The sequence below is a fragment of the Phlebotomus papatasi genome, chromosome 3 (assembly GCF_024763615.1).
Source record: "Phlebotomus papatasi isolate M1 chromosome 3, Ppap_2.1, whole genome shotgun sequence".
NCBI classification, from domain to species: domain Eukaryota; kingdom Metazoa; phylum Arthropoda; class Insecta; order Diptera; family Psychodidae; genus Phlebotomus; species Phlebotomus papatasi.
In genome coordinates this window covers 32,170,900-32,315,078 of record NC_077224.1, presented here as the reverse complement: position 1 = coordinate 32,315,078, position 144,179 = coordinate 32,170,900, and the positions used below count along the sequence as shown (strand labels likewise).

The window sequence follows — 144,179 nt, the reverse complement described above, 5'->3', positions numbered from 1 at the left end:
TCGAACTTGTTAGAAATAACGAGATTTTTCATATTAATCTAAACTTGTTATTGTAATCGGTTGACAAATTCTCACCTTTATGACGAACAGAAGCTTTTATTCTAAATACCGTCGTTGCGGGTGACTTTGCACGTTTTTTCGCTGTTTTTCAACTTTGCCCTCTAAAAGTGGATAGTTAAAGTGAAGGGAGGGGGGTTTTTGAGTAAAATTATTTGTATTCAGTTGTTAATGAATGGATTTTGTGCCAATAGCATTAATTTTATAAAATTTTACTATGTTTAAAAAAATCAAGAAAAAAGGCTTGCACGTGGGATAAGGTGCGGGTGACTTTGCACTTTTTAATAAATACTAAAAAATCAACAATTTCTGATAATAAACGACAATGAAGATCTTCACATCTAAGGGTAAGATGCACGAGATCTACAAGATGGTGTGGTCGCCATCTTGATTTGACGTTTCTGTCCGCCATTTTGAATAACTGTCAAAATCTAAAACTGGTCCGATTGGGTTGAAATTTTAGTATGTTGTAGCTGATATCAAGACCTTTTCAGAACGTATCTATGTTCCGGTCTACGTCAAGTATTTACCTTGATACAGGGGCTCAAAGTTTAAAAATTTGAAATATTCATATTTTGGCGATCTTTATTTTCTAATCTTGAATTTTAAAACATAAACGAAATGCCTCAGTAACCATTAGAAATGGTTGAGGTTTTTATTTTATATATTTATTTACTCTTACATCATTAAAAAAAAATGAAAAGTGCATTTATTTATTTTTTTTTTATTTTTTCATATTTGCAAAAGTTTTTCAGATCTTCAAATAATATGATGTTATAAAGAAAAACATTACTTTTCTTTTTGTTTGTTATTTAGATCTCATCACCTAACGATAATACTGCCTTTTTTGTGATGGTTTCGATAAAAGAAGCTCTCCGTAGTTCTGTATTAATGAAAATGTCAAAATTTTGAACTTGGAGCCCCAGTATCCAGACAATCGCTTGACCTAGGTCGGATTTTATATATGTTCTGAAAAGGTCTTGACATCAGCCAGAACATACTAAAATTTCAGCTCAATCGGATTAGATTTTTGTTTTGACAGTTATTCAAAATGGCGGACAGAATCGTCAAATCAAGATGGCGACCACACCATCTTGTAGATCTCGGTCATTTTATCTTAAGTTATAAAAGAATTTGATAATTTTTGGCCAAATACTTCTATAATAAAGCTTAAGAAAATCCATTATATGCAATTTTTTAATATAAATCATGCGTTCTTAGGAAGACTATAGTGAAAAAAAGGAATTTACTAAAAATAATGATCAAAATCGAAGTGAATTATTCTAGCCAGATAAATTTAGAATAGATTTGGGCAATTTACTTCTCTGAAATCGATTTTGGAATTGCATCTTCAGATAACTTTTTCGCGGAGTCGTTTTTTGACGAAATACCTATACTAGGATTTCATTGACTATTACTGAAACTACAAGAATCCTTTTGAGGATCATTGTACCTTACTTGGTACTTAACATATCCCTATATACTTTGACATGGTAGACCGGATCGGCGAAGACTATCAATAAGTGCTAGAATTGTCCAAAGTCTCACAAACAGCAGAGTGCAAAGTCACCCCCCGAGTGCAAAGTCACCCGCAACGACGGTATATTATTATGGTCCAATAAATTATTCGAATTATTGGACAGTGATTCAAGTAAAAGGCCTCATATGTAGTGATACATTGAGAGTTTTCTCAATTCAAAGAGACAATCAACTAATACGGGCTTCAGATCTAATGCTTAACCATATGGCGTAACTGCTCTAAATTCTTATCAATCAAGATTTTTTGGAAAAAAAATAACTTAGAATTCGATTATTAAGGACAAATGACCCATTAGATTAGAAGAAAAAGTAATAAAATTGCTTTATATTGTGGAATCACTCTCTGGCACCGTTAAATAGAGGGAGGTGTGGCACCTTTGAAAGTGGGGCACCTTTGAAATTGGAATTATGTCTCCTATGTTTAAGTTGAACTGGCCATATCATAATGTAATTTTGCTTCTCAATCTGTTTGTGCACCTGAACTAAATCTCGATACGGCTCAATTTTATTTAAAAATAGGTGAAAAATCCCAATTTCAAATGTACCCCACTTTCAAAGATGCCGTACTTCACCTTAACCCCTTATAGGAGCTCCCATTTCAATTGGTAGCAGTGGTGCCCTCCTCTGGCGGATCCGGCTATTCGAGCACTTTGTTAGGGGAAAGTGCCCATGCTTTGCACAGTCCCAAGCTTTACAACGACTAAATTTTTCCTATGTTTCTGGATAAATACGACTCCGCAATATATTTTATAAACAAGACACTTTCCCCTAGTTTTTAAAATATAGAAAAGATGAGTCACATTTATTGAAAAACATACGAAAAATTTAGTCATTGTAAAGCTTGGGACCGTGTAAAGCATGGGCACATTCCCCTACTTAGGGGTAGTGTTTGTGAGAGAGCCCAATTATTCTCTCGGTGACCGTGTTAGGGTGTAGAAGTACAAAGTGATGAGGTAGAGAGCGTGAGATTGCGTGTTCGGGTAGTAGGATGCAAAGTCGCCTCCCTTATTCTTAGATTCGCAAGTACTTATAAAAGTTTTTGATAATTAAATATATTGTAATTTGAGTTAAACCACACTATTTAGGATTTTGAGACCTTCATGAACTGGGATTAACCTCTAGTTTGAAGACCGTTTAAGAATATACTTCAGGAAAGAATGCCATAAAGAATAAACTAAACAAACCGCACTGCCTAGTGTGAGAACAGTTACATTGCAGATGCTAAAATAGAAAAATGGTAGGGTGGTGTCACCACTTCTCGCCAGTGACCACTTCTCGCCACCTATCGTTAAATCGAAGAAAAATCATATAATATGAGCAATAAAAAGGGATATCAGGAAGAAAAAGCAACGTTGAATATATTTTTTTAATAATATTGTCCAAAATAATTGAGTTTGGGCCTTTTCAAGTAGGTGGCGAGAAGTGGTTATTTTTGAATTTTTATTAAAAATATATTTTTTTAAGTAATCCATCGTTAAATTGAGGGACTATTAGTTTGATGTATCTATACACAACATATCTAAGTAACTTTGATTCAAATTTAAGTTACTTTATAATAATGGGTTTAAAAATTATAATTAAAATAATTTCACTTTTTCCTAAAAGTGGCGATAAGTGGTTACTCCACCCTAAGTATATGTATTTTGGATCTATACGTTTTGACACTCATGATCATGAATATCATAGGCGCTGAAAATCGATTTTCGTGAATGTCCCGTGAACCCCTATGTTGTGTCGCTAGAGGTTGGTGATGTCAGACCCAATCTCAACCCCCTTTCCACCATTTTGAAACACCCCCAAATTTTTTTTTCAATAATTCAGCCTCTATGGCACCGATCGGGATCGAATTTTGGTATGAATTAGCTGGACCTAAAAGCCTTCAATTAAAAAAAAACTTAAGCTCCACCGATCCCCCTGACACGAGCTATAAGGGGTCAAAAATTTAATTTTGAAATTGTTAGAATTTGAAAAACTTCAGTGATTTGAAAACTCTCTTAAATGCTGCAACTCTTCTGAATACCCCAACTTCATCCGATTTAGCCGAACGTTTTATTAATCGAAAAATGTATTTTCGAAAATTCGATGCCAAAGAAAATTAAACGATATTTTTTTTTTAATTAAATTGCAAGATGTTGTGTAGCTGAGATTAAGACCTTTCCAAAAGTGGCTTGCAATTCTACCTCGATGTTCCCTGATCAGAGTTATAATCAAAAACTTCTTGACCGGATTGTATTTTCGGTGTTTATGAAGTGATTTCGAGGATATTTTAATATATTGTATGTTAGATTGAGTCGAGACCTTTCTAGTGATATATCGCATCCGTTCCCACTCTACCTCAGCTACCTCATGTACCCCGACCCTTTCTTTGTCTTTCTTGTGTCTTCTGTACTCAAACTCTTTAAAAAACAAAATTACCAGTGATAAACTCAGATAAACCTAGTAGCATAGTAGACGAGATTCTTTATGAGCGACTTCGAAGTTCTTGTAATTCGGAATCCATAAAAATTCGACTGTGAGTTGAATTTTAAGGGTAAAGAATCGCATCAAGACAATTTCATTCCTTCCGCCGCGAACACGGCTTGAACGACATGATTTTTGACCCCCAAAATTCAACTCACAATCGAATTTTCACTCATTCCGAGTTGCAAGCTGTATTCCGAGTCACCTGTAATGAATCTGAGCTACCAAAAGCTTATCTGGTAAGTGGTATGAAGATAATAATACTTTTAGTATAAATTGTGGAATTACCGATTAAATCTTGTGTAGAATCATCATCATTTTCAACCGCTTATCCCTATTGGGGTAGCGAGTTTAGGACATCTAGGTTAGCAGCCCATGCCAGCCGGTCCTCCTCAACTTCAGGAAGTTATTCGGATTCGATTCCAAGGCGCTCCAAGGCAAGATCCTGAATTTGATTCAGCCACCTCGTCCTAGTCACAATAGCTTGCATAGCTTTTCTGGGTAATATTTCTCTAATTCATGTGCTGAACATGCCCATACCATTGAAGTTGTGATCTCTCAACCTCAACCCGAAGAAGCAACTCCTCGACTCTTAGCTCCTTACGAACGGCTACGTTCCTCATTCGATTTCGGCAAGTGATTCCTTTAACCACATACACATATACGTTTGTCCTGTAATAAAATCTTCTCCATTAGTTAAGGCCATGGAAAATAACCCTCTTATGGGCGCCATTTTACTACTTTGTCCGGTGTCATTCCGAAATGTTATATTTTTCTTTCTGGAAGAGGAGTTTCAGCTTTTACACCTGGAATTATTTCCGAATTTCCGAAAAGTCTTTGTAGATAAAGCATTTTTGTTCAGACCCCCAGAATATTCCAGAACTCTCGGAGCTTTGGTCTACAAAAAAAAATCAATTTGTGGGTAGAAAAGTTTTTTTAATCTTTGAAAGTTGAGTGGGTTACCGGGTTTAAAGTTTTTTTTTCCAATTTAACAGTAGAATGCAGTGACGAATTTTAAAAATTCCAAAAATTGATTCTTTTGAAAGTAATAAAATGTGATATTCTTTCACGGACTATCACAATATATTTAAAACGAAACAGTGGAGATATGAACTTTGAGAAAATATGGATCGTATTTAACTTTTACTGGTGTAGTGGAGAGTAGGGCAGTTTCAGCAATGCACTGATGAAAAAAAAAATAAAATTTTCGGATAGTAAGTTAATATGAGAAGTGTGTTGTACAGTTTTGAATGGCCAATATCCAAGGTAACTAGCTGGAATTAATTAACTTGAATAAGGTTCATAAATATTTGGCAAATACGTATTAAAAGAAAAATTCAGCTACTTGAAACCTCCCCCTTCGTCTCCTATAACCATTTCTGTGTACCGGTGTAATTGTTCCTAAAGAGAAAATACAACCGGAGATTGGTTCTAGTTTGATAAAAAAAGGCTTACTACATGATTACTGATCGAATTTTGAAGTGTCACGAGTATCAACATTGACAGTCTTTGATGTCACACAGACGTTAATGTGCGAAAAATCAAACCACTAAATAATGTGTAAACCATTTGAAAAATTCATAATCATCGAGCGACTATTTATCAATTTCACTTTGCATTTTCTCAAAATTTTGCTAGAAAATTTAGTTTGAATTTTCGAACACCAACAACATTTTATCCAAATAGAGTGTCATCTATCGTAGACACTTTCAATGTGGAAAGGAAATCAATACTTATAGTACGCGGATTACTCCATTTTAGTTATATTACTCATTTTTTTCGTAAAATATTTGCACATTGTGTTTACATTCCACATTTTTGCACGTAATACTGCTGCATGCCAAAAACTTTTGACGTCAATCGAAATAAATAATTAGACAAGGGAGACAGGGAATATATATAAATTAATTTATACATGTAAGACTATTCGATTCCGCATTTAATTTCGCAAATTAACAGAATTTTAATGTGATATGGTAAACTTTTTTCAAAATCTGGAAATTTTTAGGTGTTCTTTTTTTTGTATTTCACTTTCTTATGGGTGAAAATCCATGAGAAATGTCAATTTTGTTATCGTAAGTGTTGATGTATAGATTATGTACAATTGTGGGATGACAAATGCACGAAGGAAATTATGCTGGATATCCACCCGAGAGAGTTATCCGCTTACACTACAGAGAATTCTTGAGTGAAATGTGTTATTTTATGTGCCACAATGGCGGGTTTAGAGAAACTTATTGGTGATCTATTTTTGTTGGCGGTCCATTTTTAGCGCGGTGCCCAGAGCTATGAGGATCATGCGTGACGGTGCGATCTTTGACGATCTCCTCAACGGTGGAATACAGTCAGCCGTAAACCGTCGGATAGATCAGTCCGTCAAGCTCGTCTGATCGCGGTTTTCCCTTTTAGAAATTATTTCTTGAGGTGAGTTTGTGCATCATGAGGCCCTTAATTCATCATAATTATTTAATATACGGAGTACGGAAATGATCGAGCTGTGAGATAAGGATTGATCGTCAACGATCAGTGAAAATTTCAGAGAGTGAATGCAAGTGATTCAGTCTTTTTGGATTATATAAAGGCTATTTATAAATCTAGTGCCGCACCCATATCGTCAGTTCGGGGGAAAACGGAAATAATATCTCTCGAATTTCTGCACCATCAAGATTTTGCAACTAATTAATTGCATATAAGAAACATCTTCATCCAAGGATAAATGTTGATAATTTGTTGAAATAGTGATTCTTGAAGAATTTCAGATTTTTGGATTATGGTGTTAAGTGTCAAAAAAAAGAGATTGCTAAATAAGAAAAAAAAATTGTTAAAATTTAAAATAAACTGGAATATATTCAGACCGATCTTCTAAGCTACAATTCGGAAGTTTTGTAACAAGATATCATTTTTCGCACAACGCTCGGCGTCCAAATTAGGTGTCGGTCGTCGCGTGAAGATATTCTATTTCTGTCTTGTTCAAAATATTTCCCACTCTTTCAGCGTAGTGAAAAAAATGCTCAGAGCATTGTGAACTATTTTTTAAACGTTCATGATCTTTCTACCTCATATATATATAATATATGTAATTTTCTCTCCTTGAGTGCTATTTTCTCTTTTCTTTCAGTACTTCTTGCTTTTATATTCATCACCCCTTAAACCATGGCTGATGATGAGGTGAGGTTGGTATCGTTCGTCAAAATATTTTTTTAAGCTAAGACCCTGAGCCTGAGCGAAAATTAAGTTCAGAGTACTTATATATTTCTTTCTAATCCTTCACATATCCTGCATTTACATCTGAATCGGCGGAAACATCGCTTATCAGTAATGACATGGGAAACGTCGATCGCGATATATGGAACCTCGATGCTCTCTCAAATAGGTAAATATCGTTTCTACTGTGCTTCCTTACGTTGTGCTTAAATATTTTAGAAGAAAATTCATTTAGAAAGCCAATTTAATCTAGATTTTTATTTTCAATAGAACAATTTGAAAAATAACTTTTAAAATTATTTTTTTTTTGATTTTAGAAAAAGTAGTTTGGTTTTGACAGAGTATTTTTTAGCCTTTTTTTTAGATTAGTGACTTAGATAGCGATCTAATAATTATTAATTTGAAGTGAAAAAACATCACAAGAAGCACAAAAAGCGAGACGATAAAAAAAACTGCTTGAAAATTTTTATTATATTTTTTCAATGAATATTTTTGAAATGATTATTTTAGTGAGTATCAAATGTTCCATTTACAGAAAAATGGTATCGTCTTACATTGTTTTGTGTGGAGCTTTTTTTGCATGTTGCTCTATTGTCAGCTTCTGTGTGTGATTTAGCTAAAAATTGTACAGAAATCCATTTTATTTCTAACAATTCTGTTAAATGTATAAATTGTTTAAAGTCTTGATTAAGGTTATGTAGATCGTCTTTGAAGTTTAAAAAATTCATAGAAACTCATTTTCAGGAATATGAATTTCTTAATGAATATTTTTTGCAAGAATCTTCCACTGGATAGGATAATTTTAGATAATCATCACAATTTGAAGCATTTATTCCTGTCCATGTGGGTTTAGTAGAAAGCGGTTGTCGTGGGTGTTACGGTTCTTGGCACTTGGCCAGTAACTGTTTTTTTTTCTCTGAAAGATGTGAAAAATTAGGATTTTTGCGAGTTGATTTAATCATCATTTTTTATTTACATAAATTTTATGAATCTGAAATACTCTACTAGTATATTCATTGAATAACATTGAACCAGATCCATCGTTTAATTTGAATTTAAAAAACAATCTGGTTCACATAAAATATCAGAATTTACAATCATTATCATATCAGATATATTCATATTTTTATAATTATTTTTTCCTTTATTTAGTTTGATGCTAGTGATCTTTTTTAAAAAACAAATTCTTTCAAAAACGAGTTTTTAAATAAGTATTTGTCGATAGACATTTTCAAAGAATGAGCATTACGCGTTATGAATACCAAATAGTGAACATTGTACCCTTATTTTTTTAATTTTGATTAACTGAGACGAGAAATTGGAAAACATTTTTAAATTAGAAGAACAACAATTTTTTGTACTGTCTACTTTTATTCATTTTGTACCTGGGGCAAAATGTAACAAAATGTAGTTTTAACTTTTTATGAGCTTTCAGATATCCTGAGAAAGATCATTTACGAAAAAATATTAGGAAAAGTATTATCCATTCAGGATAGTTTGTTGATGGGAAATTTAATCCTCTATGTAGCAAACCATTATATCCTATATTCAAATGAAATCTTTGAAGTCATTTTTAAAATACCGTTTTTGGCTTGAAAACTTCATTGGTTTAACAAAGACACTAAAGGCAAACTGGAGACAAATGTGCAGATTATATTCAGAAACACGGGGGCTTTAGACTGGGATATTAGTACAGTTCTCGAATAATTTGAATAATTTTATTGGTTTTTCGAAATTCAATAGACCATTGTTTGCCCTTAATACTTAAAGTAAAGTCAAATTTTCCCAAAAATCTTATCTGGTAATAAGAAAATAGAGAAGTCAAGCCATATGGCTCAAACATATGTGTGAAGCCTACATCGTATAAATTTTACATAATTAGTTTATAAAAATTTATATTAAAATTAATATCAAAATTGATGCAAGAGAAATACTATAATAAAAAAGGATGAAATTTTTAATATTTTCTATTTTCCATTCCTAATTCGTATTTCCTAAAAATTTAAACATTTAAGAAGTTTTATAAAGTATATCTATTGGAAAATTTAAAGCCTCTGTTTCTTTTATCCTGAAATTTTTGGCTTTTTATATTTTGCCCTAGGTACCCAGGCTTTCCCATCTTTTGCGATATTCTATTTTTTATGGCTTCATTTTGTCTGTCTCAGATGATATTGTCCTTTTAAATCATTGTAATTTTATATGTTTCATTATTACGTTCCTTTTTATATATACGTATTCTAACTGTTCTTCTGTATTCTTCTCTTTTCAGACTCAGAGCGTTGAGGAGGTATTACTTAGTAGAGAAGCATTGTGGATGTATAGTGGATACGGGAAGATAGAGTCTATTTTAGATTATCTAGGAGTGCTTTAAGAGAATGTTCTCATCATATGTGAATGTTGCAAAATCGTAAGGTATTTTAATTATAATGTTTATTATATTTAATAGGCAAAGAAGGCCAAACAGGCCGAAATTGAGCGCAAGCGCGCGGAAGTGCGCAAGCGCATGGAGGAGGCCTCCAAAGCCAAGAAGGCCAAGAAGGGTTTCATGACTCCAGAGAGGAAGAAGAAACTTCGCGTGAGTCCTATAACATACTTGGAAATGACTTAATAGGCAGAATGGTAATATGGGGATTGGTTTTTGTGACACAATTGTAGTTGTTGCTGCGCAAAAAGGCCGCTGAGGAATTGAAGAAGGAGCAGGAACGCAAAGCCGCTGAACGCCGACGCATCATTGAGGAGCGATGTGGCAAACCAAAGGACTTGGATAACGCCAGTGAAGGTAATGAGGACTTTGCTCTCCTATCCACTCCAATTTCATTTTGATATTATAATTTTTCTTCTTTCATCCATTTAAATATTTCAAAATTTTATCTATCACAGACACTTTCAAAATTATATTTTCATTCTTTTTATTACATTGATTAATGATGAAAATTGATATACAAAATAGACAACGTTAGAACGATTTGCAACCAATACCATGAAAGAATTAGTGGTTTGGAGGATAAGAAATACGACTTGGAATTGCTCGTGAAATATAAGGACTTTGAGGTATCTTCACATAAAAAAAATTTCACTCTTCTCTCAACTCTATCTCTCTCTATCACTGCTATTGGCTACAGCGGAAGAATTTTTTGTTTTACAAAATATGTTTTCTTTTTTTTTAAACTTTACATTGTGATTTGTTCGTATAGTGTCGTCGCTGTTGAGCAATTCTCTCTATCTTCTATGCTAAAAAAAAATCTTCTTTATTTTTAAAGTATCTTTAATTTACAACAAAATAAAATTTTTCAGTAAATTTTGGTGTTGCCAAAAATGTCTCTCGTCTTCGCCAACTCTCGCCTTAATTAGACGTTTTATATATTTTTTTTACAACTTTTTGATTACTTACCACTAAACACTAATTATAAAATTATTGGAATGGTTTTTTTCGATAATTTTTCTACATTTCGGACACATTTAGACATTTTTTTTTTGAGAAAATTTTCACAAAAAATGCTAATTATCTCACTGAACTTTCTCTAATGCTTATATTACGATGTAGAGGTTGTTACCAACATGTGCCGTCAATATCATGAACGTATTAATCGATTGGAAGAGCAGAAATACGATTATGAATATGAAGTGTCTCGAAAGGACATGGAGGCAAGGATTTTCAAAAATTTTTTTTAATTTTTTTGTATACTCATCGGCAGCAGCAACGTTTTTTTTTTTTTTAATAATCTCTGAAAATCATTCCATAATATTATATAAGTAATTTTTCACATTTTTTTCATTATTTTTTCCAACATTTTTGTACAGCCTCACAGATGTAACTCAATTATCATATATGCTATTTTTGTTTATATGCTTCTTGGCTGTACTTATTTTTTTGAAAATAATGTTTTGTATTTTTTGGGTGAAAGATAGGTATAAGTGTAATGTAGGCTGAGGTTGGGATCATCGATGACATGGTGATTGACTGTGTTATTGCAACTAGAATTAAAGTAATTGCTCCACTGCTGTTAGTTTTTTTTTGACATTACACCGATCAATTTTTAATTTTAGAACTTGGTAAAAACAGAAAAGGGGAGACAACTTAATATCGAGATATTTTCATTGATACTAAAAGTATCATATAAACGCCTAATATATTAACAATAGAATTTAATAAACAATATTGTATCTTTTATATAAAATCAATATAGCCGAACTGCAAACACTCTGTCAGGAATATTGGAATCGGATAAAGAATTTGGAGAGTGACAAATATGATTTAGAAGTAATCGAAGCCAAGAAACGGGTTGAGGTAACCTCAAATTTGCTATCCACTATTCAAAATTAAAGTGGCTGTGCATCCGATTTTCTTTCTTTTGTATTTTCGCATTTAATTTGACATTTTTTATCACCAGAGCAAAAACAAAAGAATTTTATTTATGGAATTTGAATTTGATAATTGACTTTTTTTAGTATTTGGAAACAAACAAAAGATATGATATGAAATCCTTCGCACATTTTTGGTTGAATTTTAACTTTTTTACGTTTTATCTTTTTTAATAAAACACTGCAAGCGGGATGACTTTAATTTAGCCAAAATATTTAATAATAAATTCTAAAAAGTTAGTATTACTTTTTGGGATCTACCCCAAAATTCTGAAAAAAAAATTAAATTAAAACGATTTGCATCACATGAAATCACAAGAATACAAAAAACTCAAAATTTTGCATTAATATTGAAATGTGATAGTAACTGTTTGTTATTGTACTCCGTAGAGGACCTCAAGGAAATCTGTACAGATTATTTCAACCGAATGTATTTATGTGAAGATCAGAAATGGGATCTGGAATTCGAAGTGCGCAAAAGAGATTGGGAGGTACTGCAAAAGACACACCAAAGAACTTTCTTGAAATTTACTACCCACCCATTTTGTTTTCTTTTTAAAGAAAATCTTTTTTTTTTGTTTATTATATATAAATCCATCCAGTTTTTTCTTTATTTTATTTTTTTTACCTCTATGATTAAAAACTTTTAAAAACCATACTTTTTTGTTCAGTGAATAAAATAAAAAAAAATCCTTATTGAATAGAGCGCTCCATTGTTGAATAAAGATTCAATAGAGATGATTAACGAAAAATATATCTAACCCTAATTTTTGTAAACTCGCACACTTAATCAAATTTTATGTTGCGCCTTTCGTTTTCAACATCTCCATCATTTTTATTAATCATTGAATTTACCATAAATATGGGTTTAGTTTTTTCCTAATTGTAAATAATTTTGTCAACAATGTTTAGATTTTCATTGCGTATTCTCGATTTTTTTTCTCATTAATTTATCGAAATAATGAACGTGATATTTTCTGTGTTTTGGTATCGAAGAAATAGAAAAAACTACAAAACGTTTTTTTTCTGATACCTCGTTTTAAGTTTCTTTTTTTTTTTGGTAAAGAGTAGTTTAATATTTGACCAATTGTTTTAATTTATTCCTCACTTAACCAAATACATAAAATTTATCACTGTGTCTTTTTATGTCATTTTTAAGTTTCGAAAAAAAAAGAATTCTACTTTCGAATTTCTCGAGAGTCAAAATACAATTAAAATCAATCGCATGATGTTGAATTTCGAAAATATTTTGCCAAAATTTATACTTTCTAATTATTTTGCGAAAAACAAAAGAATGTAAGCAGATTTTTGAAAACTGGTTTTCTCACAACTCTCAACAGCCACAAGTCAGTTATTAATTGCACTTTTTTTGGTTTTAAGAGAGATATCAAAACGCGTTCAGCAGTATGGCACATCATTATGCTCAGAAAGAATTTGTAAAAAGAAATTATTTTTGCTTCTATTGAGTGAATAATAATTTATATTTTTTTTTATAATTTTAAACCTAATGTCGAAATATCACTTCACGCTTCAATAACGATTCTTAAAAAAAAACTGTTTAATTCTGTTTTTGTTTCTAAATAATAAGTGATCTGAACAAAAAAGAGGTTTACAACAAAAATTTTGTAAAAACCAATATACACACATATTTATACACACACGATATCTCAATTGGAATTATTATAATTTTGTTTTACTTATTTTTTTTTCTTTAATTTTTTATGTTAAGTGCATACAATGAATTACATGAGAACTGTTTTTGAAGAAAAAGTTTTTTCTTTAATTTATGATGATAAACCATCTGTGGACACATTAAAACTACACGTGCCATACTGTGCAGTACCTTCGTTGTTTTTTTTTAATGAAAACTCTGATATTTTGAATGAAATAAAATTTTTTATTTATTATGAAATTAATGTATCTAAAGTAAAAAAAAGCGAAGAGATCCCAAGCAGTAAATAGTAAAGATGTGTTTTACCTTTTTTATACATTGGAACGAAATCCATTTCCTGAGAAAGAATGTTTCATAAGTCCAAGAAATAACAATATTCTATCCCCCTGTGTAAAGGGGTCGAAACTCTGTCTGAATCTTATCTATCCTATCTTAATAATTGATATGAAATGAAAACTATTTCTTTGGAAAAGTCAGGCTGTCTCTCCTTCAATTTAACCCAATTTCTCGTCTAACCCGATAAATATTACTAAATGCAATAAGCTTCAAATGTATTGTGTGACTCAATATTTGTAATGGGAACTGTAGAGTATATGACGTCAATTTAAACAATCCGTGTCATTTTGCATGAGTGCTAAAGTTTTCTGTGCTGCACACTTTGTACACAAAGGCTTCGATGATTTTTCCTATTTCCGTGCCCTAGAAAAAAAGAGCTTATAGTTTGTAATATCTGTAGATCTGAATAATTTTTTTTTCAAAAATCGTTAATATTTGTGTATAATTTTCTGTTGAAAAATGTACAACACAAAATATCTCTAACATTTAATAAAATTTCCACAGATCTCTGAACTCAATGCTCAAGTCAATGACCTCCGCGGTAAATTGTTAGTATCTCTTCGAATAACTTTCCTTTTTCGATGAATATCAAACTTTAAAAAATAATCTAATACATTTTTGCAGCGTTAAGCCAACGCTGAAGAAGGTGTCCAAGTATGAGAACAAGTTCGCCAAATTGCAAAAGAAGGCCGCTGAATTCAACTTCCGCAACCAGCTCAAAGTTGTTAAAAAGAAGGAGTTCACCCTCGAGGAGGAAGAGAAGGAGGTGAATCTCTATAATTATCCAAAAAAAAAAATCTTTCACATATTTATACATTTAACCCATTTTTTTATTTTCCAAAATTTACAGAAAAAACCCGATTGGTCGAAGGGCAAGCCAGGCGACGCTAAGGTAAAGGAGGAAGCCGAAGGTGTTGAAGCATGAATGAATATCACTATAAATACTTAATTTTCCACCCACACTGAAAAAAGATAACTATCACGCAAAATTCTTTTTTTGTCTCTTGTAACAAAGATAAATTAAAAAGTAATAAGATTATATTTTATTCTCATCTTAAATGTCAAGAAAGATAATAAAATACAAGTATGATAAAAATTGATATGGAAGGAAAAGAGATATTCGACGTTTCAAAACATCAGAAATATATGAAAATCGGCGACTAAATCAATATTCTTTTCTTCCTCGTAATTGGTTTCAATATTATTTAATTCTTTTTCTACAAAAAAAAAATAATATAATTATAGTTTTGAGAATTATAGCGAAAGAATCAGAAATTTAGATCGAAAAAATTGCAGGAAGGTATAATCGCTTAGAATTGCTACTTAGAAGTGATCAGAAAATGCTTTTGGATTTTTTAGCACGTAGATATAATCAGGAGGATCTTTAATAAATATAAAAAAGAGTCTTTTCGGCATTCAAGTTTTCTTGCAACTGTATGCAAAATTGACAGTAATTGATCTAATGACATGTATTCTCCCAACACCGCTTCAACTTTTCTTTGGTATATTGAACACTCACAATTTCTACAGTTACAATGGTTACAATCAACAACAGAACTCTAGCTGAATTTAATAGGTGACGCACAACTGATTTTGTTTTGGGAACATATTTTTGAAACAGACTACAGAAGCTGAGATTGTAAAGGATCTCATCTAAATGCTTGTGTATGAAAGTGAGACGACTAAAACTAGATTTCTGTCATTTTCATTAAAAATGTCAAATTCACATCCATAATTATTGTGAATTATGCTCAACGCACAATAACTTTTGTTTTGTAAACATATTTTTGAGATTTCAGTGAAAGTGAATGAAATGTAGATCTAGTCATCTCGCTCACTTTCACAGGAAATTTTGAAAACATATTTACAAACAAAAGTTATCGTGCGCTAGGCATTAAGCCCAACGCACAATAACTTTTATTTGTAAACATGTTTTCAAAATTTCCTGTGAATGAAATGTAGAGGAATGAAATGTAGATCTAGTCATCTCGCTCTCTCTCATATGAAATTTTAAAAATTGGTTTACATACAAAAGTTATTGTGCGCTGAGCATATCCTCAACGTACAATAACTTTTGTTTTGTAAACATGTTATTGCCATTTCAATGAAATTTGTGAAACCTAGATCTAATCATCTCGCACACCCTCATAGGCAATTTTGAAAACATATTTACAAACCCACAATAATTTTTCTTTAGTAAACATGTTGTTGTTGAGTGAGTGAGACAACTAGAGTTAGATGTCTTTCCCTCTCATTAAAATTTCATAAACATGTTTAATTTTCTGGTGTTCGCCAGAGGCAGCTTCTTAGTCTCAATTGAAAAAAACCTCAAATTTTCTCCAAAGCTTTTGGCCCTTGGTATGGGTTTTCCTCAGCAATGGGTCAATTAGAAAGTTTTAGGGGCAATCCACGGAGATTCATGCAGGGGAAAATTCTTAGTATCAGATGTTTGTGAACTTTATATATGTTAAAATACATACAAATTTATATAAACGTATTTTTTCTCACTTGTGATTTTTAACAAAAATTTTAAAGTACCCTATCTCGGGAACACGTTAAGATTTTTCTTACTCTTTTTTTAACTTAGAAGGTATTTTTTTACTCTTTAAGACGATATGTTCAATTTTGAATAATAATATTTAATTTTTTTACAACAGCCTTTTCAACTATTTCGAAATAGTCAATCTAAAAAATTTAGATTTTTTTTTACTGGTGATCGATAACATTGAGTACTATATTCTTTAAAAAAAAGAGCTTCCACTTTTGACTACTACTTTTTTAACTATTAAATTTTTTTTTTTCAAAAAAAATTAGTAGTTAAACTCAAAAGTGGAAAGTCTTCTTTTCAGTGAATAAAATACCACAATAGTGCTAACCAAAAATAAAAATATCAAAATTTTTGGATTAAATTAAATTAAATTTTGGTTTAAATTTTAACTTGGTTACACTGACAGAAAATATGAGTTATATTATTTAAAGAAAATATCTACATATTAACCAAAATATTTCAATAGTCCAAATTTTTTTCATATTCTTCTAATATATGAAGTATACATTCTCAGATATTATGGACTAATTATATTTTACATATTGTTTCCTTTAGTAATAATTGTGCTCACGTTAAGTATTTTAGGATATTCTTGAGATATACAATATTTAGATATAAAATGCCCCTTGGGATGTCTGATTACGAAATTATCAACTATGGAGATAAATAATAAAAAATTGAAAACGGAATTTGGGCGGTTATTGTGGTGATTTCTGGATCTTAAGTGACATACTAAAAGTTGCACACAATATCAAATGATGATACATCTTACTTGAGATTTTTCAAACAACTTTACTTTCACAACTTTACTCTTACAACGCTACCTTAGCAACTCTAACCTACATTAGACAGACTACAACAAAGATCTACTAAAAAGCTTAACCAACACTTCGTGAGCATTTAATTTTAGATTACCACAGTAAGTCTAGACATTAAAAACTATTTAATTTACAAAGACAAGACTTTTTTTTCAAATTGTACGACAAAAGTTTTCTTTATTAGTATATTTTTTTAAAAATTATTTTAGAGTGAGGTTCGTTCCTAACATAAAATTGCCAGAAACTCCCTCCTATTAATTTGTGGATCTTTTAGAAATTCGATATTTTGAGGATATTAAAAAAACCTTTGAGCAGAAACCTTCATTTAGGATTTGTTGTCCGTTTCTAATTTAGGTCTTTAGGTTTTAATTTTTTTATTTAGGTTTTTAACCACAGAAAGATACAACATAATTGTTATTTAACATATAGATCATTTGAGTCAACAATACTTTATTGGAAATATTACATGATCCATTTGGGGGGCGTGTTCTTTGGTGTAATATTATTGAAACTTAAAACATAGGTTTTGGTATTTATGTCAAAATCATAGAGTTTTTGAACAAAAAAATTGTTTAAAAAAAATTGCTTAACCCTTTAAGTACGAGTGGGACACCTATGTCCCAAAAAAAAACATTTTTTTTTGATTATAGAAAGTTATTTTGTTCTCTAAATAATCAGAAAAAATAGTTTTTATTTTTGGGACACCGGTCACCGGTCCCATTCGTCCTTAAAGGGTTAAATTTGTCATTTGTTTTTCAAAACTTTTCTAGAGGGCGTGATTTATTTTTTTAAGAGAGGACCACGAGGCTTGTCACGAGTCAAGTTGCAATATTAAAGTCAGCTTGAAGATTTTTTTTTGTGTTTTTTAAACAAATTTTATAAACATAATTATCTATAAATTGTTTTAAGCACTAGTATGAGGCGTTAGTATTATTAAGAAAAATTCAAAATAAAGTTTTGCAAGGATTATAAAAACTTAAAATAATATAATTTCATTTTAATATTTAATAAAAAGGCTTTGTTATAGAAACGTATCACGAAACCTACACAGTGGTTATTAAAATTCGTATAATACACCTTCGAAAATATATGGTTATAGGCTAATTTTTTATAAACTTAGAACTTATACTTAGCTTAGTACCATAGCTGTATTCAATATTTTGCAAAGAAACATTTAAACCAAGCGCCTGACAAGTTGGCCTTTTTATATGGAGCTATTTGAAGCCAATTCCAAAATTGATCTCGGACTCAGCTCACAGTGCTCCAAGGAAAAAATTTATTTAAACAAAAATTTAGTATATTAATCCCTCCATACGGAAAGGTATCTTATAATACGGAAAAACTTCTCAGTTTTTAAATATTTAGCATAACGATCACGAGTGCAGAAAAATTCCCATACGTATTTGTATGTGAAAGTAAGAAATTGGCTTCAACTTTGAAGGCCACTCACCGGGGACTAGATTTAGACCGTTGAGATACTATTAATTTAAATATTTTAAAAAGACCGAATTTATTTCTTAAGAATCATAAAATTTTCCTCCTGATTTTCTACGTGCTGAATTTGCTATATTTTATAAAAGATCAGGAGCTTTATGTTTGTAATCTAACTGCATGCTAGACAATCTTTCTAAATCAGAAAGAAAATTATTCTTGAATATTACGTTTCAATCTCTAGGAGGGAGAGGAAGGTGGTGAAGCCCCGGCTGCTGCCCCGGCTGCTGCCGCAGCTGCTGCTCCAGCTAAGGCCTAAAGTGCCCAATAAGGTCCTGGGTCTGCTGTTTTCATCAAACATCCAAATAACAATTTATCTATCTTACAACATAATTTTACCATTGTAAAATAAATCAATTTGAAAAAATTTATGAATAAATTATCAATTTATACTGAGTTTTGTCAACTTGACTTCCATCTCTTGGAAACTCTCTGGTATCATTCGGACTTTTGGGCCATATTGAAATAAATGGGTGTTGTCATTGATATAAGCTTTCCTAGCGAAAGCTCAGGAGCTTGAATGGAAAACCGCATGCGTGGGATATCAAACATGTTCTTGGCTGGTGGTTTGTTTGTATTGGAAAAATTCTTTTCCAGTAGAGCCAAGGGAAAAGCTTCAGACGGTCGCGAAAATTTTTCATTCCTGGCAGTTTCATTTGAGAGGGCGTGAATGAAACACGTGTGAATATTCAATTAGATTTTTTTTCGCCACTTCTTGTATTGTTCCATTTGATTTTCCTGAGTTGTTGCCCACCAAATCAACATATCAACCAATTAATAAATATTGAATTGTGCATTGGTCGTGTGAATGACCCTGATTTCAGGTGATTTATTGCTGTGAATCTAGGATAAACGAGTTCAACAGGAAATGACATTGAGTGGAAATTGTGCAGAATTCCAGCTTTTCCCGAAGGAGCTTTTAACACAAAATACCGTAGGAAGGGGAGAAATAGACAAAATTAGACAAGAAACTACTATAGATGGACTAATTTGCATATTTTTCTCAACTTACTCTTACCCTTATGAGATTTTTTTGGGGTTCAACGTCGGGTTCAACACACTGTTACAGCCTTTTACGCACTTTTATTCTCATGGTTCATCAAAGTTCATATATATATAGGATAAAAGCACATAATGTCAAGATAGGTGGAAAATGGCAGAAGTAGAAAGAAAAACACATAAATGAGAATTTTTCCAGACGAGATCTGAATCAATAATGATAACTTTTACGCTCAATGTATTGACAATATAGACTACAACGGATTTAAAAATCTTTTACCTGCGGAAAACAGAAACTATAGTAAATTTATTTTATAAAAATTTAAGCCAAATTAATGATTCAAGTTCGAAAAAGAAATATAATTAAAATTCCGTTGGAAAAAAAATCTAGATTAGGTTATATTGTATATATATTCCACTCTATTGAAGTGTTACAAATTCATCAGTCAAATCTATAAAAACATAAGTAGAATTATTGATATCATCTATTCACTACGGTTTTATGAGAACTTTCAGTTATTGAAATGGCTGCAATCTCAGTTTTAATTTATACTTCCTGCTGTTTACTTAATTATATATGGCACGATGCACCAAAGCTAAATTATGATCATCAAAATTTTACATATTCAACTTCGATTTATTCTTTTCTTTTTAAATGAAAGTTTCAGAAAATATAGTTTAAATGTTGTATTTTTATACGTTTGAGATCTTGAATTAAAATTAAAATTTATTATGTTGAAAAACAATTAGGGAAAGTTATGCTGTTTTTCAGTCTTTTTAACCCACGTAACCCCTCAATACAGAACGATCCCAGTAGTATCAATAAGTTTGGCTCTTATATTCCCGCAGTTTTTTAAGTTATTAGTAATTTAAAGGGTTGACAATCAAGTTGGAATTTTACATATTTTAATACATTTTTATTTGTTAATACAATAGAAGTCGTACTATAATTTATACGTAACTGTTTATTAAGCTGAAATTGGTCTAAGGTTATCAAATTCTAAGCTTATCCATTATGGAGCCGACACAATTATAAAAATATTTCATCAAAATCTATCACTTTGGCGCACTTTATGTGCACATGTGTAAACGATTTACTTCAAAATGATCCATTTTGATGAATATTTCTTACAATCTTCAGAAGCCATAACGATTAAGAAACGTGTTACATACCTTTAAACTTTACGAACAAAATTTAAATTTTGTGACAATTACCAATTTTGACTAAAATTTATCATAATGTAATAGAGACTGTAATGCCCTAGACACACTTACGACTTAAGCCGAGAGGCGACTTAGTGGAAAATGTTGGAAATGCACTTTTACCATTATTTCTAATATAATTACGCTAAGCCGTCTCTCGGCTAATCCTTATGTCTGTCAAGGCCCTAACAATATAGACGATATGATCAATATTAAGATCTCTATTCCTGTAGGGGAATTCTGTAACAGTATGACAATTTCATACGACAAATTAAAAATTTTTATGGTAAATTCAGAAGAACTCGTCGTAAATCCGACTTCAGTTACTAAAAGCTTCATAGAGTTATTTGCAAATGACCATTTGATGCTCACTGGACTTTAATATTGTTCTGCTCCCGAATTTAACAACAAAAATTTGTTATATGACATTGTCATACTATTACAGAATTCCCTTACCGATCTCTCATCATTCGACGTCACTGTTTAGTAAAGAACGCATGAATAAGCGAATACAATTCTACTATCTCAACCCATCCTGCATCTATATCTGTATCGAGTATTATAACTTACCCAGAGCACGAGGGCTGAATTAATCAAAAAATGTATATACGATAGACTCTTTCTGTTCTGAGCGTCTTATATGTAGAAATTGATAAATATATTTTAAAGCTTTTTAATATTGGTTTCTGAATAAAGCAAAAAAAAAAACCGAGACAAAAATTGCCTAAGAGTGTTAGTCAAACGCCTGGCAAGTTGGCCTTTTTATATGGAGCTACATATTTGAAGCCAATTCCTAAATTGATCTCGGACTCAGCTCACAGTGCTCCAAGGAAAAAATTTATTTAAACAAAAATTTAGTACATTTTTCCCTCCATACGGAAAGGTATCTTATAATACGGAAAACTTCTCACTTTTTAAATATTTAGCATAGCGATCACGAGTGCAGAAAAATTCCCATACGCATTTGTATGTGAAAGTAAGAAATTGGCTTCAACTTTGAAGGTCACTCGCCGGGGATTAGGTGTTAGTACGTTTATTGAGATAATTTGTTATGTTACTGAAAATATTGCGTACGTACCGTCGTTGCGGGTGACTTTGCACTCGGGGGGTGACTTTGCACTCTGCTGTTTGTGAGACTTTGAACAATTCTAGCACTTATTGATAATCTTCGCTGATCTGGTCTACCATGTCAAAGTATATAGGGATATGTTAAGTACCAAGTAAGGTACAATGATCCTCAAAAGCATTCTTGTAGTTTCAGTAATAGTCAATGAAATTCTAGTATAGGTATTTTGTCAAAAAACGACTCCGCGAAAAAGTTATCTGAAGATGCAATTTCAAAATCGATTTCAGAGAAGTAAATTGCCCAAATCTATTCTAAATTTATCTGGCTAGAATAATTCACTTCGATTTTGATCATTATTTTTAGTAAATTCCTTTTTTTCACTATAGTCTTCCTAAGAACGCATGATTTACATTAAAAAATTGCATATAATGGACTTTCTTAAGCTTTATTATAGAAGTATTTGGCCAAAAATTATCCAATTTTTTTTATAACTTAAGATAAAATGACCGAGATCTACAAAATGGTGTGGTCGCCATCTTGATTTGACGATTCTGTCCGCCATTTTGAATAACTGTCAAAACAAAAAACTTATCCGATTGAGCTGAAATTTTAGTATGTTCTGGCTGATGTCAAGACCTTTTCAGAACATATATAAAATCCGACCTAGGTCAAGCAATTGTCTGGATACTGGGGCTCCAAGTTCAAAATTTTGACATTTTCATTAATACAGAACTACGGAGAGCTTCTTTTATCGAAACCATCACAAAAAAGGCAGTATTATCGTTAGGTGATGAGATCTAAATAACAAACAAAAAGAAAAGTAATGTTTTTCTTTATAACAGCATATTATTTGAAGATCTGAAAAACTTTTGCAAATATGAAAAAATAAAAAAATAAATAAATGCACTTTTCATTTTTTTAATTAAGTAAGAGTAAATAAATATATAAAATAAAAGCCTCAACCATTTCTAATGGTTACTGAGGCATTTCGTTTATGTTTTAAAATTCAGGATTAGAAAATAAAGATCGCCAAAATATGAATATTTCAAATTTTTAAACTTTGAGCCTCTGTATCAAGGTAAATACTTGACGTAGACCGGAACATAGATACGTTCTGAAAAGGTCTTGATATCAGCTACAACATACTAAAATTTCAACCCTATCGAACCTGTTTTAGATTTTGACAGTTATTCAAAATGGCGGACAGAAACGTCAAATCAAGATGGCGATCATGTCATTTTGTAGATCTCGTGCATCTTACCATTAGAACTGAAGATCTTTATTGTCGTTTATTATCAGAAATTGTTGATTTTTTAGTATTTATTAAAAAGTGCAAAGTCACCCGCACCTTATCCCCAGTGCAAGCCTTTTTTCTTGATTTTTTTAAACATAGTAAAATTTTATAAAATTAATGCTAGTGGCAAAAAATCCATTCATTAACAACTGAATACAAATAATTTTACTCAAAAACCCCCCTCCCTTCACTTTAACTATCCACTTTTAGAGAGCAAAGTTGAAAAACAGCGAAAAAACGTGCAAAGTCGCCCGCAACGACGGTACTACGATTAATAAGGCTCCACTTTGGCAGCTGATTGTCGAATAAGAAATGTTCAAACAAGTATGTAGCTTGTGAATATGAGATCGTTTAGAAGTGGTTGACTGGACCGCGATATCCCAACAGCTGTTTTTGGAAAAAATTACATATTCAAAGAAAACAAGACCTTTATTCTTATTCCAACTTTTCTGCTAATACATTAGGTTCTAAATAAGTACCTTATAAATTCGTAACTAAATTACTTAATTTTAAGGATTTTTAGAACAATGAACTACTAAAAATATATAAAAATGTATAAATGTCAGCACTTTGTAGTGAATCGTGAAAATAAAATTGCTTGAATCACCTGTACAGTGCACACTAAGTACTTAATTAATAATAATAATAATAATAATAATAATAATAATAATGGTGGCGCAAACATTTTATAGAGAAACTTAGGTCTTCCCACAAGGGAAGTTCAGGACATTCATTATTATTTTTCCTTATACAGGGATGGGGTTGTCCCATGCCCCGTGGAATCAAGTGCAATGAATTTCACTGGATGTAATTTGAACACCTTTAATGCCAGAAAAATTCCTGATGTCCTGAAAGGGATTCGAAACCGGGATACTTGCATCATAGAGCGAGTGCTCTACCTTTTGACTCATTAAGTGGCCAAGTACTTAATAAAGGGCTTTCTCTCATATCCTTAATTTTTTTTTATAATTAAATAGCACTTTTCACAAAGTACGGCTATAAATTTTTTTTAATTCAAACTCGTACCTCAGTTAGTTCGGACACACTAACTAAATTTTACTAATTTTCACTTCTTATAGATTTGTCACTTGATTAGAAAATTTTCCTAATTAAAACCATATTTAATAAAATTTACATAAAATTTGATAACTTATTTGAATAGGATATTCGAAGACTTGAGAACATGACATTTGGGTTGGAATAGCTTTTTGAAAAACATAAATGTAATATAAAACCTTATTTTTGATTGCTATTTCGTTCAACCAGAATCATTTACATTCTAGGAAAATCTAGGGAAAATAAGTATGACATATAGCTGTTGTCCATCATAATTCAACATTATACTCACAGTTTAGTGTGCTTCGCAATAAGCTCTTTTTTTAATGCTGTCGTATCCGCAGGCCAAACCCCGGGCTTTTTCATTATAACCCCTCATTTTTGTGATATGATCTAAATTTCATACATATAGAATGTTCTTTTTCCTGGTAATTTTGCTGTTGGTTCACTGAACAAGAAATCCACCCATGCAATTTACAATCAATTTCTGCTTTGTCACCGGAAAATGACGACACAGCCCTCCGTATTGCAAGCAACAGAGAGCAATTATTAGATTTATTAGATGTTATTTCTAACTAAATCTCCTTCCACATTAATTCCCAAGATACCTATGAGTGTAATTGGAAATATGCTGTGAAAAAAATAATTGAGATTCCATAACAAAGTTTTGCAAAATATAATTACTGAGAAATATTAAATCTTTTATCGGAAAATATTTTAAGTATGAATTGACATTATTTTCTTTTTTAGGGCAGAAAATATAGTAGAAAGTAAAAGAATCTCAGAGACGTCGGCATGTCTCGTAATCACATAACAAACTGTCCTAATTTCTCACCACGTTGTCGTCAAGAAGTTGCCCACCCTCGCGACGCCACTTGGGTTGTGTATTAGGCCGGCTTCATACATAAAATAAGAATGGACATATTTACAGACTGTACTATTTCTGTGTTGTTCTGTGTTATATTGTGCATATTTTTGTAGTATTTTTAAAGCCTTGGATATTTTACAGTTAGCTTTTTATAGAATTTTATAGAATAAGGCATTCTGGTCCACTTTATTTTGCACATTTTGCAAGACAACAATTTTCGGAATTTTCAATTTATCAGATACTGAACCATGTTCCTGTATTGGGTTATGGATATTATATAATAAATAAAACATTTAAAGAACAACTATAGAAAATATTCTAAAGCATTGTACTTTCAGCATAATTTCCACTTTCTTTACGGCCATCGCCGTTTAGTATTTTTGAACAACCTCCAGACCAAAACGATAAAAAATTTTTGCACAGGTTGTATAAGCTATAGAAATCAACATTGTGCAAAGATTTGTACAAACATATTTAGAATTTGTTTAAGTTATTGGAAATGTCTACTGAATCAATAAACAAAGGCTAATCTGTGACACCGCAGCGTTAAAAAAAGATATTTAATGAAATAACTAATATTGGTTAATTGCGCTAAGTAATTTTAAAACCCAACAAGGAAAAAATTCCTATGAAGAACGTAGATCTAATTGTTGAAAATAACGTCTCTTGAGAAGTAATAAAAATGTAAAGGTGGTAATTTTGAAATAATCAGCAAAACTTAGATAGGGTAAGTGTCCCAAATTTCGGCATAGTTGCACGCAAGCACCAAGGTCTCAAGTTTGAATAGTAATATATTTAATACAAATTGAATTTTTTTTTATTACTTCTTCTTAAGGAGTGTTTCTTGGAATCTTGTAGACGGTTCATCTTCTTTATTTTCTCTGAAATCATTCTGAATACACTTTAAAATGAATAAAAATATAGACATAACTTTGATGGCCTATTTCGGCCACCTTCATTCTCATAGTTCCTTGCTCTTCCGGAATTCTTCCAATGTTCTTTTCACATCATCTCGTTTGTCGAGGCGACATTTTTTTTGTTATTTTTGTATTGTATAATCTCTATAGTATGCAAAAACTAAAAATTCATGGAAATTCGAGGAACAAAAAAAGTGGCCGGAATTGCAAGCTGGCCGAAATTTGGCACACTTACCCTAATTTAATTTGGCTTTTGCGATAACTTATGATGACTCCTCTGTGCCAGATGGATTATTTCATTTAAGACGAAATATTCTTTTTTTATTTAATCACACGCGAATTTCGAATATTCTGATGGCTCTTTGAAAAGATTTCTGAGATAGAATAGTATTAAATGGAACAGTTGTTATAATTTGCGTTTAGAGTTTTCAATATAGGGGAATGTTGGCATGGTTCGCACAAAGTGAGCCTTCAAACAATGCAAATTTTCTCTTATTTGCAAAGAGATAGTACGTCATTTCTTAGCCATAAGTTAGATAATTATCAAGCTCATGAAACGAGATGAGAAATGGTTAGTCAGCTCTTTGCAAACAAAGAGAAAATTTGCATCGTTTTAAGGTTCACTCTGTGCGAATCATGCCTACATTCCCCTAGAGATGTTAGAATCGATACAGTCCAAACGGTCCAAACATTTTCAATTTGGTTCAATTCAAATGTATGGAGGCGGCTTTAATGCCCGCAAAGTTTTATTGAATTATATGTGTGTGTGATACATATTAAATATAATTTCCCTTAACCCTAATAATGCAATAATTCTCATAGGAATTTTTCTGGGTAATCTGAACCCGAAGTGACATAGTTCTCAGTAGACATCTCATCGAGAATTCAGGATGGATGTTCTTCAAGCTATTGTCACGAGTTTGGCCGTTATGGTCATTGTCCTGTTAATGGCGCTATTCGTTTGCCACTATTTTGGCCCACGAGCTACTGCTTGGATACGTTCCAATCGGGAAGAGAAAATTGGTCTGTCCAAAAATCGACTCTACAACGCCAACGGATATTTGGTAAGCCACATCGTTATTTCGTTTTTTTTTAATCTATTTTGCATAATGAAAGTTTACCAAACACTCAGCACCTTGTAATTTGTCCTAACCAGATACAATCCAGCACGGAATTTCTCGTTGGATCAAGTGGAAGCTTTAAGCGATTCGATTCAGTGGATCGAGAATGCAAGGAAATACAGGGTCAACAAACTGTGCCACTGTGGAATATTCCCATTAATGATATTCCACCTCAGCCTCTACGGCCAGCACCAACATCACCATCAGCTATCACTTCACCCAAAATTCAAACATCCCATCAGCAACGACCCCCTAAAAATGAGACACGTCCTGTGAAGCAGCAAAGGTGAGAATAGTTATTTTATTGAAGAGAGAGGTGTGCTAAATGCTAATTACGCTAATTACACTTTTTACTACTACTGCAGTTTAGAACCAAAGACGACGGTATCACCTTCCATGGCAATTCCTAGGCCAGTGACTCGACGTCAACTCTCAACTCCTGTGTCTGGCTCTTCATTTTCACCTGTTCTCAATGTACCTGGTAATATGCACAAAACAAATTGTGCCAAGAGATCTATGAGTACCAATCCATTTTTGAACGGTACTCTGGATGACACAGCAGACAATCAGACGGTGAAGGAGGAGTCCGAATTAATCAATCCGTTTGAGGAGAGGAAAATCAGTGAAGGAGGAAATAAATCTGATAAGGAGTCATATATGTCCGAAATCTTTACATTTGACACCACAAAAATCAATGAGTTACTTCTGATGGAGGAAGAGAATACGACAGTGAAGAATGCCCTATTGGAGGCTGAGGGAAGCATTAAGAAATTGGAATCTGTCACGCTGGATGATAGAAAACATCGTCTGGATTATGAGGAATTTCTTCGGCGTCAAAATGAATTGAATTGGAATAAAGTGCGGGAATCGTCCAAGAAGAAAAATCCACCCATAAGAAATCGATCTCTGTCCGAGACTGAAGCTTCGGGAAAGAAACACACTCCATCTGATACGGACTGTATGGTCCAATCGACAAATCCTTTTATGACTGATACTTCAACAGTTTTGCACAAGACTGCTTCGGAGAATTATCTACAGCAGTATTCGGGCCAGGTAATTGGGATGCGATCAACAAGGGCCATGCAGAATGCTTGGGGTCTCACTAAAATGGATAAGACCAAGAGAAGTCTTTCGGGCTCACAAAGTTCCCTGGCTGAAAGTGAAGTCAGCACAATGCTATCAAATGAGACTCTGTATCGTGCTGTATCCTGTGAATCTGTGTCTTCAGAATCATCTGTGGTACTTGCGGATCTCGAGGAACCCTCTGCACCTCCCGCTACTGGTTATCTCTGCATAGGACTTCACTACGACAAGTAAGTGTTTAAAGATTGTATATAAATTTTCGAAAAATCTATGAAACTTTCATGGAATAAGTTCAAAAGTTCATGTTTTTGAAAACTTTTCCAACAGCAATGTTCTTGCCTTTTGTGAAAATTTCATGGATATACTTTAACTTCTCACACATTGTTTCTAAACTATGAACAAACTGTAGGGGAGGGTAGGGCTTCAAACGTGCAATATTTTCAAGAATAAGAGTATAAAATTTTGGGATAATAAATTAATAAATGGAATATTTTCTGTAATTTTTCAATAGTCAATATTCAAGACAGAGTTTAGCTGGATTTGGCTTAAATAATTCAAAAATGTTTGGCAGGCTTGAAAAATTTTCAGCTGCCTGAGACTGCCCTGTCTACCCCTATAATACAGTATGCTACATTGAATGAGAATTATGCAAATCTATTGCACAAATTGCGTTTTTGTCCTGCAGTGTTTCTCTTCAAAATAAAAAAAAAAACAAAACAGAAAACAAGAGTTCCCGAGAACAATCTGAGATGCGAGCCATTGGGCTTGTGAATAAATTGAATTTCCATAGCTCATGGTATTTTCCATTTTTACTCTAGCTGCTCTTTTTTCTCCTCCTTGGACATTGTCTGTCTGAAGAGGGTGGCTTGAGGAGGAGATGTAATGTATTCCAGTGAACTCCAGCCAAAAGTAAAATCAATTACGCCTCATTGAAATCCTTCTACCACATTTTTACCTTTCACCATCATTCACCCACCCACGAAGCTCCTCTCAGTCACTTTTACGTCGTTGGTTGTCGTTTATTTGATGAACCCTTCTCACTCCCCTAGTTCACCCTGGATACATCAGGTTTCCCTCTGTGAAAATAATAAATCAATAATATCATAATATTACAAACATTATTTCAGATTATTATTTTCAATCCATTTCTACATAACATAGAGAGAGAAGTTGTAAACAAAAATTTGAAAAGGACTTTTGAATTTTACGCATGACCTGTTGGCACATAAACCTTTTCTTCTCTGAATATAGTTAAATAGGATTTTCTTTTGGTATGATTTTTAGAGCTTAGAGTAAATATTTGGTTACTTTCAACATTTAAAATGTTGGAATTTTTGCTGTGAAATGAGTAAAAATGTAGAGGAATGTGGGCAAGGTTTGCACAGAGTGAGCCTTCAAACGATGCAAATTTTCTCTTTGCTTGCAAAGAACTAGTTTACCATTTGTCATCTCGTCTTGTGAAGTTTATAATCAACTATCGTATGGGTAAGATGTGATGACCTAGCTCTTTGCAAACAACGAAAAAATTCGCATCGTTTGAAGCTTCACTCTGTGCGAACCATGCCTACATTCCCCTATATAATTTATTTGAAATATTTGCAGAACATATTTCTTGCTCCAAATTGTAGACAAAGCACTTAAAATATTTAAATTGTGATGGAACTAAATAATTACTTCTTTTATTATTTATTTTTCTTTTTTAATTATTCCTTTTATTGCAGTTACAAAAAAATTGTATTTTTTATCGCATTTCCCTATAAACTTAATATAAGTATTTATTACAATATAGCATACATTTTTTTGGATCATTATATCTTGGAGACTGAAAGATGTGCAATGCCCTAAGCTTTCGTGTAATTTATATAAAAATTATTCCTATATATTTTTTTATTTGAAAACTATATTCTCAAACAAGAGAAGTGATGTTTAATAAATGTTGATTAACAGGAAATTAGTTATAAAGTTTTCTTGGGACTTGTCCTGCGACATTATATTTGTCAGAATACTGATAGGGAGAAAATTTAAATACACCCCTTACTTCTTGCACTGCTCAGGTAAATCAATGAGGTATAAAGAATACATATTGACAGAGAGTGAAAAATAGCATAAATTCCTAGATATGTCATTTGCATTATTTTCCATCGAGAGGTATTAATTAGCATCTCTTTTTTCCGTTCGCTGGCACAGAAATACTGTCTCGGATGAGGGGGTTGAACTGATTGTTACGGTTCTGGAAGCCAAAGAATTGGTGGGTCCACCGGATGCCAAATATATGGACACCTTCGTTCGAATTTATCTTGTACCTGATGAAACTGGAGCTTCTCAAACAAAGGTAAATGGAGAGATGATTCATAGAGTTATTTTAGATCACGTAGAGTGGAAGAATTTTTAGCGTTCACTTCACTTGTGATGATTCTTGAAGAATTTTCAGGTATTACCCCATCCCGTAAAATCAATGCTTTCCATTAGCTTTTCCAAAGCTTTCAGAGAGGGTTTTGTAGTGTAATTATTTACCGTTGTTTTTATCCTGATCCTAAGAGAATCATTATAGGGGAGACTGGGGCAAAAAATCACAAAACGGATATTTTATTTTTTCATACAAGCTGTTTGTTAATTTTTACCCCAAGTGGTCATTTTTAATAAAAGGATTTCTGGAGAAAAGAATCTTTGTAAAATTCTAAACTAGATAGCGGATTCGTATTCAAAGAATATCCAGATAATTTGGGAAATATTCACCAGTGCATCAAATTTAATATAAGTAGCTAATAATTGATATCTTCTCCACGGAAAATATTTCCAAAATAGGGCTAAAAATGTCGATATTTTTTATTTTCTAATTTCCTTGTCCAAATTCTAAAAAGCTTACGACATTGAAGAAGACCTATGGAGGCTATCTATGGAAAAAAATTGAGCCGCTATCTTATTAAATCTTGGAAGATATTGAATTTTAAAATTTTCGATTTGTGACTTTTTACCCCAGTCTCCCCTATAGTGAAATATTACTGATGAATCGAAAAAAGGTGTTTTTGAAGTTTTTGTTAAGCTCTTTTTTTTCTAAAAAAAAGTCCAAAAATTATTTGTAATAATATTTGCCAACCCTTTATTTTCCTGGTATCTTAAAAAAAAACTTTAATATGGTTACCGGTCCATTTTTTTATTTCGATTTTTGGGTTGATGAAAAGTAATACGAAATGTTATTTTTTAAAGTCTACAAATTGTTATTGCTTTCATACACTTTTGTTTGTTTCAAATTCATCAAATATTCTAAGAGACTGTCTCTATTTTTATTATAATAAAAAGAATTGTAATATTAGTATCAACTTCGTTAACCACCATTTGAACTAAAGGCAAGCAAGCAACAGCTTGCAGAGTTCACTACTCCTACCCTACTATTTATGTTAAGAAGGATTTACTCTTTACTTGGGTTACAAAGGCTAAAAAAAATCATATTTTTGAATTCTTCTCAAGATAATAAAAAAAATATTTAATTGAAGAGCAACATTTAAACTATTTTTTTTTTAAATTTCACTTAATAAATTTTAAAAATTCTACATGTGGGACCCGATTTTTGGATATCTAAATTGTTATTGTTACTATTATTATATATAGCTCCATATTGTATTGATATACAGAGACATGAATAGATTGCGTGAAACTGCAACAAAATATCTGCCCTGTTGAGCTTTTTTCTTACGTATAATTGAAGAACTAAAATTAATAAAAGTATTTTTCAGGCAGCAATTTGTAAATTTTTTTATTTATTTTGATCTACCGGGATTTTTTGCCATTTTGTACAGTTTTCAGTTTACAACTTTTTATTAAGATTACATTCTGTATGAGAAATACGTCCATTGAGACGTTTCAGTCATTTGTACCGGGCGGGACTCGAATTCACAACTGTGTCAGTCGAGCCGGGGGTCACACCGCCCAAGAGCCGAACACTCTTACCAATTGCACCACGGATCCCCTTCAATTCGTAAATTAATTGCGCAGAAATAAATTATCAAGAAAAACAATCAATTTACGTATGATGTATTATTTTATTGCGATAAGTGCGAATGATTTAATATCAAAATCGACCAGATATTCGACTTTAAAAACTATTACCCTTACTGTTTGATCTAACTTATCATTTACCTCATAAATATTTTCCCACAATTTATTTCGACTGATAAAGTTTTTCAAGAGGTCCCAAAAATAAAAACATTTTTTTTGACTATGGGAAGTTTTCTTGTGCTCTAAGCAGTTCAAAAAATTAGTTTTTATTTTTGGAACACCGGAGTCCCATTCGTCCTTAAAGGATTAATTTTTAGAAAAAAAAAGCATCATATACTTACGAGTACGATTATTTTGCGCAATTTCAAGTTATAGTAGGTTAATCTGAATTTTTAGAATGTCGTAGTTGATTTGATTTTGAATTGTTGTAGTTGATTATATATAATTTTACCTGCAAATAAACCTGTAAAGAATTATGTCTATTATGCTTATCGGAGTATAATCACTAATTAGTGGATTTTGTATCTCGTTCATAGCTCTTCAAGGATTCTGCCTGTCCAAGCTACAATGAAACTTTCAGCTTTTTCATGAGTAAGAAACGCAACCGTCGCTCCCTCTGGTTCCATCTATATCATAGTGGATTGGCACATACGTTGATTGGGGAGGCCGAGATGCAGCTATCAGACCTCAGTGCCAGACCCATCACTACCTGGCTAGCCCTCTCAGACTCAAGACACAACAAGAGTTTCAATTGGGGTGAACTCATGATTTGTTTGAGTTATCTACCAACTGCTGAACGTCTTACTGTGGTGGTGGTGAAGGTAAAACTCTTCTGCTCGAGATGTGTAACTTTAGAATTTACTGAAATGCTCTTTCCAAACAAACCCACCCTCCTTACCAATTTGCACCATCCGTCGTGCTTGCGATTTCTCAGCTTGCAACTTCAAATTAAGCATCCTTAATTTACCCTATCCACGTTGAAAAGGGTTGCGAATGACTTTTTGAACCATTTTCACTTGCTTGTCTATCTATACGTATTTACAGATCTGTTTTATAACAGAGTACATTAAGTACAATTAGTCTGGATGATTTGCTTTCATTTCATTCCGACAATAGTTCAATTTACTTCTAGAAAACTTACATTAACTGTCTTTCAACAAAAATTCTCAATGTTAAATTGTTTCTTCAAGAATTTCAATTAAATTTGTAAAAGTTTATTTTATATTTTATATATTTATAATGGTGGCACAACGTTCCATAGAGGAACTAGGCCTGCTCACAAGGGGAGTTCGGGACATCCATTATTATTTTTCCTTATACAGGGATAGGGTTGTTAGTCCCATATCCCGTGGAATCAAGTGCAGTGAAGCTCACTGGATGCAATTCGAACCCCTTTAACTCGAACCCGGGACACTTGCATTATAGAACGGGTGCTCTCATTTGAGTGTCCTATTGAGTGCCCTATTCTATATTTTAGATTAATTAAATAAAGAGTTTGATCTATACAGAGAGAAAATAATTGGATACAGAATAATTTGAAGCAGTACATATTAAATTGGATTTCTTATTACATATAATTTAAATAATACATTTTCCAAAGTTCCGTGTAGTCGTAAAATAATCAGTCTTTTCGTGAATAAAATATTTAACTGAAAATTACTTGCTACCTCAATTATTGTCGTCACTGCACATTTAATCATGCAATATGCCAATGACCTCTAATTATTCTTTTCATCACTTTCTTAATCTAGCTCAAAAGGTTCCGCTCAATGTTCTTTCACTTGGACACCCTTTCATCTTTGAAAAGAAAATCAAATTGCTCACTCTATAAATTAAGATAGCTTTTTAGTTAGGAATAGCGGTCTCTTTAACAACCAAGTGCAAACTTTACCTCTTGAACTTCGACATTCCTTTTCATGGAAGAGTGCTTCCATTAGTTCTAAAAGAAAATTTATTTAAAACTTTCACAGGCCCGCAACCTCCGGATAGATCAGAAGATGCAAGAGTTGGAGAATGTGTTCGTTAAGGTGTACTTGTTGAAGGATGACAAGAAAGTGTCGAAAAAGAAAACGACGACAAAGCGGAAGGAAAAGAGTCCTATCTACAATGAGTCCATGATCTTTAGTGTGCCTCCCTATATGTTATCATCAATTCAGGTTCGTCTTACAGTAGCTCATCAACTGGAGAATGATACGAGTTGTGTGGTATCCTTGGGTCATGTTATTTTGGGCAGTGCAGCCTCGGGTAAGGGCTTGAGGCATTGGAACCAAATGATTTCTTCTGTGCGGAAACCTGTAGCTATGTGGCACCCACTGAGACGACCAGCACTTCCGCGACAGCAACACCAACCCACAAAATCCCATACCTAAAGCTCTTGCACATTACTCATTAATCACTCATTCGCCTCTTACATGAATTCTCATCATCAATAATATGTTACACAAGAGACTTTAACATTGGTATGTATATATGATACATATACCCAAATATCGATTTTACAGATGAGTTCTTATATCAACACAATCATCGTAATAAGTTTGGATTATATTTATGGTTTCTATGGACCAAAGCCAATCTTCTATCTAGAAACTTTGAAACTAAAAAGAGAAAAAATCTCAAAATTTTATAATATTTATTTATTTCAATACTTTAATACTGAAAAACTAATATTAATATATAAAAAAAAGAATGAATAATATTTAGTAAAAGAAAATTGCTTCCAAGTGAGCGAGACAAAAAATGGAAAAGATCAAGACTTTGTGATAAACGCTTCCGGTATAAATTTTTATGAGTATATCATCAAAAGAATATTCTTAACCAAAACACCACATATTGACAATAATCCATATTGATAATATATCAATCCAGTATATTTTAATGACAAAATGTAACTCATACTCCTTCAAATCTGATATCTCAAGAGGCGCACTAAAGTGTGTTCCTTTAACCATTGTATGAAGTATTATCTAAAATTAATGTAACTGTTGAGAAAACTTTACTGCATAAATTAAGTATATTACATATAGCCATTTCATGTAATCCTTCTTATCAATGAAGGGAATTTGTTGAAGAATATATTAAATGTTCAGAAATAGTTGACATCTTTCTTTTTATTACCCTTAGATTAGATTTTAACCCTTTAAGGTGAGTAGAGGAATCTAATCATTAAAAAATATTAATTGGGTTTCTGCTATTAGGATTCCAAAAACATTGTGTGAACTGATTCATTTTTTTCACCATGGATTAAAAGAAAATTTACAAAAAAAGTGGATTTATTGCTTTCTTCTTTAGAGTTCGAGGAATGAAATGTAGTCAAAGGTACACAACATTTTACAGAGTTTCGATTATTTCCTTTTACAATAGAAGTGGGTTAATTAATACGAATGTTAATTTTGTGTAATTAAATTTGAAAACTAAAACACTTTGAAGTCCAAAAGTCGGAAAACTGTAAGCGTAATCTTAAGTTAAGACGCATTACAATCTTTCTAGTATAGTCTTGGCTCACCTTAATAATTTTTGTGTACAGTTTTCCTTTTTGCAGCATCTATTTGTTGCTCGAGCTTAAAGCAAGAATCTAATTTTGGGTTTTGAAATTTTGAAAAAAATATTATTGATATTCTGTTGTCAGTTCTGAAAGACAAACACTAAAAAATCACAATTTTAGATTCGTGAAGAATGTTGCTTTACTACACCTCAGATACAATTTGAAAAACTTCCGTTATAGAATTTTGGAAAATAAATTACCAGGGTATCACCCTTAAAACTTAGGCTATTTTCTTCATAATGCTGCATTTGACATAAATTTTACGCTATATAGCAGTTTTTAATCGGTAAAGAAATAACCCGCTCATTAGGTAGATTTTTTTAATCTTAAGTAACCACTAAGGATCAATTAAAAGATATTTATTCTCGTATCTGCGAAAGGATAGTCTGAACATTTTGCAAATCATATTCAAAAATGCAAATATCGTTTAACTCTTTAGAGACGAGACACTTTTCAGTGACCGAAAATAAACAATAAATGAAAGAAATCGTTGGAGCCATTTTCGAAATAAACCAAAAAAAACAACGGTTTGGAGTGGAAGTTCGGTAGTGGGGGAAAAAAAGACTATTCTAGATAACGTTGACTTATAAGGGGGCCGTCGAAGATCTGAAGTCCTTAACTCTTACCGTTTGGCCTCTACCCGTATTAGAATTTGAAAAAAAGTGGATTATATGACTGTTCTCTCTTTGAATTCGAGCCGTAAAAGAAAGTAATAAACAAAATCAATGAAACGTCTTACATCTAACCTGTAGGGGGATTCTGCAACAGTATGACAATGTCATATGGCAAATTTATTTTTTTTATGTAGTAAATTGAGAAGAATTAATAATCTGCTTTATATCAGTTACAAAGAGCTTCATAGAACTTCCTGCAATGGCCATTAGATGGTTATTGAGCTTAAGATTTTGTCCTGCTTTCGAATTTACCACAAAAAATAGTCATATGACTAGGTCATATCGTTACAGAATTCCACGACTGCTTAGATAACCTAACAGAATGTGATGCGACGTATTTTTTACCTCTATGGACGATAGGGACAAAAATATCCTAAAAATTGAAGTATTTTTTCTAACAATACCAATGAATGATAATATTCACTCTAAAGGCGTCTACAAATTGGGAGCAATTTTCGTCAAAAATTGCGTTTTTGACAGAAATTTGACGTGTCCCCCTACAACGCTGCAGGGAATTTCCTTCAAAAAAGCAATTTTTGACAAAAATTGCTGCCAATGTGTAGAGGCCATAATGAAAAATATTATGTTTGAGTATTGCAGTTTCTATTCCTAAAAGCGTTTTGCTATTCGTTCGTGCTATATCGTTCTTTCAAAACTGACTGAAATCCGTTAATACTTGTCTAAGGGACTTCCAATAAATCAAAATTCGCCAAAATCGATTGCTGAATACCTATGTTTTGAATATTTCTTGTTAATCTTCAGACATCAAATCCATCAAATTAATCGAATATATAATCTTTAAATCGAAGAATTACATATTAATGCTACTGATGTTATGAACCTTTTTTAAAGTGGTTTAAGAAAACCCCAAGTGGCTATCTATAACCATTTCGTACCGCATACAGACAAGTAAATCGAAAAACAAAAAAAGTCCCTACACTGAGAAAAAAAGAGAGTGCGATTAACTTTTTTTCCTCGCAACATTAACACTTTTTAGGTGTAAAAATATATCAACATTTTTTAATGTTAATTTTACACCTTTTTACGGGTAAAATTAACATGAAAAAGGATTAATTTAACCCCTAATACACCTAAAAAGGGTAATATTTACACCGATTTTGGATTAATAATGCAGGGTAAAATTAACATTTCCGGAATGTTATTTTAACTTTTTCGGATTTCTCTCAGTGTACGTATGCAAATGGTTGTAATTGTGCTTCACTTCTTTTTTACAAAGCTTTTATAAAAGAATGAATTAAACAAATGAAATACAATTTATTCCCAGATGTAATTGATCCTATCGAAAATGGAATTCCAGCCAATAATGTAACATAAATAGACAAAAGCAGCTTTCAGTTTTTTTTTTTTATTAAAAAATACTTTTATTCTCACTTACAAAACGTATGATAATATAATGAATATGGGAGACACTCTGCACGGAATTCAATTGATAGCCATAATAGCTTCAATTGAAAAGGATAATTTGGTGGCTTTCGTACTTGGCTGTGGTTCCACAATAGAATTTAATTCTGTCTGATGGAGAATACGTAGTTTGGAGGGTTCACTGGGGGTTGAATGCTGTGCAGGTGAATGGTTGTGGTGTTCGGGGATTTGAGGAGGAAATTGTGGAAGTTGGGGAGGAAGAGGTGGTGAAAGGATGTTAAAGTGTGGACTGAAGAGTCGCTGGGAAAGTGGCATATCGCATGGATTAACTGATTGATGTTGATAATGGAAGGTATGATGAAAGGGAGGCACTTGAGCTATAAGAGACGTTCCGGCACTGATGGATTGTAGGTCCAGTTCTCGGTCAGCAAATGCTCGTCGTTTCCGGATACGGTCCGAAAGTGGCGTACTGAATGGCGGATATCTCCTGATGCCTGATGGATTAGAAGTAAAAGATGTGAAAAAGAGCCAAAATGTCTAGCACAATAAGCAGGATATTGCAATTTGACTCTTTGGTGTGTCCTTTTTGTGATTATCATTTTGACTTCTTGACAAAAAGAGGACAGTTTTTTTTTTGTAAGTCTCTCTTGCTAAAGATTTTGTAATATGACGCCTAACATGTGTTTTAGAAGGGCCTCCATCATAGCTACAAGAATGAAATTATCGTACAAATTGGTATTTCTTCCATCTCATTTCTCAATTTTCAGCAATTTTTGGTGCCACAGCGTCTAACACGATTGAGGGGCTATTCAACTGTGAGAAATTTGAACTTACGAAAAACTTCTTTATGCATTATCTTGATACATTAACATACAAATGAATTTTTAATTATTACCGAAAAACTATAAAGCATTTTTACTGTGTTAAATGAAATTTATTACAAAAAACAACATAATTTTTCCCTTCATTTCTTAACAAATCTAAATTGCAATCAAGATGGTTTAATAGTATAGAAAGACCATCCCTTTCTTATTTTTGTTCTACTGCGAATGAATGTGAGATGTGTAAAAGGAAGAGAAACTCTACAAGGATAAATTGAAACAGTTGTAAAACTTCCATTTTTCCTCTCATATTAATGGTCTCTCTGCATGGGTATAAGAGAAGAAATTTGAGACAGAAAAATAACAATTATCATCCTTATTTTCTCACATCTGTGTGTGAAATCACTCACAGATGAGAGATGGAAATATTCTACTTAAAAGTCCATAATATTTATTTATTTATTTATTCTCACAAGCATAACTCCTTGTGCCCTCTCTTATTTGGCCAAAAGTGCAGAGAAAATTGAGATGATGAACAAATTCTGGAGGCATTGAGTAAATATATATAAATATATATATACAAAAGTTCGGATGAAATTCATTTTAACTCCTTGTAAACACTAAAAAAAAAACCTATTCAGGAAGCAGCAAGAGCCCAAATTAAAACTTGATACATTGGCTACTCGTAAAATGAGAATATTTTATTGTTTAGTTGGAAAAGAGTTTTTCAGATAAATAACGAAAATCGTATAAAATTTCCAACAGCAATAAACCGTCAAATAGCGTATTTAACCCATTAAGATGTCCATCAGCAAATGAAATCTTGCAACAATAAATTAAACGGAGAAAAATCAGGAAAGAGTGAAAAAAAAAAGAAAATTTGAATTTCTCGCCCAACATATAAGATTTGAGGGAAATGTGAGTGATGATGTCCAGCTGGTTCCATTTGTTGTTACCACAGCTCATCTTAGTCAAAATATACACTCAAAATACCCATGGATATTTTTTTTTGCCCAAAAACAAATATCTCTATTTTCTAGGAGCAGCAAAAAAAAAATATGCTCACCTTGTAGAATATCTCGCGAAATGGTTGATTGCTGGAGATTGCGGAGGTGCTTCAGATAGTTCCGTTTTTGGTTCAGTAGAGCTTCCATAGATTGCATACGATTGACAAGACTATTTGGGCTACCCTCCTCCTCTGAGTTCTGCTGTCGTCGGAGTGCCACCTTACAAGAAAACAGCCAGAAATCAATATTCTAGTAAAATTACATTTCTGAACCTTTTTATTATCAAAGTTGCACGAATAATGGAAAATAAAATTGAATTTTTAGGATATTTTTGTTATACGCTCCATTAAGTCTTGAATTTTGTTCGCAAAATTACATTTGTAAAATCTCTCTTTGTCTTAAAATAAAATTGGAATTGTCAAAAGAAGTTTATCTTGAGACTTGCTACAGTTCTTTCATTAAAGACAAGTTACATTGCTCAACTTAAATTCTAGGGGAAACCGGGGTAACTTCACATATTTTTGAGACACACAATTAGATCTAATTTATCATAATTAGTTTTGATTTAACATGAAAACAGTAAATTTTAGGAAAATGTAGAATAGTGTTTTATCGGTTTTATCCTTTTTATGGCACGGCGTTTGGGCTTGGGCTGTACATTAAATGCTGCACATTATATGAAGGAAAATAACTATTTTTTTTTAGAAAAACTAAAATTGTTTCACTGAGCATTTGATGTTATGTACACAGATTTCCTTAGCTTTAGAATATAGTCTTAAGTGATAGGGGGAGGTAGGGCAGGTTTTAATTGGGGTAGCTTTAAAATTAAAAAAAAAATTCTTCTATTTTTAAATGGAACTTGACCTTATCGTGATATAATTTAGCTTCATAAACTAGTTGTAAACTAAAATTGTATTATGATAAGCCTCAATTCCTTTTAAAAATAGGAGCAAAAAGTGCCTCACTTTCCCCTATACCGGGAAATGGAGCACCTTTGAATTGGTATACCTTTGAGAAAGGGCTTTTTATGCTATTTTCAAGTCAAACTGAGCCTTATCATAATTTAATTTAGCTTTGCAAATGCTTTATGGAGCTAAATTATATCAAGGTAGTTCCTGTTCCATTTATCAAAGGGAGAAAAAGCCCTATTTCAAAAGTTCCCTATTTCTACCAAGTAATGCCCAACGCACAATAATATTAGTAAACATGTTTTTGACATTTCAATTAGAGTGAGTGAGATCTAGATCTAGTTATCTCGCTCATTCTCACAGGAAATTTTGAAAACATGTTTCCAAACAATAGTTATTGTGAGCCGGGCATAGCACTTAGTTTTTTTTTAAATATTTATTTTCAGCAAAAAAAAAAAAACAAAATAGCAGATTATGCGAATACTTGTCATTGTAGAAAAATAGCAATTTTGATTTCTAAATTATTTGGAAGGAGTATTTTGATTTTATTTTTTTCAATGAATGAACATCTCTATATAAGTATCTACAAATACATGTCTTATCCCTATTGATATAATCTTTCGAACTGAAAGAAAGAGCAACTACTTTAATTCGACTCTTTTTCAATAGCTCCAATTTAGGATTATTCTCACTAATAATAACTCACTAATTTAGGATAATTTTTAAAGCTATAAGTTTTAAAAAAATATATATCCTTGCAGGTATTTGTTCGTTTATATTGTACAATCTCTTCAACCTCTCTTCAACTTTCAGAACTGGAACCCAAGTGGAAGTCTGAATTATTAATATAAAATTAAACAATCAATGGAAGTTTATGACTAAGAAACGTTTTGGATTCTATGCATAAATAAAATTATCGGTAACGTCGGTAACATTTGATGAAACGGGTATCACTTCATAGACTAGGGGAAACTGCATTTTTTTCAATTAGGTATTAGACCTCAGAGAACAAGACCTATTTCAATTCATAGATAGGGATCATTGTCCACTGAAGAAATAGTCAACATTAGTTCGAGTAGTGTATAGATATAAATATCAGTATTTATTGCTACCACAGGTTTACTACTGCCCCAGTCTCTCCCACTCATATTCATAGATTCAGGGATCCATGGATAGATTATTTCATAGATAGTTTCAATATTCTAAATAGTTCTTTCCATTTGATTGTTCTTTTACACGTTTACCAGGTTCCAACTAAATCTTATAGGGGGATATGGGGCTATTTTGAGCTTTATAAGGCAGACCTTCATCCCGTGAGTTCGAGTCACCTTGCAAAACCTCGAATACTTTGCCACCCCCCCCCCACCATTTTTTTACAAAAATTTCTCTCAGTATGTAGAGCCCTTTAGAGGATATTAGAGCACTTTAAGACAGCTGAAGTTATGAATAATCGTTTATGAAATATATTTAAGCTGATTAAGCTTAGACAGTTTCTTTTGGGTATTGACTTCTTAAAAATATAGAGCGCATTTCCTCTACTCTAAAATTATTGTCATGCCTTGTCTGCCCCACATGCCTCTAACTTAAATAAAATGACTCTTTCTTTGAAATTGTGCAGCAAAACAAATTGTTTTGATTAACCATTATTACAATTTTTAACAAAAGTTTTTTCTTTAATTTCTCACCCAATTTACCATTACTCAACCGTCTGATAATTCAGTGGTAAGTCGGTTTTACTTTGGAATTGTAAACACTTAATGGTTGTTGAAAGTCGTTTAATTATTAAAGCCATTTAAGGGAAAGCTACTGAATGGATTTCATCAAGTGTTGAAAATTATATAAGATACCATATATCAACAGGTCTCAGCAGAATTATAATTCCTTGACTTGAGGTAATTATCACTAGGGGATGAGGTAGTTTCAGGTATGCATGATGTTATAAAAAATTTCTAGGGGTAGTTATTTAATTATTTGAGAACTGATCTGCATATTTTTTGGCTATCAAATACCCATGAAAAACTAACTGGACGCACTTTTAGCTTGAGTTTCATATCCTTTTTTGTTTTTTGAAAAAATGTGCTGTGCTAAACTGCCCCACTTTCTCCTATATTATTTAATTAGGTAAGGCAATTGCTTAAGAATTGTTAGAGTCACCTGAGCCGCCATCACTCTTTGTCGTTCCACCACAAGTTGACAATTGGGGCAGCAACATTCCCGCCAACGACATAACTTTTTATGGCCTTTGAGGCAGGAAATGACACCGTGATTGCGACACCTTGCACATTTTGGTGTCCTTAGGAGTCGCCGTGTCTTCTGTCCGTCTTCCACTTTGTCCACATTCACTGACATCCTTGCAACACTTGGGATTATCACTCGAATCACTGTGACACTCACAACCATCTGTTCAGGAGTGCAGAGTCACTAGGGACTTGGTTTCATCTTTCCCATCACATGCCACTTGTACCAAGAGCAATGGTATGTTTTGAGGCGGTTTTTCCTTCATTCGTAAAATAACAAATCATCCCGGGATTATGTAAAGCGGATTGGTTAATTTCTGGTCGAGAGGAAAAAATGGGAGGAGTATCTTTCTCTGTGGAAATCTCAATGTGAGAGGCCAAACGGAAAAGTTAGAGTGGAAAAAGTGTTGGAGCAAAAGAATATGAATAAGTATATAAAATTAGTAATATTCTGTTGCGATGAGTTCACAAGTCATCAAGATTGAGACAGACAGCAGCAAAAATACATATTCAACACGATCCTTCTTGTTGTCTTACATATTTTTCTTAAATACGAAAAGATACCAATCATGTGAGGTAATAGATAAATAAGTTAGTATTTTTGGCACTTTTAATTCAGACTAAAAATAAAGTTACTTTTCTTGCAAAAGGGCGTCCAATCTCCCACTTGCTGTGCCACTAAATAAGATATCTACCACGCGATGAACTACAAGACAAACAATATGTTGTACCCCAAAAGAGGCTTGTAAGTTGATGAAGATTACCATTTCTCGAGGGAGTTTTTAACTGAGAAAATATTTACTAAGTCACCTTTAAGAGCTGTCGGTTTGGGAGAAATGTAAAACAAATCAACGTGCACCCGACACAATCCATATGTTCCCATTTTCACAATTTCCACCACTTTACACTATGTTTTCCCAACCATGCTAAACGGAAAGCTGTACTTTCCAATTTTCAACTGTTACCGTTCTTCGTGATGTTGGGATGTGAAACTAATTGCTCCTTAATTTTCAACGAATGGAATTTGTCTCAATGGCACTGCTAAAGGAAGTGTTGTGTTTCGTGGAGCATTAAAACCTTGATTAAAACGATGACAAAACATCTCAGCTTTTGTGGAATGCTCGGAATATGCAAAACAGTTACAAATTAATTTCCTCATGAGTTGGAGTATTTGCAAAGTTCTTTTTCATTTTGCTCGACTTTTATTTTATTTACCAATTGAAAAAACAAATCTGAGATATTACTCAAAATTTAGGTTTAAATAAAAATGAATCGCCAGATTACATATCAATTTACAATCAATTGAAACTATTTCAGATTTGTCAAGATTTCCAAAACCTTTCTAATGAATTGAGACTTGTTCCACTGTGGAAATACACTCTCTAGAATTAGTAAAGGCCCTAATAGACCCAGGCTGATCTTCGAGTATATTTAGCTTGAAAAATTTACGCTAAATAGGATTACATGGGCTTTAGATTTAAGGTTTAGGTATATATGGTTTAACTTCTCTAAGTTCTTGTCAGCCAGGTTTCTTTTTGAAAAATTTTCACTTAGGATCGGATTATTCCATGCAGAATGAAGTAGCTGATTTGTTTTTAATAAATCCAATCCTAAATTAAAATATTCCGAAAAATATTGACTGATAAAAATAAGAAAAGTTAAGTCATGTGACTAAGCCTTAGGGCCCAAATAGACTCAGGCTGATCCTTGAGAATATTTATAGCTTATAAAAGTTGGTAGTAAAGAATCAAGTAAAGGAAATTTATGCAAGAGCTATAAATCGATGATCTTGAGCCCTCGGTATATGACAGTTTCACATAAATTTAAACTGTCAAATTTTTCAAGCTAAATATTCTCGCGGATCAGCCTGAATGGATTTGGGCTCTTAGGGTTGAAGCCAGCATGGATATTCGACCCTGAAACATCCATTATTAGGAATTACAGTAGACTCTCGCTAATTCGGCTCTTTTAAGATCGGACTACTTTTTAATTCGAGCGGCAGTTAAATTTAACAAGAGTTTGTTGACATTTTTTAAGTTTGATTTTGATTATCGAATGAAGCAAGTATTCTCCTTCTCTTTGAAATTTCGCATTAAAAAAACGGTAAAACATTTTTGGCAAGATTTTTTTTTATAACCGAAAAATAAAATTGGTATAAGTAAATTTCGACGTCTTAGTTAGAATATAAAACGAATGAGTCGAAACAAAGAGAAGAAGAATAAGCATACCATTTACGGTTTTCTGTACAAAATCGCTTGATCTTGAAATTGCGTAATTCCAGGTCCACTTGCTTGATTACTTCTAAATTAAAACTTTCTTGTGTTGTTTCTTTTTTCTACCGACTAAACCTTTTTGCTGAGCACTTTTTCTAAAAGAAAAGCTCAATCTGTTGAAGCAGTAGTGTTGATGAGTAAAATAAAATCAATTAAAAATAGGTTTGATCATTAAAAAAAATTAATTTTGCAATTTTAGCAGCCCCAATTCAAAGGTGCCCCACTACCTTCCGTGGCTTAACCCTTTAAGGATGATTGGAACACCGGTGTCCCATAAATAAAATAATTTTTCCTGACTACCTAAAGTTATTTTTTTCTTATGTCTGTACATAATTGTAAAGTAGAAGGTTGAAGGAATCTACAATATTTTTTGCAAGTCTATAGCTATTTGATATGTCGTCAGTTAAATTAGCATTTGTCGTAACTTCCTTTTGATAACTTTTCAGGAGACGAAATTTTGAGTTCAATATTATTTTTCTTAAAAATGAGCCCCGAATGCGACACTTTTGAGTCAAAATAATAAAAGTGGCACTAATAAACTGTAAGTTAACTCGAGAAGATCTTTATAAAATTATTTAAAAGCTGCAATATTGAGAAATATGTTAGAAGAAACACAATAATATTTTATCGTAACTTCCATCGTTTATAAAGCCGTAACTTCCAATATATGGAGATTCTGGAAGTTACGACAATTTTCTAAAATGCATTATATCAATTTGAATTATTCTAGTGATAATAAGCGCCTTTATTTGACTAAATTAATCAATTAAACTCTTATCCCTGTCCCTAAAAAGTTTTATTTCATAAGTTTTATTGAATAAATTTTGAGCGCCACGTCGCTTGTTTTGTTTTGAATGAATGACAGATAGGTAGGGATTTTTTCTCACTTTTTTCTCACAAATATTGAATTAAAATGATTTCATGTTACACTATTCGCACTGTCTTTGGATATTTGGAAGAGTTTGTAAACGTTTTATTGAGAAATATTGCAATTTTGCTGCAAATTACAAGCCACGCAAGTGAGCAAAAGAAGTTACGGCAAATGCTGATTATTGAAAATTCTGTATGGGAATTTGTCGTAACTTCCCCAAAAATGGAAGTTACGACAAATTCTGATAAGTATTTATTAATTAAGGGCACTTACGATAATTTTTGTTTAAAATAATTTTTATTGGGCTTATAAAAGTTTCTTTTTCACAAGTGCGTTTAATAAACAAAATTACGCTGATTCCAAATATGAATATATCTCAAAATCGCAAAAATGAAGTTACGATAAATGCTGATTTAACTGACGATGTACTAAATATTTAAGCTCAAGAATGGCGAATTTTTAAAATTCATAATTGATTTTATTTATTTTTTATACTTCCAATTTTTTTAAGCAAAACCTTTTTGGCAATAAAAACTACAATACTCATACGTAATATTTTTCATTAAAGCGAAAATTATTATTCATTGGTATTGTCAAAATAATTACTTAAATTTATGGACTATTTTTGTCCCTATCGTTCATAGAAGCACAAAATACACCTTATCAGACTCTGTTGGACTTTCCAAGGATTGATGTAAAACTTATCATTTATTATGTTTCTCAGTTTAATTTTTATTGTTGATTTTCAGTCCGTAAAAAGTGTCTCGTCGTTAAAGGGTTAAATTTTGAATTGAAAATATGTATTTTTAAAGGTGACCCGTCATGCTCCAGTTTTCAGCTCCTACAAATTAATGTTTAATGTTAATGGTAAACACGTGTATTTTCAGAGTCAGTGGTGTGTCTTGAACATATTTCCCGATGAGACTTGTACTAACCCATTACGTGAAATTTCTAAGATATTTTTAAGTAAATATTCTTAAGAAATGGATAGAGCTATTTTGTGTTTTATCAATAACGAAATATCGTAAATCGTTTTTATTAAATAACCGTTTCTAAGAAATGATCCAATTAAAAATTCTATTCCTATTTCTTCATTTGCTATTTTTTTCAAATTTGTTCATAAATTCGATGTTACAGGTTTCATTCGTAACGAAAGATTGGGTTGGACCGTTTTGCCCATTGTTCTTTACTATCCAGGGAACGCCAAAAGCTAAAATTAATCATTTTCATGAGGTTTGTTTTATTTATTTATTTTTTTATTTATCAGCAATATTTGGGTTTACTGGGTATTTTATTGACCACAATAATATTTTTACTGACTAGATTTTAACTAATCAACCCAATTCTTTTTACTGATAAAATTTGATTTTATCAACATTGTTATTTTCTTACAACACTTTGTATAAAAATTGAATTTGTGACTAAAGAATTGAATCTCCTGTAAGCATTTAAAAATTTTTCACTGACTTTAAAATAGAATAAACAAGTTTCTATTCTGCGCGGGCGGAATAATAACGAGGCCTTGTCAAAGGGCTTTTGATACATTCGGTATTTCCGGTATTTCCAGTATCCTTATTGTCACCCTTGTCACCCATTCACAGAAATTTAATATATTTTTAGATTTGCCTCATGATAAGTGACTAGGACTTAATTTGTGAATAAAATTCATTATTAGTTTTAGTGCAGAATAATGATTTTCATGATTTTCAAAATTTTCCAGGAAATTAAAAGGATTCCTGATATTAAGCAGAGAAGCTTTAACCATGGCAACTAATTACCCATTGAATAATAAATCATCTTGTTGTGCTGAGTTTATACAGATTTCCGCTAATTTATCATGAAGCTTTTCGAGCACAAAATCAGTTGCAATATTAGCTAAAGCTTTGCGAGAAAAGAAATCAATTTGTTGTATTCTTTCGGTGAAGACATGTAACAATTACATACTCCGGTTTTTTTTCACGTTTTCTTTTATCGTCCCACAGATGATTGGGAAAAATCCCCTTGAGAGAGTGCGTTTAGCAGGTTTCATGGTACATTATCTCATAATATGGAGAAAATTTTTAACTTGAAATACGATACAGAAACGAATTATCCATACGACTCCTCGTGAAGACAAGAACTGAAACAGTAAAAAGACTGTTTTATGCTAATGAAATGTGTAACTGGGGTGTCGGTAGTTTCACACAGAAAACATCATTCTATGCAATTTCACAGTTATTTACCAATTTACAATAATGCACCAGTTTATTTTTGCTTCACCAAATCAGCCTCTTCTGTGCACAAAACATTTGTTATAGAGAAATTAACACGGTTTATCATAAAATTTATGTAGTCCATTTTAAGAAAGAAAAAAAAAATGCATTGGTGTTCATTAAAAATTTATTAAAAATCTTTTGTAGTTAATTACATAAAGGAATAAGATAGTTGGACATTTCTTCTATTTTTCCTTGATGGTGACTCTTTGTTATCCATTCAATGGAAATTAGTTTAATTTCTCCTTCGTTCTCTTTTGCATTGGAAAATTGTTGGCGAAATTGAACCAAAAATTCTTCGATTGGATTTATAGCAATTATTGTTGAATCTGAAGAAATAAATTCATTAATCACATTTCCGTGATGTGACTTGAACATTATTTCTGCTAATTTTGTCGAACGGCATTGGTTAACAGCGAAAAAGTAAATGGAAAAAGGCCTGAAGAAATTTCCTGTTACATTAATTTCATTCGCAATGGCTATTAGTTCTCTCCTGAGTAATCTCTGACTCCGATCAAGTTGAAAGTCACACAGGAGATCCTTCAGGATGGCACAATTCACCGGAATTGTGTATGAATCACCATAATCATCGTAGGATTTTGTAAAGTAATCCTCAAGATCTCTTGTACAAGAAATCATGTCCTTTGGATGAAATTTGGGCAATTTTTTCGGAATCTCTGCTGCACTCCCCAACACCCTCATCAACCACTCCACTTTGACGATATTGTAAAGCTTCTTCTCGGCGTACTTACGTACATTGAGCGTCACATCACCAGCTATTATGGCAAATGTTGTAGATGAGGGATTTTCGACAATTTGCCCACTGTGCTTCAAAATCAACTCACGAATCTCCTCAATTGACGGCATATTTCGCGAAGTGCTGAGAATGCAGAAATTTAAATTTTCACAAATTTTCGACACTTTTTCCATGTGATCGATAAATCTCCTTGAATTTCCCATCTCAACTACTTTCTGACGCTTTGTGACCCTTTTCTTCGCATCATCTCGCGTTATATGCCTCTTTGCCAGCTTCTCAACACCTGTTGTCCCACTTTTTCCACACAATTGCTCAAATTCCGCCAATGTACAGGAATCATACCATGGTTTATCCGCCCTCACACCAACAATACGTGCAAATTTTAGAGCATGACTCGTGCGAAAATTGTCAGTTCTCGTCAATTCGGTCGCCTTGATTTCCAACACAATCGACTTGGACGGCTCAATCCATACATCTGGCACAGCATTTTTCCACTCAAGACATTGTGGTGCCACAGAAGATCCCCCTCTTCTGCCACCACCCTTCTCCATCTCCACCACTTTCCAGTGTTCCCTCAAATCTTCATTTAATTTACGCCTCTCCACAAACTTTAGACCCCTGGTACTGACCTTTGCCACTGAATGAAATATTGGATCTGTCCTCTCACCAGGCCCATTTGCATAAATACCCATGAGATACGAATCAATGTATCGCTTTCGAGTCTCATAGTATCCTCCAATAATTAGCAAATCCAGGTCAGTCACCGCACCCTCCACATACTGCCCAGCAAGAATGTGTAAATATTAGTCTAACATGCTTAATTGTCGAAATTGAAAATTCATCATATATACAGAGAGTACAACGACATTACATTCAAGGCAATTAAATTTAGGTAGAGCTTAAAATGGGACTGTAAAGGTGAATTTGTACTGATTCAACAGTCCGAGATCCCAGGATTATATTTATTATATTATATAATATATCCTATTTGTGAATAAGAGACTTATGCTCTAGGTAAAATGTAAGGGTTGCTCTACATCCTACATTACATATCCATTTAGATAATCAAATATTCTGGAAAATCATGAATTAGATATTCTAAGAAGCAATGTGGCCTAAATATATTAAATTGCCTCTGAAAGGATTAAGAATATTAGGTAAAAAGAGATGGCAAAGCGTCCCAGCTTTGCGGAATGCTCGAACTCACGAGATAGAGCTCACCATGGATTAGTTTTTTTTTGCATGATCTTTTGGTATTAACTGATCTACTAGAGATCAAATTGATCACAAATGCATTTGAAAATCAAAAAATCGGTACTTAACCCTCTAACGGGTAAGAACGCCTCCAGGCGGTCTTCACAAAAATCACATTTACAGCGACAATAAAGGTTTTATTTATTTAAAAGTGCTATAGTGTCCTCGGTAATAGTCTTATAAACATCTCTTGAAAGTTTGAACTCATTTTGACTCTTCGTTTTGTTGCTATTCCCAGTTTTGTGTGACAGATCAGAGAAAAAGCAACAAAAAAATATTTGTGCAAAAAAACTCATTTCCAATTTCCATAAAAATACCGATTTAAAGTTATCTGACTAAAATAAATTTATTTTTTACTGAAAGATATGTCATTCTACTTTGTATATTTTATTTAAAAAAAAATTGAAAAAACTAAAAATGTGAAATTTAGAAGCAAAAAGAGTTTCAAAAAATTTTTATATTTTCTCACCTAGCGCGTAAACTAAAAGAGATAATGAAGAATGGATAGTTTTTTCGACTTTATTGGATCATAATTATCCTAGAAAACATTGTTTTAGAACTTTTTTTTCGCATATTAAAGAAAAGATCGTTAGAGGGTTAACCGGTTAATTACCGATGAAGACCGATGCAGCCGGGTTCGAAATTTCAATACCTCTCCAAAAAATCCAAATTTAACTAAATGGGGTGAAAAATTACCCTTCCAAAGTGGTTGACCTTTGACTTTCAATAATTCAAAATGGCGAATTTTCCGGTCATAGGTATGTTTGGGCGGAATGTTCGCCTGGACTAGCTCTAAAACATATTCAAAACTAATTGAAAAAGCTTGGGCCAATTTTGAGAAAAACCGAAAAAACATGTTTTTAGGGAATTTAATTCACAATTGAAAGGCAAATTTAATTTGGTAAGTTAAATTATTAAATTCAGTCAGTGAAAAATTTGATTCAGCAGGTGTAGCAGGTTTTGTATTAAATTTTGATTGGTAAAAAGCTTAAATATATATAAAAATGGTTTTAACCCTCTAACGGGGTTTTCTATAATATCCAAAAAAAGTAATTAAATAATTTTGTCTATGGTAATTAATGGTCCACTGAACTCAAAAATACCATCCATTCTTCATTATCTCTTTCCGTTTGGTCGCCAGGTGAGAAAAGGTAAAGACCGCCTCCAGGCGGTCATATCGGTTTAAGGCATAAAAAGACTGAAATATTTTAATTGAAAAATAGTGAACAAATAGTAAAATAAATGAATTTTAAACGTTTTTTTATGGATGAATGTTCTATGATTCTCTAAGAAATGATAATTTTTAGGAGAAAAACGTTTATAATTTTTATAATTAGACGTTAATAAAGCTCAAGGTGTTTCAATAAGATTGATTTTTACCGAATAGGTCACAGATCAGCTATGAAAACGTCACTTTCTTGTATAATTTGAAGGTCCTTTGAAATACATTGCTCATCTTCTGGTTTTATTTCACGATCTGAGGCATTAAAAGACGAATTAGGGAACTCATCATCACTGTTGAAGTCTGCTTCTTTATCAGTTTCGCTTAATTCGCAGAAATCGACCATTTTACTCATTCTGGATAGTCTTCGTGTAATCTCAATTGTTTTCCATGATTAATATCTTGCAAAATAATATTATATTTTATCAGAACAACCAATATAAATAAATAAAAAAGTCGGTAATTTTTGAAAATTTTACCCTTGAACGGATAAGACCGCCCACAGGCGGTCTTCCTTTTTTTCTTCTAAAACTCTTACTTCTAGTTTTTTCACACTTATCAATTGAAATATACACACTAGAAGAACATATCTTTCAGGAAATAAGATTCTTACTTCAGTTAGATCACTTTAAAACAATCTTTTTTGCACTTGAAGACGAGAAATGTTGCGAACGACATTTTGTTGTTTTTTCTCTGACCTGTCACACAAAACTGAAGATGGTAAGCAAACTAAAGGTCAAAATGAGTTCAACTTCAGAAAATAAGTTAGTAAGACTATAACTGATGACACTAGATATTTCAACTTCAAATAAGTAATATTATCGCAGTAAATGCGATTTATAGAATGACCGCCTGGAGGCGGTCTTACCCGTTAGAGGGTTAATTTATATAATTTAACATCTATGATGGATAATAAAAACGAAATAATCGAATATTTATTTTTCCACATATTTGCATTAGGCAAGAGAGTTTTCTAATTAGAACAGTCTTATAAGAATTTATCACTATACTCGTCAATTCGACTGAAAATCATTTTCATCTATTTTAAAGAAAAGTGGTTTGTAAGGCGTTTGGTAAAAGTTAATATTGTAAAAATTCTCTTAATGGTTTTTGAAAAATTATTTCAGAAACACATTTTTGGTTCAAATTGGGAAGAAATCTTTGGCATACCTGTAAAAGATTAAATTTCCAATTATTAACCAGACTATTCCAGACTATATTCCAATTATTAAAAAAATTTCTGAAGAACCAGTTCTTATCTTAAAACGGATAAAGATAAAAGCATATAAAAGTAATATTTTTTGAAGGGATGGTATTACCCATCAGTTGGGTTTGAAAAGACAGTATCTTTTTACCCTGGAGAAATAAATACAATACAAAAGGACAATATTAAAAAAATAGAATTCAAAATTTGAAACCCTTTTTTTAATTTTTTCTTTTAGAAACTGTTAAGGTGGCTCTCTATGGTAAAATTTAAAGCTTCGGATTCTTTTTATCTTAGGATAAATATCAAATTTTGAATATTTTGGCTTGTAAATTTTTTTACCCAGGTTTCCCTAATCATAATATGGTTTAAGATAAAAATAGAAAATAGGGCAATATGCCTATTAGTTCAATGGACGGCATAAATTTAAATTGGATTAGTATGACTCCTTCATATAATTTAAATCCGGAAAATTTCATAAAATTAAAATCCACGTCTTTTTCTTCCTTAAACATGTTGTTAATGTCTGCCCAAATATAATTTAGTTTAGTTTAATTCTATTTAAGTACCTAAAGATAATCATATAATCCAATCAAAATTTCATGTCCTCCGATCGGGCCCAAACTATTTCAAAATGAGTTTCGTCACTTCCTGATCACGATTATATGGGTGGCTAAGGTACGTTCCCGGTCGTCCAGCCGGCCGCTCTTTAGAGCTTAATACACTCAATCCCGGTATTATGCACATTAGGGCGTTTCAACTAGGAAAAAAATTTTTGGCACTATTCTCACGGTGCTGTATTTGATGAGACAAGAAAGTTTTTCTTCTACGACCATATGATCAGACGCCGTTTAGAGGTGGCTAAACGACCCTCTCTGTAGTGTAAAATCCGGTAAAATCAGAAATTTGTTCTACAGAGAGAGTCGTTCAGCCACCTCTAAACAGCGTCTGATCATATGGTCGTAGAAGAAAAACTTTCTTGTCTCATCAAATACAGCACCGTGAGAATAGTGCCAAAATTTTTTTTCCTAGTTGAAACGCCCTAATGCACATTTTTGGGACCGAGCGCGAAATTGCATTACGCATCGAGAAAATTTGCATACCCGTAGGGGCTTTCTTTTGAATAAATCTTCCGTAGAACGAATTTTGCGCGTAGTTCAAAAAAAAAATCAACTGTTTAACAGAAATGCATTAACAAACAGTATTTTTTGCCAGAGTTCTTCAATAAATGGTTAGATAAATGGTTAATAAATTTACCTTAATAAAAGAAATTAAAGTTTTATTCTGAAAAAATAGCAAAATGTTTTCAAATTTCCCGCGTCGTAAAATAGTATACATTCAGGCGTATTTCAAAAATGATTTCATAAATTGACTCCTAATGGTAGGCAAACTTGCATAGGGTGAAAGGAACGTCTATTGACACTTTAAGAACTCGTGTCAGCACCTATTGACACCCTACTCTGTACCATTTGGGATATGAAATTTGAACATCTCTGTTTATAGTAAAAGGTATATTACAGAAAAATCGTTATATTACTTATATTTTACTAGATACATTAAATAATTTTCAACATTTTAACAAAAGTGTCAATAGGGGTTCCCTGTCGAACAGACGTTCCTCCGACCCTAATTGTATGTGCATAATTCCGTCAGGTGCATTATCCCGAAGTACATAATGCCGGGACTGAGTGTAGCTCCCGAACTAAGAGAGATATCGACTTGCGGTTTTCGGTAAAGGTTATAATATCGGATGAAAATTGCAACTTGGTGCATTGACCCCCCACTCCCCACCCCTCCATTCACCATTTTGAATACCCCCATTTTTTGTTTTCTCAATAGATCCGCCCCTATGTCATCGATCGGGCTCAAATTTTAGTGTGTTATAGCTGGGCCTTTTAGAGCTTTAGATCAGCACAAATCAGGTACCCTGGCCCCCTGATCAGAGCTATAAGGGTCCAAAAAAAATTTTAATGCCCATAACTCCAGTTCTAATTGTCAGGATTTAAAAAGTGAGGGCGTTTTGGAAAGCTCCCATGAAAGTGCCAGTTTCTTTTTGACATCTGAAGGTCGTAAAACCACCGCTAGGGTGCTATTATTAAACAGAAAATTTTCAATTTTCTAACTTCAATTCAGGGGGTGACATTAGCTCTGAAAAATGCGACCGATTTTAGTGTAAAATTTTCCCTGTTTTCGTACACATTTCACGAGATATCTCCAATACTACGTAGGCTACCAATTTGGGGTTTTCGGTTGCCTATTCAATATTGAATTGGTTTTTACTTTCCATTTATACTTTTTGCTAATTCACTCTACACTGATAGAAAACAGCTAATAAACCCTAAAGTTTTTTCGGCACGCTAGAAACATATGGGAAACATAGGAAATGTCATGTCCCTGGTTCAATTACTCAAAAACTAAGGTAAAGTGCCCTCGAGTCGACGGGTTCCTTGACTCGACCGGTGGTCAATATTTGAATGTTTTAATGGTAAATATCTATAAAATTGTCACTGATTCGTATTTATTTATTGAATAATTGACCTAGTAATGTTAGATCATACGCCAAATATTAGTTCACATATTATAAATAAATTGAATAAATAACTTTACCGGTCGAATTGAGGAACCGGTCGACTTGAGGGCACTTTGCCTTACATTATGTATCGGTTTTAAATTTTAGTATATTGTAGCCGCAGACTATACCTATCAAACAAAAATATACTTTAGTCGATCGATAACCTCTGACCCGAGCTATAAGGGGTCAAAATTTGAAAACTGTCCGGCCTCTATCTCTGGTTATAATTAACATTTTGACCTAAATTTTGGTTTTTTGGTTTCGTCTCGATAAGCACTTTCTGATCGAAGTTAAAAAATCACATAGGTGGCGCTGCAATGACGTCAAAATTCAAACTCATTTTACTCAAAAACGCCAAAGACAAATTTTACTCAAAAACGCTCAAATTGTACAAAGCTGATGTAAGTTTATCTGTACATTTCCTAGTTAAACCAGAAAAAAAATTAAGAAAATTGTAAAATAGGAACATTTTTAAAGGATTTTTCAAAAAAGCAATGCAAATTTTGAGACTAAATATTGACTTTAAGACGCTGTAGAAGATATTAAAAAAAAGCATTTTTTCAAACACCAATTAGATTTAGGGTAAGTGTGCCAAATTTCGGCATAGTTGCATGCAAGCGCCAAAGTCTCAAGTTTGAAATGTAATATTTTAAATTCAAATTTATTTTTTTATTCTTCCTTCTGAAAGAGTGTTGCTTGGAACCTTGTAAAGAGTTTACCGTCTTTATTTACTATAAAATCATTCTTAATACATTTTAAAATGAATAAAAATGTAGATATAGCATTGGTGGCCTTATGCTGGAGATTCTTAACAATCTCACCTACTATAATCCTAACAAAATTTCATGTCGTCCGATCGAGCTCAAACTTGGCCAAAACGTGTTTCAGCACTTCCTGATCACGAATATATATGTGGCTATTTTACGTTCCCGGCCGGCCGGCCGCTCTTTGGAGCTTAATAGCTCCTAAACTAAAAAAGATATCGACTTGCGGTTTTCGGCAAAGGTTATATATCGGGTGAAAATTGCAACTTGGTGCATTGACCCCCCACCCCCCACCCCTCCTTCCGCCATTTTGAAGACCCCCCTTTTTTTGTTTTCTCAATAGCTCCGCCCCTATGGCATCGAGCTGGCTCAAATTTTAGTATGTTATAGCTGGGCCTTAGAGCTTTCCATCAATACCAAACTTAAGGTCCCCCGACCCCCCTGACCCGAGCTATAAGGGTCCAAAAAAAATTTCTTAAAATGGCCATAACTCCGGTTCTAATTGTCAGAATTTAAAAAGTGAGGGCTTTTTGGAAAGCTCTCATGAAATGCCACTTCCCCTTCTAACATCGGAAGTTCATAAAACCACCGCTAGGGGCGCTATTATTAAAAAGAAAATTTTTAAATCTTATAAGTTAAATAACTCAAAAATTCCATTGTGCATCGGGCTGAAATTTTAGTATGTTGTAGCCGTTAATTATACTTATCAAACAAAAAAACCTTAAGTCGATCTAAAACCCCTGACCCGAGCTATAAGGGGTCAAAGTTAGAACATTGACCGGCCTCTATCTCCGGTTCTAACTAACATAGCGACCTAAATTTAACCTTTTTCGTTTCGTCTCGATGAGCACTTTCAGATGGAAGTTCAAAAAGTCACCATAGGTGGCGCTGTGATAGCGTCAAAATTCATCGAAATTCAAAGTCACTTTTCTAAAAAACGGCATTGTGCAAGTTAATGAAATTTCAGTATGTTGTAGTCCAGTCTAGGACGTTTCCAAAATGGTGCAAATGTGCGCTGTGGTTAAAACAGAACCGGAGATATGAGGGGTCAAAGTTCACAAAATTCAAAAAATCATATCTCCGTTTCTGTGTGACCGATTTTGATGAATGAGGGCTTAAACGAAAGATCTCACCAAATGCTACAACTTTCTAGAATATTTGAACTTCGTGGGACCAACACCAGGGGCGCCACAGTCGAAAAACCGTTTTCAATATCACATAACCTCAGTTATCTCGACTGTCGATGAACCGATTTTGATGATTACTTCGACATAATTATAGAGGACATTTGTCTCTACATTTCGTCCATACATCATTTTCCGCTCAGACTACGCTATCACTCCGATTTTGCCGTTTAAGTGTGAAAAAATTGATTTTTCCCATAATAACGCTTTGAAATCACTCAGATGCCAATTTGACTGCCTCTACTCCACAAAGACACTTAAAATATGGTTTTAAATGGAAAGTCCCACAAAATACAACAATTCTTTGATATAGTTGAAGATTTGATGAACACTTGGGGCGCTCTGGTCGAAAAAACGAGTTCAGAAACAAACAACCTCGATTATCTCGGCTTCTAATTAATCGATGAGATCAAGTTCTACGGCAAAATTATAGAGTACATTCTGGTCTACATTTCACCCATATATTACTTTTGTGCCAGTTCATCCAAATCCTTGATATTTTGGTTTAAATACAAAATTTGTATAATTTCACGAATTTGATTCAAGATAACTGAATGGCGACTCACAATTTCAGCTCTAAATCGAATTTGCATGCACTCCGAGCTAGCTCACGTTAAGAATCTCACCTACATAAGCCGGTTAGGATTATCTGTCCCTTTTATCTCAATTTAATCTTCAAAATAAAGCTTAAAAGGGCTCAGAACTTTTTAGTTGACCTAATATTTTAGTGCCAAAACTTTTTTTCAAAATTAACCAAAAGACAGTTTAAAAAATTAGGATAATAAAAATGAGACTTACATCTGGTTTAATTTTGAACCATCCTGTTTGAATAGCTCGTTCGCCTGGTCGATAGTGCGAGCTCATTTTCTTAATCACGATCCCCTCTTCACATTTATCTATGGCCTCATTGAAGCATTCAAGGACATGGTCAAAATCCCTCAGTTTTTTGTACGTTCCCAAGATGAGAGTTCCCGGCTTTTCGGTCACAAGAGTGGCAAGGAGTCGCCTTCTTTCCGCATATGGTTTCTTTGTGAGACTTTCTCCATTGAGAAATATCACATCGTACACACAATAAACTGGCCGAAGCGTAGGATCATCCCTCTGAAGATTTTTTACATCGTAGTTGTCTCCTTTGGTGTAGAAAAATGACTCCTCTCGATTCCACACCATCATTTCCCCGTCGAGAATGATGCTGTCCACATTCTTGGCAATGAGACTGTGAATGAACGGTGTAATACTCCCTGATGTAAAGTCCTTGCCAAATTTATCACTGTAGTTGTGTCCATTTCTTGAGAAAAATCGATATTCGGATCCTGAACGATGCATATGAAAGCGTTCTCCGTCCATTTTTGTCTCTATAAAATATTCACCCTGATTCACCGTTTCCTTCAATAAGTGCAGGCTTATTCTGGCCAGGAGCATCGGCTTAACATGATTGAAAATTTTTATGGATTCTATATCGAAGTGTGAGGAACTTGCAGAATTGGTGAATGACTCAGGTGCATTCATTAATTCGCAAACCGCGGAGAGATTGCTGCTGCTATTGTAGATCTGAATTGCTTGAGGATGCAGGATATTGAGAATCTTTTGCCTACCGATTCCCAGCGGTAGGTGCTTTAGGATAACCCGCGTAAGCCACTTTTGATCAATTGCTGTCATTTCAGAGATGAACTTCACGAGAACATCATCGATTTCTTTGGGGAAAAAATCACTTTGACTTGGGGATTCTTAAGAATAAATATTTTTACAGAAATTCTTACTCTTCATATGACCATTCTGGAAATGATTGACGATAGAATCAAGCCCCTGATTGACCTCAAACACGGTTATTTCTGACTCCAACTTTGATCTTGCTCTCATCACTTGGTAGACAACTTCTCCATAATCCGCACAACTTGGATTTCCTTCCAGTAGGGTTTTAGCCTCGGTGCTTTTACCATCTATTCCCAACACCCGGATGTAGAGGCGCCCCAGAGTTGCTTCTTTGATACCATATGAGCCCCTTTCCAGATCACAATTCGGAAGCAACAACCGAAGAATTGGGTAAAAACTTGTATTCTGCAGGTAATTCTAAATTTATTATAACTTCTTAATAATCACGAAATACAAATTCACCTGATCCTTATCGCTTTTCTGGGCATTTTCCCGGAAATTGCGAAAAGTCTGGAGGAATATCTTCAACAACTCCTCCTTCCTATGAGCATTTTTTGTTTCACGAATTTTCTCAAATAACTCAGTAACACTTGAGAATTTGATACTTTTCGACAAGCAGGACACATTTTCATTGGAACTCATTGCTAAAACTTAGGTATTTCTAGTTAAAAATTAGCAAAAAAAGTGCTGTTTTGTGCAATTTCACAACAATAACAAATAAATAATTGCGCTTTCCAGAAAACGGGAAGATCAGCTGGCTGGAAAGTTGTAATTCAGTGCTACCTCGCGGACGATACGCAAAACACTATAACGTCAGTGTTCCAGTGACATTCCTTCACTTTGCTTTGCGTGTTTCTTTTGGATTTTGTGCAAAAAATATCACTAAAATTGTGTTTCCGATCATTTAAAGTGAGTATTTCTACACTCCACCCATATCCCCAAAAATATAAAATAGTTTGTGTTGGAAATTTTTATGAAATCCAGAGAGAAAGTTCCAGACAGTATCGCCCCTGAAATTTCACCACGTCCGGAGACATTTTTTTTTGTTTACCCACAGGCTCAATGGGTTTCAATTTCATATTTTTGTTTTGCAGATGGCCTGCACATCCTCCGGTGCAACTGGCGAAGCAAAACCCCCAAGCGGTGCGGTTCCACCACGGACGGGCAACGTTCGTCTGGAGGGAATCGGAAGCCGTGTAATCAGAGGCCCGGACTGGAAGTGGGCCAAGCAGGTACGTTGATATTCCGGGACTTTTGGGGCCATTGAGGCCGTCCAGGCAGAAATTAAAACCAATTTAGTGGAATAATTGATCTCTCTGGGTCGCTTTAATTGAATCCGGTGGTGCGAAATGAATGACATTTTGCAGACAAATGGGGTTCGCACTTTGCCTTGTCTTTTTGCCCGAGGATGAGTCATGCTCCTTCAGAATTACCTAAACTCTCTGATCTCTTTGAATTCATTTTAAATTCATCACAACTGGATCAAATGTGCGGTAAAAATTGCTGAAAATTTCAATTAACTGATAACACAGATAAAATCTGAAGATCTTGTTTGTTTTGTATTGCGTGATCACTAAAAGAGATCGTTTTAAATGGTTCGATAACTTCAGAGATCTCAATTAGAAGTGTATTACGTGATAGATGCAAAAATTCTGTACGAAAACAATTCTTTGATCTAAACTAGACGGATCTCTATGTAACTTCTTCCTCATCATAGAATTAAGAAAATAACTCAATAAAAATCCATATAGAGGAAAGTGCCTGTTATTTCGTACGATCCCAACATTCCTAATGACTAAATTTTTCTCATATTTTAGTATAAATGTGACTCGGCAATATTATTTTTAAAACTGGGTAGGGTAAGTGTACCGAATTCCTGCCAGCTTGCAATTCCGGCCACCTTTTTTGTTCCTCGAATTTCCATGATTTTTTTAGTTTTTACATACTCTAGAGATTATACAATGCAAAAGAATAACAAAAAATGTAGCTTTGACAAACGAGATGACGTGGAAAAGGCATTGGAAGAATTCCTGAAGGGCAAGGAATTATGAGAATGAAGGTGGCCGAAATAGGGCACCAAAGCTATGTCTACATTTTTATTCATTTTAAAATGTATTAAAAATGCTTTTCATAGTAAATAAAGACGATAAACTGTCTACAAGGTTCTAAGCAACACTCCTTAAGTAAAAGGAATAAAAAAATCAATTTGTATTAAAGATATTACATTTCAAACTTGAGACTTTGGCGCTTGCATGCAACTATGCCGAAATTTGGCACACTTACCCTAATTTGTTCTTGTTTTTAAAATATGGATGCGATGAATTTGATGAATTACATTTATTATTATTATTATTATTATTATTGAATTTTGGAAGTAATGTCTTCTGCCTGCATACCATTTTTAAATAAAAAAGGTCATGATGAAATGAAGATAATCAAAATCCCGAAAGGGCTAAAATCTTGAAAGCCAAAATCCTAAAAGGGATGAAATTATATAGAGGATAATGTGCAGAATAATTTCCCAAGACACAGAAGATTTCCCTTTGCCTCCACAGCAAGCGTTCTGTAATCGTGGGAGAAGCTATAACACTTTTAAGAATTCGGGTTTTTGGCTTTCGGGGTTTTGGCCTTCGAGATTTTGACCGGGACCATTCAATCCTCAGAAGTATTAAAGGTCTTTTTCAATCATATCAGGGAAGAGCGAAAAGACAAAATACAAAAATTACACCAAATCAGACTTTGTTGGACTTTCTAAGGTTAAATGTAAGACTTTTTACGGATTTTGTTTATCGGTTTCATTTTCATTGCTGATTTTCGGTCAGAAAAAACGGTCTCGTCGTTAAAGGGTTAAATTAGCCAGCATTACAAAGTGCCATGATTCTCGTGTCCCATTACTGGGAACAAGCAGGGTCATCGGATTTTTGAGGGTCTTAGAATTTTCGGGGTTCGAAACCTCGAAAATCCTGGTTTATGTCACAGGATTTCAGTAATTTTCTTCCGAGTTTGATTCTTATCTTAAAAATAGCTGGGGTCCCGCATTGGAAACTAAAGTATCTAAAATTAATAAAATAACTTGATAATAAAATATAAAAAAAAAAACAAATATTAAACCTTTAAAATCGGAAAAATCTAGACATGATACAGGTAAAGATAGAATGACGATATACAAACAGTAAAGAAATTTTAAACAAAATGTCATGATTTAAAAAAAAATTAATATTCTTTTTGATAGTTCTTATTAACCGTCCAGAAACGTGTAAAGTTCTATGTGATTAGAGCAAGCAAATAATATAAAATATAAAAATGAAAAAAAATTAAAGATCTATTTTTAAAAATTGTTGGATGAATAGAAATTACAAGGGACCAACTCACTTTTTTGCGATTTTAAGATTTTAATGCACTTAGAAAGAGAATTTAATAAATTTTCAGGTGATAAGTCATTAAATTTCGTTATTGGATTTTTTTTCACAATTTTACTCTTTATGATTACTTGCATTTGCAATTTTGTTTAAAGTTAAGGGGCACAAAATAGAAAATAGTTCAAATTTTTGCTAAACAAAGAATTAACTTAAGCAAGTGGATTCCTTTTCAGTCCTATTTCACAAAAATTTGCCTATCACTTAGAACGACAAGGAACCAACTTAGAAAAACATATTTGGAACGGAAATAATATGAAAGTTTCGATATTAATGCTATTGCAAATAGAAAAGAAATAAATTGTTTTTGGTCAGTAATTGAATTGAGATAATTATTTACACAAAGTTGAATCTTTCATGCTGTACCCTGAAAAACGATTGAAAATGAGTTGGGCCCTTGAAATTTTCAAGGAGCTGTATTAATTTTGACCAGAATAATTAAGATCCATTAAAAACGAATTCATCGTACATTTTTGGATTTATTCTGTAATTAGGGTAAGTGTGCCAAATTTCGGCATAGTTGCATGTAAGCACCGAAGTCCTAAGTTTGAAATGCAATATTTTCAATTCATATTGATATTTTTTGTTACTTCCTTTTCGGGAGGGTTGTGTGGAACCTAAAAGACTAATTTATCATTTTTGTTTTCTTTAAATCACTTCCTAAAATATTGAAAAATTATTAAAAATATGGACATTGCTTTGGGTAGTATTTCGGCCACTTTGTGTGAAATTTCGGCCACCTTTTTTCTAACCACTTTTTGTGACGGAACGGATAGAAAATTTTAAAACGTCAAACAGAACGAGTTTAATATTTCATTTAATACGTTTATATGACTCACAAGCCCTGAGATCTTCCGTGTAATTTGTCCTAAACACCTGAAGAGTAGCATCTCAAATTTACGCGCAGATTCCCGTAGCAATTTGCACTTTATGAACTCCTCCAATGGCTTTTCCATATCGTCTTTTTCATAGAAACAATGGCTTTGTTCTCTGGACATTGTAGAATTCAGAAATTGAAAAAGAAAGTATAAATTGAATAAGAAATTTAGGAAAGCAAAAGATGTTGCCGGAATAGGCAACACTACCTCACCGAAGAAACGCTCACAAAGTATATACTCTTTCACGCGAAATACAGGATCCAGCTGGGAAATTTTACCCGAAATTTAAAGATTGGTTCACTATTAACATAAACAGAAACAATCTTTAATGAAAACCAATCAATTTTCATGAAAAAACACCGAAGGAAAACCTTCTGCACTTCACCACAAATCACAACACTGCTAGAGCCACAATTGATCTGTCACATTTCTTGTAAGACTCTTTCCACACTGAGTTTTTACAACGCAATTTAAGTTCAAATTATACCTAAAATTTAACGATCTTTGTGATAATACATCCTAAAATGAATAAATATTTGAAAGCAAAATGAATTCATTGACTATTCGAAGATTACATAAATAATTTTAATGAATTTATTTGCATGGCCGAAATTACACTCAAAGTGGCCGAAATTAGACGCTGGCCGAAATTTGGCACACTTACCCTATTTCCAATTCGCCTTGTCTGCCTGTATTTTTTAAACCTTTAAGGACGAGTGGGACACCGGTGTCCCAAAAACAATTTTTTGACTATAGTAAGTTATTTTGTCTTCCAAATAGCATAAATTTTTTTTTTAATTTTTGAAAAACCTTTGTTCCATTCCTCCTTAAAGGGTTAATCAGGAAGAGACTGATCTTTACAGAAATAGTTTGTGGGGAAATACCTCCCTAAAACCGCTGTTGTCACTTATAATTATCTCCAAGCAGTTGATTAATTTTCTTATAAAACAAATCAATTGGATTTATATTTTACAGTAGACTCTCGCTAATTCGTCTCTCTTAAGATCGGATTACTTTTTAATTCGGGCAGTAGTTAAATTTGAAAAAAGTTTGCCAACATTTTTCAAGTTTTCGAATGAAGTAAATATGATCAAATTTGTCATGGTCTGTTTCAGTTATGATGTGATTTTGCATTATTGAAGGGTTTTTATGAAATTTGCAATAAATATGAGTATGTAAAATTACTATTCAAAAAGTTTGATGTCCGAATTTCTCTCTAAATCGGGTGACATTTCGGTCCCAAAATACCCGAATTTGAGAGAGTCTAGGGGACACTAGGGCAAAAAGTCACAAATCGAAAATTTTAAAATTCAATATCTTCCAAGATAAATAAGATAGCGGCTTAAATTTTTTTCCATAGATAGCCTCCATAGGTCTTCTTCAATGTCGTAAGTTTGTTAGAATTTGAACAAGGAATTTAGAAAATAAAAAGTATCAAAATTTTTAGCCCTATTTTTGAAATATTTTCCGTGCAGAAGATATCAATTATTAGCTACTTATATTAAATTTGATGCACTGGTGAATATTTCCCAAATTATCTTGATATTCTTTGAATACGAATCCGCTATCTAGTTTAGAATTCTACAAAGATTCTTTTCTCCAAAAATCCTTTTATTAAAAATGACTACTTGGGGTAAAAAGTAACAAAAGATATGAAGTAAAAAGTAACAAGAACCGAAACAATTTCTGATGTCCCACGGTGAAAAGTAACGTCAATGCTTTGTGTCGCGGCTTGTTGTTTGCATTGGTCAAACGATTTGCAGTCTTTTGTGTGTTTTTTGTAAAATAGCTTAAAATGCGCTTTTTTCGCTCAGATAGAGAAAATGGTGTTCTACAAAGTTGTAGAAGAATAAATTTCCTATGAAAATATGTAATCTAGGTATTTTACTTAAATTTACGGAATCCCGTAATAAAGCGAATCAAAATGTGATAGTATCTTATACCTGATACTATTTGCCTCAGAATTTTTGAGAATGATCACAAAATTACCTTTTAGAAAACGGCTCGATAAATATATTTCCTTACAAAATAGAAGAAAATGACTTTCACAGAGTTGTAGAGCGGTAAATTTCCTATAAAACTGTGCTAATTAGAAATTTTGGAGGTGCACGTGCACGGGTAGCTTGTAAAATAAAATATCCGTTTTGTGACTTTGCCTCAGTCTTCCGTACTGTATTTATGAGACCTTATCATAGAAGCAAATCGAACTGTCACAAATTACCCCATGTTGATACAAAATACATTTTCTTTAAATGGATCAAAAATTTTTCTTTCGTAGCAAAAGAAAATGAGTTTTGGCAGGGTTGTGGGTAGAGCGGTATAATTCCTATAAGGAAAATGGCTGAGTGGTATCATATTTCTCCCTAGGGTGAAAGGAACGCCTATTGACACTTTAAGAATTTGTGTCAGGTCAGGACCTATTGGCACCATACTGTGTACAATTTGGAATACGGAATTTGAACACCTCTCCTTATCGACAAACGTAGATTAAATCCCTGTCCAACTTGTACCGGCGAATTGTCTAACTTGTAACACTATGTCCAACTTGTATCACTTTACCCTAAGTTTAAACTTGTGGTAGGGCAAATGTCCTAATTCAAAACCATTTCCAGACGCTTTAACTTTGACAGAAGATTCAACACATTAAGTTCATATTTTTTCTGAAGAAAAATTCATAAACTTGCTCCTTGAATCTTATAGAATGTTACTGTTAAGTGGAAATTCTTTAGATTTAATTTAAAAACTTTTTAAATACAAGAAGAATACGCGAGCGTAAAATGCTTCTATTGGAAACATATTAATTCAAATGGAGACAAGGGAAAGTTTCTAATTGGAGACAAACAGTGTAAGTGAAACCGCGACGAAAGTTTTCCAAAACCTTGTTGAGTTGCTCTTGAGTGCAGGATTTGTTCTTATTCATGGTCTTTACTCCTGTCCCATCTAAAACAATAAGAAAATCTCTCCAAAAAAAATCATATTTCTGGGGTTTCCTATTGAAGCATTTGTAGACACTTTAGAAAAACCCTTTTTGTTAACAACCGTTAACAATAAAGATTAGCACTTAATTTAACTAAAATTAGCCAGAAATATGACATAAATGTTAAATAAAACGAATAAACAACAGTTTTCATTGGAAAACATGGTCGATCGATGGTGAAAAGGTGCACTTTTAATTTTTTCTGAAAAATTAGCAAATTAAAATTTGTGAATATGACTGGATTTTTGCTTTATTTGGAGCAAAATTAGCTAAATAATGAAACTGTGGTATAGAAAATATATAAATATAATAATTTAATATTGTATTTATCATGAAAACAATGACGTTTCCATTTGGAGTAGCGAAAAATTTCCATTTGGAGAGCAGGTTTGAATTAGCTTAGGGTAAGTGTGCCAAATTTCAGCATAGTTGCATGAAAGCGCCAAAGTCTCAAATATGAAATGTAATATTTTTAATACAAATTGATTTTTTTATTCCTTTTTCTTAATGAGTGTTTCTTGGAAATTTGTTAACAATTTATCGTCTTTATTTTCACTAAAATCATTCTTAGTACATTTTAAAATGAATAAAAATATAAACATAGCTTTGGTCCCCTATTTCGGCCATCTTTATTCTCATAGTTCCTTGCCCATAGGGATTTCTTCTAATGTCTGTTTCACATCATCTCATTTGTCGAAATTACATTTTCTGTTTTTCTTTTGCATTGTATAATCTCTAGTAGAGTATGTAAAAATTAAAACTTCATGGAAATTCGAGGAATAAAAAAGGTGGCCGGAATTGCAAGCTGTCCGGAATTTGGCACACTTACCCTAATTTACTCTACTTCCAGTATCTAAAAAAATATTTAGAAATGTCTTTGCAAAGAAAAATTATTAGCAATTGAAATTATCTTTGGAGCGTTCGTCACCAGGAAATGTGCGAACCCTCGTGTTTATTCACCCTTTTTGTTTCCTCTCTAGGATGGTGGTGAAGGTCACTGTGGAACAGTGAGAAACTTTGAGTCATCCGAGGAAGTGGTTGTTGTGTGGGACAATGGAACAGCAGCCAATTATCGTTGCGCTGGAGCTTACGATCTGAGGGTGCTGGACAGTGCTCCGACAAAAATTAAGCACGAGGGCACGATGTGTGACACGTGCCGTCAGCAGCCAATCTTTGGCATTCGCTGGAAGTGTGCCGAATGCGCCAACTACGACCTTTGCTCCATTTGCTACCACGGAGACAAGCACCATTTGCGTCATCGTTTCTATCGCATTTCGACACCGGGTGGTGATCGAACTCTGCTGGAACCGAGGCGTAAATCCAAGAAAATTGCTGTTAGAGGCATTTTTCCGGGTGCTCGAGTTGTGCGCGGAGTAGATTGGCAGTGGGAGGATCAGGATGGTGGTAATGGGCGTAGGGGGAAGGTGAATGAGATTCAGGACTGGTCAGCTGCATCACCAAGATCAGCTGCCTATGTTGTCTGGGACAATGGGGCAAAGAATCTCTATCGGGTGGGTTTCGAGGGAATGGCTGACCTCAAAGTAGTGAATGATGCCAAAGGGACAACAGTGTACAGAGATCATTTGCCACTGTTGGGTGAAAATGGACCTGGAAAGGGTCCAAATGGATTTCATATTGGAGACCAAGTATCTGTGGATCTTGAACTGGAAATTGTTCAGTCCCTTCAACATGGACACGGTGGCTGGACTGATGGGATGTTTGAGTGTCTTAATAATCCAGGAACTGTTGTGGGCATTGATGAAGATCATGATATCGTTGTTGCGTATCCGAGTGCCAATCGTTGGACTTTCAATCCAGCTGTTCTCACAAAAATCGCTTCGCCAGCTTCGTCTTCGGGCGAAGGATCATCACAGCAATTTGCAGTGGGTGACTTTGTGAAGATCTGCAGTGATTTGGAGCGCATGAAGAGCCTTCAGCGCGGCCATGGCGAATGGGCTGATGCGATGATTCCCACACTTGGCAAAGTTGGACGTGTTCAGCAAGTTTACCATGATAATGACTTAAAGGTGGAAGTTGGAAGGACTTCATGGACTTACAATCCTTTGGCACTGACAAAAGTGGCATCAGCATCCGATGGAACAGTTCCAGTGACTTCCAGTGGAGAGCGTTTGTCTGCAATCTTGAAGAAACTCTTTGAGCCTCATGTTTCTGGTGATGCAACTGAGGAATTGGTCAAGGCAGCGGCCAATGGGGATCACTTGAAGTGCGAAGAGTTCCTTACTGGTAAGCTCAGAACAATGATAATAATTCATTAGTGTTAAATCCAAAAAAAAGTCTATGGTTGCTGAGATTCTTTATCTTTACTGATTCTCAAGGGGGAGATATTAGGGTTGGAAGTGGTGTACGGTTGAAGTGTTTAAAAATTTAAAATGTCATATAAAAATCACCATAATATCGATATTTTTAAGTATTAAATAATATAATAAAAGCTTGTACTGCCTAATTCCGAGGAAAAAAAAACAATAACACTCGAAATTGTGAAGGTTTTAGTTGGCTGAGTGCTCGTTTTTCGTTTGAACCTCAATATTGAGGTTAAAAAACAATCTGAGAGAAAAGTTGTACATGGACGAAAATGTAGCTGATTAAATTCTCTATCAAACCCACAAAACAGATTGTTTAGGGACAGTCCTAGTTTTCGAGATATTTTTGATCAAATTTGCTAAAAAGTTCGATTTTTCCATGTTTTCTGACATTTATGAGACTACAGCGCCCCTGGTGTCAGTTGTACGAACTTCATCTGTTCAGAGGATTTATTGGGCATATAAAGAACAACAAATTGTTCCAAAGTAAGAAATAAATCAGTTCATCAGAATCGGAGATATAGGAATCCAAGTATCAAAAAACGGCAAAAACGGTTTTGCCTAGATTCCAGGCGCAAAATCCAAATGAAATCAAAATGATAAGTATTTTCGTAAATCATTTGACCCTAGCAATGGAAAAAATAGCATGAGAACCCAGGGACAAAAAAAAAAGTTCAAAATTGTTGCACAGTGTTATCAAATGAATCAAATATGCTAAAATTTGCTATGGTTTGCCTTAGTTTTGATGTGAATTTGCGTTATTAAGAGGTTTTCATGAAATTTGTAATAGCAATGAGCATGTAAACTCAATATGAGTATGCATATCAACAAAAAATCGTTGCAGTTCAGACAGTTTGATGCCCGAATTTCTCTTTAATTCGATTAATATATCGGTCCCAAATGCCCGAATTTGAGAGAGTCTACTGTAATGACATAGCTATTGCAATTGTCTTTGAATCCTTGCTCTAAAAATGATTAAAAGTGGCTTTAAAAATTACGAAATAGAGATTTATTCTTCGAAACATCAAATCCATTTTAAACGGTCTCTAATATTGATGGTAATATTGTGAGTATCCTAGTGGGAAAAATTTTTCGATAACAATTGAAGAGATTATTAAAATAATGGAAAATAATAATTCGATCGTATTTCGCTTTTTAGAAAAGCTTGGATGTGTTTAAAAACTCGCTACATGGGTACCACATTTTTTACTGAAAGGAATAAGAGGAACTGTATAAGTGTGGCCATATTTCTCCTGATATATTGCTATAAAGATCCTTTTCTGAATTGTGATTCATTGGCGACAGGTGATGAGAAATTTCTCTAATATAACAATAACGAAAAAGGTCCTGGAAAAAAATAGCCAAGTTTGTTGCAAAAGTTAATTAGCAATCATTAAAAACCTTTCCCGAGAATGCAAAATGTTTTAATTTTAAAGGATTTTGAAGCCAAGGAGAGAATCAAGTTTACTAAAAAATGAAGACACTTCTAAAGTGCTGAATTAGTTTTGGTAGAATTTTGGTCTCTTACAGACTTTCCAACACAGTTTCAATAGTTACAAACAACAATACATTTTTTTAAAAGCTCTCTTTTCTAAAAGTAGCTTCACTGGCCTCTTATGAAAATCCAAAATAAGTATACAAGAATATCTGTCGCTAGATATTCAAAATATAAGCAAAATGTTAATAATATGCGTAATAATAAATTTCTTCAGATATTTTTTAAAGTTTTCTTAACTAGATTTCTCATCAGATTAAATAAACTATTTATTTCTAAGTATGAGAAGTGCATGAAGTGCAGGCAGTGCTGGAAGTATTGAAGAATTTTCGAGAGTGTTGCGAAATTTTGGAAGTGCGAAGGGCTATTCCATATAAATAGTGGAAGTGCCTGGAAGTGGTGTACACATTCTCACCCTAATATCTCCCCCTTGCTGATTCTTTACTTTTTGATTGATAGTTAAATTCTAAGATGCTAATTTTTAAAATATTGTTGCCGATTGTTGACCTTACTATTATGGAATATGTGAAGTTTATAGCTTAGGCTATAAATGTTGTGAGTAACAGGTATGCCTAGGGTACAATTAATGTAAATCGAACGCGTTCAATACATCTGACTAGTCGGACTTGTCCACACACTGGCCTACTCAGTGTTATCGTTGAACGAGAGTGAATAAATCGTCGATTGTACCGACCATTGTCGTATCTGCATTTGGTAAAGGCTACAACATAGATGTCACCGCCTCTTGCGTGAAATGCTGTCACAAATGACAGTGCCTGATGCAAGGAAAGAAATCTAAAGAACACATTACGCTATTTTCCTCAAAAAATGTCATCTCCTTTATAGACTTTGCAACAATTTAAATATTTAAAGTTCACTTCAGTGCAGAGTTGACCTTGGCACTCTAAATTTGCACGCAGATTTTTGTAGCGACTTGCCCTGTCTTAACTATTCCAAAACCCTTTCCAAATCATATTTTTCATATGGGCGATGTTTTTTTTTATATTTATTTGAGTATTTTACAACTTAGAAATTGAAAAAAAATACACAAATAAATAAGAAATTTGAGAAAGCAAGAGATGTGGCTTAAATCGATCGCTCAGAATAAGAAACAAATAACTCACAGTAGGCAAATTTTGCAGAAGAGCGATTTGAAGCTGAGATTTTACATGCAGAGTATAGATTTTTTGAGATTAAAAATCTCTATAACTTATCTTTCAAGTATAATATTCATAGGGAAGGTAGAGGGTATAAAGAAGTATCCAAAAAGCGAATAAAACGATTTTTGTAAAAACTCAACTTGTTCGACTTATATTCTGAGTCGTCGAAATAATAAACATTACCTCAAGGACACTTAAAAAATGTCTATTTTTCTACGCGAAATACGTCATCAAGATGGGAAATTTAATTGGAATTTAAAGAACGGTTCATTACTAACATAAACAAAAACAATCTTTAATGAACAATAATCAATTTTAATGAAAAGCATCGAAGGAAAATCTCTTAATAATAATAATAATAATGATATTTATGAATCTCATACTTCACCACAAACCACAAGAGTGCTAGCATAACACAAGCGATCTGTCTTCATTTTTTTTTTGTAAGACTCTTTCCACACCGAAGTTTCTATTAGGGGAAAGTACTCTCCCTTCGAACGTTCATGCCTTCGAATAATGTGAATTTCTTTTGTTTTCCGTAAGAGATTTACACTAAATTATCACGGAATGATCATCAATTGATGATAAGCCAACTAATATTTAATAAAAATGTGTAAGTGTCATAGAAAAACTAAAAGAAAAATAACATTATTCGAAGGCATGAACGTTCGAAAGGAGAGTACTTTCCCCTACGCAATTTTTATTTCAATATATACCCAATTTTTAACGATTTTTCTGTTAGTATATTCTAAAAACAATAAATATTTAAAAGAAAGTAAAATTTCTTTGATTAATTGAGGATTAAATCCATCGTTTTTATAATTTACTTGCTTGGCCGAAGTTACACTCAAAGTGGCCGAAATTTGGCACACTTACGCTAAGGTTTCTTGTATACAGTTTTGTGGAACTGTGGATATTTGGAAAGCTAGTTTTAAACTTAAGTTAGGGTAAGTGTACCAAATTCCGGCCAGCTTGCAATTTCGGCCACTTTTTTTCCTCAAATTTCCATGAATTTTTAGTTTTTGCATACTCTAGAAATTATAAAATGCAAAAAAATACCAAAAAATGTCGCTTCGACGAACGATATGATGTGAAAAAGACTATGGAAGAATTTCGGAAGCGCAAAGAACTATTAAAATGAAGGTGGCCGAAATAGGCCACCAATGCTATGTCTACATTTTTTTTATTCGTTTTAAAATGCATTAAGAATGATTTCTTTAAAAGAATTAGCAAAAAAACACTTTGTAATAAGAATATTGCATTTCAAAATTAAGACTTTGGCGCTTGCATGCAACTATGCTGAAATTTGGCACACTTACACTATCATTCTTTTTGCAATATTTCAGATCGAACCTATATGTCAATAAAGAATTTGAACTACAACAAGCTTATTAGTTGAAAAGTTTAAATATCTGAGAGCTTTAAGAGTTAATATCATTATCAGTTTATTCTTGGAATCTCATCTCCGGATTATTGTCTGGCTCTTTTTCCCATATCACCGCTAAAGTGTCCAACAGATCTGAGATCGCGGTCAAAATTTTGAAAGCCAAATTCCCGAATTCTTAAAAGTGTCATAGCTTCTTCCACGATTGCACCCACATTTGCTGGAATCAACAGGAAATTTTTGCACTTTGGATAATTATTCCACACATTGTCTGCTGTATAATTTCCTATCTTTCGGGGTTTTGACCATTTCGGGCTTTCGACCTCATGGGCATTTTAACATTTTTATATTTAATATTAGAAAAATTATAGCCTTAAATTTTGTGAATGGATTTTTGTAATTGAAGATTTTAAAAGTATTCTTGTATAATACTCTTTCTAAGATTTATCTTATAACTAGAAAAATTTTAACGTTGAAAATTAAATATTAGTATAGGGGAGACTGGGGCAAAAAGTCACAAAACGGATATTTTATTTTTTTTACGAGCTACTCGAGCGCTTTAAAAATTTCTAATTAGCGCAGTTTTATAGGAAATTTACCGCTCTACAACTTTGTGAAAGTAATATCCCTCTGTTTTGTAAGGAAATAAGTTTATCGAGCCAATTTCTAAAAGATAATTTTGTGAAAATTCTCAAAAATGCTGGGGAAAATAGTACCAGACATTGGGTACTATCATATTTTGATTCGCTTCATTACAGGCTAGAGGACATATTTTCATAGAAAATTTATTCATCTACATCTTTGTAAAACACCATTATCTCTGCGAGAAAAGTGAGAAAACGAGAAAAGCGCTTTTCAAGCTATTTTAGAAAAAAAAAACACACAAAAGACTGCAAATCGTTTGACCAATGCAAACAAAAAGCAGCGAGGCATGGTAATGACGTTTCTTTTCGCCGTAAGACATTAGAAATTGCTTCGCTTTTTTGTTACTTTTTGCTCTATACCTTTTGTTACTTTTTACCCCAAGTGGCCATTTTTAATGAAAGGATTTCTGGAGAAAAGAACCTTTGTAAAATTCTAAAATAGATAGCTGATTCGTATTCAAAAAATCCAAATTATTTAGAAAATATTCGCCAGTGCATCAATTTTGGAAAATAAGTAGGTAATAATTGTTATCTTCGGCAAGGAAAATATTTCAAAAATAGGGCTAAAAATTTCGATATTTTTTATTTTTTAAATTCCTTGATCGAATTCTAAGAAAGACATTGAAGAAGGTCAATGGAGGCTATCTATAAAAAAAATTGAGCCGCTATCTTTTTTACCTTGGAAGATATTGAATTTTGAATTTTTCGATTTGTGACTTTTTGCCCCAGTCTCCCCTATAGCATATAGTATGAAAATATTTAATAAGCCTTTTGGTCCTTGAAGGACAGGTCTGCTTTTTCTATTTATTAAGGATATAGAAAATCCAATAGGAATCCTGTTTTAGAATTATTTGTAGGAGACTGAAGACTCTGAAGGACTTATAAAAAATGATCTACTTCATAGAATTTTACAATTACTAAAGTTATGCTCCCTACACCTTAGAGATTACAGTGGGAGCACGTAGGTAAAACATTTTAGATATTATTTTCATCTTGAACAAGTGGTTTCTTCAAGGTGGCAATATCCTCTTGATTTTAGGGTTGAAATTTCTAATCATCAAATAGAATCTTTTAAGAAAACGGTTACGCTTCTAATGCCTTCTATTTGCAATAATCATTCCATGCGCATGAAGAGGCGTTTTAGTCTATCTATGTACAGTGTTTTAATCTTACGTAAAAGCAATCTCTTTCGTGTATATGACTCCTGTTTTTTTTCAGGAGAATTTAATCCGTAATGGTTGGTCGTGGGCATGCATAGCATTTTCTAATTAATTTACTGTTCTTATTATTATGATCTTATAGGAGATTTTCCTTTGACCCTTTAGCCTTTTCCTTTGCCCACATTGTTGTTTTGTAAAGCAATCGCCCCTACGATTTTATGAATTGTCTATTCTTCAAATTCTTCAGGTTATGAGGTGTTAATTATACAGCGCTATTGTTATTCCGCTTGTACAATATCTCGGTATTTTCCTTTGCCTCTGGGTGAGGTTTTCTTTTCTATTTTATCATCACTTGTTGTCTTACCTAAGATTTCTCTGTTTTTCTTGTTACCACCTACCTACCTGTCTCTTATGTTTTCTTGATTTTTTTCTCTCTCAAAATTGTCCCTGGTCCCTTTCATACGTTTTACCCTGTGTCTCTTCTCAGTAAAATATTTCATTAAATTCCCTTAGGGCAACTATTATTTTTAATATTTTCTTTTTATTCACTTTGTTAAGATGTTTTATTGTCCTGTAAAAGTGTTGAACGTCCCATTCACAGCTGGAGCTTAATTCTCCAATACTGTCTTGGAGGAAACCTAGGACAAAGTGCCCATGCTAAGATTCTAAGATTCGTAATGACTAAATTTTTCCTATGTTTCTGATTAAATGTGACTCCTCAATATATTTTAAACGCGGGCGAAACGAGAAGTAGGGTAAGTGTGCCAAATTTCGGCATAGTTGCATGCAAGCGCCAAAGTCTCATGTTCAAAATGTAATATATTTAATAAAAATTGATTTTTTTCATTACTTCTACTTAAAGAGTGTTTCTTAGAACCTTGTAGACAGTTTATCGTCTTTATTTACTTTAAAATCATTCTTAATATATTTTAAAGTGAATAAAAATGTAGATGTAACTTTGGTGCCCTATTTCGGCCATCTTCATTCCATAGTTCCTTGCCCTTCGGGAATTCTTCAAATATCTTTTTCACGTCATCTCGTTTGTCGAAGCTACATTTTTTGTTATTCTTTTGCATTGTATAATCACTGGAGTATGTAAAAACTAAAAATTCATGAAAATTCGAGGAACAAAAAGGTGGTCGGAATTGCAAGCTGGCCGGAATTTGACACACTTACCCTAAAAATGTTTTTTCTTCGAAAATGATCTTCTAATTTTTTTAAACTCCAGCTGTGAATTGAATGACAGTCTTCAAACTCATTTTAATTGCGCTACGTTTGCCGCGGACATTGCTGTGCTGCACTTGCAAATTCAAAATTTTCTGCACTTGCAAATTGAAGGTAGATCGTATAAAGAAGTATCCAAAAAACGAATAAAACAAATTTTGTAAAAAATCGAATTGTTCGACTTATATTCTGAGTCGTCGAGCTCATCTCCAATAAGATAAAATAAGGCTATCGGATTTTAATGGACTTTAAAAATGCTTTATGATGGAGTAACCACTTATCGCCATGTTTAGGAAAAAGAGTAATTAATTTTATTATAACTTTTGAACTCTTATTACATGATAACACAAATTTGACACAAAACTACTTAGATGTATTGGCTCTAGATTCGTGAAAGCAATAGTCCTAGAATTTAATGCTAAACTACTTAAAAAACTGATTTTTATTAACTATGCAAAAATAACCACTACGGCGCCACTTTTCACCACATTTCGCCAGTTATGTAACCACTTCTCGCCACCCACTTGAAAAGGTTCAAACTCGATTATTTTAGGCAATGTTATGAAAAGAATACATTCAGCATTTCTTTTTCCTCATGATCACCTTATTATTACTCACTTTAAACGAATTTTCTTCACTTCTGTTTGAGAAGTCAAATTATAGGTCTATTGCAGAAAGTAAATAATGCAGATTTGACAACTGAGAATCTGCGAAGTGAAGTTAGCGTCGCCTATTGAAAAGAGATGGTGACAGGTGGTATAATCAATTCTAGAATATAACCACTTTTCGCCATGCCTCATTTTTTTATAAGAATAATATAAAAAGAAATGTTAAGTAACTAAATACAAATTTTATGTCTTTCACAAGCGTAATTAAATATTCCATAGACATATTATTGATCCAAAAAGGTATTTTTTGCTTGATGAAAATTTGATGACACTTTATTATATTTGGAAAGAAATATTGGATTCGATGCACTTGCTTAAAATATTACTCTAAAAAATGATCAAAATTGTAAATCCAAAATGAATAATTATTATTATTCGATTCTATACGTACCAGCAGTAAAAATACAAAGAACTTTGCGGCTCATTTATTTCATAAATCGCGACAAATAGCGATTTCAATATAAGTGGCAAAAAGTGGGGCACTGGCGAGAAGTGGTGATTCCACCCTAGCAAACTTGAATAATTTCAATTGAAAATCGATTAAATGCATTTCAATTTCAAATAATTTTTACTGCTCGAACTCTACGGAGAGAGCAGTATAATCCCTTGATTTTTTCACCCCCCAAAATTTCCATTTTACATCCCCCGGAGGCCACTTTTCTCAACAAATCTTCACGTTTCAGACGATTTCTGTGAAATGTCGTCACGCTGTTTGTCCGTCTGTCCGTCCGGCTGTCGCCAGCTCTAAAAGCTAAATGGTTAGAGATAGAGACTTGGGACCTTCGGGGAACCCCCTCCCTCATAAGTCGACCCAAGGATCGTTAACATGCCCCTCATTTTCCCCCCACCATTCCCCTTCCCCTCCAAAACTGTTTTTTTTTTTAGGGATTATCCAGGCGAACATTTCGTCCATATACGAAAATAATATTTAATCATTCCTAATAACGGTTTTTCAAGGTCAAAGATTAAAAAGACACTAGAGAGTGCATTTATTAAGCATATGGGATCATGTTTGGGGTCGTTGGAAAGGTCTTGGAATTTCCCATAAAACTGAATCAGTTCCAATTGGTTTTGAATCGGTAATGAACAGGTTCATAACCGATAAAAAAATTTATCTGAAAATCAATCCTATTGCTTTTAAAACTATTTTGGGGGATCTTTTGAGAGATTTGTGAATCGGTTCAAATCGGCTGAGAACCGGTAAACGGTAAATGAGGCTAAAGTACTTTTGCGGTATAGCATCTAAGTCACGACGAGTTCGTGTCTTTTGCAAAGCCTAGGATGCTTTGCCACTCCTTTTGTCCGTCTGTCTGCCTGTCCATCCGACCGTCGCCACCTCTAGAGGCCAAACGGTTAGAGATAGAGACTTGGAACCTTCGAGTGACCCCCCCTTCATAAGTCGACCTAAGGATTGTTAACATGCCCCTCATTCCCCCCGCCCACCATTCACCTTCCCCTTACAACTATGGTTTTTAGAGATTATCCAGACAAACATTTCGTCCATATACGAAAATAGCGTTTAATCATTCCTAATAACGATTTTTCAAGGTCAAAGATTAAAAAGGCACTAGTGAGCGCATTTATCAAGTGAATGGGGTTATGTTTGGGGTCGTTGGAAAGGTCTTGGAATTTGCAATAAAACTGAACCGGTTCCAATCGGTTCTCAACCGGTAATGGACCGGTTCATAACCGATAAAAATTTTTTATCTGAAATTCAATCCTATTGCTTTTAAAACTATTTTGGGGGATCTTTTGAGAGATTTCTGAATCAGTTCAAATCGGTTGAGAACCGGTAAATGGTAAATGAGGCGAAAGTACTTTTGCGGTGTAGCATCTAAGTCGCGAGTTCGTGCATTTTGCAAAGCCTGGGACGCTTTGCCACCCCCTTTATTATGAATCCTTCTACTTGTATAAGAGAATTGTGCTTAGGTAGATTTGATTTTTGCATTAGGATGTGCTCAGGATGGTGCAGGAGCTTCAAATACAACCACTGCCAATGTCAATGGTGTATTTGCTGGACACACAGCTCTACAAGCAGCCAGTCAAAATGGCCACCTAGAGGTGATTCAGGTGCTTCTGAAACACAGTGCTGATGTGGAAATTGAGGATAAGGATGGTGATCGTGCTGTTCATCATGCTGCCTTTGGGGATGAACCGGGTGTCGTAGAGTTGCTGGCAAAGGCTGGTGCTGATCTCAATGCACGCAACAAACGCCGACAAACGGCTCTTCATATTGCGATCAATAAGGGACACTTGAATGTGGTGAAAACCCTGCTTGAGCTCAATTGTCACACGAGTCTTCAGGATTCTGAGGGTGATACACCCCTACATGATGCAATCTCAAAGGAGCAGGACGAAATGCTGTCTCTGCTTTTGGACTTTGGTGCCGATATCACTCTAACGAACAACAATGGCTTCAATGCACTGCACCATGCAGCACTTAAGGGCAATCCGAGTGCAATGAAAATTCTTCTGTCAAAGACAAATCGTCCATGGATTGTGGAGGAGAAGAAGGATGATGGATACACGGCTTTGCACTTGGCAGCACTCAATAATCACGGAGAAATTGCAGATTTGCTGGTTCATATGGGAAAAGCAAATATGGACAAACAAAATGTGAATTTGCAGACGGCACTTCATCTTGCAGTTGAGCGCCAGCACGTTCAAATTGTAAAAGTGAGTAAAAATAATATTATAATCTCAATATTATCTTTGAAAATATTTCTCACATTTGGAGGGAATTGTGAAAAAAATTATGTTGAAGAAGTTTCTCAGTGATTATGTTGAGAATTTTAATGGTATAACAGAAAGGAATATTATGCCTTTATATTATTTTATTATTATTATATATTATTATTAGAATATTATTATTATTGTTGTATTATAGGATATTATATTATTATTAGGATTTAAGCCGAGAGATGGCTTAAAGTAATTATAATCAAAATAATGATTTGACTAAATTCCCATCAGTTTCTTACTAATAAAATATTATTAAGTCGTAAGTGTGTCTAGGGCATTACCTTGCTTTGAAAAACTCGAAAAACTTCAAAATTCGAAAATACCTGGGGTAAATTAAGCTAATTCAAAACTTGCTCCAAATGGAAATTTTTCGCTACTCCAAATGGAAACCTCATTGTTTTCATGATAAATACAGTACTAAATTACTATATTCATATATTTTCTATACCTCAGTTTCGTTATTTAATTAATTTTACTCCAAATAAAGCGAAAATCCATTTATATATTCACAAATTTTAATTTGTTAATTTCTCAGAAAAATTAAAAGTGTACCTTTTCATTATCGAATTTTTCATCGATCGACCATGTTTTCCAATGAAAAACACAATGACGTGACTGTTGTTTATTCGTTTTGTTTAACATTTATGTCATATTTCTGGCTAATTTTAGTTAAATTAAGTGCTAAAATTTATTGTTAACTGTACGTTAAGTTTTCAAATGAAATAATTACCTATTTCGTGAAAAAAGGTTTTTTTCTGGAGTGTCTGCAAATGCTTCAATAGGAAACCCCGAAAATATAATTTTTTGGAGAGATTTTCTTATTGTTTTAGATGGGAAAGGAGAAAAGACCAGGAATAAGAACAAATCCTGCACTCAAGATCAAGTCAACAAATTTTTGGAAGCTTTTCGTCGCGGTTTCACTTATACACTGATTATCTCCAATTAGAAACTTTCCCTTGTCTCCATTTGGATTAATTTGTTTCCAATAGAAGCATTTTACACTCGCGTATTTTTCTGGTATTTAAGAAGTTTTCAAATTATATCTAAAGAATTATCACTAAACAGTAACATTCTAGAAGAGTCAAGAAGCAAATTTATATAATTCTCTTCAGAAAAAATATGAACTTAATGTTTTAAATCTTCTGTCAAAGTTAAAGCGTGTGGAAATGGTTTTGAATTAAGACATTTACCCTATACGATTAAACGAGCAGTAAAAACATCTTTGGCTTTTGAAATTGAAATACTTGATTTACCAAAACGAGAAGTAAATATTCCTTTTTTTTTAATTTTCGAATTGATCACGAAATACGAAATGTCTTTTCTTGGGGAAGATGCGAGCATTCGAAGTGGAGCGCTTCTATTTCAAAATGTCCAGTTTTCAAAAGAGAAATTATAGAAAATTCGTATGCATCTTGAAAGGCAAAATTTATGATGCTGTTTGTGAGAAATTTGTATTATTAATTCAATAGCGACCTGACCTATTTCATAAACGGAACTATATAGAGGAATTGAAAATGAAAATCTTGATTTATTTGATATGCATAAGCATCTATTTCACAATTTATAACTCGTTTTTGAAATATTCTGAATTAACTTAAAATTTCAACTAAAGTTCTTGTGAATATGCCATAGAATTCTCAACTTATTTTTTCATCGTTAGACATTCCCAATTTTAGCTCTAATTTTGTTGAAATGCATTGAAAAATTCAAATTCCAGGGACGTTTGACCTTTTATTTTAAAATACATATGTGACAGAGTTAAAGAGGTGAATAACTATAATAAATTCTGTTCTACATAGATTTTATATAATATGAATGTTGCAACATAATCGTGTAAATTGTTTTTAACAGAGAGTTAAGCACAGTAATTGTTTGAAGGGTCTACAGACCTGTTTCGCTATATATGGCCTAATTCCTCTAATTCCTTATTAAGCCCGATTTTTGAGGAAATTGTATCTGAGGATTGGATATTACAGGATGATTCATTAGACATTGAAAAAAAAAAAAAACGGTGAAATTGCTTTTGATTCAAAATTTCGAACTTTGGGGTTGATAAGTGGCCCTGTGAGTGAACCGTGAACGGCGATCTGAAGCCTGAAATTGGCAAGTCGGAATTAGAGTGAATCCTGAACGATACACTTAATTATACGGGCTTCAGACTTATAGTTTGGCTATAATGGCTTAACTACTCTAATTTTTTATCAATTATGATTTTTTGGAAAAAATTATTTAGGATTGGATTATTAAGGACAAATTAATGATCTATTAGGCTCTCAAAAAGCAATAAAATTGCTCGCTATTTAAGATTTTGAGATATTCGGGAACTGGGCTATACCTCTAGTCTGAAACCGGCCTTATGCCTTAGCATGAATAAGTGGCTCTCAGAGTGAACCGTGAACGACGATTGACAGATCGGTCTCGCTCTGAAGCCAGAAATCGGCAGATCGGCACACGAAGTGGTCACAGTTAATTACCGTTTTAGGATGAATAAATGGCCCTCTAAATGAACCATTAGTGGAAATCTGGCTTGATCTGAAGCCAAATATCAGCAGAACGGCACTCAAGTGAACTATGAGCGGCACAGTTATTGACCCCATGATTTCGAAATCTTCAGGAACTAGACCAGACCTGCAATCTGAAATCCGTGTTAATAATGAATTTAAAATTTTCCAAATTTGGGACGCTTTGCCTCTCTTTTTTTAACTGTTCGAACTCCAAAAGAGAGCAGTTTTAACAATCGTGTTTTACTGCTTGTATTCCACGGAGAGAGCAGTATATATATAATCCTTCGATTCTTTCATCCCCAAAAATTTCCACTTTCCATCCCCCGGAGACCACTTTTCTCAACAAATCTTCACGTTTCCGACGATTTCTGAGAAATGTCGTCACGCTTTTTGTCCGTCTGTCCGTCCGGCTGTCGCCAGCTTTATAGGCCAAATGGTTAGAGATAACGACTTGAACCTTCGGGGAACCCCCCCATAAGTCAACCCAAGGATCATTAACATGCTCCTCATTTTTCCCCCATTGCTCCCCTTCCTCTCCAAAGCCATGTTTCTTTGTGGTATTGCTCGAAAACGCGTCGTGTGATTTTTTTTCATTTTTGGAAATGTTTTAGATTAGAGATTACTCAGACGGACATTTCGCCTTTATACGACAATAGCGTTAAATCATTCCTAATAAAGGTTTTTCAAGGTTAAAAGTTAAAAAGGCTCTAGAGAGCGCATTTGTCAAACGAATGGGGTCATGTTTGGGGTCGTTGGAAAGGTCTTGGAATTTGCAATAAAACTGAACCGGTTCATAGTCGTTAACTAATTTTTATACGTATACTTTTAAAACCATTTTAGAGGATCTTTCGAATGATTTATGAAACGGTTCAAATCGGTTGAGAACCGGTAAACGGTAAATGATGCGAAAGTACTTTTGCGGTATAGCATCTAAGTCACGCGTTTGAGCATTTCGCAAAGCCTGGAAAGCTTTGCCACCGCTTTTTTCAACTTCTCTCTATCCTGGCTACAAAACGGTAAGATATATTGACTTTCGGTCTTCGGTGACCCCCCCCTCCACAAGTCAACATCGACCGAAGTTATCGAACTAACTTACTCAAATTACCCCCATCCCTTCTAACCCCTCAAAATTTTTTTTTAACTTTGCAAAAAATTGACCCTGGTGATTTCGTTCATTTTTGGATATGTATTGGAGGTAGTCCAGCTGAACATTTTGTCCTTTGACACCTTTCACCGGAAAATTCGCCATCTTGAATTATTGAAGGTCAAAGGTCAACCAACCTGGAGGGCCTAATTTTCAACGGATTTGGACAAATTTGGACTTTTTTGAAAGATCTTTTAATTCTGAACCCTACTGCATCGGTCATAATCGGTGATAGATCGGTAAAGTATCGGTAATAGCTCTATTTTAAAAATACTGTTTTTCGCACTTTTTCAGTCTTTTGACCCATATAAAATTCAAACGGTAAGAGATATCTACTTCCGGTCTGCGATGACCTCTCCTCAAATGACATTGTCTCGAAGTTAATCTCTTTAGTTTTTCCCCCTCTCCTTTCATGTGTTCCCTATTCCCTAAAAATAGGTCAAAAATGAGGTTTTTCTAATTTTGCAAAAAATTGGCCCTGGCGATTTCGTTCATTTTTGGAAATGTTTTGGAGGCAGGGTAAGTGTGCCAAATTTCGGCATAGTTGCATATAAGCACCGAAGTCCTAAGTTTGAAATTCAATATTTTTAATTCATATTGATATTTATGTTACTTTCTTTTCGGGAAGGTTGTGTGGAACCTTGAAAACTAGTTTATCATCTTTGTTTTCTTTAAATCACTTCCTAAAATATTGAAAAATTTATAATAATATGGACATTGCTTTGGGTAGTATTCCGACCACTTCGAGTGAAATACCGGCCACCTTTTTTATCACCGCCTTTTGTGACGCAACGGATAGAAAATTTCAAAACGTCAAGCGGAACGAGTTTAATATTTAGTTTAATACGTTTATATGACCCACAAGCTCTGAGATCTTCCATGAAGACCTGAATAGTAGCATCTCAAATTTACGCGTAGGTTCCCGTAGCAATTTGCCTTTTCCACATCATCTTTTTCATAGAAGCGATGGTTTCTTTCTCTGGACATTGTAGAACTCAGAAATTGAAGAAAAAAAAACAAAATGAACAAGAAATTTAGGAAAGCAAAAGATGTGGCCGGAATAGGCAACACTACCTCACCGGAGAGACGCTCACAAAGTATATTCTTTTTTAAGCGAAATACAGGATCCAGCTGGGAAATTTCACCCGAAATTTAAAGATTGATTCAGTATTAACATAAACAGAAACAAACATTAATAAAAACTAATCAATTTTCAAGAAAAACATCGAAGGAAAACCTTTTACACTTCACTACAAATCGTAAGACTGCTAGAAATACAATCGATCTGTCACATTTTTTGTAAGACTCTTTCCACACTGAGTTTGTACAACGCAATTTAAATTAAAACCTAAAATTTAACGGTCTTTATGTTAATACATCCTAAAATGAATAAATATTAAAAAGCAAAATGAATTCATTGACTATTCGAAGAGTACATAGGGTAAGTGTGCCAAATTCCGGCCAGCTTGCAATTTCGGCCACATATTTTGTTCCTCGAATTTCATGATTTTTTAGTTTTTACATACTCTAGAGATTATACAATGCAAAAGAATAACAAGAAATGTAGCTTAGACGAACAAGATGATCTAAAAAAGACATTCGAAGAATTCCGTAAGGGCAAGGAACTATGAAAATGAAAGTGACCGAAATAGGCCACCAATGTTATATCAACATTTTTATTCATTTTAGAATGTATTAAGAATTAATTTAGAGAAAATAAAGACGATAGACTGTCTACAAGATTCCAAGAAACACTCCTTACAAAAAAGTAAGAAATAAATTCAATTTGTATTAAAAATATTACATTTCAAACTTGAGACTTTGGCGCTTGCATGCAAATATGCCGAAATTTTTTCACACCTACCCTACATAATTTTAATTAATTTATTTCCATGGCCGAAATTACACTCAAAGTGGCCGAAATTTAGCACACTTGTAAATACTACTTTCCCCCTAAATACTAGGGGAGTACTTTCCCCTAAATATGGTGTTGTTTTGCATTCGTTTATCCGACTGGAGCCACTCTGCATTAATATCACGGTTATTTGTGGTTGCATTTTTGTTTCTAAATAATACTTTAAGAAAAGTTGGATTATTGTCGAAATGCTTCGTGAACGTTGGAGGGGGGGCGGGGGTGGTTATAAAAAAGAGTGAAGTGAAAGAAGTTCTATAGATCTTATGATAATTTTCAGCTTTTGGTGCGCGAGGGTGCCAATTTGAATATTCCGGATAAAGATGGTGATACACCACTTCATGAAGCACTCCGACACCATACACTATCTCAGTTGCGCCAACTGCAGGATGTAGAAGGATTTGGAAAACTTCTCATGGGTTTGAGAAACGTGAGTAATTGTGCCACTTTATTTTATATACTTTATCTTTTCCTTGATATTTGTCTGATTCTTCGGTTGAATAAGTTTTTCTTATATTTTCTGCAGCAACTTTTAAACTTTTTAGAATGTTTTATCTGCAAAAATGAGATAAGATAGAAATTTTTGATTTTCTTATGCTTTTTGTTAAGTGAAACTTTAAAGTGATTTTGATTTTTTTTTTAAATTCCATTTAATGTTACAGTATTTTTTAATTTGAATTAAAATGCTAGTTGTGTTAGTCAGTTTTATTTTAACTTAATAATTTTCAGCATACGGACAAGAAAGCATCTGCTTCTATTGCGTGCTTTTTAGCTGCAAATGGAGCGGATTTGACAATAAAGAATCGCAAACTGCAGACACCACTCGATCTCTGTCCAGATCCGAATCTCTGCAAGACTCTGGTCAAATGTTACAATGAACGTAAGACAGATGATATGGATTTGCCTGGGAATATGGCTGGAAATAATGTGAATACGGCTCCTGCGGCAACTGTTCAACCATCTGAGCCAGTGACCAGTGCTCCGTTGGATGAGTGTGTGGTGTGTTCTGAACAGAAGAGAGATACGGTGTTCAAACCTTGCGGTCACGTCTGCTGCTGCGACAACTGTTCAATGCGCGTGAAAAAGTGTTTGATCTGCCGTGAAACTGTCTCATCGCGTGAAAAGGTAAGTTTAATCACTTATTTTGTTTTTATTTTAACCAAAAATTCATTTATTTATATTCGTGTTTTATTGTCATAAATCCTATTGAAACAGGAAAGTTTTAATTGAAGATTTATTTTCTTAAATATTTTTATTAAATGACCTCGACGTGGTCCATATATTACACATTATTGCATTTTCTGATATATAAATTCATAAAATATAAGAATAAAAAATAAGCAAGGTGATGCAATACACTTGGGAGCAGAATGCAATTCGTATTGAAAATATCAAGATGAGTTATTTCACACATGATGTGGTTCTTCTGAGAAAGAACAGCTTTAGAAGGCAGTCAATCGATTTATTAACCCATTCTGGGAATGTACTAGAAATATTGGTGATAGAACATTTTATATTTTCGAATTATCTCCTTACAGTTTATTGTGAAAAGAAAAAAAAACACGTCTCTGTGGGCACTGAATATACTGCCTTAAACACATCACTTCCGACTTAAGCCGAGAGACTGCTTAACCTAATTACAATCAAAATAATTTATTTGATTAAATTTCCATCAGTTTCCCACTAATTAAGGTCCTTGACACATTTACGACTTAAGTCGAGAGACGGCTTAGTGGAAAACGATAGAAATGTAAGTTACCAGGATCATTACCGGTTCATAGCCGATTGGAATGGGTTCAGATTTGTGAGAAATTTAAAGACCGTTCCAACGAGCCCAAACATGACCCCATTTGGATGAGAAATACAACTCTCTATAGCCTTTTGAACTTTGACCTTGAAAAACCGTTATTAGGAATGATTCAACGGTATTTTCGTATAAGGACGAAATGTTTGCATAATACAGTGGCGACAAGATAAATAGCACACCTTCAGCGATTTTCCTATTTTGATGTTTTATGATACAATATCAATCTTTAAATATGATCATGCTTTATATGCTAGAAAATATAATGCCCATTATAAATAAAAATGATAATTATTTAATATTTGCATCTGTTAAAACCATTTGCTTTTGTCATTTTATGAGTTTAGATATAATTCGTGCAGACAATTTAAATAGCACACTTTCATTTCCTTTGAAACTATTACCTGAAATTTAGTTTTATTTTAAAATTCATTATATTTCTATATTTTTGATCATTTTTGTAGGCATTAATGTCACAAATTGTCGTAAAATAAAGTTATGAGAACTGAAAAATCATGTAAATAGAGCCTTTGGTGCAGATTTACAGGCTTTAGCTAAAATAATTTAGGATAACTAAGAAATTTTTTATACAGTGCCCGCTTTGTAATCCGGATGATTGGGAGACAAAATGACCGATGTCCACTTCGTAATCCGGATGGATTTTTTGAATTTGTTCAACGTCTCGAAAATATAATACAAGTTTTTTTTGTAGAAATAGAATAAAAGTTTTAAAGAAGCTTAAAAAGGCATAATTAGAGAATTCTATGCTATTATACTTCATTTATTAAACAAAAACATCACAGGATAATCCATTTTCATTGGTGAAGACACATGCATGCATAACCACAAAATTATTTTAAATGTAACCGTCGATAACTCGTCTGGATTATGGCGATCCGGATTAGAGAGCGGGCACTGTAAATTATATTGTTCAAGGAAGATAACCATCAATTCAATAATTTTTTTATGATTTTTTTTGATTCTGCCATTGTTCTTATAGTAAAACTGAAGTTATCTGCCGCCGTTCCGAAAATACAGGAACAAATTGAACAGAATTTGAAAAAGTAACTGATGTGAGCATTACTGAAAGCCAATTATGTAAAAATACCCGATGTAGGAGTGTTACCAGACGTACAGTGTTAGTATCCAAACGAAACCATACCTGTTGTTTGATTTTTATTAAATAGCATATGCAGAAGGGCCTGTAATTCTGGAATAATATTCTTTGAACCGATGTATTCCTGTTTAATATCACAGGATATGACATAACAAAATATTAGATGTCCCAAAAGATAAGAATTTTGTCCTTGATATATAATTAAGAACGTAAAACTTAGCGGTGCTAATTTTATGTCGTAGACACACTTACGACTAACGTCCAGAGACGACTAAGCTCGTTTATAGCCAAGTCAGTTCCTGACACACTACAAACGAGGCTTAACATTTTCTGGCATTCACAAAACATAACTTTCGTGGATTTTTATGCAGATATTTCTACTGAAATACACTAATACTCCTTTGAAAATGAAACTACTTTTAAATTTACTTCACAATTCACGTATAACAACAAGAATTTTCACTAGAATCGCCTAAATTGGCTTAAGTAGCGAGTTAACTTCCACCTAAGAAATAATTGTAATTAACAATAATTATTGCACGTGTACTAAGACATGATATTAAAAAATAGTTTCATTTTCAGAGGAGTATTAGTGCATTTCAGTAGAAATATCTGCATAAAAACCCACGAAAGTTATGTTTTGTGAGTGCCAGAAAATGTTAAGCCTCGTTTGTAGTGTGTCAGGAACTGACTTGGCTATGAACTAGCTTAGTCGTCTCTGGACTTTAGTCGTAAGTGTGTCTAGAGCATTATAGTATGGGTTTACTTTTTGCGAAGTGGCGTATGGTCTGTATATGGAATATCAGATAATATAAACCGATTTGTTTACAAGGATATCTTTAGACAAGACATGTACTTCAATATCGAAAAGAATTTGCTTTTGGTTTTTAAATTTTAACCAAGCTAATGATCCCAAACACACTACCAAGAGTTTTTAAAAGTGATTCACTCATAACAAAATTGACCTTCGGGAATGGCCAGAATAGTCTAAGGATCTCAATCCTGTTGAATTTAAAGGAAAAGCTTGACTTCAAGATAAATCTCTCGAATGTGACTAATTTGAGATAGTTTTAAGTAAATATCCACACTAAATGAAATACACTCACATTAGAATAGTGTCAAATCCTGATTTCCTTAATGATCCTTCATTGTCAAGCGCTCATTTGTTCCAAAAGTTACTTAACTAAGTATTAATTAATCCAAATTTAATTTTCAAATAGAATTCGTAAGTTGTTAATTGCAGTAGAAATCGAAATCTATCACTTCTTATGGGGTGTGCTATTTATATTGTCCTCTTAATATGTGCCATTTCAAGAATTTTTTGATCGTACTAAATTTCTTGATAGAACTTTCAGGGTTTTTCTTCATAATCAAAATGTATTTATATACAAGTTTATTTATTATTATTACTTTCATCATTTAAAAGCATAATTTTCGAAAAACAAAGCATATATTACAGTATTCGAAACCGTGCTATTTATCTTGTCGCCACTGTATAACCCCTAAAGAAAAAAAAGGTTTGCGATGGGACGATAAGAGGTGGTGGAAAAAAATGAGAAACATGTTAGTGCTAAACCGATTTATAGGGGTCCCCCAAAGGTCTCAAGGCTCTATTTCTTACCCTTTGGCCTCTAGATGTGGTAACGGACAGACTACGAACGAGCATTCAAGTCAAACATCATGTAGTGAAAAAACTTAAAGCTTCAGAGATTTCCAAAATTCTACCAAAATATGGCCCTGTATAAGGGAATTTTCACGATAAACTTTTCCATTCACAATAAAAATTACATTTGAACAGTGGAGGGTAAGATTAAGCTCCTCATCTCTGTATCTTCTCCATACGAGTATTCGGTCCTTTATGCACAGAAGCATATCTGTTGACCTCCTGAAGCATAGGGTTAAGTATAAAAAATCGTACTTAAGCCATTACATGCAAGGGCTTAAGGAGTCGAAACAAATATAATCAAAATCGAGGGATTATAATACTGCTCTCTCTGTAGAGTTCGAACAGAAAAGTGAAAAAAAGCACGACGAAAATTAGGGGAATATTAATGGTCTCAGTCAGGGTCAACTCATAGGGGTTCCTCGAAGATCCCAAGTCTCTCTGGAGTTCGTGTAGTAAAATGAGTAAAATGCTTTCTCAGAGTAATTCAGGGGTGACATGATAACTTCTTTTCGACAGCATTGACGATTGTCGATACTGAAAAAATTTAAACGATAACTGCACTTTTTGTAGGTAATATCCTATTCCCAACATAGTCCCAGCAAATACGTACTCCTTCCAGGAGTCTATGCTGAGACTCTTCTCTTTGCATTTGCAAAGCTTCTCAAAACACGTTCGTGTAATATAAACTAATCATGAATTGTGAAAGTCAATGGTCTATACGACCAGTGATTCGGGATTTTCTGCCGTCTTGCCCGTTGAGGTTGGTTATGAAGTCGGCAGTAGCCGCAGATGGTCTAAGAGAGAATAAATCTATCTATTTAATATAGATATTTCATGTCGACATTGGCTTAATCTAGCGGATATAGATTTATCCAGGGGGGTGACATTAGCTCTGAAAAATCCGACCAGTTTTAGTGTATTTTTTTTCCTGTTTTCGTACACATTTCACGGGATATCTCCAAAACTACGTTGGTTGCCAATTTGGGGTTTTCGGTTGCCTATTCTATATTAAATTGGCTTTTATTTTGTATTTATATTATTTGCTAATTCATTTTACAATGACAGAAAATAGCTAATGAACTCAAAAGTTTTTTCGGCTCGCTAGAAACATATGGGAAACATAGGAAATGTCATGCCCCTGGATTTATCGATACTATCGATTCAATAGTATCGAAAAGTTATTATTCCATCCCATGATATCAACTGCGCAAAAATGAAGTAAAATCGTCTAATCAGTGATCGATATTGTTTGGTTTAGACAAGTTAGACACGAATGGGTTAATTTAATATGCCAAAATAGGTATACAGCTGTATGTGGTCAAGTGAGTGGTAATGGTGGTTTCTCGATAGACTGAGAAGTGCACTCTATATGCCCGGTGGAGTCCTATTGGAACATATTGAGAAGTTCAAGTATCTCACAGTGTTATTTTATAAAGTGAACGTTATTTTGTGCTCTCAACGTGCTTTGGCCAGAGTTCAACATCCAGAATCAACTGTCTCCTTCGGAAGAAAAATGTTCAAAAAGGAACCTATCGCAAAATATAAAAAAGTACTCGCCACAGTATGAGTTGTTGTTAATGAAAGAAATATTACCTGTAGGGGAATTCTGTAACTTTCTGACAATGTCATATGATAAATTACGTTCGAATATCAGGAGAAATTTTTCGAAAATGTGATTCTGTAGCCGTGACATTGCCATTTCAGCTCACTTTGTCTGGCATTGTCAAAAGTCACATTTCAGATTTCTGGCAATTCAAATGACAATGAATTTTATTATACAAATCAAGCATTTTCAAACCCATGTGATATGAGAACAAAAGCTCGAGTTGTATTGTCAGATTTCGAGCTCACGTGCGACAATATCACAAAAAATACAGAATTCCTCTACTGGACATAAATTTTAATACTCTATCTACAACTTTGTCGTAGACAATTCTTCTTTCCCAAGAAGCAAAATAGCTGCCTTATAGAACCAAGTATTAGACAAGTCTTTTAGTGCACTTTTAAAAGACTTAAAGTGCAAATTTTCTATGGAAATTCCTATAGCAGCTCTTAAGATCCTTAAGAGTGCGCCACTTTACTTATAGTAATCTCAGTAATGGAAGCAAGAGCGTTATAAGTAAATAAAAAAATTTTTAGTTCTATAGTGCCTCACTTAGGGAATTCTACAAGACCATTTTAAGAAAAAATTGCTGCTTGGGTTTTCTTTACAAGAAATATGATTTACAATTCATTTACTAATGCTGTTTTAGTAAATTGAACAGATAACGGAGAAAAATGGCAATGAAAAAAACTTGCAACCTCAACCTCAAACAAAGCATTTTTGGCTAATCTCAAAGCTATACCGTCGTTGCGGGTGACTTTGCACTCGGGGGGTGACTTTGCACTCTGCTGTTCGTGAGAGTTTGAACAATTCTAGCACTTATTGATAGTCTTCGCCGATCCAGTCTACCATGTCAAAGTATATAGGGATATGTTAAGTACCAAGTAAGGTACAATGATCCTCAAAAGGATTCTTGTAGTTTCAGTAATAGTCAATGAAATCCTAGTATAGGTATTTTGTCAAAAAACGACTCCGCGAAAAAGTTATCTGAAGATGCAATTCCAAAATCGATTTCAGAGGAGTAAATTGCCCAAATCTATTCTAAATTTATCTGGCTAGAATAATCCACTTCGATTTTGTTCATTATTTTTAGTAAATTCCTTTTTTTCACTATAGTCTTCCTAAGAACGCATGATTTATATTATAAAATTGCATATAACGGACTTTCTTAAGCTTTATTATAGAAGTATTTGGCCAAAAATTATCCAATTTTTTTTTATAACTTAAGATAAAATGACCGAGATCTACAAGATGGTGTGGTCGCCATCTTGATTTGACGATTCTGTCCGCCATTTTGAATAATTGTCAAAACAAAAAACTTATCCGATTAAGCTGAAATTTTAGTATGTTCTGGCTGATGTCAAGACCTTTTCAGAATATATATAAAATCCGACCTAGGTCAAGCGATTGTCTGGATACTGGGGCTCAAAGTTCAAAATTTTGACATTTTCATTAATACAGAACTACGGAGAGCTTCTTTAATAGAAACCATCACAAAAAAGGCAGTATTATCGTTGGGCGATGAGATCTAAATAACAAACAAAAAGAAAAGTAATGTTTTTTTTTATAACAGCATATTATTTGAAGATCTGAAAAACTTTTGCAAAGATGAAAAAATAAAAAAACAAATAAATACACTTTTCATTTATTTTTTTTAAATTATGTAAGGGTAAATAAATATATAAAATAAAAGCCTCAACCATTTCTACTGGTTACTGAGGTTTAGGTTTAGGTTTTAAAATTCAGGATTAGAAAATAAAGATCGCCAAAATATGAATATTTCAAATTTTTAAAATTTGAGCCTCTGTATCAAGGTAAATACTTGACGTAGACCGGAACATAGATACGTTCTGAAAAGGTTTTGATATCAGCTACAATATACTAAAATTTCAACCCAATCAAACCTGTTTTAGATTTTGACAGTTATTCAAAATGGCGGACAGAAACGTCAAATCAAGATGGCGATCATGTCATCTTGTAGATCTCGTGCATCTTACCCTTAGATGTGAAGATCTTCATTGTCGTTTATTATCAGAAATTGTTGATTTTTTAGTATTTATTAAAAAGTGCAAAGTCACCCGCACCTTATCCCCAGTGCAAGCCTTTTTTCTTGATTTTTTTAAACATAGTAAAATTTTATAAAATTAATGCTAGTGGCACAAAATCCATTCATTAACAACTGAATACAAATAATTTTACTCAAAAACCCCCCTCCCTTTACTTTAACTATCCACTTTTAGAGGGTAAAGTTGAAAAACAGCGAAAAAACGTGCAAAGTCACCCGCAACGACGGTACATGTGCATTTCGGAGTGAAAATTTCACATGTAATGGCTGAAGTACGGTTTTTCATATTTAACCTTATACTTCAGGAGGTCAACAGATATGCTTCTGTGCGTAAAGAACCGAGTACTCGTATGGAGAAGTTACAGAGATGAGAAGCTGAATCTTACCCTCCACTGTTCAAATGTAATTTTTATTGTGTATGCCAAAGTTTATCGTGATAATTTCCACTTGCTGTTTGTTTTGGGGATGCTAATGAATGCTCTCTACAATGAAGATGTAGATTCATTTACCGTTTGTATAAATTCATGGTGAAAGCTCCGCCTTGCTGTGCGATTGAGTTCAACAGCTATGTTAATCTTTCCTAGACTCGCACATTCATTTCCCTTCTTAGTTAATGACGTTGAATGCTCTATGGCTTAGCAGCGATTCATACGCTAACTATGTGAGTATTTAGGAATGCATACCGGAGTGGTTTTCTGGGGTATTGAGAGAGAAACAGAACATCTTCTGAGACATGAGGATTACCTCTTGGATCCTGAGGACTTCAAAAAATGCCCTAATGAGCCGCCAGAGAGAGGGAAAGAATGATCCACACTCTTACTAATTTGGGAATAGAGCTTTCGGGGATCAGGGGAATTCTTTTGTGAATTACTTTTGGGATTTTTCATCAACCATCGTGAGAGTATACATCATCCCCTATGTACATAAAGAGGAGTTTAGATATTGAATTCATGGCTATTGAACCGAAATTAGGACGTCAATTAGGAATTAAAATATCACTAAGGAAAGATACGATGTTTTCAATCCACGGAGGCCACAGATAAATTTCTTTACCCCTTAGGGGTGACCTGGTCCAATAGGGGGGGGGGGGGCATTTATTGCAAGGGTAGGGGCATATTCATAACAATACTTTATGTGTCTTTTAAAATTACTGTTGGCTAAGTTTTTCATTTTGAATTTTCATGAAGTTCGCGGTATAAGTTTAAAAAAGGATAAAAAGGGTTGGCAAAGCGATACCTCAAAAGTAGTTACATATTATTTGTATGAGTATTTCGTGAAGTTTTTTTTTAATTCTAAATATTACCTTACAATTCGTCTCTTCAGAATGAAAGTTTTCAAACTACATTTTCTTTGAATTTGTATATGTTGCAAATTACAAACGACTAGGCGTTAGGGTGGATTGTGGAAAGGGAGACGCTTAAGAAAAAGTTCAATTTTAAATGCATTTTTAAGCCGAATAAATATGTATATATATTTCATTTTCTTTGCATCATGACTAACAGAAGCTTAACAGTTTTTAATAGATATTTCAACCAATTAATTAGAATATTCAATTAAATTAGAAAACAACACATTTTGAAAAGATGGACAAAATTTTGGAAAGTGGGACAAAAATTTTTGGAAAGTTGGACATAGTGATATTAATGAAAAAATGGATGCTTATACTAATCCCTGCTTTATGTCCGGGTAACACTTGAGGAATCCTAATTACCAAGAACTTCCTGGACGTCCAACCAAAAAGAGGTTCTGTAAATTTCACAGACGCCTCGCGCTGTCCAGCAGTTATAGCTTTAAAGCGGATGCAACTTCTTAGCAGATTTGGATGCCTCATCTGGCCAGGTCCTTTTCCACTTGCTTTGAGAGTCCTGTAGACGCTCCTCTATGTCTTTCTCCAGGTGTTTTTGCGATATTGACTATCCATTCTGTCAGAAAAAGTGGTCATCGGAATCTGGAAATCTTTGCAGCCTTTTCCAGGAGATTTTCTCCTTATCAGCTGCTAATTGTTGTTGCAACTATTTCTCTGGGTACTTAACGATCTTTGCCGTCCTTGTTAACATGATTTCACTGCACAAAACCACCAAATTCATTCACAAAATCAACTTGTCCAAGAGTTCATAAAAAACATGTTTTGAAAGCAACACGAATTTAAATCACTTTTCTATCCTTTTTAATTGTAATATTTCAGAAATATTTTTTATTCACCTTTTAAATGGATGTATGTCCTTCGATTTTCACTACGGACTTAATAATATTTCACAAATTATGCCGAAAAATCAAACAAAACTCTTTGATATTTTCCTACACAGAGAAAAAAGAGGATACGATTAAATTTTTTTCCTCATAACTTTAACACTTTTTAGGTGTAAAAATATATCAACATTTTTTAATGTTAATTGTACACCTTTTTAAAGGTAAAATTAATATGGGAAAGGGTAACTTTACACCTTTAAAAATGGTAATATTTACACCGATTTTGGATCAATACTGCAGGGTAAAATTAACATTTCCGAAAAGTTATTTTAACTTTTTCGGATTTATCTCAGTGTAGCAACTTCCATAAGAAACACAGAAAATGATAACTACTGTGTCAAGGTTATGAATATCACGCATGCAATACATTTTGTAAATTCTTCTTGCAAGTCACTCTTTGATTGTTTAATAATGACTTTTACATTTTTAACTTTTCAAATAATCACAAAATTAGATTTAATAATCTTTTTATCGAAAATTGAAATATTTAATTGATTTATTATCAAGTTTTTAAGGAGGTGTCTCACATTCCACACTGCTTTGTCCAATTTTCCAAACTGTCTCGCTTTAGACAAGTCACCCTAGTTGGATTACCTAGTTCGATTTATAAATTGCTCAAAAGATTGCCCCCAGAATGGTAAGATTGAGATGGTGGGTAAACGATAAGAACTAGGCCGGTAGCAGGATTGTCAAAAACCTGTCAATGTTATTGTAACAGGTATGAGAATACTCTTTGATATTCTCTTCTCTCAGATCGATTTTTGATGGATCGTTTTACCATCCAACTGCACCAAAATCGTGTTTTTTGACTTATCTCATAATTTGCCTAGGCGATTTCGTTCATTTTTGTATGATTTAGAGTTAGTCCATCTGAACATTTAGTGCATAGGCATCTTTAACTGGAAAAATCACCATCTTGAATTATTCAAGATCAAAGTTCAAACATCCTGAAGGGCGTAGTTTTCAAAGGATTTCGTCAAATTTAGATTTACTCGAGAAGGCTTGAAAATCCAAATTCGACTGTAGCAGTTACAATCCGGTAATGGATCGTTAAAGTTGTTAAAGTAATGGCAAATATTTAGTGAGAGATATCGACTTCCGGTCTTCGATGACCCCTCCTAGAATGACATTGTCTGTAGACGACTCTTTTTCTTTTTTACCCACCCCCCTCATGCTTTAGGTCGGTGACAGTTTGAGGAAAAAGTGGGTTATAAACTGCTCTCTTTTTGGGTTAAAGCAGTAATTTATAATATGTATGCCAAAATATTTTCAAACGTCAGAGTTAAATCACTTTCGAGTGCATATATCTCAACCGATTTGATTAAATTCGGATTTATTTGAAATTCCAAATCAAACTGCATCAGTCCTAATCGGAAATGAATCGGTAAAGCATCGGCAAATTTCCTAATGTAAGATGAATCGGTTTAAGTGTTGATGATTTTTTTTCTATTTTATGATGATTTATAGACAAATTTAAATTGACAATAAACTTACATGCACTCAAGAGATTTGTTAAAAAATAATATTAAAGGCAAAGCTTCTTCTAAGGAGTCCAAACAGCTCGCAAAGACTCGGACGCTTGGCCACGCCTTTTACTGCTCGAACTCTACAGAACGGGCAGTATATAATCCTTGGGTTTTTTTTTAACCCCAGCAAACTTCCACCTTCCACATTCCGGGGACCACTTTTCTACAACGTTGTTTGACAGTCCGTCCGTCTATCCGTCCGGCCGTTACCACGCTTAGAGACTTGATACCCTCGGGGCGGTGGCAGCCAAAATCCCGAAAGCCAAAATCCCGAAAGCCAAAATGAGAAACGCCGAAAAAGAGAATGATGCATAAAGTCGACTTATGGGGGTGGCCCTTGAAGGCTCTATGTCACTATCTCTGACCGTTTCGCCTCTATCAAGGGCCGAATGGATAGACGAACAAACGACTCAGAAGCACCAGTATAACATAAAATCATTTTTCAAAAATGGTCTTACTCGCGACGATATAATTCTTTTACTTCACTTTAGTACAATTTGTAAATTATTTAGTAATAACTGAAAAAATCTCAACTACTATAAGTTCATCGTGGCTTATTGCTCTATTTTTTGGGTGAATCATGAAACAGACAAGCATCACTTTTTCAGGAAATTCTTGTCCTACTTTCCAAAAATTTCACGTTTCTCTCGGGTGCTTTGAAAATATTTTGTACTGTACGTCAATGATTTTAGAATTCGAAACTGAATTCTCTCGGGCGGAGAATCATAAAAAAAACGGAAACTTTTTTTTTGTTATCAAAAAGAAACATTTCATATTTTTCTGCAGAGGTGAGTTCTATGCTAGTCAGACGGATGAATGACGGATTTTTAGTATGATTTTGAGAGGAAAATTTGATCATATATGGTATTTGTGAACTTTCACCTCCAAATTCGTTTTTTTTTGTGATTACAGGAAAGCACGTCATATACGGTTCTTTTTTTCGGATGATGAAGGAGAAGGGTGGGGTGGAAATGAGCGTTGTATTAGTAATCTTCAAGTTGACTTATAGGGGGGGGGGGCGTCCGAATACTCCAGGTCAATATCTTTAACCATTTCAGCACTTAATTCTTAAATGTACAAAAGAAGGAAGTTGTAACCGTTGTTTTGCTAACCAATTTTAATTTTCCGTTGCTTATCTATTTTTGATCCAAATTTTTATTTTGAGAAATTAAAAATGTAACTTAAAATAAATATACACGTTTTCTTTAGAAGGATAATTTTTATGATCGTTTATAATGGATACTTTTTAAAAAAGTAAGTTCTTTAAACAGTTGGAATTTTTGGAAAAGTTTCTTCACTATGCTATACTAAAAAAAATTTAGCATCCTGTACGTTTTTCTTTTTGTAATTCGAGTTCCAAATTAATGATGGCTCAAAATTCCTTACATTGCGATCATAGGGCTTAATCAACAAATCTTAAGACAATAGAGAAAAGACAAGAGAACTTTCAATCGGTCAGAACGCTTAAGATCAAGAAAAGAAAATTATTTGACCGAAAATTGATTACATAAATGTTTTTCTTGTGTTAAGTCGATCCATAACTCCTGACCCGAGCTATAAGGGGTCAAAGTTCGAAAATTGACCGACCTCTATCTCCGGTTCTAATTAACATATTGAGCTAAATTTTGGGTTTTTGGTTTCGTCTCGATGAGTACTTTCAGATGGAAGTTCAAAAAATCACCACAGGTGGCGCTGCGATACCGTCAAAATTCAAACTCATTTTTCTCAAAAACGGCATTGTGCAAGTTAATCAAATTTTAGAGTGTTGCAGTATAGTCTATGACGTTTCTAAAAAGTGGCGTGGGTTCGCTGTGGTTTCAATAGAACCGGAGGTATGAGTAGTCAAAGTTCACAAAATTCAAAAAATCATATATTCGGTTCTATTTGACCGATTTTGATAAGTGAGGGCTTAAACGAAAGGTCTCACCAAATGCTACAACTTTCTAGAACATTTGAACTAGGGGCGCCACAGTCGAAAAACCAATTTCTATATCACATAAGCCTCGAGTGGGTCAGTGAATAGAGTAGTAGCTCTATGACTGCGAGGTCTTGCGTTCAAAGCTGAGGAGCAGCAGAAAAATATTTTTCATGCCACATCGGCTTTGAATTCGTCCAGTGAATGAATGAATAGTAATGTCAATGGTGCATATTGGCAAAAAAAAGTGGACCGCCTAAATAATAGAGGCTGGTACGAGAACGAGTTTCGACATGAAAGTGGTACTTCAGTCGATACAAATATTCGCTGTCACTGATCCCAACCCAGCAACGATAGAGTTCCCTGTTCGACTTGTCGCGACGGTGGCAGCCTCCCAAATGTTCAATGGTGGCCATCAAGGAGAACTATTGCTTCAACCGCGTTCACTTTTTCCCAGCCCGTAAGGATTTACATTGGACCGAACCCTGTTCCGAACGCGTTTGCTGAACGGTGTTCAAACAGGGAACTTTCGTTGCTGGGAAACACACCGAGAAGGGATGCTGTGATATAGTGACGGCACTGATGGCCCACAGAACTGTGATATAGAACGGCTACACGTATCGGGGGATAAGATAGAATAGGAGTGGGGAAGCATAAGGGGCCCAATTGGTGGCCTGGATGCATCGGAATATCCGAAATGGAGAACTGACCCCTGGCAAAATCTTATCTTATATCACACAACCTCAATTATCTCGACACGTGCTTAACCGATCTTGATGATTACTTCGACATAATTGTAGAGGACATTTGGGTCTACATTTCGTCCATACATCATTTTCCGCTCAGACTACGCCGTCTGTCCGATTTTGCCGTTTAAGTGTGAAAAAATTGACTTTTCCCATAATAAAGCTTTGATACCAATAAGATTCCAATTTGACTGCATCTACTCGACCAAGACACCTAAAATGGGGTTCTAAATGGAAAGTCTCACAAAATACAACAATTCTTTGATATAGTTGAAGTTCATCAAATGAACACTTGCGGCGCTCTGGGCAAAAAAAACGAGTTGAGAAACAAACAACCTCGCTTATCTCGGCTTCTGATTAATCGATGAGATCAAGTTCTACACAGCAAAAATCTAGAGAATATTCTGGTCTGAAGTTTACCCATATATCACTTTTCTGTCACTCCATGCAAAACCTTGATATTTTGGTTTAAATAAAAAAAGTATAATTTCACAAATTTGATTCAAGATAATTGAATGGCGTCACCCAACTTCAGCTCGAAATTGAATTTTCGTGCATTCCGAGTTAGCTCATGTTAAGAATCTCACCTACATAAGCCGGTTAGGATTATCTGTCCCTTTTCTTACAATATTAGCATAAAATCCTGCGGTAGGACGGTTTTGATATAGAGGATGTGTGCCCCAACTACTCTTCTTATAAAATTTTCGTCACCAGGCATAAATATTAACTTTACCTATCTTCAACAATTTTTTTGATTCTAAATCATTGTGTAATTGACGTTCGAAATGTTTCGAAATAAAATAGAAAGTCTTCCAGACTATCTATTTTAGCACACTTGGAGGATTTATAAGAGAGGGTGGAGAAAATTTATCTCAGGCATGAACCACTAGGGGAGATTTCCCGCGACTCACCGGTGCATAGCACAGTGGCGTGCATTTCGAAATCCCCCCGTATAGAAGACGCCTTAGGGAGCATCTAAACGGGGGGGATTTTATTTCGAAACCGCCATTTTGACACAAAAGCCCCCCATTGAGCTTTAGACCGATGATTTTTTGCCTATCTTTTGGCGCTTAAAATCTCCCTCTTAGAAAGCTACATTTGTTTATGTTCGAATATTTTGACATTTCAAGCGATGTTAAATCTTTATTTTTTTGTTTTTCAAAAGATTTTTTTTCTCGTGAACTATTTTCAATGTTATGAAAAGTCGAAAAGCAGGTGAAATAGAGACACGGTATCGATCACTCTTCTGAATGTATCGTTTAATCTTCATTAGAATATGGTCGTATTGTTAAATAGATATCCTTAAATAGAAATAAAGAAATAGTTAAATCGAATAAAGTTGATTTATAGAAAAATAAAAACTTAGGATATTTTTTAATTTAGCAACAATATTGGCATAAAATCCTGCGGTAGGACGGTTTCCATATAGAGGATGGGTTAATAGAAGAAAATAATTTTTTCTGACTACCTAAAGTTATTTTTTTCTTATGACTGTACATAATTGTAAAGTAGAAGGTTGAAAGAATCTAGAATATATTTTGCAAGTCTCTAGCTATTTGCTATGTAGTAAATATTTAGGCTCAAAGAATTTTTAAATTCTCAAATTCATAATTTATTTTATTTATTTTTTATACTTCAAATTTTTTTTAAGCAAAACACTTTTGGCAATAAAAACTACAATAGTCTTACGTAATATTTTTCATTAAAGCGAAAAATATTATTTATTGGTATTGACAGAAAAATTACTTAAATTTTTGGGCTATTTTTGTCCCTATCGTTCATAGACGCACAAAATATACCGAATCAAACTCTGTTGGAATTTCCAAGGTTAGATGTAAAACTTATCATTTATTATGTTTCTCAGTTTAATTTTCATTGTTGATTTTCAGTCCGTAAAAAGTGTCTCGTCGTTAAAGGGTTAAATGCTCCCAAAGAGTTTTTCGATTTTAGATTTTAAACGTCCTAAACGTTGTACAATTTTTTTTTTCATTTGTGTTCTTTTTTTTCAGATTGATGAATGTCTGGTGTGTTCCGATCGCCGGGCTTCGGTGTTCTTCAAACCGTGCGGTCATATGGTTGCATGTGAAAATTGTGGTCCGATAATGAAGAAATGCGTCGAGTGTCGTACGCAGATTGAGCAAATGGTACCACTTGTTGTTTGCTGCGGTGGGCAGGGGACAATCTCAAAAGTTTCAATGAGTCTGGATGATAAAAAGGACCCAGTTGCACCGCAGGGTGTCAATAAGGCTGGACAGGGTGTGTCGATGAATAACGCTGCGGGAGTCTCAGTGGCTGCAATTACGGCCCAAATGGCCAATGCCAATATCAACAACATCCAATTGGATGATGTGCAGAAGCTTCAGCAGCAACTTCAAGATATCAAGGAACAAACCATGTGTCCAGTATGTTTTGACCGCATCAAGAATATGGTTTTCCTCTGCGGCCATGGGACATGTCAAATGTGTGGGGATCAAATTGAGGGATGTCCGATTTGTCGGAAAACTGTTGAGAAGAGGATTCTCCTATTTTAAGGTATGCCACACACGCATATATGGTATTAAATTGTATGTTGCCGTTGAGTTCATATAACCCCAACCTCATTGTTTATTTAAAAGTTATATTCAGCTGAGATTAGATGGTAGTGTTATAAAATGTAAGAGTCTTTTTTCTGCGAAGAGGAAATGAACCATGTGGGTGATGTAAGGAAAAGGGGGGAGTGATGGAAAAAAAAGGCAATATAGAGCTGATAGAAAGCCAAATGGTTTTTTTTTCCTACAATTCTACCACACACATACACACACACAGATCTATCCGAAAATGTAACTCTATAAGGGAAAACCTCAACTTGATATGGTGTTAATTTTCAATTTCACTCATAGATTTAAAGCAAAGATATTTTTGGGATTTTCAACGCACGTTTGCCTCGGCATTTTCCACGAATATCTTCCCTCTAGCCAAATTATTCGCTATTGATTTATCAGATACACTAAATTTTCACTATTTTCAATATTTTCACTCTGAACAATATTTGTAATAAATTTAAAAAATGGTCTGATTGTTAATTTGTATTCACTGCTAACATTGCACAAAATAACATATGGGAATTCTCGATAATATATTTGTACGAATTACCATGTATTTCCAGATAATTTGTCATGAATGCATACACTAAGAAAAAAACCTAAAAAGTTAAAACAACTCTATGGCAGAGTTGAACTAACTCTACGAATATCGATGTAATTGTTACTCTTTTTCGTTGTAAATTCTAGTAAATAGAGTTGAAACAACTCTGCGTGCGAGTTGAATTAATTCGTCGGATATCGATGTAATTATTACTGGTCTTGGATGTAAAATTTCATCTCGACTGAAGTATATGCTTAAGTGTTTTCGTTTTAAGAATATACTTCAGTCAAGAAGATTTTCGTGTAACAAAGTTCATAAGGAACATCAATTAGAAATATGCCTAACAGTGCTTCATGAAGACATATATGCTTGCATTATACGTGATATTTCGCTCGGAACATAGGGAATTTGAGGTCAAGAAAATATTAATAAAGAAAATGGCCTCAATTCTGAGACCAAGATCAAGATCAAGAAAATTTCAAGATTTTGGCATTCTGAAATCAAAGAAACGAGATCAAGGTGTCAAATCTGTCAAATGTGTTGAAATCTAAGACACAAACCGCGTGGATATTAAAAATTTGCAATTCTGAAACCAATATTTCAAGATTTCAAAACGTGTCAAATTTCTTGTTTTCTTGAAAGAATTTCAAGAACCTCTCTAAGGTGCTTGGAATTTTCAAGATACTAACAATTTGAAGAGTTTTATACGGAAATTATTCTTTATGAGGAATATTTCTATAGGCGATGATACAAAAAGAGAATCACTATGAAAAATACTGCGTTTGGTCTTGTAATTAAGTAGAAATTGACCTCAATTCTGAAACCAACATCAAGATCAAGATCAAGAAATTTTCAAGATTTTGGTATTCTGAAATCAAAAAAATAAGATCAAGATGTCAAATCTGTCAAATGTCTTGAAATCCAAGACACAAACCTTGTGGATATCAAGATTTGCAATTCTAGAACCAATATTTCAAGATTTCAAGACGTCAAATTTCTTGTTTTCTTGAAATAATTCCAAGAACCCCTCGGAGGTGCTTGGAATTTTCAAGATACTAACAATTTGAAGAGTTTCATGCGGAAATTATTTTTGATGAGGAATATTTCTATAAAGAGAAAGAGAATTACTATGAAAAATGCTATGTTTGATCTTGTAATTTAATCGTAATGATACATATTTCTAGATGTACGTTTCGAAGTACAACACTCTGAGAATACCTGCAAAAGAATCACATCTTGCATAAGCATTTCAGGGTTTATCACACGTTACAAGTTTTGTTTGCACTTCTTTTATTCCCGATTATGGCCTGTCATATATTATTTAATACAACTTATTTTATTTTTTCTAATTTATATGGTGAAATTTCAGCAAATTGAAAGGGGAAATCAAGATATTTATCAGAAGTGACGTTTCGTTAAGTATGGAAAATCTTTAAATCTTGGTTCTTAGCAAAGACAATTTAAGTTCGATATATACTTCACGTAAGAATATGAAATCTTGATTTTAGAAATATTTGACAGCTTGAAATTTTGTTCCTGATCTTGGTCTCAGAATTAAGGCCAATGATAAAATTAAAAAAAAAAACATAAAATTGCAAAACATATTTATTTTGGGATTTGAAAGAGTTATTCTAACTCTAAAATAGATTTTTTTTTAACTTTTGAAACGAGTTATTTTAACTCTTAAAACGAGTTATTTTCAGTGTTAAAAGGAGTATTTACACTCTTTTGTAATTAAATTTTAGGAAAAAAAAAATTAAAACAACTCTTCCGAATATTACACATAAATAGAAGTAAAATCAACTCTAAAATATAAGTTCATCGAAAATCACAACGAAAAAGAGTTGATTCAACATCGATTCGAGTAAGTTTTACTCGATTATTTTTCTGAGTGTAATTATTGAAATTTGCAGCGATAGCATTATTGCAGGTGACTCTACATTATGATCGTGATTGTCCCTTGCTCTCCAGAAGATTTTCTTACATTCTAACGTTCATTGTTGGTCTTCTCCATTAAAAAGGAAATGTTATGCACAAAGTCAGCTAGAAGGATTCGCAAACACTGAGAAAAAAAAGAGGGTGCGATTAACATTTTTTCCTCAGAAATTTAACACTTTTTGAATGTAAAAATATATCAACATTTTTTAATGTTAATTTTACACCTTTTTAAATGTAAAATTAACATGAAAAAGGGTAACTTTAACCCCTAATACGCCTAAAAAGGGTAATATTTACACCGATTTTGGATCAATACTGCAGGGTAAAATTATCATTTCTGGAATGTTATTTTAACTTTTTCGCATTTCTCTCAGTGAACGAATACTTCTAAGTTTTCGTAGTAGGGGAAAGTAAAAACCTTAAATGATGGTAGCTTTGGAATTGGGCTTTTCTCTCATATTTTTTAAAATTAAACTGGACCCTAATATGATATGATTTAGAAGCCTCAAGTGGGTCAGTGGATAGAGTAGTGGCTCTATGACTGTGAGGTCTCGGGTTCAAAGCTGAAGCAGCGACATAAAAAGATTTCTCATGCCATTATCGGCTTTGAATTCGTCCAGTGAATGCATGAATAGTAATGCCAATGGTGCATAGGGTAACAGCTCATAATTTTGGACAGTTTCTTATTTTGGACACTTTGAGGATAAAATTGGACACTAAAAATAAATTGATTAAAATTATGAATTTTTAATCCAATATTTGACGAATAATGAATTCTATCTAAATATTTGTTCTTTTTGGAAGATTTTAACACTAAATACGTTAAATTTTGAATATGATTTGAGTTAAAATTGCTTTGTTGAAAATTCAGTGTGAGCAATTGCTTACGAGAAATATGACAGAGAACTTTGTGTTTATTTCAGTCTTATTTAGCTTTGGTGAAGTACTAACAATGTTTCTTCGCTGTTTTTAAGTGAAATTATTAAGTATATTCGTTGAATATTACGTTGATTCACGTTAATGGGTATTTTTACATTTGACCTGAAGTGAGATTTGCCTTGTGAATTATGTTTTTCGTGTGAAAAATGGGAAATTTTCTAAGAGATTCACCAGAGAGATGATACTCCTTATTTTGAACAGGTGTTTTTCTTTCGAAATTTCGTGAAGTTTCAGCTTTTGTGATGACTAGGTTGTATATAAATGCCTGGAGAAAAGCCTTGAAAGGCTTCCGGAAAGGACAGGCAATGAGCGAATCCGCGCGTACTTGCAGTACCGATGTCAACTTACTTTAATGAATGATATGGAGAGTTTCCGGGCTTCTTGTGACATTCTACGGTTCCCTTACATAAACAAAAAAAGTCAATTAGCATTGAAAATTTCGCACTTCAAACTCAGTACAGTAGACTCTCTCAAATTCGGGCATTTGGGACCGAAATATCAACCGAATTTGAGAGTAATTCGGGGATCAAATTGTTTGAAATACAACGATTTTTTGTATACCTGCATATTCATGTTAAGTTTACATGCTCATATTAATTTTAAATTTCATGAAAGCTTCTTAATAATGAAAAATCATATTACAACTGAGAAAAAGCATGGAAAATTTGAGCATATTTGCTTCATTCGATAATCATAATCGTGTCTTGAAATATGTCAACAAACTTTTTTCAAATTTAACTGCTGCTCGAATTAAAAAGTAGCCCGATCTTAAAAGAGCCGAATTAGCGAGAGTCTACTGTACGTCGATGCTTATAGGCAGACTGTCCAATATTATGAACCCTTACCCTATAAAACTCATTAAAAGGAACGCATTAAAATAGAGTAAAAAATGTCCATTTTTGTATATGGATATTAGGGGTAAAAAGAGGTAAAACTATGAAATCTTGACTAGAAACTCAGAAAACCAAATGCTCGTCCAAAAACTGTACCATCAAAATTACAATTTTATACCCATTTTATAAAAATGCTTCTAAATTGTAGGATAACAGGATCAGAGTTATAAATATTTCTGGCAATGTGGGGATGTGTTCCTACTTTCATTTAAAAATACTTTGCTCGATGAGCATTTTAAGAAAAACGAGAAAAATCCACTGACTAATTCTACTCCTGGCTAATTGTACCCCGGTCTCCCCTACAACAAAAAAAAATGAAAATTATTTCTGTCTTCCGTATTGCGCTTGAACAAAAACAAAACCCTTTAGGTGCTCATATATTATCATAATTTTCAAATTGTTTTACGAATAATGTTGCAAGAATTTCCTTCTGCATTTAATGAGTTGAGTGAACAGTATGAAGTCGACTTATGCATATTAATTGAAGAAAATTCAAAGGAAAAGAGAATGGGTGAGAGTGGAAACTATGGCTATAACTTTATTTAAAACGATAAGATATGAAGAGAAATTACTAATGATGGCCATAATAATTCACTATTAATTTTGATAATGAAATTTCTCAATACTTAAATGACAAATGTCTAGTATTTCTGCACTGAGACTAACTTTTGTTGATTTTAAAGTCCTTTAAAGTAATTAAATTGCCTGAATTGAATTTGTGTTTATTTCTTCATGGTAGTTTTATTTTTAGTCTTTATATCAATTTAACATTAGAATTCATTTTTCAACACTCGTCATCCACATCTGTTCTCTACTAGCTTTTGCTTTTTAGGAGGCAACATGAATTAGAAAACCAAAACAATGAAAATTTTTTGTGTTTTTTTTTTTTAAGGAGAAAGAAAAGATCAAGTTTAATGAAATTTTCGGCATATGTTTATAAGTTTTTTAGTCAATATCCCGGAAACCAAAATCCCGAATTCTTAAAAGTATCATAGCTACTCCCAGGATTCTACCGCGCTCGTTGGAGGCCAAGGGAATTTTCTGTATATTGGGAAATGATTCTAAATTATCCTCTATATAATTTCAACCCTTTCAGGATATTGAACATTCGGGATTTTGGTTTTCGGGATTTTGGCTTTCAGGATTTTGGCTGTCTGCGGTTTATACATATTTCAAATGTTTCAATTATATTTTTCGAAAAAAATATAAAATGGCGGTCTAATGGATAAAAAATTAAAAATATTTTAAATTTTCATAGGGAAAAGAAGGCTCATAATTTTGTCCAGTTTCTTATTTTGGACACTTTGAGGATAAAATTGGACATTAAAAATAAATTGATTAAAATTATGGATTTTTAATCCAATATTTGATGAATAATGAAATCTATCTAAATATTTGTTCTTTTTGGATGATTTTAACACTAAATATGTTAAATTTTGAATATGATTTGAGTTAAAATTGCTTTATTGAAAATTCAGTGTGAGCAATTGCTTACGAGAAATATGACAGAACTTCGTGGCTTATTTCAGTCTTATTTAGTTTTGGTGAAGTACTAGCAAAGTTTGTTCGCTGTTTCTGAGTGATATTATTAAATATTCATTGAATATTGTGTTGATTCACGTTAATAGTGATTTGCACATTTGACCTGAAGTGAGATATGCCTTGTGAATTAGATTTTTCGCGTGAAAAATGGGAAATTTTCTAAGACATTCACCTGTGATGTGATACTCCTTATTTTGGACAGGTATTTTTCTCACGAAACTTCGTGAAGTTTTAGCTTTTGTGATGACTAGGTTGTATACAAATGCCTGGAGAAACAATTGAGCATTATCTCTACGAACGAGATGTAGCGAGAAAAACCTTGAAAGTCTCCCGGAAAAGTCAAGGAATGAGCTAATCCGCACGTACTTGGAGTACCGAAGTCAACTCACTTTAATGAATGATATGGAAAGTGTCTGGGCTTCCTGTAACATTCTACGTTTCCCTTACATGAACAGAAGGAGGACTTGGTAAGATTGGGCCATGAAATGAAGAACAACGGGCATCCTGTTGAGGCGGATTAGCTGTCCAAATTTACAGCCAAGTTGTCCAAATTAATAACCAAGTTGTCCAAAATAAGAGCCAAGTTCACCTCTACATATCAATTCATTTTTAAACGTATTAAAACTAATTTTAGTAAAAATAAGACGATAAATAGCTTGCTGAGTTTCTAAACAATCCTTCGGAAAAGAAAGTAACAAAAAAAATCAATTAGTATTGAGAGTATTGCACTTCAAACTTGGAACATCGATGCTTATAAACAGACTCCAAAATTTTGAGCCTTTACCCTAAGTGTATTCCGTGGTTAAACAAAAAAAAAAAACAGGAAATATTGACTTTAACATGCTGTAAAAAATATTTAATAGAAAATATAAGAAAATCAAGGAGATGAACTCCCTCCGAATGCGTCAGGGGGTACAATCCTTTCAGGACATGAAAACACAAAATTCTGTGGCAAAGAATTTTGTGTTTTCCTGTCCTATAAAATGATTGCACCCCTTGACGCTTATGTTGCTGCTGCTGTCAGCATCCAAAAATTAAAAAAAAATTAAATAGCATTGAAGTAGGGTATACGATGTCACCCAGAAACATTTTCTACTGCATTCCATGCTTAACAGTATCACCACAAGAGGTGAATTTTGTCATCCTCGTCTTTTAGACATTAAGGGCAAATCTCATTTTGTGCTGATGTCTATTCTTTTTAAGTGGGAACCAAGAGCACAGTGTCCCGTAAGTAGGCCAACTAACGTTCTTAGCTGGTGTATTGTTGAGATTTAAGATCTCATCTCATTTGCCGTCTGGTTCCTGGATTAGCTTGGGCCAGAAGAGGAATTCTGCAACAGTATGACAATGTCATATGACAAGTTTTCGTGGTAAAATTCGGGAGTAGGATAACATTAAGCTCAATGAGCATCGAATGGCCATTGCAAAGCACTGTATGAACCTTTTTGTAACTTATATGAGTCGGACTTATAATTAGTTCTTCGGAATTTATCATATCAAAAAATTTAAATTTGTCATATGACATTGTCACACTGCACAGTGGGGCCAAGACGGCCAAAACCTATTTTTTCAACCATTTTTAATCGAACCAAAATTATGTTTATTTCTCTCTAATTGACTCTAATTGAAATAGCCAAGTGTACTTTTCTAAAGAAATTATGCCATATTTATTCAGAAGACATATCTCTGAATGCGAACTGACCATTTAAAATTGTCCTCATAAAGATTTACCAGGACTTCGATTTGTATAATGCATATTATTTGAAATAAATTTCAAATTCTTAAGATTCATCAAAGGTTCTACTTATGAAGCCGCTACTTGCCGCTATTCTGAAAAGCTTTTTTTTCCTTCAAATTTAATCTACTTTCAGGAAATACTAACCTCATTTTGCCCAAAGTTGCACGGGGACCCTTCCGAAGCAATTTTCTGAGACTATGCACACCCAGAATGAGGTTTTTTTTAGTACCTAGGAGCAAAGGGATTAAAGATAGAGACTTGATACCTTAGGAGTACCCCCATAATTCGACCCAAGAATCGTTAACATGCCCCTCACTTACCAGCCTACCACCCACTCCCGCCCTTTTAACCGCCAAAACCATGTTTTTTTTGGGATTTCTCGAATTTCTTTTTTTTGCGATTTTTTTTCTTCATTTTTGGGTATGCTTTAGAGATTGTTTAAGATTAGTATGTTTTAGAGATTATTTTAGGATTATATATGTGCATAAGAATTACTTCTAATAACGGTTTTTCAAAGTATAGAAGTTTAAATAAACACTAGAGAGCGTATTTCTTTACCGCATGGTATCATGTTTGGACTCGTCAGAAAGGTTTTGGAATTTCTGACAAGCCCGAAGCGATTTTAATCGGTTATGATCCGGTAATGAACCGATTCATAAATCACTCAAAAGATCCCTCAAAATATAATTTAAGAGTAATAGAATTGATTTTTGGACCAAAATTACTTATCGGTTATGAATCGGTTTATTACTAGTTCATAACCGATTGGAGTAGGTTCAGGCTTGTCAAGAATGCCAAGGCCTTTCCTACAAGCCCAAACATGATACCATTCGGTTGAAATATACGCTCTCTAGGGTCTTTTTACCCTTTGACCTTGAAAAACCGTTTTTGGAAATAACTCAACGGTATTGTCGTTTAACGGCGAAATGTCCGCCTGGGTAATCTATAAAACATATCCAAAAATTAAAAAAAAAATCGTATCACACGTTTTCGAGCAATCACAAAAATACATGGTTTTGGATGGGTAGGGGAGAGGTGGGGGGAAAATCGAAGGTATTATAACAGTCCTTGGCTCGCCTTATGGGGAGTCCTTCGAAGATTCCAAGTCCCTATCTCTAACCGTTTGAAAGTGATTGAACAGAATCTGTTCGCTTGGTACGTAATCCCAAGAAGTTTGTGTTTATGCACAGAGAGCGACAATCAGAACAAGTGATTCCCAACCGTTTCTAACCGTTTTCTAACCGTTTGCCTTACTAAATATGATTTGTTGGGTGTACGTGTTACCCCCCTTTCCCCTATAATTTTTTAATTTTCATGCCCAAAAATGAATTCAGGGACCCAAAATTACTTATATATGACTTTCTTGCCTCAGAGTTAGAGTTTTGGCCGCAATTTGTATGGAGTGGCCTCACAGTGCACTGTTACAGAATACCCCTACATGCTGTTTAACCCAATGTATTTTGTACTCATTGGCCGCCTTCCCGTTTAAAGGACCTTGACGACCTTTATTTGGGAATAAATTTGAACAAGTCATGGTGTAGCTTATGGTCGGAGATTGCTTGTTTTCGAAGAATTGTTTATTCGCAGCTAACCCTGGCAGCTCTTGCACGATCCCACCTGGGTCGTTCAATGATCCGCCACCTACTGACCGCTCCTTTCTGGTAGCGTGAGCAAAGCCCCGCGATTACGTCCATAAGTTTTTTCTTAATCTTTCCCACCAATTCAACCGCCTGAACGCTTGCAAATATGTTCGCACTCCCTTACTTTCGTCTCTGTATCTTCAGATGTACAGTAGAGTCTCTCAAATCTGAATCTCTCAAATTCGAACGCCGTTTGGATTCAAAATGTCAATTGTGAGGTTATGTTAGAAGGTCCGTATTCTAGGTGAATGAAAATCATATTTATGTGCTTCTTCCTGAATGTTTACATACATTATTATTGTATAAAATGAAAAGGAAGTATGTTACCACAAAAACTTGCGAGAAAGTACGAGAATTTGATTCAAAGTACAATTTAATCTCCCACAAATTTCGTTAGTTTTGAAAAAATCGTTCGAATTTGGGAGGTGAGAAATGTCAAAAATACCCCCCGAGCGTTCGAATTTAGAAGACTCTACTGTATTTCGAATAGGCTTCTGACATTTTTATTGTATATTATTAGATAGTTTATCTATCGATTTAAACAATAAAAAAATATAGACCACTTTTGACCTTGTAATTCAGGCTACCTCTTAATTCAATTGAATGTTAAGTAAGTTTCGATTTTGCATTGATATAACACCGACTAACTATCGATTTGTGCAATTAATTTAAATCAGGGCGAAATATTTGTGAACTTAAATGAGATTTGAACGAAATAGAATTATATAGATAAACGAAATTAAAAAAAAACACTTAATGGAATGCCCAAACTCTTTTTCGCAAAATAACTTTTTTAGTCATTCAAATAAACAAGCGTGGAAAAAAACGGAATATTTATCCGACGATTTCGTGTATTTTGCAGTTTTTTTTGTCAATTCTCCAATTTTAATTGATTTATTTAGCAAATTTTCACAGAAATATGAAATTTTACACATTTAATAGCATTCCTGGTAATAAAGTAAAACCCATGAGTATATAATATTTTCATTTTAATTAATACAGGAAAATAATAATTACATTTTTTTGGGCACTTTTTTCGCAAAATGAATTTTTATTGAACTTTTTTATTAGATTTTTTTCTTCTTTTTTTTTAACTTACACCGTAAAATGGTAAATGAGTAAAAATTGAGTGGGCATATTTTCAAATATATAAACATACTAACTTTATAAAAAATGTGTCACACAGAAAATAACAAGGGAAATAAGAGCTGTACTTACCTTGTTACAGAACTTTAAATTCAAAACATTTCGAAAAAGTGCTATTATGTGCAGTGAATACATATTGACGTCAATTAAGTATAATACATTATGAAATGGAGCCTGTGCAGATTACGTCACCTTTTCCAATTACTATAGCCGTTACATTTTCATGTGCTGATAAAAGGGGAACATTATATGCATTATCTTTAAAATGGGCTCATCCGTTTAGTACGGTAGTTACGAGAATTTAAGTATAAGGCATTCAAACCAAACTGTATAATGTAATATATACTAAAAAGAAATTGTAGAAGTATGAGCAATTTCGTAAAATACAGAGAATCTCTTCTCTACGGCCACGAATCTTAAATTTTTTTCTTTCATCGTATCCTGCAGAGAAATTTCGATAAATTGAGAAAGATATCATTCTTATATGAGAAAGATGGTTGAACCGAGCTGATGCTCTTGGGATTTAATTTCACGCTTAAGTTTTTCATCTGAAAAATTATCACTGGATGAACAATTGTGAGTGAAATGACCGTAGAGAGCATTTTATCTTTGACCATGTAGCTTTTGCACTCAACGTTCGAAAATTTGTACTACAAACAAACAATGGATTAAAATTGACATGGTCAATCTTTCGTGAAAATTGCTTTTCTTCTAAAATTGTCCATTTATCATATACAGCAAGAGACATCTGCAATATTGAATACTGTGCATCAACAATTTGTATAAAATATAACAAAGACATACGCAGCATCTGCAGCATTGAGCTTTTAGTTCTTTTTTTTAAACAGAACTTCTAACAGATGGATGTGTAGTTTGAACTTTTCATGTCTGACTTCACAGCTAGGACTATCGCTAAAGGGTAAGTCACATGGACTTCTTTTACAATACAATAGCCTCGAGCTAAAACTCTGTTTAGGGTACAAAGTTTCAAATGACAAGAATCGTATAGAATGCTTGATGCCCAATGGCATCACTTCTGTGGTATAAAGCGAGCTTAAATTTCAATCAATTTCCATCACATAACCTGAAAAATCTCAATTCACATTTAACCAGTTTTGATGACTACTTCGGCTTAATTGTAGATAGCAGTTTTATTTATATTTCTTCTATGAGAAAATTGCTTGTATTTTAGGATAGATTGTAATTTTGGACACTGAGGGTAATTTTGGACACTTTGAGGATAATTCTGGACACCACAAATAAATTGATTAAAATTATGGGATTTTCTTCCAGTTTCTTGAATAATGTATTCCATCTAAATATTTAGTCTTTTCGGAAGATATTAACATTAAATACATTGAATTTTGAATATAATTTGAATTGATATTCCTTTATTGAAACTTCAGGGATGAGCAGTTTCTTACGATAAATATGATAGAACTTTTTGTTTACTTCAGTTTTATTTAGCTGTGGTGAAGTACTACTAATATTTCTATTATATTTTTAAGCGGCCTTATTAAATATACGTTGAATATTGTGTAAATTTATGTTAATAGATTTGTTTATTTGACCTAGAGTGCCCGGAGTCAGGTTTGGCTTGTAAATTGCGTTTTTCCTGTGAAAAGTGGACAATTTTGTCAGAGATCTCCCAGTGAGGTGATGCTTACTATATTGTAAATTTTCAAAATTTTTAATTTTTGTGATGACTAGGTTTTTTGATGCCTGAAGAAACAAGTTGCGTCGCAAAAAGCGTTAAAAGTTCCGGAAAGGTAAGGCAATGCGTGAATCTGTGTGTACTTGGAGTGCCGAAGTCAACTCTAATGAATTAATGGAAAGTTTCCAGGCCCATTGGAACATTCTAAGGTTCCTTTTCATAAACAGAAAGAGGACTTGGTAAGTTAGCTTCTTGAAATGGAGAACAATGGGCATCCTATTGAGGTGGATTAGATGTCCAAAATTACAAGCAAAGTATCCAAAATGTCAAGCAACGTGTCCAAAATTACAGTCAAATTCATCTTTACGTATTTATTGATTTTTTAACCTATTAAAATAAAATTTAGAAAAAACAAAGACGACAAATGAAGTATGAAAACTGACGTAGTGACTTAAATTTGAAGACAGGACACAGATGTCCCTTCCGGAAGCGTCAGTGGAAATGGATTCAATCCAGAGTAAAAATACTCAGTACTACGCTTCCGGTAGGGACATTTGTGTCCTGCCTTCAAGTTTAACCCTTTAAGGACGATTGGAACACCGGTGTCTCATAAAGAAAATAATTCTTCCTGACTACCTAAAGGTTTTTTGTCCTCATGTTTGTACGATATTGCAAAATAGAAGGTTGAAGGAATCTAGGATATTTTTTGGAAGTCTCCAGCTATTTGCTATATAGTAAATTTTTGAGCTCAAAAATGACGAATTTTTAAATTCTCATAATGAAAATTAATTTTAAATATTTTTAATACTTCCAATTTTTTTTAAGGTAAACCGTTTTGGGAAAAGAAACTACAATACTCAAACATAATATTTTTCATTAGATTGAAAATTATCATTCATTAGTATTGTCAGAAAAATTACTTAAATTTTTTTTTCTATCGTTCATAGAGACAAAAAATACACCAAATTAGACTCTGTTGGCTTTGCGAGGGCCAGATATAAGACCTTTTACTGGTTTTGTTCATTGGTTTTATTTTTATTGCTGATTTTCGGTCCGCGAAAACTGTCTCGTCGTTAAAGGGTTAAAGACGATAAACTGCTTGTTAAAGCTCCAAACACATTTCTGAAATGGAAATAACAAAAAAATTAAACATAATATTGAAAATATTGCGCTTAAAATTTCGAATTGTGCTTATATGAAACCGTGTCCCAAATTATGCGCACTTCCCCTATGGCTTGTATTTCTTACTTCTTTTTCTCACAGCTCATCTGAAATAGTGGGAAAATCTCAAAATTCCAAAGTAGATCGTATTCTAAATTACACCAATTTGCTCGAATTTATGTATCTACTGGAATCTAACCTTTCTTACTTAGTGCAATGTTTGAACTAAATTTTCAATGCAATGTAGTTTTATTTGTTGTTATTCAAGAACCAAAATTATTCATCCAAACACATATATTCCTACATGAATGAGATTGAAAACGTGAGGGATAAGTCAGAAGATAAATTGAGGGAAGAGGTGAAATCTTTTATCAATGATAAGAGTTACTTGTCCACTGACTTCTCTTTTGACTTCTCTAGAATGAGATCTTCAAATTGCATATTGTGAATATAGATAAATGTAATAGAATAAATTCCTAATACCTTAAATTTATCCCCTATAGGACCATGCCTGAAATTCATTTCTGACAATATTTTTATAAAACTAAACTAACTTTGCTATATACATTTGGTCAACCCATCTGTATTGCGCATCGTCTGATGAAATTGACAAGTATATGATTTATGGATATATGATTTATTTGCATGATTTATAAGATAATATATAATATATTATTTAATATATAAAATGTCTGAAGCCTCCAGTGCTTTTCAATTTAATTTTAATCGCTCTATCCGAAAGAAATGTACGTTTTGAGGCAAAATTGAGGGTTACAGAATGGTTTTAGGAAATATTATTTGGCAGATATTTAATTAAAATTAAAGCCTCTATCTACACATTTTGAGAAATTTTCGTCGAAAACTATTTTTTAAAGAAAATCGTCTGCAATACTGTAGCTGGAAACGTCAAAATAATGTCAAAAATGCTATTTTTTGACGAAAATAGCTTCTAATGTGTAGAGGCCCATACTGAAAGTAAGACTGCCACTAACGTTATAAACTAGGATTTCTTTTTAACATTAAAGTTGTATTATGTATGTAGGAAGGAAGATGGATGGTTCTTTAAGACAATATCAAAACACATAAAAGAGGTGGCAAAGCGTCCTAGCTTTGTGGAATGCTCGAAAACTCACGAGATAGAGCTCGACATAAAATATCTTCTTGCATATTTTTAGATGTAGGGTAAGTGTGCCAAATTCCGAACACCTTTTTTGTTGCTTGAATTTCCATAAATTTTTAGTCTTTACATACTCTAGAAATTATACAATGCAAAAGAATAACAAAAAAAGGTAGCTTTGACAAACGAGAAGACGTGAAAAAGACATTGGAAGAATTCCCGAAGGGCAAGGAACTATGAGAATGAAGGTGGCCGAAATAAGGCACCAAAGTTATGTTTACATTTTCATTCATTTTAAAATGTATTAAGAATTATTTTAGAAGTAAATAAAGACGATAAATAAAGACGATAAACTGTCTAGAAGGTTCCAAACAATGCTCCTTAAGAAGAAGGAATAAAAAAATCAATTTGCATTAAAAATATTACATTTCAAACTTGAGAGATTGGCGCTTGCATGCAACTATGCCGAAATTTGGCACACTTACCCCATACTGGTTTATTACCGATTAAATTTATTCACAAACCGGAGAATAATTCTAAGCTAGAAATTTAGCTAAGAAATGTATATTTTGGAATATTCTTGTCATTTGTAAATGCCTACGCGCAAACAAAAAACGGATATTGGAGAAAAATAAATCAATTACGATTACTTTGCAAATTCATTACCATTACTCATGATAGACGGATAAGAAATATCAACACCTTTCCAAAAATTCCTAATTTAATTAAATCGCTTAAACAATGAGCCCTTCAAAGTGATTAAGTTTTGTCTTTCAATAATTCAAAATGGCGAATTTTCCGATCATAGGTTTATTTGGACGAAATGTTCGCCTGTACTACCTCTAAAACATATCCGAAAATCATTGAAAAAGCTTTGGAATATTTTGAGATAAACCAAAAAACAACTCTTTCCTTGAGTTCGAGCAGTAAAATTAAACACAAAGTAAGAGAAATCCGAAAAGGTTAAAATAACATTTCGGAAGTGTTAATTTTACCCTGCAGTATTGATCCGAAGTCTGTGTAAATATTACCCTTTTTAGGTGTATTATGGGTTAAAGTTACCCTTTTTTCATGTTCATTTTACCCTCAAAAGGTGTAAAATTAACATTAAAAATGTTGATATATTTTTACACCCGAAAAGTGTTAAAGTTATGACGAAAAAATGTTAATCGTAGCCGCTTTTTTTCTCAGTGAAGGAAAAAAAAACAAAAAGAAAAATTAAAGACCTTTTTGGGATATAGGGGGAAGTAGGACACGCTTGAATTAGAGTACCTTTAAAATTGGGCTTTTTTCTTCTATTTTTAAATGGAACTGAACCTTATCATGACGTAATTTAGCTTCCAAATAGCTTTGTTGAAAAAAAAAGCTCAATTTCAGAGCTATTTCAATTCAAAAGTGCCCCACTTTCCCCTACTTAAAAATTCGTTTTTATTGAAAAACGAAAAAATAAGAAATTTTTTATTGTTGGTTCCACAGCTTTGCGATTTCAGCTGAACCCCGCCCCCAATGCTACCTTCGAATATAGATATTTGCAGTATACAAAGCATTTACCTTAAACCATCCCTTAATCTCATTTTTTTGTCCAAAAGTATGTTTTATGTAGGGACAGAAATTTTTCTCCAAACGCTTCTCTTTGTGACAGAAGGAGAGAGTATTTTTTTTAATCTATTTCTATCCCTATGTTAAATGTTTGAAAATCTTTTAATAGATATTGAGCTTAGCAATTTGAAATGTATTTGTTTGAGATTTAGAATATTTTAAAATCAGATCATGTCTCTTTTCTTGAAAAGATTCAGTAAAATCAATTGACTTGGTGACTGAGAATAAGATTTCATTGTGATTTGGGAGGGTAGAATCTCATTTTATTGATTTAATAAGAACAATTTTATAGACTATCAACTCTGATTTCTTAAGACTTTTATTGGTTTTTTTTTCTCATATCAAATAACACGATTCTTTGCTAAACTGCAAATTTATTGATTGACACAGTGCGTAGATAGGAAAGATTGCGTAGAATATTATTTGGGGGTACTTGACAAATTTACATTTCCTTCCCACTTAGAGTTTCTACTTCAATTTGTAAAAAGTTATTCATGGGAATGAAAGAAAGCTATGCGAGGAGGGTGCAAAAAATATTTCTATTCACAGATAAGATAGCAATACGGAATACGGATATACAAAAGTTTTCGGAAGTTGAGAATTATCTTTAAAGCACGTGTTCTCTGATTCTTCAGTTGACGGGATCTTTGAGTAGTTTGGTAAAAATAGAATTTCTCTAATAGAATAGAAAACTTGTAATGCAATGAAATATGTATATGGTTGTGGCAACTATAGGTCTCTTTTTCTTAACACTCATCCTTTGCCACTGAGAGTGGTAAACGTGAAGAATAAGTTGAGTATCATTTTGAGCAGAAATACCATTCGTGACTTTAATTCACAAGTGTTCTGGTAAATTTATAAAAGGCTTTTGTGTGAATGTGGTCTGGCTTTTCTGGAAAACCCAGAGTGTTCTCAAGTAGAAACTTTCATGTTTTGCTGCTTGGTGGTAAATTTTTTCCTCTGCTATACTTAAAATTGGCAACATGAGAAATAGATGAACATAACTTGCAGCAGAAAATTGGCCAAATTTGTTAAGTTGGGGGAATATAACAGGGATGGGTTGGATGAGGAAAAAAAGTGGGTAGAATTAATGATAGAAACACAAAAGCGACCATGGAAGAAAAAACAGCTGAAGTGCTAAGAAAATTCTCCTCAAGTTGAGGGTGTAAGTGCTAACGAAGATTTTCTAATATTAATGATAAGCAATTAATTTAATCGCTTACACACGAAACGTGGGCTAAATTGCAGATTTTCGCTTTTCAGTTCATGTACCTCGTTAGATTTTTTATTTGCTTGTTAGCTTCTTGACAATTTGGATTAAAAATATGGAATTCATACAATATTTCCTGGATACTATTAGCATAAATTTGAAATAAGTTCATGAATAGTTAATCCACATGAAGTTGCTCTGTTGTTTTTTTTAACAACTTATTTAAGGAATAGAATTGTATGTCGCATGTCATGTTCTGAAACTTAACAATTGGAAAAGCTATTTTAGTAACATTATAAAATTTTTTAGATCTTTACAGAAATGAAAAATTATTAGAGTATTCCATATAGGGGAAACTGGGGCACCACCAAACACGGGGTACTACCAAACACTAATTTTTATTTCTAAATTACTTGGACTATCTCGACCATTTCTTCAGTGGACAAGCATCCCTATAGTGCCTATAAATTCCTTATATGTCTTATCCTCTGAAGTCGAATATCCGATTAAAAAATCGCAGTGTTTAGTGGTACCCCGTGTTTGGTGGCGCTCCAGTTTCTCCTATTTACTTTTCGAATCTGGAGATAAATATTTCTTGATAGATTTGTTCTCAAAATTTTCTTTAATTTTCAAAAATTTAAACTCTTGTTACTGTTCAAGCTGTTCAAGCGACCGTTTCGAGATTTACCTAAAAATCGAACTAAAAGAATGTCATTTTTGTAGATACAGTAGACTCTCTCTCAATCAGGAATAGGGTGGAATCACCAGTTCTCGCCAGTGCCCCACTTCTCGCCACTTACATTGAAATCGCTATTTTTCGCAATTTATGAAATAAATGAGTCGCATTTTTTTTGTATTGTTTCTGCTTCTACGCATAGAATCGAAAAATAATAATTATTCGTTTTGGATTCACGATTTTGATCACTTTTTAGAGCAATATTTTCAGCAAGTGCATCGAATCCAACATCTCTTACCAAATGTACTAAGTGTCGTCAAATTTTCATCAGGCCAAAAATACCTATTTGGGTAAATAATTTGTCTATTGAATATTTAATTGCACTTGTGGAATACATAAAATTTGTATTTAGTCAATTAATATTTCATTTTATATTATTTTTGTATAAAAATGAGGCATGGCGAGAAGTGGTAATATTCTGGAATTGATTTTACCACCTGTCGCCATATCTTTTCAATAGGCGACGCTAACTTCACTTCGTACATTCTCAGTTGTCAAATCTGCATTGTTTACTTTCTGCAAAAGCCCCATAATTTGATTTCTCAAATAAAAGTGAAGAAAAATCATTTAAAGAGAGTAATAATAAAGTGATCACAAGGAAAGAGAAATGGTGAATGTATTCTTTTCATAGCATTGCCTAAAATAACCGAGTGTGGTTCTTTTCAAGTGGGTGGCGAGAAGTGGTTACAAATTTTACAAAACTGGCGAAAAGTGGTAAAAAGTGGCGACGAAATGGTTATTTTTGCATTATTAATAAAAATCAGTTTTTTAAGTAGTCCAGCGTTATGTTCTAGGATTATTGTTTTCACGTATCTAGAGCCAATACATCTAAGTAACTTTGTGTCAAATTTGACTTATCTTGTAACAAGGATTCAAAAGTTATGATTAAATGAATTTAGTTTTTTCCTAAACATGGCGATAGCCGGTTATTCCACCCTATGGGGCAAAATGTCATCCGGTTTAGCAAAAGAATTGAGCGCCAAAGCCTTTGTAAATTCCACAAAAAGCGCTCAATTATAAAGAATCACGATAAAATAAGAAGAACTATAGCGAATTTGAGCGAATTATCTTCATAATTAAACGTGAAAATTGTCAACAAAATTTGTCGCCCGATTGAAAAAGAGCCGATTGAGTGAGAGTCTACTGTATATAACTTAACGCTATATAGTGTAAATGTATATACTTAACTCAGCTAATGTTAGCTTAATAAGAATGAAGTATTTTTTTTTATAGTTATTTGATAAAAAGCATTATTAAATTAACTTACATAATGTACCAGCTTTGTGAAGTCATATAGTGAGAAACTTTGTGTACTTTAATAACTTTTTCGAAGAGTGAAAGTGGCACATTGCGCTAAGAGAAAATTCCTTTACAAAAACTCTTTTTCGTTCTTTTTTATAGAGTCATGTAGTACATAATTATATTAACAATGCGGGGCAAAATTGTATGTCAACGCTATATATCAAAGTTCTCTATAAAAAAATGTAATATCTCAGAATCTAATTTTTGTTTCGGATTTTTTTTTGGCAGAAGGACTTATTGTAATATTAATTGAATTGTAATATTTAAATATTATTTAAATAATTAATATTCCAAATCAAACTAAAACTGGTAAAATTCAGATCATCGGTCTGAGTCTGAGTCTGAGTCGGTCTTGAGTTGAACTTGTAACACTTGTAATAAAGCATTATGTAATGTAAAATAATTTTGACACTAAAAATTGAAATATTTATTTATCAGATGTGCTTAGAAGCCTTTAAAAATTTTTGCTTTTCTGAATTTAAATCTTGAGAAATATAAAAAGTCCACTCAAAATGATAAAATTTATTTCTGAAATTAAATTAATAGATTAAATGGATGTGATTTCTTTACCACAGAGTTTAAAGGATAGTCTTTACATATACATTTGAGACATTGAAATTAAGTCAAGCAATCTTAAACATTTCATTTAATCCTGAATTAAACTAAGAGATCTTTTCTCTAAGCTGCTTTTCGTTGCTCGAACTCTGCAGTGACAACTATTTATATAATCCTTGAATTTAGATTTACATTATATATTTTTCAAGGTTCTGGCGGGACGGAACCACGAGTAGGCAGGGACCAAGAATACAGTCCTTCAGAAAGTGAAGTCCTGTATGCGATTAGTATATTGAAGGATGGATAGGCTGTAGGAATTGATGAGATACGTCCCGAAATACTGAAACTCATGGGTGTAGTGGGGTTGATTTGACTTACGCGTGTTATAAGGTGGCTTGTTAAAGTGGGACCGATTTGTTAATGTTTGTGCTGAAACGGGTATGAAAGTGTATGTGGTTAAGTCGGATGTAAAAGGTAATATCCAACGACTCCTTCATATTATACATATATAGGAGTCGTTGTAATATCCCAATAGCCAGAAGGAGAAGTTCAAGTATCTCGGAGTGTTATTCACGACTGATGGTATATGATAAACGTGGAACTCTCGTCACACATCGGTCAGGCTTTTGCAGTACTGAAGGTGCTTGGCAGAAGCGTGGTGAGAAAGGCCGAGTTCTCAAAGCTATATTCATTCCTGCTGTCACCTACTGTCATGAGATTTCTTTCTGAATTTAGGTTATAATGGCCAAAGGTATAAAAATAATCTTCCGAGATCGAGTAATGAACGTAGCCGTTTCTGGTTCAGCGCATGAATGAAGAAAGATTCCCTGGAAAAGCTATGCAATCCATTGCAGAGAAATCTTGACCTCAGGACCGACTTAATAGGACAAAGTGGCTAAATCAAATTCAGGATCTTGCCTTGGAGCGTAAGTTGCTAGCGGGGTATCCTAATTCTATATCACTTTGTAAATTTTTAAATTGCATTAATGCTACGCTACTTTGGACAATCTTTGAATCACTGAGGCTCCAATACTGAGAAACCAGTGATAAGCCCAGATAAGCTTATGGTAGTTGAGATTCTTTACAGGTGACCTCGAAATGCGTGCAACTCGGGGTGCTTGCAACTCGGAATGCGTGAAAATTCGATTGTGAGTTGAATTTTGGGGGTAAAGAATCGCGTCGAGTAAACTGTTCTCGGCAGTCGAAATGGATGAAATTGGCTCGGCGCGATTCTTTACCCCCAAAATTCAACTCACAATCGAATTTTCACGCATTCTGAGTTGCAAGCACCTCGAGTTGCACGCATTTCGAGGTCACCTGTAAAGAATCTCAGCTACCATAAGCTTATCTGGGCTTATCACTGGTCATTTTCTATTTTAAATAGTCTGAGTGGGGAAGGCCAACAAAAGAAAAAAAAGTTCATTGAAATCGGTTAATAAACATAAGTGATAGAGTCAGGTCCATATGGGTATAGTAAGGGTCGGGGTACAGTGGGTTGGGGTAGAGACGGATGGGACCCATTATTAGAAAGATCGTGCTCTCAGATACAATGTAGGCTAAAATTTCATCGAAATCCCTTTATAAATACAGAAAATGCAGTCCGGTAAAGACATTTTTGATTATAGCTCGGGTCAGGGAACATCAAGGGAGGAGTGCGACCCACCGTTGGAAAGGCCTCGACCCCAGCTACAACATATTAAAATTTAAAGAAAAAGCATCGTCTAGTTTTCGAAATATTCGAAATCGATTAATCGAAAATCGATTTTTCGATTAATCGGACCTTCGATTAAATCGGATAAAATTGGGGTGTCACAAGGGTTGTAGTGCTTCACGAGAGCTTTCCAAAACACCAAATTTTTTTGCATTCCAATAATTAGAACCGGAGATATGACCATTCAAAAATTCAATTTTTGACCCACTCTAGCTCAGGTCAGGGGGGTTGGGGGGGGTGAAGTTTGGTATCGATCGAAAGCTCTTAGGCACAGCTATAACGTACTAAAATTTGAGATCGATCCATGTCATAGGGGCTGAGTTATCGAAAAAACAAAATTTGGGGGTGTTCCAAAATGGCGGAAAGGGGGGTGGGGGGTGGATTTGACATCATCAACTTCTAGCAGCCCAATGACTTTTAACCTTTGCGAAAACCGCTTGTCGATATCTCTTTCCGTTCTCTCTCCAGAAGTCGAAATGTAACGGATGGGACGGGACGGGACGTCCACGAAAATCGATTTTTGGCGCACATGATTTTCGTGATCTATGAGTGTCAAAACGTGTACATCCGATCTGACGAGGTCGGATTTCACCTGTGACCACAAAAGCTGAGATTGTAAAGAATCTCAGCTAAAAAACGGGGGTGCGATAAACTTTTTTTCCTCATAACTTTAACACTTTTTAGGTTTAAAAATATATCAACATTTTTATTTATAATTTTACACCTTATTAAGGGTAAAATTAACATGAGGAAGGGTAACTTTAACCCCTAATACACCTAAAAAGCATAATATTTTACACTGATTTCGGATCAGTATTGCAGGGTACAATTAACATTTCCGGACTGTTATTTTAATTTTTTCGGATTTCTCTCAGTGAATGTACAATCGGTTTACCATAATTCCTAAACTATATCCGAGGTTTCTCAAACCAACCTCGGGCATTCTGTAAAGTTATTTTCATTTAACCACTCTTTCTTGTTGGAGTGAATTATTCAGCGAAGTGATGAGAAAATATGCATCATTGCGATAGTGTGGTGGCAAATTTCTCAGTTATTGTATAGAGTGGAACAGGGAAAAGTTTCGAAGGTTACAAGAAATTTCTACATGAACTAGAAATTGCATTTAGCACTTGAATGGCATTCAGTGGGGTCGAAATGAATTTCAGAATATGGAACATTTACTCGGAAATAACAAGTACAAAACAAAACTGTTAAATCTAGAATCAACTTATTCTATGTGAGATTCTTAATTTGTATCAAATCGAAATTGAAATGGAAATGCTTATCTTATAAAATGGAATAATATGGCGCTGGCACACCTTTTCAATTGAATAAATTTCAATCGATTGAAATTTCATCTCTTACTTCTTCGAACTAAAATAAAATATGTTTATCTCTTAACAATCTCACCTATTATAATCCTGCCAAAATTTCATGTCGTCCGATCGGGCTCAAACTTAGCCAAAATGTGTTTAATCACTTTCTGGCTAAGTTACGGTCCCCGACGACGGCCGGCCGGTCGCTCTTTGAAGTTTAATAGCTCCTAACCTAAAAGAGATATCGACTTGCGGTTTTCAGCAAAGGTTATATATCGGGTGAAAATTGCAACTTGGTTCATTGACCCCCCACCCCCCACCCCTCCTTCCGCCATTTTGAATACTCCCTTTTTTGTTTTCTCAATAGCTCGGCCCCTATGGCATTCAGCGGGCTCAAATTTTATTATGTTATAGCTGGGCCTTAGAGCTTTCCATTAATACCAAACTTAAGGTCCCTCGACCCCCCTGTCCCGAGCTAGAAGGGTCCAAAAAAAGTTTCTTATAATGTCCATAACTCCGATTCTAATTGTCAGAATTTAAAAAATGAGGGCTTTTTGGAAAGCTCTCGTGAAGTGCCACTTCCCCTTCTAACATCGCAAGTTCACAAAACCACCGCTAGGCGCGCTATTATTAAAAGGAAGTTTTTTCAATTTCTAAGTTAAATAACTCAAAAATTCTTTTGTGCATCGGGCTGAAATTTTAGTATGTTGTAGCCGCTGATTATACCTATCAAACAGAAATACATAAGTCGATCCATAACCCCTGACCCGAGCTATCAGGGGTCAGAGTTCGAAAATTGACCGGCCTCTATCTCCGGTTCTAATTAACATTTTGAGCTAAATTTTGGGTTTTTGGTTTCGTCTTGATAAGCACTTTCAGATGGATGTTGAAAAAGTCATCACAGGTGGCGCTGCGATAGCTACAAAATTCGTCAAAATTCAAACCCATTTTTCTCAAATACGGTATTGTGCAAGTTAATCTTATTTTAGAGTGTTGTATTCTAGTGGCGTGGGTTCGCTGTGGTTATAATAGAACCGGAGATATGAAGGGTTAAAGTTCACGAAATTCAAAAAAATCATATCTTTGGTCCTATTTGACCGATTTTGATGAGTGAGGGCTTAAACGAAAGATATAACAAAATTCTACAACTTTCTAGAACATTTGTGCTTCGTGGGAGCAACACCAGGGGCGCCACAGTTGAAAAACCAATTTCAATATCACATAACCTCAGTTATCTCGACACGTGCTTAACCGATCTTGATGATTGCTTCGACATATTTGTAGAGGACATTTATGACTACATTTCGTCTACATCATTTTTCGATCAGATAATGGAATCTGTCGGATTTTGTCGTTTAAGTCTGAAAAAAAAATGATTTTTCCCATAATAACGTTTTGAAGCCACTCAGATGCCAATTTGACTACTTCTACTCGACCAAGACACTTAAAATAGGGTTTTAAATGGAAAGTCTCACAAAATACAACAATTCTTTGATATAGTTGAAGTTCATCAAATGAACACTTGCGGCGCTCTGGGCAAAAAAACGAGTTCAGAAACAAACAACCTCGATTATCTCGGCTTCCGAATAATCGATGAGATCAAGTTCTACGGCAATATGATAGAGAATATTCTGAGGGTCTATATTTCACTCATATATCACTTTTCTGTCACTCTATCCAAATCCTTGATATTTTGGTTTAAATATAAAATTTGTATAATTTCACGAATTTGATTCAAGATAATTGAATGGCATCCCCCAACTTCAGCTCGAAATTGAATTTTCGTGCATTCCGAGTTAGCTCACGTTTAAAATCTCACCTACATAAGCCGGTTAGGATTATCTGTCCCTTTCTGTATTGCGATAAGACCAATAATGAAAATATTATGATGCATTCTGTGAATAAATTTATCTCAGTTACTATTATTGAGAAAATGCTAAATATGAGAAGGCACAAAGCGGGCGGTTAAGTGAATGTCAGGGTGCAAATAAACGGAAATATACAAATTTATTCTTTAGCCAAAATTAAATTTTACCGTAGCTCCTGAGCATAATTGAATTATTAACATAACTCTGCATAACAGACTGTTAATAATATTTGCTCGTTTTATTTTCATGAATTGATAATGTTTTCTACACGTGTATTATAAGTCTAATTGATTTTATGCGGGGCTTTTAGTCACATTTGTGCTACATCTTCTTGATGTTTTAGGTACTGTCTTTAGTTTAATCATTTAATTGTCGATGTAAAATCTTCATTGGCCTCTATATACTAGAAAAATCTATGTTCATATTTGACAGTTTTTTCTATACACTTTTATGAAATTTGTTTCAATATGGACACAACTTTTTCTAGATAAAAAATTAATTAAGATATTTGCAAAAGTTCTTTAGAAACTTTTCTTATAAATTTGCTGCCTTGGAATTTTATCAGGTTATTCTTCAAATACATTAATTTTATTGGAAAAGAATCTAGTGAAAGAAATGGAAATTTCTAGATTTAATAAATTCTCGATCTGTATCATGTATTCCATCCCAATTGTAAAAAAAATTGCCCGTGGAAAGAAGATTTTGCTGCGATAATAAATTTTTCATTTAATTAAATGTATAATATTTATTTAGTTGAACAGTCAAATGACTTTTTTCATTATGTAAAATCTCATTTTATTTAATTCTCTTAAATGTGCAATTTTACATAATTGTTTTGGAATTCTCTATAAAAAACGAATTGTATATTTTTTTAATGGACATATTAATGCCACTTTCAACAAGAATAAATTATTTCATGCAAAATCCCACTGTAATTATAAAAAATAAGTGTTAGAATAAATTAGACTGTACTTTTTTTTTAAATTAGCTTTTATTTTTTTTATTTAAAAGAGATGACAATACGCCCCAATTTTTGCAGAATGCGCGAACTCACGAGATAGAGATCTTTTGAATTATTTTTTCCTACGGTTTTTGAAAGCATACCGGAATTTAACATTGATCCTTAAAATGCAAAATAGTGAATTTTCCTATTATACTTGTTTATCGACGATATTTTGCAGGAGTTTGTTGCTGTACAATAATAATGATTTTTTTAAAGTATATTGTCTCGATTGAAAAATAGAAAATGTACCATCAAAAACTCCATGTCCTGTGTTTTGCAGAGTGAATAAATTATTGTTCAAAGTTGCACAATAATTTTGATCTGGAATTAGTTTGAAATCATATCTGGCAAAAGTGAATGATATAGTTTTGAGGATAATGAATTATATAACTGTGGTGCTTATGAGAAGTTATGAAAGTAGATTAAAATAAAATTGTCATACAGCTGATTAGATTAGCTTGGTAATATTGCTCTCCATTTTTGACTGCCTTAGGGCTTAACTCCAAAAATGTAAACAGTGATAAGCTCAGATAAGTTTATGGTAGCTGAGATTCTTTACAGGTGACCTTGAAATGCGTGCAACTCGGAGTGCTTCCAACTCGGAATGCATGAAAATTCGATTGAGAATTGAATTTTTTGGGTAAAGAATCGCGTTTTAATTAACAATTTGATGATTGAACATTGAACTGATGATTTTATTCTATCAACACACGAAACGCACAAAAAGATATGTTTTCATATCGAAATATTTCATTTTTACTGGACTAACAAATCTTCTTGCAGAGTCAATTTTAGAAAAAAAGGAAAAAGTTTTCATTTCCTGTAAAATAAATGTGCATAAGATTCTATAAGAACAATCCCAAATATATAATAATATTTACTTATTATTTACACATACTCTTGTACATAGAATCTCTTGCATTTGTATACACGATTTATCTATTTTTCGGTCTTGAAAAATTCTTTTAAGGAAAAAAATCTTGCCGTTGCTAAATAAAAAGAACATCAGAGCGATGAAGTCGCTGTGCTTGACCGGTAATGGTTACTTGCTAAGAAAAAAAATCAAATTGAACAATTTGGTAATATACAAAATAATAATGATTACGTGAGATTCATACGATTATTTGGACATTCGAATGGATATTAAAAACCAAGCGTTACCGTTTGGGCGGTACTAGTAGTCGGTGGCAGCTAAAATCCCGAAAGTCAAAATCCTGAAAAGGCCGAAATCCCGAAAAGGCCAAAATCTCGAGAACCAAAACTACGAAAGCCAAAATCCCGAAAGCCAAAATCCCGAATATTGAAAATCGTGAAAGGGATGAAATTATATGGAGGAAAATGTTTAAAATAATTTCCCAAGCCACAGAAGATTTCCCTTTGCCTCCAACAAGCGCAGGTGCAATCTTGGAATTAGCTATGAATTCGAAATTTTGGTTTTCGGGATTTTGGCCCATTCGGGATTTTGACCGGGACCCGGTACAAGTTACCGTAACCACTAGGCCATTATTAAGAAAACAAAATTTGGGAGTGTTCCAAAGTGGTGAAAGGGGGAGGGATAGATCTGCTATCAAAATGATGTCATCAACCCCATCAACCCGATATTTAACCTTTGTCGGAACAGCTTGTCGATATGCCTTTACGTTTTCTCGCCCAGAAGTTTTCATACTCCGGCGGGAGCATACGTGCGGGATGTCCTCGATAATCGGTTTTAGACGGGCACAATATTAGTGATCTACGAGAGTCAAAACGTGTACATGGAAATTTTAAGCCTGATCTGACGAGTTCGTATAAGGTGAGATTCTTAATAATCTCACCTACTATAATCCTAACAAAATTTCATGTCGTTCGATCGAGCTCAAACTTGTCCAAAATGTGTTTCATCACTTCCTGATCACGAATATATGGGTGGCTAAAAACCGTTCCCGTCCGTCCGTCCGGTCTTTGGAGCTTAGGGGAAACAGGGGCACCACCAAACACTGCGATTTTTTAATCGGATATTGGATATCATAGGATAAGACTGATAGGAATTTATAGGTACTATAGGGATGCTTGTCCGCTAAAGGAATGGTCGAGATAGTCCAAGTAGTTTAGAAATAAAAAATAGTGTTTGGTGGTACCCCGTGTTTGGTGGTGCCCCAGTTTCCCCTAATAGCTCCTAAACTAAAAGAGATATCGACTTGCGGTTTTCGGCAAAGGTTATATATCGTATGAAAATTGTAACTTGGTGCATTGACCCCCCACCCCCCACCCCCACCCCTCCTTCCGCCATTTTGAATACCGCCTATTTTTGTTTTCTCAATGGCTCCGACCCTATGGCATCGATCGGGCTCAAATATTAGTATGTTATAGCTGGGCCTTAGGGCTTTCCATCAATAGCAAACTTAAGGTCCCTCGACCCCCCTGACCCGAACTATAAGGGTCCAAAAAAATTTCTTAAACTGGCCATAACTCCGGTTCTAATTATCAGAATTTAAAAAGTGAGGGCTTTTTGGAAAGCTCTCGTGAAATGCCACTTCCCCTTCTAACATCGCAAGTTCATAAAACTACCACTAGGGGCACTATTTTTAAAAAGAAGATTTTTCATTTTTCTAACTTAAATAACTCAAAAATTCCATTGTGCATCCGACTGAAATTTTAGTATGTTGTAGCCGCTGATTATACCTATCAAACAAAAAAATACTTAAGTCGATCCATAACCCCTGACCCGAGCTATCAGGGGTCAAAGTTCGAATATTGACCGGCCTCTATCTCCGGTTCTAATTAACATTTTTGGGTTTTTGGTATTCTATAACTTTATAGAACATTTAAACTTCGTGGGAGCAACACTAGGGGCGCCACAGTCGAGAAACTAATTCCAATATCACGTAACCTCAATTATCTCGACTGTTGCTGAACAGATTTTGATGATTACTTCGACAAAATTGTAGAGGACATTTGTGTCTACCGTCCATACATCATTTTTCGATCAGATAATGCGATCTGTCCGATTTTGCCGTTTAAGTGTGAAAAAATTGATTTTTCCCATAATAATGCTTTGAAATCACTCAGATGCCAATTTGACTGCCTCTACTACACCAAGCACTTAAAATAGGGTTGTAAATGAAAAGTCTCACAAAATACAACAATTCTTTAATATAGTTCATCAAATGTACACTTGGGGCGCACTGGCCGAAAAAACGAGTTTAGAAAAAAACAACCTCGATTATCTCGGCTTCCGAATAATCGATGAGATCAAGTTCTACTTTTTCTTCTTTCTTTCTGAGAATTTTCTGATGGTCTATATTTCACTCATATACCACTTTTCTGTCACTCTATCCAAATCCTCGATATTTTGGTTTAAATACAAAATTTGTATAATTTCACGAATTCGATTCAAGATAATTGAATGGCATCCCCCAAATTTAGCTGGAAATTGAATTTTTGTGCATTTCGAGTTAGCTCACGTTAAGAATCTCGCCTACATAAGCCGGTTAGGATTATCTGTCCCTTTCAACTCTGACTACAATCAAAGATTGTACAAAATTTCAGGTAGTATTATTCAATTATTAGAGAGTAATTAAACCAAGTACATTTAAATCATATTAAAGCTTAAAAGAATAAAATTATTTTTTTTTGTTTTTTCATGTTTTAGCGATCTTTTCATTGCATCTGTCTGTGTAAAACTTTATCCAGACGATACAGTTTCATTTATTAAACACAAAATCAATTCCAAACATCTCTTGGGAATGTGAACTATTGAGTAGAAAACTACGATTTCTAAATATCTAGTTTCATTACTCGTAATACACCACACACTCATAGTCTCTTATGGAATACCTAGCTTGCAACTATATTGCTCAGGGCATGTTTTCTTCACAGAAATGATCAGTTAAGTTACACAAGCCCTTGGGCAGATGGGTTAGTAGGCAAAATTAATCTTCGGTCGAACCTACCGGTTGTTGTAATATTATCATTAAAAGGAAAATGTAAAAAAAAATTCGGAATGCAGATATCCTAAGGGCTAAAAAGTTATTATTAATTCAAGGTAATGCTTGTGCGATATTCACTGAGACACTATTAATGCATGATAAATTGCATATTAACGCATTGTCTAATAGTTATGGGTTATAAAGTAATTCCAAGAATCCCTTTAGATATCCTAAGCTACTGTGCAATAAATCTTGTCAGTCACTCCTCAACTCTGTTATGTTTCTTTTTGATGCGCCAAGTCAAGAAGACTTACAGAAATTTCATAGTCATTATATTTTTATTTGTACAATTTGCGCCAAAATAGTTTCATAACTTCTTATCTAATGTATATTAGTCGCAAGTGAAGTTTAAATTTAAACAGTTTAGAGTAGTTTTGGACAATTTCCAAATATGAATGGCTAATATTTGGCCTCTGTAGGTACATGAGAATATTCTTTTATTGTCATTGCATGAGATACCATGGGATTGCGGGATCAAATAATATAGTACTAGGGAAAGATTTTAAGGCTTTGCACACAAAAATGATGTTCAAGTAAAGTGATTTTTCTGACTACCATACAAACCATATAGATTCTTCTACTATATGGTAAAATAATCTCTCGCTTATTAGGTTCATAACTCCACCTTTCTAAGTTCCAGCAAATACTCAGATTTTCCTCTAAAGGAAAATAAAAATTTACTGTTAATTTGTGCGAAGGCTGAGTCAAATTTCTCCGTTGGCACGGGATTCACGCGGCACGATTGAACGATCCATTTTAACTGTAAATTTTGCATTGGACACTAAAAGTTGCACAATTGTTTATAAAAGAACAAAACGTTTTAATAGCACATTTTTGTAAGTTTTCTGAAATATATCTTCATGGCACCGAAAAACCATTTAGCTCAGAAGTGATCGAAACACTGCAAGCGGGAAGACCACACACATTCGAGACCTTTGGGTCCGTTCAGTAGGGGAAAGTACTCTCCCTTCGAACATCATGCCTTCGAATAATGTGAATTTTCTATTACTTTTTCCAAAATACTTTCACATTTCTATCGAATATTAGTTAGCTTATTATCAATTAATTATGTGATAATTTTCTGTTATTCTCATAGATAAACCAAAGTAAATTCACATTATTCGAAGGTATGAACGTTCGAAGGGAGAGTACTTTCCCCTAATAACCTTTTGAAGAGACAAAGTCACTCTAAAGCCAAGCCAAACCTATTAGAAAATCTACCGGAAGCCTAAAGTGCAAGTTCACGTACTCGGTGCTTTAGCGCTGATTGTTCTGCTATTTTGGATTTCGGTATTCTTTTCACTTCAATCAACAATGTCAACAGCAATGTGTAGGCCTTTGCTGCAAAAAGTGAATTTTTGTGGAATTTCAGGATGGTAGAATGTTTGAATTGCAATTTCATTAAAATAAATGTCCTTTTGATGAACTTGTCTAATTTGTATAATTCATCGGTTTAAATGTTAGAACCTTCTACGGGTTATTAGGTGAGATTCTTAACAATCTCACCTACTATAATCCTAACAAAATTTCATGTCGTCCGATCGACCTCAAATTTGGCCAAAATGTGTTTCGCCACTTCCTGATTCCGAATATATATGTGGCTATTTTACGTTCCCGGCCGGCCGGCCGGCTGGCCGGCCGGCCGGCCGGCCGGCCGCTCTTTGGAGCTTAATAGCTCCTAAACTAAAAAAGATATCGACTTGCGGTTTTCGGCAAAGGTTATATATCGGGTGAAAATTGCAACTTGGTGCATAGACCCCCCACCCCCCACCCCTCCTTCCGCCATTTTGAAGACCCCCCTTTTTTTGTTTTCTCAATAGCTCCGCCCCTATGGCATTCAGCGGGCTCAAATTTTAGTATGTTATAGCTGGGCCTTAGAGCTTTCCATCAATACCAAACTTTATTACCACCAGGGTCACAATAAATTTTATATTTGGGGTTCTTCCACCTCCTGATTCCTTAATGTCCTTATTTTCAATAACTTTTGTCTGAAAATACAGACACACAACACCACAAACGCGCACTCGAACTATTAACACACTTAACACGAACAACAAAACTACACTTGATGTGGACAGACTGACGGACAGACCACGACTCCCCACATCTCCAGCAATTCCCTGCTTCTCCCACTCTCCGATTTAATCCTATAAAATTATAGGAGATGAAATTTAAATATATTTTTTTTAAATTGAAAAACGCAACCGTAACATACTCCCCTTACTTGAAGAAAAGAAAAAAAATAAAGAAAAAAAAGAAAATTTCTTTACCCGCTCTCTCTATTTAAAGTTAAATATCGAAATAGTAATCGAGAAAAAAAATACATATATTTATTATTGACGGAAATTAAAGAAAATGTGTTAGAAAAACAAAAACTTCGATCTCCCTCTAACTTTATACCGAACAGTAACTGATCGCGGGACAATAAACATAAACACGCGGGAATCCACGCTCTTACAGCTATCTAGAAGCCCCTTGGTTTACATTATTTACAATATTATGGGAAGAAAACCCTTGCAGAGGGAAAAAGAACCCAGGACCCTAGACGCTTCCAAGAACACTATAAGATAGTGACTTCTTGACAACTCCAGATCGGGTATTTTAAATCCCTCCAATTTATGCGGACCAGAACTGCCCTAAGTATTACAGAAAGAGAAGATATAGAAGTCAGCTCGAGATATGATAAATCAAAATGAAAAACTCCTGATTTAATTTTATGTGGGATCTTCCATAATTTTCGTCAAACTGCCGAATAATAGAGCAGGACATGAAAAAAAAGAACATCTTCATACCTCCAAAAGAGATAACCAGACCGACTAATACTAATCTACAACTATTGTCAAAAATAATATAAAACGGCCAGTTAATAGAGAGGAGGGGAAGAAAATTTCTTAAAAAGATCCTAGCTTAAGATCAGCAAATCTTCAGAAAACTGTATCTCAATACCATCCGTTTAGATGAACGCATTGAAGGAATACCCACAGCTGCAGAAAAGGAGCAATGTCCTAATGTCCTACTTCATCAAATCAGAAAATATATATAGAATAAAAATATATTGACGAAAGAATTTACTAAATATATAATATTATAATATTATTCTAGCTGAATTCAATATCCCGAGAAAAAAATACTGAGCTTATTTTTAAAATCAGAGAAAATTATACTAAAGGAAATAAGAAGAAGCAATATCACTGGAGATACAGACACCCACCGATAAATCGAAAAAAAAACAAGAAAAAAAAATTATCAAGACCGTATTTTAATTTTAGGAATGGTTACCTTGTAAATGGGAATGGTTACCCTATGAATGGGAATGACTACCCAATATATAAACAAGTCGCAAAAACCATGAAAAAATATAATTTTAAAGTGAAAAAAAAATTAACAACTTAAAAAAAATATCCGCTACGAACATTCCGTTGGTATTTGCCTTATAAAAATTATCAAAAATTTGGCCGAAATACACTTCTTTAATTAGAAAGATGGAATAATTATAAAATTATTTGATTTCTCCTGTAGAATAAATAAGTGCTCAACGATCATATTATTTTGTATAAAGTGTGAAAGAATGGAAAGAGAAGATGCACGAGAAATGTTGTCTAAAAAATTAATCCCTACTAGGGGAATTATATCACCAGACAAACCAGTACCCAAAATCTCCATCACTCTTTCACTTCTTCCGTTATCATTTTATGATCTTGTGACTCTAAAATTGAACAAGATGAGCAAAAATTTCCCCCTAATGATTTGATGCACTGAACTGAAATGATATAATATTGAACAATTTTAAAGAATTTCACGAATTATTTATTTTAGAAACACATGTATCAAGCGATATTCACGTCAAATCATTTACTAAATACCCTCATTAGAAATAAATCTGAAAAAAATCTTGAAAAAAAAAAAAATAATATGATAAAGAAAAATATCTTGTTAAAAAAAAATTGAAGAATATTTTACTGGATACTTGATTAAAGGCAGATACCAAGGAAATATACACGGAACTAAACGAAAGTGTGTTAATAGATTTACACGGGTTAACGTGTGGTGCTAAAATAAAAGAAAAATTTGCACGTGGAGATGGAGCACATTTTGTTGGGCGCCAATTATTACCACCAGGGTCACAATAAATTTTATATTTGGGGTTCTTCCACCTCCTGATTCCTTAATGTCCTTATTTTCAATAACTTTTGTCTGAAAATACAGACACACAACACCACAAACGCGCACTCGAACTATTAACACACTTAACACGAACAACAAAACTACACTTGATGTGGACAGACTGACGGACAGACCACGACTCCCCACATCTCCAGCAATTCCCTGCTTCTCCCACTCTCCGATTTAATCCTATAAAATTATAGGAGATGAAATTTAAATATATTTTTTTTAAATTGAAAAACGCAACCGTAACAACTTAAGGTCCCCCGACCCCCCTGACCCGAGCTATAAGGGTCCAAAAAAAATTTCTTAAAATGGCCATAACTCCGGTTCTAATTGTCAGAATTTAAAAAGTGAGGGCTTTTTGGAAAGCTCTCGTGAAATGCCACTTCCCCTTCTAACATCGCAAGTTCATAAAACCACCGCTAGGGGCGCTTTTTTTAAAAAGAAAATTTTTAAATCTTAAAAGTTAAATAACTCAAAAATTCCATTGTGCATCGGGCTGAAAATTTAGTATGTTGTAGCCGTTGATTATACCTATCAAACAAAAAAAACCTTAAGTCGATCTAAAACCCCTGACCCGAGCTATAAGGGGTCAAAGTTCGAACATTGACCGGCCTCTATCTCCGGTTCTAATTAACATAGCGACCTAAATTTTACCTTTTTGGTTTCGTATCGATGAGCACTTTCAGATGGAAGTTCAAAAAGTCACCACAGGTGGCGCTGTGATAGCGTCAAAATTCATCGAAATTCAAAGTCACTTTTCTCAAAAACGGCATTGTGCAAGTTAATGAAATTTTAGTATGTTGTAGTCCAGTCTAGGACGTTTCCAAAATGGTGCGTATGCGCGCTGTGGTTAAAACAAAACCGGAGATATGAGGGGTCAAAGTTCACAAAATTCAAAAAATCATATCTCCGGTTCTATGTGACCGATTTTGATGAATAAGGGCTTAAACGAAAGATCTCACCAAATGCTACAACTTTCTAGAATATTTGAACTTCGTGGGACCAACACCAGGGGCGCCACAGTCGAAAAACCAATTTCAATATCACATAACCTCAATTATCTCGACTGTCGCTTAACCGATTTTGATGATTACTTCAACATAATTGTAGAGCACATTTGTCTCTACATTTCGTTCATACATCATTTTCCACTCAGACTACGCTATCACTCCGATTTTGCCGTTTAAGTGTGAAAAAATTGATTTTTCCCATAATAACGCTTTGAAATCACTCAGATGCCAATTTGACTGCCTCTACTCCACCAAGACACTTAAAATAGGGGTTTAAATGGAAAGTCCCGCAAAATACAACAATTCTTTGAAATAGTTGAAGCTCAACAAATGACTACTTGGGGCACTCTGGATGAAAAAACGAGTTAAGAAACAAAAAACCTCGCTTATCTTGGCTTCTGAGTAATCGATGAGATCATGTTCTATGGGAAAATTATAGAGAACATTCTGGTCTACATTTCACCCATATATCACTTTTGTGCCAGTTCATCCAAATCCTTGATATTTTGGTTTAAATGCAAAATTTGTACAATTTCACGAATTTGATTCAAGATAACTGAATGGCGTCTCCCAATTTCAGCTCTAAATCGAATTTGCATGCACTCCGAGCTAGCTCACGTTAAGAATCTCACCTACATAAGCCGGTTAGGATTATCTGTCGCTTTGCTCTCTGATATACCGAATCAGTCCAGAAAAAACTCAATCGGATAGAGATCTGAAATCGAGAAAGTTATTACTGAACGAGAGCATTTGATTAACCCATTCCTTACCATGGTATTATATATCATACGCAAATTGAGTGATTTTAGATGATTTATTCCTGACAACAGATATTCGAATTGCTATAGAGAAAGGATTTTTAGTTAGTTTAGTTTTTCAATTACTTTGAAAAAATAGCCCGACAGAGATGGAAATACATTTTGTTGGTCTTTTGTCGGTTGGCAGAAAGTCATGCAAAATTTTTGCTCAAAATGGCGGACGGAAAATTCGACATCCCGTCGAATTTGTTAAAATTGGCCCTCATCCTCTCTTCTGAATTCAATTCTGGTTGCCAATTTGTTTTCTTGGACAGTTACTCTATCTAAATCAATAAAGTAGGGTAAATTGATACAAGTTGGACAATGGCAAAAGTTGGAAAATTTCGCTGGGACAAGTTGGACAGGCAATTTTTTCTTGATAAATACAGTACTAAATTTTAATTAGTATATTTTTCTATGTTATAGTTCAATTATTTGGTTCCTTGTGCTGCAAATAAAGTGAAAATCCATTCATATGAATAAGATTTAACGTATAAAATTCTCACCTCAATTGACAGTGTAACTTTTCACCGTCGAAAAAGTACATCGATCGGCCATTTTTTCCTAATAAAAACACAAGAAGAGTGACTTTGGTTTTTCGGTTCTGTTGACATTTCTCAATATTTCTGGCAAATTTTAGTGGAATAAAGTGTTTAATCTCGATAGTTAACGGTACGTAATGGTTTTATTTGATATAATTACTAACTGTATGAAGAAAAAGTGCTTATTTGAAGCGTGAGCAAAAGTGACAAGTTGGACATCCGGAGATACTATTGTATTGCAGGGGTTTTCTTTTTATTTCAGATGGGTAAAAAGCAAATAAATTGAAAAAGTACAAATCCTATACTCAAGACCAAGTGAACAAAGCACTGGAAGCTTTTCGTCAAGGAAAGTCACTAAGTCAGGTGTCAGTATTATTTGGGGTGCCAAGAACAACACTTTTTAATAAGCTGACCGGGAAATGTCCGGAAGAATGCTCTGGGGGAAGGCCTCCTACGCTGCCAAAAGATATAGAAGATGAGCTCGTTGAATGGATTTTAGGATGCAGTGACAAGTGGCATCCTATAACAAAAGATCAAGTCCTCAACACTGTGCAAATTATTTGTAAGAAGTTCAAGATTGTCAACGAGTTCACCGATGGAAGGCCAGGATACTCTTGGTTCAAGAGCTTTTTGAACAGATACCCAGAATTGAGACTTCGTACACCAGAAGCATACACAACCCAGAGCTGGTATTACCACTCAGTGGTTTGAGAAAACTCATGAATATTTAAAATCCAAAGATCTTCTGGAACTTCCTCCTGATCGCGTCTTTAATCTTGACGAAACGGGTGTAATGCTTTTGCCCAAAGGTGGACAGGTATCTATTATTATTCTATGGAGTTTTTAAATTCATGTTTGAAGTTCTTTGTGACAATTCGTATGATTAAAGAAAACTAAAAGAAGAGGCTATGCAAGAAAAAAAAGAATTAGACTTCAGAAACAGGAAGAAAGGTTCAAAATAAAAGAAGAAAAGGAGCAAAGCAAGAAAATTAAAATATCCAAGAAAAAGATTTAATAAATAATATATATCTAAGCCTTAATGTTTTTTACTTTTTAATTATACACTTTACCCTAGTGGTACAATTGATTCAGTGTGTATGGCATTCAGTAAAAAATCTTGAAACTTGCACTGCACAACCTTCCCCTACGCATTGTCCAAATTCCCACGTCCAACTTGTCCCACCCTGTCCAAATTATATTGTTTTGCACTCACGTATTTTTCTTGTATTTAAGAACTTTTCAAACTGTTTTTCAAGAATTTCCATGAAACGGTAATATTCTAGAAGAATCAAGGAGCAAATTTATGTATGTCATCAGGGAAAAATGTATTTATAATGTCTTTAATCTTGTATCAAAGTTCGAGCTTCTGGAAATTGTTCCAATTTATGCAACTTACCCTAGTGAATTAATGTGCAGAATTTAAATTCAGTGACCGTTAAGACAAGTGTTTGAGGGCAGAAACTCAGAAGGTTTATACATGAATCCTGATAACTTCTCCTTTAGGAAGGTTTTAGGTTTAGGTTCTGAACCTGTTATTAGGTGAGATTCTTAACAATCTCACCTACTATAATCCTAACAAAATTTCATGTCGTCCGATCGACCTCAAATTTGGCCAAAATGTGTTTCAGCACTTCCTGATCACGAATATATATGTGGCTATTTTACGTTCCCGGCCGGCCGGCTGGCCGGCCGGCCGGCCGGCCGGCCGGCCGCTCTTTGGAGCTTAATAGCTCCTAAACTAAAAAAGATATCGACTTGCGGTTTTCGGCAAAGGTTATATATCGGGTGAAAATTGCAACTTGGTGCATAGACCCCCCACCCCCCACCCCTCCTTCCGCCATTTTGAAGACCCCCCTTTTTTTGTTTTCTCAATAGCTCCGCCCCTATGGCATTCAGCGGGCTCAAATTTTAGTATGTTATAGCTGAGCCTTAGAGCTTTCCATCAATACCAAACTTAAGGTCCCCCGACCCCCCTGACCCGAGCTATAAGGGTCCAAAAAAAATTTCTTAAAATGGCCATAACTCCGGTTCTAATTGTCAGAATTTAAAAAGTGAGGGCTTTTTGGAAAGCTCTCGTGAAATGCCACTTCTCCTTCTAACATCGCAAGTTCATAAAACCACCGCTAGGGGCGCTTTTTTTAAAAAGAAAATTTTTAAATCTTAAAAGTTAAATAACTCAAAAATTCCATTGTGCATCGGGCTGAAAATTTAGTATGTTGTAGCCGTTGATTATACCTATCTAACAAAAAAAAACCTTAAGTCGATCCATAACCCCTGACCCGAGCTATAAGGGGTCAAAGTTCGAACATTGACCGGCCTCTATCTCCGGTTCTAATTAACATAGCGACATAAATTTTACCTTTTTGGTTTCGTCTCGATGAGCACTTTCAGATGGAAGTTCAAAAAGTCACCACAGGTGGCGCTGTGATAGCGTCAAAATTCATCGAAATTCAAAGTCACTTTTCTCAAAAACGGCATTGTGCAAGTTAATGAAATTTTAGTATGTTGTAGTCCAGTCTAGGACGTTTCCAAAATGGTGCGTATGTGCGCTGTGGTTTCAATAGAACCGGAGATATGAGGGGTCAAAGTTCACGAAATTCAAAAAATCATATCTCCGGTTCTATGTGACCGATTTTGATGAATGAGGGCTTAAACGAAAGATTTCACCAAATGCTACAACTTTCTAGAATATTTGAACTTCGTGGAACCAACAGCAGGGGCGCCACAGTCGAAAAACCAATTTCAATATCACATAACCTCAATTATCTCGACTGTCGCTGAGCCGATTTTGATGATTACTTCAACATAATTGTAGAGCACATTTGTCTCTACATTTCGTCTATACATCATTTTCCGCTCAGACTACGCTATCACTCCGATTTTGCCGTTTAAGTGTGAAAAAATTGATTTTTCCCATAATAACGCTTTGAAATCATTCAGATGCCAATTTGACTGCCTCTACTCCACCAAGACACTTAAAATAGGGGTTTAAATGGAAAGTCCCGCAAAATACAACAATTCTTTGATATAGTTGAAGTTCAACAAATGACTACTTGGGGCACTCTGGATGAAAAAACGAGTTAAGAAACAAAAAACCTCGCTTATCTTGGCTTCTGAGTAATCGATGAGTTCAAGTTCTACGGCAAAATTATAGAGAACATTCTGGTCTACATTTCACCCATATAACACTTTTCTGTCAGTTCATCCAAATCCTTGACATTTTGGTTCAAATACAAAACTTGTATAATTTCACGAATTTGATTCAAGATAACTGAATGGCGTCTCCCTACTTCAGCATCAAATCGAATTTGCATGCACTCCGAGTTAGCTCACGTTAAGAATCTCACCTACATAAGCCGGTTAGGATTATCTGTCCCTTTGATTTTTTGCTTCCCGAAAGAGAACAAAAGCTTAGACAGACACCCATTTCTTCAGAAAGCATGAGGCTTAAAGCCCAAAACAGACACAGGAATCGGCTTAGGGATCAGCCCGAAAAATGAGGATGACTAGCTTTTAAAATAATTTCCATAGGTTAAATTCATAAAGGAATATGGGAAAAATATAAAGTATTTAAAAGCGGAGTGTGTGCGATGCATGAAAGACTTCCCCTTTTTAAAAAGGCTAAAAACTTTTAGAGCATCAACTTCAAGAGACAACATGAAAATGCACATGATATTTCTCATATTGTGCCATATTTTGGGACAAAAGTTACATTTGCAAATGGGGTAACAGAAAATTTAAATATTCTCGCATATGTACATATACTAAACGAGACACACTTTGCTTTTTATTATGGATAAGAAAATACTTAAATGTGTCTGCTTCAGAATGAATGACAGGGACAATACAGACTCTTGGTCAAATAGAAAATTCTGAAATGCCAAATTCACATTTAATATGGAATCGTAGAATTGATATTGACATTTTGATTAAAAATTCTGTTATTTATCTGACAGTTTTTGCCCTACTAAAAGAATAAATATTTTTTATGGATTTAATATTTTAGCACAATTACTGTTTTGTGTAAGCTCTTAAGAGTATATGCATTTAATACATCTCCGAAGTATAATTATACTCCTTGAATTTGCAATTATGAGGCCCATTTATGTATACTAATCATACTAATATTAGTCTTTTCGCGTTTAATTTTAGTCGAACACCCTTAGCTGTAAAGTTTATCTCTTATAATTATACCAGAAGTATACACAATAGCTATGAAAATTTCGCGTAATATATAAACAAGGAAGTCCTATGACAGTAAACAATGAGAAGATAATTCTTTCCACAAACAGGTCCTTAATACAATTTTCATGATGAGCTTTTAGGCATATACACCATAACATAATTTTAATACAACGAGTATGTCTACATAGAATAATATTTGCTCTATAAACAAAGATTATGCAGCTTAAAAATTATAATATACTGTTTTTGTTGAACGCCTTCATGTTTTCCCATATATTCGAATTGTATGGTATATTTTATTCATAATTATAAATTTTTAAATATATTACTACAGCTATTTCTTTGTCCTAATCATTGCACTCCAACTAAGTCATATAAACCGGAGTCCATACAAAATATCTTATTTATTATTTACTTTATAATGTAAAGTTTGATTGCATTCGCTTCAGTAATTTTCTTCTTAAAGTGAAATTATACTTGAAAGTTGGCGGTCATGTGTAAAACTTTCTTCAATTTAGAGGTACTTCAATTTTGTTTTTGTTGAAGATTGTATTCTCTCGGACGGAATTTCACAGAGGCTTAGTATGTTAAGAATAGAAGGGGTGAAAATCAATGTGAAGTGTCACTGAAGCAGTTACCCCTTGAGCTCTTGATTGTGGATATGAAAAATATTCCAAATTTGCTCAATGGTAAAGCAAATAAATTGAAATCTGGAAGATAATTATAGGCGTATTAAGATAATTAAATCTATTGTTTATATAATTATTAAAGACAAAAGAAAGGAGACGACTTGCAGCAAAAGAACTTATTTAAAATAAAATAGGCACAAAAATTACTTGGTTAAAATTTTACAAGATTGGTCAAAATAACGTTTAATACGGTTTTAAGGCCTCTACACATTTGGAGCAATTTTCATAAAAAATCGCCTTTTTGAAGAAAATTGCTTGCAATGCTGTACGTGGAAACGTCAAAATTCTGTCAAAAATGCATTTTTTGACGAAAATTGCTCCCAATGTGTAGAGGCCTTTACTCGCATGAACGAGCATCAAATTTAAATTGTAATTTTTAGGTTTTGCATCTTCAGGTTTTCAGGTTGCAATGTGTTCCATCTTTGAAAAATGCTCGAGCTCTTGACTTAGATACTAAAAATCCTAAAATTGGTAAGGCCTCATTTATCGTTTTAATAAAATTCTGCTGTTCAATTTCTGTAATGTAGCAGTTCACAATCAATTTGAACCAATTTATAAATCACTCAAAAGAACGGCCGAAATAGCTTACAAGTGGTACAATTAAATTTCGGAGAAACATTAATTATAGGATAAGAAGGTCAAGGAGATGAACTCCCTCTGGATGCGTCAGGGGGTGTAATCCTTTCAGGACAGGAAAACACAAAATTCTTTGCCAAAGCTTTCGACGCTTCAACACGTCTTCATCATTCATCGCAGGTGTACCCACGACGAATACCCAACTTTCCCTGTAAATCCTCATTTGGAGTAGTGGATAGACAGTGTGGACAAGATTTCAGAGACAAATCACAGATTTGACCACTAAGAAAGCGACCACTAAGTTGAAGCGTCGAAAGCTTTGGCAAAGAATTTTGTGTTTTCCTGTCCAGAAAGGATTACACCCCCTGACGCATCCGGAGGGAGTTCGTCTCCTTGACCTTCTTATGCTATTTGTCGTCAGTAATCTACCAAAATTAATTATAGGCTCATAACCGATTCATAACCGACTGGAACTGTTTCAGATCAGACTTGTCAGAAATTCCAAGATCATTCCAATATTAATTCAGATCACCGCAAAAACTTCGTTTCATTTAGCGTATATATTGCCAATACGAATTGTAATACGAATTCGTTTTTGGTCCAGTGGGCAAATGCGACAGATATTGCACTCACAGAGATACCTAAAGTTAGATTTTGGGCTTACTGCCATACATCTTTAGTTGGTATCTTATGTGCTGGATACACTTACGACTTAAGCCGAGAGACGGCTTAACGTAATTATAACCAAAATAATGATTAAACTACATTTCCATCAATTTCTCTTTAACCCATCTCTTGGCTTAAGCCATAACTCTGTCTAGGTCTAGGGCATTAGCTAGCACAAGCTAGGGCTCTTAATTTCACAAGACCACAAATTTTGGTTAATCGAAAAGATATACTCCACGACAGCGACACCGATAGACCTACATATCGTTCAACAGACCTGGTAAAATTTACAGAAGTTGCAATCGGAAAGATCCCAGCACTGAAGGAATTTTTGGTCTAACGAGTTGTAGCTAATAGTGAACGGAAGAATAGACCTTTCTTGATTTTTTCTCTA

General features: G+C 33.8%; 4 protein-coding genes and 1 long non-coding RNA gene across 17 annotated transcripts; 3 read left to right on the top strand and 2 right to left on the bottom strand.

The window, feature by feature from the left end:
- Positions 1 to 4,348: 4,348 nt before the first annotated feature.
- LOC129805325 (uncharacterized) lies at positions 4,349 to 5,259 on the bottom strand. Its single transcript, XR_008752086.1, has 3 exons — positions 5,020 to 5,259; positions 4,798 to 4,954; positions 4,349 to 4,728 (listed from the first exon to the last, which is right to left on the bottom strand). It is a non-coding gene; the product is annotated as an uncharacterized LOC129805325 (long non-coding RNA).
- Positions 5,260 to 6,333: 1,074 nt separating this feature from the next.
- Positions 6,334 to 18,884, top strand: LOC129805316 (troponin I). Of its 11 annotated transcripts, none has more exons than XM_055853146.1 (10): positions 6,385 to 6,480; positions 7,175 to 7,224; positions 9,530 to 9,547; positions 9,707 to 9,835; positions 9,916 to 10,039; positions 11,448 to 11,548; positions 14,135 to 14,178; positions 14,255 to 14,396; positions 14,481 to 14,522; positions 18,672 to 18,884. In XM_055853146.1, the coding sequence occupies exons 2-10, from the start codon at positions 7,210 to 7,212 to the stop codon at positions 18,744 to 18,746; spliced, it is 690 nt and encodes a 229-aa protein (XP_055709121.1). In that variant the 5' UTR covers positions 6,385 to 6,480; positions 7,175 to 7,209; the 3' UTR covers positions 18,747 to 18,884. The 11 variants fall into 11 exon arrangements, with proteins under 11 accessions (XP_055709128.1, XP_055709121.1, XP_055709119.1 ...); XM_055853144.1 differs by lacking the exon at positions 11,448 to 11,548 and adding an exon at positions 10,805 to 10,905; XM_055853143.1 differs by lacking the exon at positions 11,448 to 11,548 and adding an exon at positions 12,013 to 12,113 and having other exon boundaries at positions 6,386 to 6,480.
- Positions 18,885 to 19,082: 198 nt separating this feature from the next.
- LOC129805304 (synaptotagmin-like protein 4) lies at positions 19,083 to 35,182 on the top strand. 2 transcript variants are annotated; one of them, XM_055853128.1, is made up of 7 exons: positions 19,083 to 19,311; positions 26,713 to 26,954; positions 27,047 to 27,297; positions 27,377 to 28,324; positions 30,282 to 30,426; positions 32,627 to 32,911; positions 34,061 to 35,182. In XM_055853128.1, exons 2-7 carry the CDS (start codon positions 26,781 to 26,783, stop codon positions 34,457 to 34,459), a joined length of 2,202 nt encoding a protein of 733 aa, XP_055709103.1. In that variant the 5' UTR covers positions 19,083 to 19,311; positions 26,713 to 26,780; the 3' UTR covers positions 34,460 to 35,182. The 2 variants fall into 2 exon arrangements, with proteins under 2 accessions (XP_055709103.1, XP_055709104.1); XM_055853129.1 differs by having other exon boundaries at positions 19,097 to 19,421.
- A 2,482-nt stretch (positions 35,183 to 37,664) lies between these two features.
- On the bottom strand, positions 37,665 to 59,436 carry LOC129805303 (DNA ligase 4). Of its 2 annotated transcripts, XM_055853127.1 has the most exons (5): positions 59,133 to 59,436; positions 58,778 to 59,075; positions 57,816 to 58,711; positions 39,579 to 39,738; positions 37,665 to 38,185 (listed from the first exon to the last, which is right to left on the bottom strand). In XM_055853127.1, the coding sequence occupies exons 1-5, from the start codon at positions 59,310 to 59,312 to the stop codon at positions 37,752 to 37,754; spliced, it is 1,968 nt and encodes a 655-aa protein (XP_055709102.1). In that variant the 5' UTR covers positions 59,313 to 59,436; the 3' UTR covers positions 37,665 to 37,751. The 2 variants fall into 2 exon arrangements, with proteins under 2 accessions (XP_055709102.1, XP_055709101.1); XM_055853126.1 differs by lacking the exons at positions 37,665 to 38,185; positions 39,579 to 39,738 and adding an exon at positions 48,170 to 49,596 and having other exon boundaries at positions 59,133 to 59,427.
- A 22-nt stretch (positions 59,437 to 59,458) lies between these two features.
- Positions 59,459 to 101,750, top strand: LOC129805302 (E3 ubiquitin-protein ligase mind-bomb). Its single transcript, XM_055853125.1, has 7 exons — positions 59,459 to 59,579; positions 59,765 to 59,902; positions 66,922 to 68,185; positions 77,949 to 78,673; positions 84,580 to 84,729; positions 85,029 to 85,424; positions 101,001 to 101,750. Exons 2-7 carry the CDS (start codon positions 59,765 to 59,767, stop codon positions 101,520 to 101,522), a joined length of 3,195 nt encoding a protein of 1,064 aa, XP_055709100.1. The 5' UTR covers positions 59,459 to 59,579; the 3' UTR covers positions 101,523 to 101,750.
- Positions 101,751 to 144,179: the final 42,429 nt, after the last annotated feature.

Coding starts and splice junctions, on each gene's coding strand:
- LOC129805302 (XM_055853125.1), top strand. CDS start 59,765: ATGGCCTGCACATCCTCCGGTGCAACTGGCGAAGCAAAACCCCCAAGC. Junction 84,730..85,028: donor TTCTCATGGGTTTGAGAAAC/GTGAGTAATTGT, acceptor AATAATTTTCAG/CATACGGACAAGAAAGCATC. Junction 85,425..101,000: donor CTGTCTCATCGCGTGAAAAG/GTAAGTTTAATC, acceptor CTTTTTTTTCAG/ATTGATGAATGTCTGGTGTG.
- LOC129805303 (XM_055853126.1), bottom strand. CDS start 59,312: ATGAGTTCCAATGAAAATGTGTCCTGCTTGTCGAAAAGTATCAAATTC. Junction 58,712..58,777: donor CCAGAATGGTCATATGAAGA/GTAAGAATTTCT, acceptor TTTTCCCCAAAG/AAATCGATGATGTTCTCGTG. Junction 49,597..57,815: donor GGTTCAAAATTAAACCAGAT/GTAAGTCTCATT, acceptor CTTGCTGGGCAG/TATGTGGAGGGTGCGGTGAC.
- LOC129805304 (XM_055853128.1), top strand. CDS start 26,781: ATGGATGTTCTTCAAGCTATTGTCACGAGTTTGGCCGTTATGGTCATT. Junction 26,955..27,046: donor ACAACGCCAACGGATATTTG/GTAAGCCACATC, acceptor TGTCCTAACCAG/ATACAATCCAGCACGGAATT. Junction 32,912..34,060: donor TTACTGTGGTGGTGGTGAAG/GTAAAACTCTTC, acceptor AAACTTTCACAG/GCCCGCAACCTCCGGATAGA.
- LOC129805316 (XM_055853146.1), top strand. Junction 10,040..11,447: donor CTTGGATAACGCCAGTGAAG/GTAATGAGGACT, acceptor AAATCAATATAG/CCGAACTGCAAACACTCTGT. Junction 14,523..18,671: donor GCAAGCCAGGCGACGCTAAG/GTAAAGGAGGAA, acceptor TTCAATCTCTAG/GAGGGAGAGGAAGGTGGTGA.